This window comes from Coptis chinensis, chromosome 3 (assembly GCF_015680905.1).
Source record: "Coptis chinensis isolate HL-2020 chromosome 3, ASM1568090v1, whole genome shotgun sequence".
NCBI classification, from domain to species: Eukaryota; Viridiplantae; Streptophyta; class Magnoliopsida; order Ranunculales; family Ranunculaceae; genus Coptis; species Coptis chinensis.
In genome coordinates, this window is record NC_141458.1 from 30128044 (window position 1) to 30272222 (window position 144179).

General features: G+C 36.7%; 5 protein-coding genes, 1 long non-coding RNA gene and 3 pseudogenes across 33 annotated transcripts; 3 read left to right on the forward strand and 6 right to left on the reverse strand.

Moving 5' to 3' along the window:
- Positions 1-11605: 11605 nt before the first annotated feature.
- On the reverse strand, positions 11606-17749 carry LOC147509096 (paired amphipathic helix protein Sin3-like 4). 19 transcript variants are annotated; one of them, XM_086601410.1, is made up of 8 exons: positions 17430-17749; positions 17222-17270; positions 15905-16620; positions 15741-15826; positions 14192-14862; positions 13945-14089; positions 13201-13825; positions 11606-12186 (listed from the first exon to the last, which is right to left on the reverse strand). In XM_086601410.1, exons 3-5 carry the CDS (start codon positions 16253-16255, stop codon positions 14817-14819), a joined length of 483 nt encoding a protein of 160 aa, XP_086457536.1. In that variant the 5' UTR covers positions 16256-16620; positions 17222-17270; positions 17430-17749; the 3' UTR covers positions 11606-12186; positions 13201-13825; positions 13945-14089; positions 14192-14816. The 19 variants fall into 19 exon arrangements, with proteins under 19 accessions (XP_086457536.1, XP_086457527.1, XP_086457528.1 ...); XM_086601401.1 differs by adding an exon at positions 16886-16912 and having other exon boundaries at positions 15741-16620; XM_086601402.1 differs by adding an exon at positions 16878-16912 and having other exon boundaries at positions 15741-16620.
- Positions 17750-57509: 39760 nt separating this feature from the next.
- On the forward strand, positions 57510-59799 carry LOC147509097 (basic helix-loop-helix (bHLH) DNA-binding superfamily protein). Of its 2 annotated transcripts, none has more exons than XM_086601415.1 (5): positions 57510-57906; positions 58029-58197; positions 58361-58588; positions 58676-58846; positions 59391-59799. In XM_086601415.1, the coding sequence occupies exons 1-5, from the start codon at positions 57830-57832 to the stop codon at positions 59478-59480; spliced, it is 735 nt and encodes a 244-aa protein (XP_086457541.1). In that variant the 5' UTR covers positions 57510-57829; the 3' UTR covers positions 59481-59799. The 2 variants fall into 2 exon arrangements, with proteins under 2 accessions (XP_086457541.1, XP_086457543.1); XM_086601417.1 differs by having other exon boundaries at positions 57583-57906; positions 58032-58197.
- Positions 59800-61108: 1309 nt separating this feature from the next.
- Positions 61109-61507, reverse strand: LOC147509098 (uncharacterized). Its single transcript, XM_086597713.1, has one exon. The coding sequence runs from the start codon at positions 61505-61507 to the stop codon at positions 61109-61111; it is 399 nt and encodes a 132-aa protein (XP_086453839.1).
- A 35085-nt stretch (positions 61508-96592) lies between these two features.
- Positions 96593-97376, reverse strand: LOC147509099 (uncharacterized). The gene is made up of 2 exons (XR_015216495.1): positions 97048-97376; positions 96593-96792 (listed from the first exon to the last, which is right to left on the reverse strand). It is a non-coding gene; the product is annotated as an uncharacterized LOC147509099 (long non-coding RNA).
- Positions 97377-97997: 621 nt separating this feature from the next.
- LOC147509100 (ethylene-responsive transcription factor RAP2-7-like) lies at positions 97998-103775 on the reverse strand. Of its 7 annotated transcripts, none has more exons than XM_086601422.1 (7): positions 103302-103775; positions 99828-99866; positions 99531-99709; positions 99407-99455; positions 99120-99293; positions 98416-98468; positions 97998-98305 (listed from the first exon to the last, which is right to left on the reverse strand). In XM_086601422.1, exons 3-6 carry the CDS (start codon positions 99565-99567, stop codon positions 98438-98440), a joined length of 291 nt encoding a protein of 96 aa, XP_086457548.1. In that variant the 5' UTR covers positions 99568-99709; positions 99828-99866; positions 103302-103775; the 3' UTR covers positions 97998-98305; positions 98416-98437. The 7 variants fall into 7 exon arrangements, 6 of the variants coding, with proteins under 6 accessions (XP_086457548.1, XP_086457547.1, XP_086457544.1 ...); XM_086601421.1 differs by having other exon boundaries at positions 99828-99960; XM_086601418.1 differs by lacking the exon at positions 103302-103775 and having other exon boundaries at positions 99828-100220.
- Positions 100462-103083, reverse strand: LOC147509101 (protein CORTICAL MICROTUBULE DISORDERING 3-like; annotated as a pseudogene).
- Positions 103776-113468: 9693 nt separating the features above from the next.
- On the forward strand, positions 113469-115973 carry LOC147509102 (large ribosomal subunit protein uL6m pseudogene; annotated as a pseudogene). Its single transcript, XR_015216496.1, has 4 exons — positions 113469-113587; positions 113957-114285; positions 114474-114510; positions 115422-115973. The product of XR_015216496.1 is annotated as a large ribosomal subunit protein uL6m pseudogene (transcript).
- Positions 115974-120926: 4953 nt separating this feature from the next.
- On the reverse strand, positions 120927-127898 carry LOC147509103 (uncharacterized; annotated as a pseudogene). The gene is made up of 14 exons (XR_015215941.1): positions 127857-127898; positions 125717-125774; positions 125495-125592; positions 125311-125411; positions 125131-125209; positions 124945-125006; positions 124778-124817; positions 124548-124645; positions 124369-124455; positions 122712-122779; positions 122074-122189; positions 121826-121974; positions 121449-121489; positions 120927-121173 (listed from the first exon to the last, which is right to left on the reverse strand). The product of XR_015215941.1 is annotated as an uncharacterized LOC147509103 (transcript).
- Positions 127899-131836: 3938 nt separating this feature from the next.
- LOC147509104 (uncharacterized) lies at positions 131837-132271 on the forward strand. Its single transcript, XM_086597715.1, has one exon. The coding sequence runs from the start codon at positions 131837-131839 to the stop codon at positions 132269-132271; it is 435 nt and encodes a 144-aa protein (XP_086453841.1).
- The last annotated feature ends 11908 nt before the right edge of the window (positions 132272-144179 follow it).

Here is a 144179-nt window from a genome sequence, read left to right on the forward strand (position 1 = left end):
TTGGCGATATCCTAAATAGGAATTAATATCTAGCTCTGAAGCAGTAATTTCTGAGTTTGGATCTGGGTGGGTCATCGTCTTCGCTCCAAAACATGTTGGAATCAATAATAACATCAATCTCTGCCCCTAGATCAGGTAGAGCCAATCCGAGACAATTCACCGTGGCACTAGAATCGATAAACAATTCTGATAGTCCTTCCACAATCTTCTCAGTATAGCATATCCCTTTTCGATCATCTTGACTAGGAATCTGCAGCGGTTCTAAGATGCCGTCTTGGTTTTTCCCCAATCCAAGTCCTCAAAAATAGTTCTGCTCATGGAACAACTAAGCCGTCTTGGGATTTCCATTGCAAAATGGGGTAGTGAGCATCTCCTTGTTTGGTGCTCTAAACTCCACAATCCCTAGTGGTTCTTCAGTGTAGTTACAATTTCCTTCAATCATTGGTATTACCTTATGCTCCTCTAAAGAGTTCATATCCTCCGAATCACCAGTGATGCAAATAATCTTCCCTTGCCACAAGAACTTGAGCTTTCTGTGAAGTGTAGATGGAATTGCACCTACTTGGTGTAGCCATGGTCTGCCTGAAAGGAAATTGTAATTAGCTTTGATGTCTATTGCCAAGAATGTGACTTTGAACGTGACTGGTCCGATTTGGACATCAGTTGTGAACTCGCCAAGGGCTTCTCTTCTCCGATTGTAAAACCCATGAACTACTCTGGCTATATCATTAATGAAAGTGAAGTCTTCTGGCATGATTCCAATGGCTTTAGTGGAATTGACCGGGCATATATTCAAACCGGATCCATTGTCAATCAGTACAAATGGCACCTTATGGTCATTGCAATGCACCATAATAGTAAATGCTTTCGTGTGAGCTATTCCATCTGTTGTTAGATCATCATCAGAAAATGTTATGGAGTTTGTCTTCCTGAGGGAAGCGACTGTACGTGCCAAATCGTTCGGCTGGATAGAAGATGGAACATGAGCTTGGGGTGATGCCATAAGTAAACCCCATATGGAAATGTTGGACTTGGTTTTCTGCAACTGTTGGATTACTTCATTACCATCCTGCTTTTCTGGTTCAGTAGACATGGGTAGGTCAAGCTGTTGGGCCAAAACCTGATCTTTTGTAAGTGTGGGGGCTTGTATATTCTTCCTCCTCTTGTTAACCCATGAGTCTCAACACATTCTTCTGTCAAACTAGGTTCTAATTGCTTCAACTGATGCAGTGAGATTACTGAGTCATCTTCACTTTTCTCGGGCTTCATCAACTTCTCCTCTAGAACCGGCCTGCTTTGTATTGTGACTCTTGGCTGGCACAAACTGGACCTTGGGGATTGTGATAGGATTTGGGATTACCTATTCCTGAGTTGGATTATGGCAAATCACTAGTCCCTGAGATTTTGACCCAACTTGTAATGTTGCAGATTGAGATGTATTCAAAGGATCTACCCATTTTGTAACGGGCCTCTACATCATAAAAGACTCCAAATGCTCTCTAGTCAACTTAAATGACTTTTGAATCAGTGGAGTATGTAGAAATGGTGCCACCACCTCATTTAGTTGGATACCTTTAGGCTTTGTTTGCTCCATGCATTCTCTAATTGCATTTTGAAGATTGACTGGCCTTGTGGTGCTAACATTGGATGTTTATCTGACCGGAATGATGAATGATGTCGGATCTTTCTTGACAATTTCCAAAGTATTAACTCTTCCATTATAAGTTGGTAATGGATTTGTCGATACATTGGGAGTGCTGAGACTTGATACATCTATCTTACCCTCGTCAATTAAGTTTTGGATAAGATGCTTAAGGAGCATGCACCTCTCCGTTGTGTGACCTGGAGCTTGATGGAAGTCATTATGTTTCGAAGTGTCATACCAAAATGCTAGTAGATTTGGAGGAGGCCTCGGTTGCATCAACGTAATCAGGCCTTGTTAGATTAAAGCCTTCATAACAACTTGTAATGGGTAACCCAATTCTGTGAACTACCTCTGTTGCCTGGGAAAACGCCTATCTTGCTGCCTTGGAGGAAAAATGACCTAATTGGAAGAAGGATGAGTTGTCACCTTTGCCTGGATTTGTGCATGTTGCTAAGGTTGAACTTGTGTAGCAACCGCATTGGCTTCTTTGTTGTTCACCGTTACAGTAGGAGGCTTCTTCTTCTGTGGGTTAGATCTTGTAGATATTGAGATGATGGGAGAAATATTGCCAGATGATAACCCATCTTCAATTTGTGATTTAGTTGCAACTAAGGGTTGATATGTCTGATGATAACTAGCACTTAGCCTGGTCGCATACTTTTGATTCAAGCTCTTCATAACCATCCTGATCTGCTCCTGCTCTGTGGGCCTATCAATGATTTGGGCTGCTTTTGTCCTCCATCTTGTAATGTACTCAGTAAAACTCTCATTTAGACCTTGCTTTAAAGCTTCAAGTTGCCTTAGCCCTATTTGGATATCAGTGTCGTAAGAGAAGTAAGCTACGAAAGTATTTACCAGTTCAGGACAAGTCTTGATTTTTTGCATCTCAGTATTTATCCACCAAGTAAGGGCTGCACCCTTAAGACTCCTTTGGAACAGTTAAACCATTAGTTCTGGCCCGATTCCCATAGGTTGTAGATAACTTGCATACATACGAATGTGGGCCTTTGGGCAACCGGTTCCTTCATATGTGGTATTCTGATTTGTGGATATGGACACAGATTATCAAGGTCCAAGTTTTCACCTTTCATCTTGATCATTGCTTCCTTCAATTTCTTAATCTCCTCCATTACAGGATTAACATGCGGTTGGATTGGATTTTGCACTTGGTATTGGGGGTTCGTGTAGAATAGTGGTTGTGGAGTTTGTGGAAAATAGGTTGGGGTTGGTACCATGAATGGGTTAGACATCATGTTTGTAGTGGGATATTGGTTTGGACTTTGGAAAGTTTGATGAGTTGATGGTTGAGGCATGTAGGTTGGGTTATCCTGAGGAAAAAATTGGGATGAAGTATGGGTTGGCATAGGAACATGCAATTGGGTTGATCTATGTGTAGCGCATGTGGAGTGGGTAATGAGGTTGGTATAATGGTAGGATTGGTACTAACCATGGGGGGTAGTGTGATGCTTGGTTGTTATGGTTAACCCAGACATGGAGTTATTGCAAACTTTGACATCATTTTGAGAAACATCTTTTCCATCGCCTTCTCCATCAATTCCTCTTGACTGGTAAGGGTTGATGATTCACCAGAGCCATTTGTATGAGGAGTTCGAGTGTTACTTGATAAAATTTGCATTTCAAGCGGAGGTACTAGTGGAGAACTTCCTTGTGGCATAGACATTTGTGATGAAGATATAGGTGGCACAGATAATGCTTGAGAAGAACCGTCTAGTAGATTCTCCATTTCAATCAGCGAGTTAATGGTTGCGCGAGATAACCTTAACCCTGACCTTCTGTTCTAACTGGCTTATGGATAAGCCTTCTTCTTTCCTATCTTAACTGAAAACACCTCAAAAGAAAACATAAGTCTGACTCTCTAGGGCTTCCCTAGCAGAGTTGCCAAAAAACCTGTACGCACAAAAATGTGTACCTAGGTCTATGCAATTGATTTTAGAGTCACCGCTAACTTTGTTAAAGAAAAGTTGAGTAAAACCTATGTGAAGGACTAGCCCTCGAAATTAGATGATTATTGGGTTCGGGAGTCAAGGTATAATGTGGGAAGGTGTTAGGCACCCACGTTCGCCTGGTCAAACAAGCCTTACTTCTATTGAGGTGTGCAATTGTGAAGATAGGTGAATAAAGAAAGCTTGAACTTTAACTACCAAGTTAGATGATCTTCGCTAAATTATTTAAAAGCTAATAACTATATACTATAATAAGACTAAAAAATAATTCTAATATGCAATGCTAAATGTAGAGAAAAGAGAGATATCACCTTGTTTGGAATGTTGTCTCATACTTGATTGTAGATTGATTGATTGATTGTTGATGAATGATGATGATGAATTTGATCTTGAATTGACACTTTTGATGATTGAAACAAGTGATTTGGGAGAAGAAACAACTTTTGATGAAATGGAGCTTCTACTCAGGATTGAACTAGGAGAAAAGATGCCTAAAAATGAAGAACTGGAAAGAAAGATGAAGAACACTAAAGAAAAGAAGACTACTAGGCTATTAGCTCTGAATAACTAGCTGAAGATCCTTAGTTTTGAATAACTAGTTTAAGATTATTAGCTCCGAATAACTAGCTCCAGATGTTTTTTTATGAGTGAATGAGATCCCTATTTATAGTGTTTGGGCGTGGATTCCAATATGGTAATGAGTTTGATCCAAAGGTTGAGTGTTGATTAAGAAAAATCAAATGGTTTGATATCTTTCTTGATGCACCTCCTAAATTTGGCCGTTGATTCAAGAGGTGGAAAGAGAGGTGCGATCTTGGCCCTTGATTTCTAGGTCTTGCAAATGGATTAGGGCAAAAAACCAAACCCTAGACGTGCTCAATATTCCCACAATCTTGAGTTTCCAAACATGGCGCCAAAATGACATATTCTCTATAAATGCTTGATTTTAAGGATCAAATCGAACAAATAAGGAAGGTTATCTAGGGATTTAGAGGCTTGAGAATAATCTAGAAACCTTAAAGAAGAAGTCCAACACGAGCTGGATCCATAGCCCAAGTGCACATGTCTAAATCCAACCAGAAAGGCCCGTTTTGACCATTTTCTTAACACTGCAAATTCCCTTTGACCGGGTCAAAATTAGACACTTATTCACAAATATTGTTCACTAATCGATTAGGAAGGACCATGAACTATTAAAAATACCCTTGGGTTGAAAACTTACTCCAAAAATATATTACACTGAACATCGCGCACAACGGGCTGAAATGGGATAGGGCAAGATTAGGGTTTCTAAAATCCAAAAGGAACCTAGGCAAGCTTGTACTCATTTCGAAGGATTTTTTGAGGGGAAATCAAATATGAAATAAACTCATCCAAATAAAGAGTGGAAAATTCGAAAATTGGGCTCCAAAGGGTTATAGGGGCTTTTTGGTTATTTTCAGCTCGAAATTCAGAAAGGAATGAAACTTCAGCCATAGTTAGGACATGATGAGGGGAGCCTAAAGACACTAATATAAGATAAAAAAAAAGAAATTTGATGTAAAAATGAAGACTCTAGAATGTAAATCACCTTATATTATCAAATTTAATTCAAGGCAAAATCGTGAATGAATTATGCCTGAGGTGCAAAATTAGGGTGTCTACAACTGCTCTGGCATCTTCGAGACAGTTAAGTAGTTGGGTTAACCAATGAAAAATATATTATTGTGATTTTCAGGTTCTGACAGGTTTATATTTATGAAATGTCGAAAATACAAAGGAGATGCTGCCTAAATTTTGCCATAAAAACCACGTGTCATAGGTTTGTAATTGTTTGAGTTTTGGAGCATTACATTTGTCGAGTTGCCCAGTGATAGGTTCAATATTAAGTTGTTACTCGCTAAGCGTGGAACTTGGTAGGTTTGCCATTGAGATCCACGATGAGCCCAATGTGGTCTTTACTCTCCAGAGTACATGTAAACGCCATATTTTATACGTCACGACTTAATTTGCCTAATTGTAACAGTTGGGCATAACTTTCTTTCTCAAGTTAGGTTTATGTACATACAGTAGCAATATGGTAAAGTACTACTTAGATGAATAGTAATGATATTTCATGTTGGCTTGCATTTATCGAATTCTTTAGTTTTTTAAATTCACCTTATTCTTGTAGGAGGAAAATGATGATTTTGTTGCATCAGAGATGGCTAGAAGGGATAATATCAAAAGAGGCAAACAAGTCAACTTTCTATTTTCTAAATACATAGTGTATATTAGTTTCCCCTACAAGTCATTGCTTAATCCAAAAGTTTTATTGAACACACAACAATCCGAGTTTAGTCTATGATGCCTTGTCAACTAAATGAATAATGAGAGCAAGAGCATGCATGAGGCTAGACCTAAGATTTCTCCATGTGCACAGTAACCAAGTCAAGAACTTTGCCATACAAGATTGGGCATTTAAATCAGAAATGGCAATGAAAACCATGTATAAAAATCAAGAACAAAAGGTACTTAAATTTGAAATAGTGAAAGGCGTTTGGGAGTGAACGACTTTCGGTTTATGGTGAGTATTTCTTACAATGGTTTTCTTTGTGATACATCTATTGGCAAAGAGTAAGTATTTGCTATACTTTTTTGTAAGCTGTTAAAGAGTGAGCGAAATAAAATTTATTTTGGTATTTGGATTACTGAAATATGTTAATTGTCAAACTAATCATTTAATATTTTCATCTTGGCTTGGTAGGTTCAATGTATGTCAATTTCAAAGAGAAGATTTTGGAGCTACTATTAGCTTTCTTAGGGAAATATGTAAATAACTTTTTACTTAGCTATTTTATGACTTGATGTAACAATTAGTTATGTTCATGTTCGATATTGTACATTCAATTCTTATCTTAATAAAATCAGTTTCTTTAAAGAAATTTACTTATGTTGGGTTGTTTTTGTTGATTGATAAATGTCATAAAATGCTTTTTAAGAGTGAGAAATGACATTTTTGCCCCTGTCATAGACACAAATCCAATGTTTTGTGTACGGTGGCAGAATCATTATTTTGTGATTTCACGATGGCAATTTCTTAATTTATTATTATTATTTTTATTTTTTTGAGTGGCAAAATGGTAATTTGACCATGGGTGCGAATAACATATGTTCACGGGGCAAATTTATAAATTAAAAAAAAAAACTGTCACATTAGGAGACCCACCCATATTTTGAGAACAAAAAAGACATGTGGATACACGTGCACAGAAGCTAGTAATTATAATTACGGTTAATTCCAGAATCGGACGTTGAATAGAAAATTAAGACAAAGTAGCTCATTGAAAGTAGTAGAGAAGTTTTATTCCAACTATGGATGTAGCCCCCACAAAAAACAAACTGCTTGTTACGTTTATACCCTTTCATTCTTTTTCTCCTTCTCTCTCGCCAATGTTCTCTCCCACCCCTCTCTCTCTCTCTCTTTCTCACCAATACTCTCTCCCACCTCTCTAATCTTTGAATGAAAAAAAAGAACTAAAAACAATAATTTAGTTTTAATCCTCTTACTCTAATGTTTCTCTTCACAGATCTTCAAAAATTAATGTCATTCAAATGATATGTTGAGATTAGGAAAGTTGCTCTTGTAAGTTACGGGAAGGATTATGGGTGCCTCATTGTTATCGGAGACGTTATCGATCATAATCGGGTATGCTTTCTATTGATTCACTATTTAAAGAGATAAGACTAATACCCAATGGGCAAACATTTGTAGGAGTATCCTTAGCATGAGGTGTCCTATTGATATTGATGAGGGGATATTACATACTAAATCAATCAGTAAGGTCAACCATTTATATGTGTTTGTCGTGAACTTGTTGAGAAATACATGATGTTTTGATGAGGCCATGGAGTTCATCAAAAAGATGTTGTTTGACAATCAAAGTGTTGTACAAGTGAGATATAATAACTTGCTATGATCATATTTAGTTCAATTAAACGTGTCATTTAACAACACTACATAATGTCGTATATGTGAGATACAATGTCTTATTATGATAATATTTAGTTCAGTTAAACGTGTATTTTCAGGTTATTCAATAAGAATTATTTGATAATAGAAGCTAACTTTTGGTGGAAAACTCATGTAGAGATGAGAACATTTGATGAGTACTGGATTATTGGAAAGAGACCTGAAGTAGTAGTGGCAATAGGGATGAAAACCATAATAAGTGTATATTTTCAGGTTATCCAAATACGAATTTAACAACACCACATAATGTCGTACAAGGCCCTGTTTGGTAGCCTGTATTGCCCAACCCATTCATGGGTTAGGGTGCACTATCCCGATTTTTATGTTTGGTTCCTATTTTTTGAGCCCAAGCCTGTAGACCTTAAGCTACTAGTTGGTTGGCCCAACCACAAAAGTATGAATAACGGTATCCATTGGAAAAGGTTGGATTTCAATCTACATCATACTAAATAAGAAAAGGACCGACAAAAAAAAAAATGAGAAAACACAGCGTGCTCTCTTCTTCTTCACCACTTCAACAATTTATTCCCCCCACCACCACCATCTTCTCTCCACACCTTGTTTTCTCTTACTTAAACAAAAGAAAAGTCAATATCTCAAAGCAAAACCCACCGTTTTCATCACACAAAATCTCTATTTTTCAAATTTGAACATCTCTCTACTCATATCATCTCTTGATTTCTCAATTTTGAAGATACAAAATGAAACCCACTTGATTTTTATTTCCAAATTGTTGCTACTAAAAAAAGTTTATGTAATATTTCTTTGTAAATTTCTTTCAAGAAAATAGAAATATATATGTGGTTGTTTTGGTATATTAATTTGGGAGTTTGATTAACAATATGTTTTAAGATTACATTGTATTGGGTTTTCTATTTGAAGTTTTTCATGATTATTTTGTGTGTTTACGGTGCAATAAGTTTTGAGGAAGAGTAGGCAAGAACCAAACAACTTGTGTTATTGATCATCTGGGACATGAACCACGAGAATTGGATACTCAAATTTGGCTAAGTACCACCTAGTACAGAATAAGTTGTTACTGCCAAACAGAGCCATAATGTCTTACTATAATCATATTTAGTTCAGTTTATCGTGTCATTTAACAGCAACACATAATGTCGTACATATGAGATACAATGTCTTACTATGATCATATTTAGTTCAGTTAAACGTGTTATTTAATAACATCACATAATGTCGTACATATAAGATACAATGTCTTACTCTAATAATATTTAATTCAGTTAAATGTGTATTTTCAGGTTATCCAAATACGAATGTTACAGCATTACATAATGTCGTATATATGAGATACAATGTTTCCATATATAAATATTGTAGAAAGATATTAATAGTATTTCATACTATCATTAAGTGGAGGCTACCTCCAAAAGTGAAATAAATCTTCTCTACCACATTCAACGCGCTACTCTGTCCTAATCCTAATCTTTTAAGTGAACGTTCGATTCAAAAAGTTACCCTTATAATGATCTCAGCAGGCGTGAGGCGAGTCCATATACGAAAATGAGATACCCTTTGGAAACTCCGCAAACATAGATTGGACGCAACAACATTAAGACACGGTCCGGTTTCTCAAATCTCATACAGTTCAGTATTGCTGCATGTGAAATGCCTGTCCACTAGACCTTAAAGTCACGCTGTCCTTTTTTTTTCTCGGGAATCACCATTTCTAAAAGTCACGTTGTCATGTATTTCGAAAGTACCTTTTATGAACCTGAAGAATGTGGCGTTACGTATTTGTCACATTAGTGATATCCCTTGTATTTTAGTACTTTTTAAAAACTCAAGCATGAACCAGTGAACCACGTGTTTTGACTTGTTGGGTGGTCATGGGCAGTTTTTCATGTTGGACGGTCCATCATCCATGGTCTTCCTTACCGTACCATAATCCACTAGAACCGATTCCAGACAGTAGAAAAAAGAGATTATTAACCACTGAATGAACATACTGGATGTGGTGCATGGAGTCATGGACATACTTTTGCTGCTACAATAAGAATGTTGAATTGTTGAGCCCTTTCAGATGAAACTGAAAATTATGACCCGCCCAACGGTGGTAAAACAGCACTACAGCAGTGATCCTTCAGTTGGGTTCGTTTGGACCCTCTGGGCCATGAAATGTTAATGTAGGACGTTAAAGATTGTCCCCATGTCTGTTGCCAATAATAGATGCAAATGGATTGCAACAATTTGTTATCAGAGATTTGGCCAGGCTTTTTACTTATCAGTTATCATGCACAATATTATATTAGTTCTGCATCTCTTCAATTATTTCGTGTCAATATTTTGGAGGATGTTTGAGAGGACATTATATATGTAAGTTCTAGCTTCCGGTTACAAATACATTTTATTTTAGTGTATTTTTTTTTCCTTGAGTACTAGTATTCCAAAACGTCTACAAAATTTCTTTTTAAAATGTATTTTCAGAATTGTGTTTGCAAGGGGTTGTATTTCTCAGTGTTTTAAAAAACACTAGGCGGTAGTCGGATGGTGGGAGAGCGCCTAGTGCCTAGGCCTTCTAGGGAGTGCTTAGACCGACTAGGCGCTAGAGAGTTGTTTTTTCCTAATATATATAGTAATACACACTTATACTACAAGAAATGAAGAAAATCATTTACCATAACTCAAAAAACAAACACAAACAAAAATATTTATTACAAAAATACGTAATAGTTAAAGAATATCGACTTCATATAAAAACATACTCTTTGTTATAGTGGCATATAATTTACATTAGACTTTAATATTTTAAATTCATTCAAATCTTAAGTCTATATGGGCCTTTAATTTTCAACATTTAATCATTTTAAAAAAAATAACTGGACCGCCTAGACCCGTCTAGCCCACATAATCGGTCCATCTAAACCCGTCTAGTCAGTCCACCGATTTTTTAAACAATTTGGGCCTAGACGAGTCGGTTGGGCACCGCCTAACACCTAGAGACCGACTACACCTATATTTAGAACAGTGGTATTTCTACCTGTCAAAACTGCACTGATATTAGATTTAAGTCGGATGCCCATAAACAACATAGTATCACAGGGCTATTTCTCTAGTTCAAAGGGCTCATTCACCCCATTTAAGTCACCCCATTTAAAACTTGTCTATGTATTAGGTTCAAAATACGCCATGCGTGGGGGCGTCTTGAAATCAATATAGTGTTTATTAACGAAAAAAAAAATTCAATATCGTGTATATCTTAAGCCACCTATAAAATTATTTAAGTCTTAGAGCCTCTCCATATACACCAATTGGTATTAAGTTAATTAGATGCCTAAATTTCATACCTTCCTGCCATTGTTAATTGTCAGAAAATCTCACTTTGGGGTGGATTGATGAGTTGGTTGGCCTATCCATTGACAGGGATGGTAATGACGTTTACACATTGAAATCTGCGGTATCTTAACTTTTTGGGTGATTATGTCTAACTAACCGGCTACACGATTCATGCAAGTAGCTTTATTGTTACAAAGCTAGCTTGAAAATGATGAAAGCTTATTTTTTTTGTAGAACTTTTAGTGGTAAAAGTGTTGCATATTACTTATTATTGCTTGGACATGGGATCCGCTTAGACATTGGCTTAAGTATTTAATTGACATACTGAAGACAAAGATTAAATCACTATGTGATCATTGATGTGCTTCTTTAGCAAATCACATTTACTAATACTAGCAAAATTGCACGCGCGTTGCGCCTGAAATAAGCGATAATGTTTAGATATAAATATAGAAATGGTGGCAATGCCAATGGATAACTAATGGTGTTGCTCAATTCAAATTAAAGTCGATCAGGTAAGAGTCAATGGTGCACAAGGCAGTTTTTGTGGGAGTCATCAAGAATGTGGAGGCAATGTCACCAAGTCACCTGCGAGATTGAGCTGAGCTTCAAAGCTTCTAATATTATTATGCTAATTCGTGACGCATGAAATCGTTTTGTAGTTACTATTGTTAAATGCATGTTCATTTGGTTAGTCATTACAGTGTGTTTTTCCACTTTGCTACTTAATCTCATATATCAAAAAATTGAAAAGATTAAATCAATATCCAACAGCCAATCCTATGCCTAAACTTTCCATAACAGTTACTAAAATCTAAAATAGACTTGCTTGGTTAACTAATCAGGTCTTCATTTAAACCTATCCATTTCCTGAACCTTCAACTTTGCTCCCCATTTAGTGATTTAGATGCTTAATTAGACTCCGCTTAATTGATGCTGAGGCGATTCATCGCTTAAACAGGCTGATATCTTATCTAATTATCTATCTGTTCCAAAAGCATAAGCAGCTTCCACTGAATCAGTTTCCATACACACTGTAGTAGTCCATTCTATGTCAGTGGCCTCTTCAATGGTATCAATAATATCTCCATGCACACTGTAGTAGTGCATAGTTTGTATGTTGAGTGTTAGAAAATGGCGTACAATGCCTACATGCCTGCCCATGTCAATAGCATATTGCGACTACGTGATTACTTGTAAAGCTGCTCCATGATCTTCATCAAACGTTCTACTTTATAACCAATCATTTCGTTGGCCAAAACACCATTATGAAAGAAATAGAGTGAAGGCTGCAGCACAAATTAATGTCAGAATAGAAAAGGAATTGGCCAATAACCAAATAGTAGATAATTTTTATCCAAAAAAAAAAATAGTAGATAACTACAATTAATTCAAATATGCACATTTAGAGGATGACTCCACTTATTTGTCCAAGTTGGTTAATTAGAATTCTCAATAAAAAACACTATTTATCCAAGACAAGTAGATAGGCATTATAAGAGCATGTCAAAAGCAGTTTGAGATACTCGTTGCAGAGGGAGACTTGCCATAGATTGCTATCTAGAGGCAAGAGTGGGCAGAAAATCATGTTAGATAACCCACTCCAATACCAATTTTGAGGGAGATATAGGATTTATGGCAAGAAGTTAAACAATAAGCAATAGCAATTTCCTGATAAAAACATACTGCATAACATACTACATCAGCTTCCTGTTATGCAGTTAAAGGCTCAAGCGATGTTAGGCAATGAGGTGAACTTAAGGGCTAGACAGGAGCCTAGATGACCGTAAGCATCCTTAGCTCTGAGGCGAACCTACCGCGTAGGCACGCTTTGGATTGCTCGGAGTTTTCATGGCTAGCAACTATGTAGTATGACAGAAGTATTCCATATGAACATGCACCATAAACTGGTTCCCAACAACATAGATAGAAGTAGTCCAGTGGGCTACTGGTCAAGCCTTGGGAGGTTCAGACTTGTCATACTAATATTTTAATCTACCAGTCAATGTGGTAAAATATAACTTCATTTTCGTCTTATACTAAGGAGAAGTGAGCATAAATTTTTTCAAGGTCTACAATAAGATAGGATAGTATATGGTGGGGTTATGAAACACTTTGAATCATCTCAGAGGTCTCAGAGTGAGTTTCTTTACCACCAACATACATATCAGTCATTAATTGATATTAAAGATTATTACAATTTCTTCAGCTAAATCAACTAAAGATATTCTATCAATTCAAATAACAAAATATAATTTCAAACTAAAAATTTCAGGTTACCATAGCATTAAGAGTATACATACCTGAGCATCATCCGCATTGGTCTCAAAATTGATCTCATACTCTTGCCCAATGAAATTCAGCTACCATTTGTTGTTCCATGATAAATTGATAATCTATGCATTGAAAGAAAAGAATCCAAAATTTAAGATCGTAATCAGCATGTTGCATTTAAAGAGAGAAATTTGGATTGCCCCATGAAGAACCACTCTCAACTTAGTGTGTTGAGATATTTGCATAAAGTTTGGATATATGGGTCAAAAGCATGGTCAAATTAACTGAATGTAGATCAACACATCATGCTGCAGTGGGTGTTTCAAAACAATGAATTCGAACTAAACAACATGGGAGAGAAATGTTCATGACAAAGACAAAACATAGAAGGAACCTGAAATACCAAAGAAGCAGATACTGGTGGAGTTATCAGAAAGAACCTGAAATGTTCACGTGGCAATCTTGGGAGATCAAATACTGGTGAAGTTTCTCATGGAAAACCAAAGAAGCAGAGAAAATTCAGGAAGAAAGGGTCAAAAGATTTAGGGAAGAACAATGAAAATACATCTGATGCTCATTTGTCTGTGAAACCTTCTTTTCCAGCAAAGAAAAGGGTTCATGTGCCGCAGTGCCTTCCATCTGAGACCCCATCACCTGCACAGAAGTGTGAAGAAAGATTGAGTAAAAAATCAGAAAAAGGCCCTTGGGATGGTTCAAAATGCACTGAAGGAGAGGCCTTCTTTTTACTGCAAAGGGAGAACCTGTGTTTTCACCTTTCTTTTGGTTGAGCAATGAAGCTGACAATAACGAAGATATAGAGATTGAGTAGTCAGGCAATGGACATTGATCGTGTAGCAGAGACTCCACCACAATAGCATCCTACTTTTAGTGATATCAAAGAATCAGACAATGAAAGCCCTGTCCAAATGACCAGTAATGTAAGTATTTAATCTAGGGGAATCATAGATGCTAAGGCTCAAGAGTAGTTTAAATTATGATCTTAATAAGAAAGTAACTTACTTGATGAAGCCTAAACAAAACATAGAAGGAATCATTCCCATAAAAAATTCGAGACTCTTCCGTTTTCTTATCGGATAATGCTGGAGGAACATGTTTGGCAAGAGGCTTCATGGCATTTAAATCGCATTCTGGATTTGGCAATAGCATCCCATCGCCTTCAGTATCATTTACATCAGCCATCCCTTCAGCCTCACCTTCACTTTCAGCCTTAGCATCATGATCAGCATCTTCTTCCTCTTCCTCATGATCTTCACGTGAGCACTTTTCACCATCCCCAGACTCCCTCCCTGAAACATCTTCATCGGCCTCGGAAGCACTATCACTATCCTCTGTAGATCTTTGAGCACTCTCCTCACCCTCATCATCAGCCTCTCCATTGTTCTCTTTTGCTTCCTCAACACATATATCTACTCCATGGGTATCGTGATATTGCCTGCTTACAGCACTATCCTTTGCTTTAGAATCACCAAGTATGTCAGAATCTCAACAGACAGCAAAATTATCCCCTTCAATATCTCCATTGGGTGAGAATTCACCTTCCTCTCTTTCATTTTTCAAGTTACTTCCAGATTCTACCTGACATTTGCTACTCCTAGTTCCTTCTACCGTCAAAACTTTCCTCCTACTACTGCCACCCTATACATAATAGAAATTCACAAACAAATTGGATTCTGCATACCACCAAATTTTATAAGCATAATGACATCTTAACTGGGCAGTTATCTAAATGAAATCCACTGAGACTTGACGTTAATTGATAATCATCTTATCCATGCCCAATAAAAACTAAAAACTAATGGAGTTTGTATGTATGCCCTCTCAACTCATGGATCAAATAAATAATAATAAAAGCAAGTACACATCCTAGTTCACCATTAAAATCAATATAGGGAAATTCAAAAGCTAAGACATTCGAATTTTGGACCAGATATAATTTTAAACATCTAATTACTGATCATGCTTCACCAATGCTATGCAAGGTTAGAACAACATAGATGGATCATTGAAACCTACAAAGTGGCCCACCATTTCTTGATCCGTTGATTGACATGTTTATCTTCATAACTTTATTGATCTATGATATTTCCTTTTCCCACTAACATAAGGTTTGATCAACTTAAATACAAAGAAGTGAGTAAGCCACTGGCATACTCAAATCTGTCAGCCATAACCCTCAACTCAGATATGTCAGGCATAAGCCTCAACTCGGAGGGCAATAATGTATAAGCCTCATGATTCAACACGTTTTAATTTAAAATTTAACAAATAAATGTTAGTTGCACAAAATTTTTGGTCCTAAGTAATGTCTCATATTATGAAACTTTAGGTAATGTCTCATATTATGAAACTACTCTGATTCCCTCAACTTTTGTGTGGTTTTTCCTTACAAAATGTTCTCTCAATGCAATTCATAGAGGTATGCCAACAGCAATATATCACATGATTATGACAAAAGTGCGACAGGCATGCGCACAAACTTTAGGTAAATGACACACTAATGACTAAAAGAAACTATAACAGAACAAGCCATAAAGCAATGAAAACTTACCTCTTATGATAGTAAAGCTTCATTATGAGCTCTGGGCTCCAGAGCCTCAACCACATGACAAGTTCTGGAGGGTCTGGTGCTAAGCCCTTGCAACAAAACAGAGCCTCAGTACCATAATTCGGATTACAGGAAAGGAAAGAGAATGTAGGGATGATCAATCCCACCCAAAGTAAAGAGGGAAACTGCATATATTTCAGGTCAATATACAACCCTGATGAAATGTCAACATCACCATAAATTTGTTCTTCTCTAAATGATGGTGAAGCATTAGAATCAGTTAGCCGTTCAATAGATGTAACTTCTTTGCTAGCTCGAGACCTATCACCAGCCATGGAAACATTATTCTGTGCATCACCACGCTGAGGTGTACTGCATAAAGAACGGCTCTTATGAGCACTTCGACCGGCGTCATGGCCATTTTCCTTAGCTGTTTTACCAATTACCAACCTGTCCCTAAAAGAACCTTCTTGCTCAGATAGAATGTTGCCATCCCCATTGCTTGAAGTATTTGGCATATTAGTGATAGCAGCTTCCGCACCCAGTCCATCATTTCTTCCTACCGGATTTTTAATAACTTGATTATTATCCTTTACAACATCTTCACCGTCCTCTACACCCTGTGGCCGCTGGGGAACCCCAAGAATCGGCTCCAAGCAGTTTGTCCAAATCTTCGTAACTTTATCCAATTGCTATGAAGTTGAGCAAACCTCGCCACATGAGAATTTTATGAGCTGATACAAGTCTTCATGAATATTTGGATCACAGTATACATATTCGAGATTTGGAATTATAGGTCTTCTGTTCCCAGCAGCAATGGCAAGAAGCACATCATCCTCTTTACGCTTCTTCTCATTGATTTCTTTGATCTCTGCCAATAAAGCTATACCGTAAAACACACCAAGTAATATTAGCATAGTAGATATAGCAGTTGCACTGAAAAAGTAATAAAACAATCAATTAAGTGTAAATACCATGAAATATAACAAAGAAACAAATGGGTCCGAACCAGAAAGGCCTTATAAGAAAAGGATTTCTAGATCCTCTCAAATCTAATTATGCAGTATCAAAAGTTACAATATAAGTTTCCCTAGATCATCTATAAGACTACACCTCGAAGCCTTTTCTATGCAACTCAACTACTCAACTGGATACAGGATTATCAACTTGTCCTTCTGCAAAAGAGTTCGTACTTGGATGAGCTGACAATGAAGAAAGGTCTAATCAGAATAAGATTACTATTCATTATTTAGCTTAGATACAATGGGGATAAAAGAATACTTATGATCTTAGATATGTTTCTCTTGTTGTAATAGTGTTTGCTTGATAAATCTCTGAACTGTAATTACTTTAGGCAACTGTTTAAGTTATGCATTTTAACTGGTGCATCATGTCTACTTCATGAATGTTTTTAGTCTGACAGAGCGTAAATCAATAAGAATGTTTTGAACAAAGATAGAGAGAGGGAAGATGAATATGCATACCCAGAAATTTATTGCTGCTCTTGGGAAGAAATAATCAAACTCAATACACCTATAAAAAAAATTGGACGTGTTAAGTAATCAATTCGAAGTTCTTTTTTTTTTTTTTTTTAAGATAGCAAACCCCTACATATAACTTCTCAAAAATCATAATCCAAAACGAACTAAACGAACGAACTAAATGTCATAATTCGAAGTTCCTAGAAAGTACCTGACCCCTTTGTGCAGATGTGGTTAATGTCAAGAGATGCAGTCTTAGCAGCCAAACGAACTAAATGTTGTCTCTTTACAGAAAATATGGCTTTCTGTTGGCGTTCAGGTCGTGTGGTATTGATATTAGAACAAAGTGAATTGGCTATATCAATTAGGAGAGATAGATGTAGAAGAAGTGGGGTTTTGCAGAAAATGCAGACCGAATTTTGTTGGTAAAAAAATTATGAGAAACAGAAGAGATGGGAGAGAAGGGAGAAAAGACGGTTCCTATTAGCTGATTAAATGAAACTCTTATTAAATAACCCAATTATTACTAATAATTAATAAATGACATTTATAGTAATGCGTACAATTGAGCATTGCGTGGATTTGGTTTTATAATATACTCCCACATGAAAAGACTAATTGGCCCTTTTTAAAGGTGTTAAGCAATTATTTTATTTAAGGATAATATTGGTACTGAAAATTTATAAACACATCAAAAGACAAAGTAGTCCTCATTAATAAATAGGTAGGCATCTGATTTTATTATTCATCAAGGGTATTATGCGTCAGAAAAAGTCCCGGATGAATTTAAGAGGCCACGATCATTATAGACTATACTAGTAGTAGAGATATATATACGGTTTTGATATACTGACACTTTTAGGGTGACATCCCTATCTTACACCTCTCCTGAACCGTCGGATTACATCTTGATTTTAAACAATCTAAAAGCTAAAAACCTTTGGCTCAATACAAAAACAAGTGGTATTGGTCATTTCGTACCAAAATTGAAAATCCAAAATTTTGGTCGACTTTTTCTCTAGCAATCTTTCTTCTCTCTAGCAAACCTGATCTCCACTTATTAGTTAGCTCAAAACGTTTCTTCTCAAAGCCAAAATTAGATCGACTTTTTCTCCAGCAAACCTTCTTCTCTCCAACAAACATGATCGAAAACTTAAACAAACCCAAATCAAGCAGTTGCATTGTGATTTGTTGTGAGGTATTGCGTTGTGATTTGTTAATTAAGCAGTCCATATATTTTTATAGCTAAATCTGTTTTGTTTTCTCTCATGTTTTCGTTGTGATTTGTTTTCTCTATAATTTGAAGAGGTGAATTTTTGAATTAGTATAAGTTTTCTCTATAATTTGAAGAGTGTATTCTTATTACCGTACACCTCCAATATAAGAAAGAAAGAAAGTGCTGAAAGTACACCTCTTTCGGATGATTAGAAAGAAAGTTCAAAATACCATTTTATGATATTAATTAGGATTTTCTTTTGTTTAAGTTATTTACACTGTTTATGTACATGGAATTTTCGTCTGTTTAAGTTATTTATATTTTTAATTTTTTTGATTTATAGAAATAGAGACAGAGACATCAATCAATATCGAAGAAGACGTAGTTGGGTCTTCGTCTACTAAATCCCATGTTCAAGGTATGCAAACATTAGCTTCTTCTTATATAGGAATGACTTTTACAAGTGTTGACGAAACAAAGACTTACTACAAATAGTATGGTCAACAAGAGGGATTTGAGACTCATGTTCGGACGACGAATAAGAAACAAAATCATGTGGATTTGGTTAGTGGTTGTTTACTGGTTTGCTCACGTGAAGGGGTTTCTAACAAGAGAGATCAAGTCTGATTAAGAAATACATCAACTATCTGGTGTGGTTGCCAAGCTAGAATTCGTATTAAGAAAAGAATACATGAAGAGATATATGAGGTCAGCGTTGCTCAGAATGACCATAGTCACGGTCTAGTGACCCCATCGAAGAGAATTTGCATGAAATCTAACAAACATATACCTGAAGTAGCGAAGTGCTAGATCGAAATGTTTAGTGATAACAATTTACCTATTAGGAAAGTGGCATATGTTGAGGAAGTTGGGTTTATACAGAAGGATTGTTGAAACCATCATTATGGTCTGACCAGAAAGATGCCTAAAGAAGGTGATGCAACTGCCGTGCTGAAATATTTTATGCAGAAGAATGCCGAGGATCCCCGGTTATACTATGCTATTGATTTAGATGAAAATGGGATTGCGATGAACTTTTTCTGGGTTGATGGGAGGTCTCGATGCCAGTATGACTATTTCGGAAATGTTGTGTCTTTTGATACCACATATCGTACCAATGCATATTCCATGCCTTTTGCCCCTTTTACTGGAGTCAACCATCATTATCAGTCGATTCAGTTTGGTTACGCATTGTTGCTTGATGAGATAGAAGATACATTCATATGGCTGTTTAAGGCCTGGCCTGCAGCCATGAGTGGTCGTGCGCCAACTGCAATCATCACTGACTAGGATAAAACGATGACCGCAGCTATTGCTAAAGTGTTTATTGGTACTCGTCATCGTTACTGTCTCTGGCATATTATGCAGAAATTCCAAGAGAAGATGTCCTTTACCAAATTTGAGACATTGGTAACTGAGTTGAAGAACACTATTTCTTTTTCGTATAGGATTGCTGATTTTGAGAGAAGATGGTGTACAATCATTGAGAAGTATGAGTTGTCTGAAAATCCTTGGTTGACAGAGATATATTCAATGCGGGAGAAATGGGTTCCTTGTTATCTCAGTGACACCTTTTTTGCTGGTATGCACACGATTGGTCGAAGTGAATCGATAAATACTCATTGTAACTAGTTTGTCAATTCAACGACTACGCTTATGCATTTTGTACATGGTAATGAGAAGTCTTTGGCTTTGCTTGGTAGGAAAGAAAGAGATTTTGATTACCACACCGAGCATAGTTCACGGATTATGCCTAACGATACTTTCCTCCTTATGCATGTTGCGAAGGTCTATACGATCTTAATATTCAATAAATTTAAGGAGCAACTAGAAAAGGCAAAGATGGAGTACAAAATTGATGGGCAACAAATGGACAATAATGGAACCGGAAGCTACATGGTGAAGTTCAAAGACCCGCAGAAGAAGTCCGTTTTGAAAGTGAATTTCGATAGCGGAACCTTAGAGGCAGACTGCGAATGCAAGTATTTTCAGTTTATGGGGATACTTTGTGATCACATCTTGAAGGTTTTAATTCCTTACGATATTGAACAGATTCCAAGCCATTTTAGATTGATGCGGTGGATGCAAAAGGCTAACACTTATAGAGCGGAGTTTGATACTGGATTTGTGGTCAGGAATGTCTCATATGAACCTTTGAGAGTTGCTCATTGTATCAAGGTTGCTTCTCAAGTGGCTTACGATGCGTCACATACTTTTGAGGGTTATTCATATTTTATTGAAAAGATTGGTGAAATGGCTATTGGAATTTCAAAGTTTAATGAAACTTCCCTCTGAAGGAGACTTGAGATGGTGAAGAGCCTTCAGATTGCGAGAGAGCCGCCGATACAACCGGTTAATACATCACAGGTTTTTTTTATTTGAATATTTAATTTGATATAAATTTAGTGTTTAATTCAGTGTTTAATTTGATATAAATATTTATTTTATTTTGCGATTTATTTTGACTTTCAAATCTTTGTTTCAGCTATTGATTTTGAATCCCAACATTTGTCAAACAAAAGGGAGGGGGAAGAAGAAAGCAGATAGATTGAAATCCCCCAGAGAGATAGCCCTAAACAATTCAGGAAGAAAGTGTCACAAATGTGGAAATATTGCTAACCATGACTCAAGAAATTGTCCGGAGAAAAATAATACGTAATCTGTGAAATGTAAGTATAACTTCTTTCCCCCCTGTTCTATACGTAATATGTAAGTATAGATTACGTACCCGCCTGTCTTCTTTCCCCCCCTGTTCTAATTTGTAAATTATAGACCTACGTGCACTTTGTTTCACTCTTAAGTTTTTTTTTTTTGTAAATTATATAATGAGTAAAATTGTTTCTATTGTTTTCTCATTGGTGGAATTTTGTAATAAGATGCTAAACTTACAGATATCTTATTCAAATATTGCAGCTGAAGATTCAAAATGACTTTGATCCCATGCTTTCTCCATAGAGTTCACTGTTTGTTTTGAAAAGTAAAGTGCAGGTAAACATATCAATTATTGGTTGTGGTTTGTCAAGAATTGAATGTATTTCATCTTGTTTATTAATAGGACGATCTACTAAACTTTTGTATAATCAACTATTAGTTAAGGGGCAGGTACCAGCTAGCTTGGAGTAGTTGACATTGATGATTTTAGAGGGTCAGAGAGCGAACTAGACATTTTGAGATATTTGCTTCAGACTGCAAGCACCTTGGCTCATCCCCTTTGCTCACCATTGGCTTGGGAAATTGCATAAGATGCAAGAGAATCAACATTGGAGTTATGGAATTGCTCAAAGGGATGGAATTGATATAAAGACAGCAAGGGGTAGAGGAAGAGGACAAGGCATTACTGAACCATCACAAGCAAGTGGAGGAAATGGAATATGACAAAGCATTGGGGGACCATCACTAGCAAGTGGAGGACAAAATGGACCTGCCGCAGGACAAAGTGCACCAGAGGCAGGACCAAGAACCCAATTCCAAGCACCAATACCTATGGGCAAGGGTAGCTTAAGGGTTTGAACACTTTATATTTGTGGTTGTGTTGATGACTATGTTTGTCAGACTTTTTAGGTACCCTTGTTATTTGGAGCAGGTTTAAATATTGTTTTGCCTTTTGAATTTTAGACAGGGTCATGTCTGTCTTGCTTGATGTTGTATTGAACAATATTATGTTGGGTTAATGGTAAAGACAAGGAGATGGAATACTACTCAAGAAAGACATTCTCTCTTATCTATTCACTCTCAAAATAGTCCATTATCCTATCTTCACTCTCTTATATTATCTTCAATTCTACTCTACTGTCATCCATACTACATAGTGGATTATGGACATTAAGTGTTCATACTCCTAGTGGACTATAAACACTGAATGTTCATACTCTCAAACAGGGGGGGTATCTCAAATTGACCCATGAACATTCAGTGTTCATACTCCTAGTGGACTATGAACACTAAATGTTCATACTCTTGTTGGACTATGAACATTCAGTGTTTATAGTTGATGCAGTACAGTTTGCCAATGCATATGTCAATAAACTTGACATATGATGCATATGTCAATGAACTGGAAAAGTGGGCAACAAAGTCAGAAATACATGGACGCGACCATATTTGATTGGAAACGTCAAAATAAGTATAACCCACGGCTTTGCCAAGGGCACCACCCTTTTGGGCCCTAAATCCATCGTTTAGGCCATCAAAATCACATTTTTGTCATTTTAGGAAAGTTTTGTTTTTGCTATATCTTTTGATAGGAGAGTCCATTTTTGATTTGGTCAGTTGGGTTAGTTTTATTTTGATTAATAGTTTCTTAATATGTGGTTATCCCAAAACTTTCCATTTTTGGAAAATTTCTAGTTTTGTGGTAATTAGGGTATTTCGCCTATATAAAGGCTGGAAGTCTGTATTAGGGTTTTTAGTTTTGGTTTGAGTTAATAATATTAAAAGTTACTTATCTTGTTTTCATTGTTTTGTGGTAATTAAGAGTTACTTTTCTTGTTTCCATTAATCCCTAAAAAGTTTGATAAACAAATTGGTTCTTCAAATTTTCGATCATGTTTGCTAGAGAAAAAGTCGATCTAATTTTGGCTTTGAGAAGAAACGTTTTGAGCTAACTAGTAAGTGGAGATCAGGTTTGATGGAGAAGAAGTCGACCAAAATTTTGGATTTTGGATTTTAGTACGAAATAACCGATATACCCCCACTTGTTTTTGTATTGGGCCAAAGGTTTTTAGCTTAGCTTTTAGATTGTTTCAGATTAGGATGTAATCTGACAGTTCAGGAGAGGTGTAAGATAGGGATGTCATGATAAAAGTTATTTTACGTAATTTAACTATCTATGCGTAAACACAAATAATCAATTTACGTAAATACGTGTTTATATCAATATTCCTACTTTCAATAATGAAGTAATATAAGAGAGTCAGGATTCGTTCCACTCTTAAACCTTAAGACTTAAACAAATTCAACTAATCAAACCCAAAAGGAACAATGGTGAGAGTAATGATTTGATGTGAAATTTCTATACTACCATTCCCAACACAAGAACAATAATAAGAACAAGACATAATTAAATTAAACTGAAATTAAAACTAATTTAGAACTAAGATTGTGAATAACTAATTATGAATTTAAGACAACTAAATCCAAATAAGAATTTAAGCAATAATCTAAATTGAAATGAAGAACTAATACTTTATTCTAAAAACTACATATGATTCTAAACTAACTAATTGAATGAATGTAAAAAACTAGATCTAGATCTAAAAACTAAGGTTTAATGGCTACTTTTCTTATCCTAACCTAATTTATTTTCTAACCTAACTATCTACCATTAACAAAGAGTTAAGCTTTGGTTTTTATATGTTCAGATCTAAAAATCGTGCATGGGCTTGGATCCATGTTTCGGGCCAGAGAATCAGGCCCAAAATCCAATACTTTCAGTCCAAAAAGGCCTCTTCAGCTGTAGTTGACTTCGACAGACTTTTCGTCCACTTCTGCTCCTCTGATTGGGCTAAAGCTTGAACCATTGGAAAGCACTTTCCGAGCCGGTCGTTTTGACGTAAGGTAGGCCCAATTTCGAGGTCTGAGTCTAAAGATATGGTCTTCGGAAGTTCTGTTGACTTTGTGCACTATTTCTGCCTGCGTGGACTTTGACTTTTCATCTTTTGACCGGGCTTTACAGAGGCTTTGTCTTCTTGAAAATTGGCCTTTAATCACAGAACTCCTTAGCAACCGACCTTTGCTCTTTTATCTCGCTAAAGTGGCACATTTCTGCACATAATGGACTTTGAAGCCTGAAATGCATAAAACACGTGAATCGGTATTAACTCTTACTTATTATTCACATAATTGGTCTAAAAAGTCACGATTGTTAAGGGGTTAAAACTACACTTTTGGGCTCTTATCAAACCACCCACAAACAGCATTTTGCTTGTCTTCAAGCAAATATGAGAAATTAGAATAAATGACCAAAAATGGAGTTCTAACTACTCGTTTATTTGAGTCGCGATTGCAGATCAATTATATATGCAACAAGGCCTTAAACCACTAGGAATTCCCTAGTGGACGAAGTTATAACCTCGTGAGAGTTTTTCAGTGAAGGTACTCACAAACTTCATCTATACTACAACGACTAAGAAATAAAACTATTGTTTCCTCATTCATGTCTCAACTATCTATACATCTCACTAGCAATTGAATAAGAATAACCAAGCCAAAAACCTAAACTAATATATGCATAATAATCAATCATCTATGATAGAAATATATATACTATGAGTAATACTATGAAATGCCTAGCGAGGTTCGTTTTTAAAACTTCGAATAACGTCCTTAAGTAGGTCCTCACATAAATGTCAAGACAAAACCACTCGATTTTTCGCTCAAGTTTCGCTACTCCAGTGTGTAGTGGGCACACTTTACCTTACAATCTCAATGACAAACAAGGGTTTCTGGAGTCGATCAAACACATCTGCCACTTACTATCACACTAACCTATTCCTAATTGAGCTAGAGGTCTTTATTAGGTGTTGCGGGGATTAGGAGATGGTTTAAGAAGGAAGGAAATGGATATTCAAAAGGACAAGTCTGAGATAATAGAGTCTTCATATTATGTAACTTAGAGAAAACCTTGTTATTTTCTTTTGCTTATATACTATGTTTCCATCCTTAGCCATATTTTTCTTTTTCTTTTCTTTGGCTTTTGACTCCATTTTATTCTATTTTTGGAGTTTTTATTTATTTATTTTTATTATTATTATTTTTTTCCTTGGATGGAACTTCTTTTCTTTTTCTGAAGCAACTAACTAATTTTTGTTTACACAGTTTTTTCTCTTCTTCTTTCTTCACTCATTCTATTCTCAGACTTATTCTAGATTGGGTAAGTTGAATTTTTTATTTTGTTTTGTTTTGTAACGGGGGTAAAGGAATTTTGGTTTATGGAAGGCTAAAGAAAGGCTCAGAGGGGCGACTAAGCGGAAAATAATTCATAGGTTTGAATTTTGGCTATATCGATCCAAAGAGGGCCTAAATTTCGCTTAGGATATGGCATAGTGATCAAGCAAGTGGACGTGTGATTTCTCGATCCGGATTTTACTTCTCCTTTGTGTCATTTCTCAAATGTTTTCTCATATATAAGGCTTTAGGCTATATTCTCACAGGATTTGTAGAATAAGTACTCTAGCCTAGATTTGAAAACTTTCTTGCTAACAATCATAGATACTCATATAATATATTTATAGATAGATGCAAAGATTATTACCTTCATATTAACCTAAGTTTCTAACAATTATTACGATGCAAAAGCTACATTGAGACTTCTAGATTGTTAAGAGCATAGAAAGAAAACAATACCAATATTCCTAAGTGTATAGCATAAACTTATTTATTTATATTTTTGAAATTTTTAACTTGAAAACAAATGCATATTATACATATCTATATCCTAACAGATGCCTTAATTACACATGTTTCTATGCCCACCCCCAAACAAGAAACATGCTTTGTCCTCAAAGTATTTAAATAGAGAGGGTAGGAAAAATACCATGGAAACGCGTGAAATTCTGGAACATCTGCAAAACAAGGTTATAACATACTAATATAGAAAAGAAAACTGACGCAACTCTATAAGAGTTCCATCCATTATGGGGTTAACAAGAAATAAATTGCTTGGGACATAGCGGACACTAAGCTGAAACTAAAAACTTACCTCCACTCCAGCGTTTACTCGTCATCCTCCTCTTCTATAAAGAAGTGAGGTTCTTTCGCGTCCTGCCATGCCATGATAATTTGTCATGCTTCACTCCATTTATCATCTATGATTGCTAACCTATTAAAGCATTTACTTGGTGGGATGGGGTGTAAGGTGCAACGATGAGGTTGTATCCTCCACCCTTGCCAAAGTCATTAGACGGAAAGATCGGATAATACAATTGGTTGGTCTCACAATTTCGACCCCCAACCTAATCCGTGAAAGCGGGCACAAAAATAGGGAAGAAACATAGCATAATACGACAAACTAAAACAGGCATAAGAAGATACTTATGCCTCATGCTATGGGCTCGTGCTAAACTAGACATCAAGGTTCTGGGAAGGTCATGGCACATACGTCCCGTGGCTAAAGCAAGGAAGACGCTGCAAGTGGCATCATTCACAGAAGAAAAAAAAAACGTCATTCCCCTAAAATGTTTAGCATGATCCAAAACATAACAGTTTCTATGTTCATGGACAGGCTACCAAGGGCGACGTTATATTCCCCTTGGTCCTCGATATGGAAAATGCTTGCCCCATAAGCCTCATGCAAAAAGTCATAAGTGTAGACATGCATATTATCTACCCAATAGCATCATGGGTCTTGTATTTCAGCGGGCATGGCAAGTCCAAGAACAAATGCTAGCAAGAACCATAAGCGGTTCCCAGCCTACGTGTGTGATCATCTCGCGAAACCAAACACCATAAGTAGTGCTTTGAAACAAATCTCGAAAAAATCTGTTCGGTATTATTGTAGGAGATGTCATCTCAAAACTACGCTCTGGAACAGCTGCAAATCACCCGGGAACAACCCGCAGAAAATTGGAAATTTCCTGGTCTATGGAAGTCGGTATGAGTCGCTCCACTTGGCGCAGAGTGCGCCTCGGTGTTTTGACTTCTGGTGTTTTGGGAAGTCGGCGCTCAACGAAGAATGAGTTTAGTGTAAAATTTCAGAAAATGGCTAGAGGCGAAGTGCGCGAGGTCTTGATTTGTGAAAATGGTGAAGAACAACGGGGAAACGTGGGAGTGAAAGGTGAGAGATGGAAGTTAGGTGTAGTGTAGGTTGTGAGTGTAGAATGAATGAAGTTTTTATAGGTTTTGAATTGTTAAAACGAATTGGTAGGTTGCCAAAAAGCTTTAAGGCAATTTCGAAAACAATAAAATTTCGAACCGAAAACGGAAACAACTCATATTCTTGATTCTATAACAACCCTAATATCTTTTATTTGGATTTAGACTAGTAACTTCTAAACTCTCTTAGATTTCATCCTACCACCACATCTAATCATAGGTATGCCAATTACGACAATATTCTCAACCTTCACTCCAAAACAAACTCTAAAATGGAGGATCTTCTACAAATCATGATAGAATAAATAATACCACCCCAAACAATTGGGAAGGTGGGATTAACAATAAAATCCATGCACAATTTGAAAAGAACAACATTATATTAAAATTGAAATTCAAACAACATTTAACTACCAAATTCAAAGTTAACTACGGAATTTAACAACGTAACATCCTATCTACTAAAAATAATAAAAAACAATATCAAAACAACAAACAAGGAGAAATCTAGCTACTCTTAAAGGGAGCGAGGTGGGGATAAAAATAGGAAGTTTAGTGATCAAGCATGGAAAAACCAAACACCCCACCCCCAAACAAATTTTTGAAAACAGGTTTGTAAAAATTTGTTTTAAAACGTGGGTCTTTTAAAGTCAGATTCCCTAGACTTAAAGTGATATATATGTATTTACATGCAGTTTCCCATATATCAATAATCTAAACAATTGTGGATCTTTCCATAAATAGTTAACATGGAATGCACCACCAAGTAGAATCAAGCTCCAAAACTTTCTACGACGCAACTTAGTTAATTGAATAAGAAGGTGTCCAAGTGAATGATCGTGAGTAAATGAATGGTTTTGGAAAATACTTGGAATGTGGATAAGTGTTAGAAGAAAAGGGTGGGAAGAATGATTGGATTTTATGAGGGATTAACTCAGGTGGATGGTGGTAGGGTGGTGCTCTAGGTAGTGCTTGAGGAGGTGGATCATCACAAGCTCTTAAAAACTCGTCGAATTCCTCATCTAGGTTGTTCGCATCCATATAATTATGGTATTCATCTCCATCTTTGAGGAATTCATCTATCTCGTCTATTGTGAGGTTTAGTCCATCTCTTCTATGGTCAGAAGGCAGGGTTGAAAATTCTTTCTCTAGTTCAGTTATGTTCAAAGAGTCAAAATTGTGATCTTTGTCTTCTTCCATAAGAGGGATATGTACTAGTGTAGGGACGACATCGTTGGAAGCACTAATGTGATATACAAAACTCTCAATAGACTTAACTTCACCTTCTATAGGAAAATCTAGTTGTTCATGCGGTGTTTTATCCCTATACCTAATATGAGGGGGAACATATTTGTTAACCATTGCTTTATCTTTTATCACTTTCCAACTAGGTTTCCATATTGGAACCTCTACAGGTGTAGGGTCTTTAATTTCTATGACAGTATTTGGTATGGTATCATTTATAGTTTGCGGGTGATCTTTAGGCATAGTCACTTGATTATCAACTACTCTCCCGAGCGAAGGGTAGTAGTGGCCTGTAGTAGTCCCCTTGGTTTTATATTACCATTACCTTTGAATACTTTTTATTTCGGCGGTGTTTGTTAACTTAGGATTAAGCTAATCGCTTGACTTGAAACTCTGCCGGTTTGGTTATTATTTTGGTTAGAAGACATGTCAATAACCTTTTGGCACAAAAAGACTGCATCATTTGCATCGTTTGTTTCATCATATTAGAGTTTTGATCATCTTTGATCTTTCATCAAGTTGGAGTTTTGTTGCATAATTTGATTTTGTTTCTCCAACAAGGTCACTACTACTTTGTCGTAGATGGTTGTATTGGAATTAAAGCTTGTTGGCGTTCATGTCTTGATGTTGATAGTTACGGGTTATGGGTACTAAACTTCTATTCTGGTCACCTAAGTTCCCTTGTCCTTGATGTTGAGTTAACTGGTTGAAGTGTGATGGTTGTGGTGGTGTTTGTGCATAGACAAGAGGACAATAGAAGTCGGAATGCTCAAGACTACAAATGAGACATTACAACGAAAGTAGAGTTAATATTCATGGACTGGAGTGGGTTGTTGTTGAACAGAGATGACATCTACCTTTTAGTGAGGGCATCGATAAGAGTTTTAAGCTTCGGGATCATGTTTAACCTCAAGAAGAAGAAGGAGATCGAGGGAGCGGGAGGAATCGTTTCCCCCAATTGTTGTATTTCTTAGATTGATCTTCTAAGAATTTATAAGCCTCCAAGGCTCCTTTACTAAGAAAACTACCCCCAGTCATGATATCTAGAACCTCCTTATGATAATGTGAAAGCCCCTTGAAGAAAGCACGAACAAGCGTGTCTTTCGCAAGATTATGATGCGGGCATTAAATGAGAAGATCAGTGAAATGATTCCAGGCCTCTGAAAAAGATTCATGAGGATTATAGTAGAAGAAATGAATCATGTGAAGCATTTCATCTGTCTTCAGTAGTGGGTAAAACTATTCCATGAACAATTGAACAAGTTGAGCCCATGAGTCCACAGAGTTTGGCATTTGGGCAGTTAACCAAGACACCGCCTTGTCGGCTAGGGTGAAAGGAAACACCCTAAGTTTAACTTGATCTGGACTTACGTTAGGATGATGGAATGTAGTGAGAACTTGGTCTATCCTACACATGTGCTGGTAAGGCTTCTCGTGGTCTAAACCATGAAAAACCGGTAACAAGTTAAATATATTAGGGGGGATTCAAAAATCCCCCACTAGGTCTGCAAGAACGATGCACGACTTAGGACCATCGTTTAGGGCTTTATAAAAATCAGAGAGAGGAGTCTCTTGTTCTTTAACCATTGATGCAAATGTAGTGTGTGAAATTCTAGATAGGCGTGTTGTATTTATTTCTACGAAAAACAAGCCTGATTATACTAGAATTAAAACTCCCTCGACGTAAGAAGAGGAGTGGAAGAAGGAGTACCTGAATGCCTCCTTGCTACGCGTTTGAATAACGTCTTGTATACGCGATCTCAGTGTATTTAACAAGTTAGAAACACTGAGTAACTTGAAGAAATAGAAATTTGAACTAACCTGTGAAAATTGGGTTGTTCACGCTGAATTTTCCTTCGAGGGCGCGGGTGCCCCCTCGTTTTGAAAGCAGTGCGCTCGGGTTCGAATGTCCAGTGTTTTGGGCGCGGGTGCGCTCCTTTTGGGCACGGGTCGCACCTCAGGGTTTTCAAATTTTAGGCCTTTTATCGTACTCTCAAAAAATTTGAAAGTTTTACAGTAATTTGCTAAGACGTCTATCAAGTATCCTGTAAAATTTCAGATCAATCGGAGCTATGAAAGTCCCTCTACTGCCCTGCAAAGTTTGCAAAACAGTTTTCGGACACAATACAAACAACCGAATGGTTAACCCATCAAAACAAAGCTAAAAATTTCCAAATTTTTACTGGAGACTCCTGACAGATCCTAATTATTCCTGTAAAATATTTAGAGGAATTGGAGTTCTACAACCTCTCCTTATTGGCTGGTGTTCCAGATATTAAGTGTTTACAATACTGCAGAAATACACTGGAAACACTCTACTATTTAGGAGGTCAAAACAAATAAAAAACTCGTCAAATTTTTACTACAAACTCCTGACTTAGGATAGATACTCCTGTAAAAATTATAGAATTTTTAGAACTCCCTAAGTAACCTTACTCGTCTGTTTTTCAAGAACATACGGTGTGAAAACTGAAATACAGCACTGTAAAGATCGTATTTTTTTCACAAGGTAAACCAACTTTGAAAAATCTGAAAATATTCCAGTAAATCAACAACACATTAAATATTATGTATGAAAATTTTCAGAATTTTCGAAAATTTAGAATTACCTTCACCGCAGTGTTTTTCTCTGTGAATCTGCAGCCCTATGCCTAAAAGCAATTGAAGCGGTTCCGAAAATTCAAGAAATAAGAATGAAAAATTAAAAGGGTGGGTGGGTAGAGAATGGGGGATTGCCCCTTGGATTCAAGCAATTGAATTCTTGTATTGAACGAGATTAAGATGGCAGCGGCGCCATTTGATAAAATTTATTTTACGTAATCTAACTATCTATGCGTAAACACAAATAATCAATTTACGTAAATACGTGTTTATATCAATATTCCTACTCTCAATAATGAAGTAATATGAGAGAGTCAGGATTCGTTCCACTCTTAAACCTCAAGACTTAAACAAATTCAACTAATCAAACCCAAAAGGAACAATGGTGAGAGTAATGATTTGATGTGAAATTTCTATACTACCATTCCCAACATAAGAACAATAATAAGAACAAGACATAATTAAATTAAACTGAAATTAAAACTAATTTAGAACTAAGACTGTGAATAACTAATTATGAATTTAAGACAACTAAATCCAAATAAGAATTTAAGCAATAATCTAAATTGAAATGAAGAACTAATACTTTATTCTAAAAACTACATATGATTCTAAACTAACTAATTAAAGGAATGTAAAAAACTAGATCTAGATCTAAAAACTAAGGTTTAATGGCTACTTTTCTTATCCTAACCTAATTTATTTTCTAACCTAACTATCTACCATTAACAAAGACTTAAGCTTTGGTTTTTATATGTTCAGATCCAAAAATCGTGCATGGGCTTGGATCCATGTTTCGGGCCAGAGAATCAGGCCCAAAACCCAATACTTTCAGTCCAAAAAGGCCTCTTCAGCTGCAGTTGACTTCGATAGACTTTTCGTCAACTTCTGCTCCTCTAATTGGGCCAAGGCTTGGACCATTGGAAATCTCTTTCCGAGCCGGTCGTTTTGACGTAAGGTAGGCCCAATTCTGAGGTCTGAGTCCAAAGATATGGTCTTCGGAAGTTCTGTAGACTTTGTGCACTATTTTTGCCCGCGTGGACTTTGACTTTTCATCTTTTGACCGGGCTTTACAGAGGCTTTGTCTTCTTGAAAATTGGCCTTTAATCACAAAACTCCTTAGCAACCAACCTTTGCTCCTTTATCTCGCTAAAGTGGCACATTTCTGCACATAATGGACTTTGAAGCTTGAAATGCATAAAAACACGTAATCAGTATTAACTCTTACTTATTATTCATATAATTGGTCTAAAAGTACGATTGTTAAGGGGTTAAAACTACAGTTTTGGGCTCTTATCATGTCACCCTAAGAGTGTCACTATAAAAACTTAGCTCTTAAGTTAGGGTAAGGAAAGGGGATGGTTTTGGTTGTTGTTGATGGCTGCTTTTCATGAAGATGAAGATGCCTACGTATCCAATCTGTGCAGTGTATTGGAAATGGTAGTGAAGGTTGAGTTAGTAACTCAGATTAGGATTAATAACCAGACTGGAATCAAGCCCACACGTAGTTCTTGGGAGTAGCTTTTATAGGCATTGGAAGTGTGCATCGGATGCGACACGTGTACTGATTAGTACAGATGTGCGGTCGAGATGAATGACATGCTTTCACAAAGGGCACATGGGTAGTAGCCATAGGTGTTCATGCTTGTCTGAGCTGGTATAGGGTGTAATGATGGTGAGTGCTCCGTAATGATGGTGATTGACTGTAATAGTTCATGTATTATGGCGAGAAAGAGGCTTAAGGATAATGGTAGTAATGATGACAGTGGTAGGTGATGACATCACGAGGTGGAGCTGAGTGTCGAGTCGCTAGTGTTGATATATATGCGAGTCTTTGAGTATGGCGAGTGCCTGGAGTCGAGTGTGGCGAGTTATCCTTATGTCTGGGGTCGGGCTGTGCTGAAAGAGTCGTTGTATGTGGGCCTTGTGCACATCACGTGTTTGGTGGGATATCATTTACAAAGCTCTCTCTCGTTAGCACGTCATTGGAAAGGGCGTGTTGACGAGAAATCCGAAAATTTGAAGGCACATGATGTGACGGTTACTTGGAGTAATGGTGATCGGCTGGCGTAATAACTACTACGGTTATGATTGCTTTTCGTTTGAAAAGACGGTTGTGGAGCTCAAGGTGTGTACGTGGCGAGCAAAACGTTGGTTAGGTGTTGCATGCGCAGTAATAATGGAGGGTTGTTGGATAGATGGTGTGTAAGGCATTGATTTGGATGATGATATGAAAAATTGGCGCTCAAAAGCGGTTAAGTGAAAAGTCGCGTTTTGTGGAGCGTTGATGAGACGATTGCGATTTTGGCATCGGACGGTTGGGTATTTTTTGGGTGTAGTATATAAGCGAAGAGAGTTGGTAAAAAAAAGGCTTTGTTTCTATCTGTTGGAAGTTGAAGAGGGCTCTCAGAATATTTGCGATAAGATTATGCTGAACGTTATCGGTGGAAGGTTGCTGGCATCACAATCTGTGAAGGACGAGGTACGTTTTTCTTTATGCATCTGATATTTTTCTTCAAGTTTTGTTTCTTTACTTCTGTTAGGGAGGGAAGGTTAGAGTTTGTGACCTATGGTAAAGGAAGGGTTCTTTTGGTTGTAATTGTATGTAGGGATTGTTAGGATGGTAGATATAAATGCTTGGATTTTTGGGTGTGATGTAAATAGTGATAGTGATAGTTTTAATGACACTTATGTAGGAGAAGAAAAGTCTGTAAGTGGTGAAGAAAGTGTTTGGTCAAAAGAGGTGTTGCTTTTGGTAAAGTTTGGAGGGAGCAGGGGTGTTAAGGAAATCTTGGATATGGACGTCAAATCGGGAGGAAGGTAGTGGGAGTAGTGATGAAGGAACTGAGTCTTGTAGTCAATCGAGTGGGAAAGAGGGGGAAGGTACTTCATTGGCTGGGAGGGTATACATCGTGGTTCAAGTAGTGTGGAGTCACTGGAGCGAGTGGCAAGGGACATTATGGGAGCGAGTCATTAAAGTTTAGAGTGATTGCTGATTTGTGGGGGATTCGCATGCGTGCAGAATTCTTGAATACGAGTTGCTAATGCAGACTGTTGTGGTAAGTTGATAAGTGCTCAAAAAGTGCTATTTAACCCTCGATTATGCCTCTTGTTTAGCCATCTTAGTGGACTAATAGTGTTTGTAAGTTATGTTTTAAGATTCTACAGGTGAAAAAGAGAGTTTTGTAGAATATTAGAGAAAAAGGGGTAAAACGGAGCAATTCGGAGCATTAAGGATCACATGGGAGGCCCGTGGACAATCATGGAGAAGGCCAAGGAATTGGAGCTATTAAAGATGCGACTTGGACCTATTTTAAAGCCTATTTGAAAGCCCAAGGCCAAAGGATTCGTTGCTTGGACCAAAGCCCGTAAAAGTGGATAGAAGGATAAAACAGAAGAGACAAAATAGGTTTATGAGTCTGGGACGCATGGATCGAGCGTCTAGATGCATTGATCGCGTCTGAGACGCATGAATAGTGGGTCATGACGCATAGATCGACACTGTAGCCAATTTCTTCTCAGTTTTGGAGACGAAGTTGGACTCTGAAAGAAGTCTATTTGTATTAGAAAACAAATGATGGTTTGGAATGCTTCTAGAGCTCATTGTAACCTCTATAAATAGAGGACCTAAGTGCCTCATGTAATTGGCCAATTCACTTATACTCTGGTCTCCAGAACTTGAGACAGAGAGAGATTAATAATAAAAGATCGGTTTTAACTAGCTGAGTCTTAATAAATTAGTCTTTCTAGTCTTATGTTCTTCGACTATTCTTTTTCTCGTTCTTCGTGTTCTTCCTTCTTTATGGAAGGCTAATCTTCTCCTTCAAGGGAGAAGATGAAGCCGGTGCTTAAGGTTTAATGATTCTTCTGGTTCATGGTGTTCTTCAATCAGGTTAGTTCTTTATGTTTTTAGTTATTAGTTCTATTGCCCAGACCAGAGGATGGAAGTATAGATTAAGGTTTTTATTTATTGCAATCGAATATCATGCTAGTTTAGGGTTTTATTTATTGCAATTGAATATTTGCTAGTGACATGCTTTTATTTATTGCAATTGAATATAATGCTAGAATAGGGTTTTATTTATTGTAATTGAATGTTATACTATTATTCTCTATTTTTCTTCTAGTTGTGTAGTATTTTAGAGTAAGGGAAGTATTTCTTCTCGTTCTTCGTGTTCTTCCTTCTTTATGGAAGGCTAATCTTCTCCTTCAAGGGAGAAGATGAAGCCGGTGCTGAAGGTTTAATGATTCTTCTGGTTCATGGTGTTCTTCAATCGGGTTAGTTCTTTATGTTTTAGTTATTAGTTCCATTGCCCGGGGCCGGAGGATGGAAGTATAGATTAAGGTTTTTATTTATTGCAATCGAATATCATGCTAGTTTAGGGTTTTATTTATTGCAATTGAATATTTGCTAGTGACATGCTTTTATTTATTGCAATTGAATATAATGCTAGAATAGGGTTTTATTTATTGTAATTGAATGTTATACTATTATTCTCTATTTTTCTTCTAGTTGTGTAGTATTTTAGAGTAAGGGAAGTATTCCTTGTGTTTGCCTTAGATGGTGATTCATTGAATAGCTGCCCAAGCTCACATAAAAGGAAAGAAGATACTAGTAACATGAACATAGGAACAACCTTAAGTAGAGTTATTCGTTAACGATGTTTCGTCCAAGAGGGCATCGGCACACGTTCGATTGCCTAATTGTAGTCTATTTGTGAGAACAACCATGAAGCAAAAGGTCATTGAATCAAAAGTATTGGTGGATCTAATTTTCTTTCTTATAAATTCTCTCTCTTATAAATTCTCAATAGTTTAGTTTAATTTAGTTTAGTTTAGTTTAGTTTAGTATTAGAATCTAAAATCTCTACAGTTATAGTTTTTAATCCCTTAAACCCCTTTCCAGTCCTGTCCTTCATATAAACATACACTTAAAAGTGGAACGATACCCTACTCATCCTTTACTTATTGAAGGATAATTAGGTTTTGATACGCTTCTGTTTTGTTCAACGACCATACACCATCTACATACACAAAAAGAGGCGAGGTTAAATGGCGCCGCTGCCGGGGATATAATTAATTGTAACCCTGGAAAGAGGTCAAATGGCACCGCTGCCGTTTTAAGTTGTTTATGTTTAACATTTTGTTTCAAGATTAGAATTTTGGATCTTGAGATAATTTTAGCCGCATCATCTATCCTTTTGAAAAAGAGAGAAGCTTGAAGGACATCTCGAAGACAAGATCTACCATTCATGTTAGTCGAATCTTCATTCTTTTTATTTCATTCTTAGTATAGTTGCATCGTAGTTTAGTTTTATTGCTTTCTAGTATAATTGAATTTAAGACCTTTTCAACAATTGAAGTTGTAAGTCAACACAGTGAAACATCAAACTCTAGTGTTTCTTGTCTGAATCTTGACAAATGGACTATCGTCTGTGGGCAGTGGTACTTAAGCAATCCAAGTGATTCACCATAACCCTAGAAGAGACAACTTTAGACAACGGGCAAGATACTAGCTGCAAAGCCCAACCCAGTTGAAAGAAAGTAGTTTTGTATATTAGTATAATTTAGAATAGTTGCATATTAGTTTAATTGCATTCAAGCATAGTAGGATAGTTTTCATCATCTTCGCATAGCAAGAATACTAGACAGGATTGATACAATGGCCGCAAGCAATGATGGAGGTGTTGTGGACACCAATAATCCTGAAGCTATCCCACCCATGCAAGTACAGCAGAGGAAGAAGCTGAGCAATTTCTATTCGCCAATCATTGGAGACCCACCAAGCAGTATTGTTTTTCCAGAGACAGAAGCTAACCAGTTTGAACTTAGAGCATCAGTAATCTCTATACTACCAAAGTTCAATGGTTTAGACAATGTTCAGCCATATGTTCACATGAACAAATTTATATTAGTCCTCAGAACTTTCAAGAACCAGAATGTCAAAGATGAGAGTATCAAGTTGATTCTTTTTCCGCTCTCACTCGAAGGTAAAGCCTCTGAATGGTTAACTGCACAGGCGATCAATTCAATAGACAACTGGGAGAAATTGAGAACAAAGTTTATGAACAAGTTCTACCCACCCCAGAAGACAGATGCCATGCAGCAAGCTATCAGCAATTTCAAAGGAAAAGTTACTAAAGAATATCATCAAAGTTGGGAGAAATTCAATAATCTGCTAGTCTCATGTCCACATCATGGATATGATAAGAGCACACTTGCTCATTTTTTCTATCGAGGACTCGCGATGATGAACAAGCAGATGATACAGTCAATGCACAAAGGCAAGTTTACATCGATGGATGGAGAGGAAGCTTACAACTTTCTCGAGAATTTAATCAAGAAGAAACACAACAATGGACTAGTAGCAACGAGGATGTCGCTAGCATGGAGGGGGAGCCAAAGCAATTTGGTTACCAAGCACATGAACAAGCAGATCAAGAACTGAAGTCAACATTGGCCAGCCTGGCCACCAGCATTGAAACTTTGAGTAAGAAATTCAATCAGTTCTCCATGAATCCCTCCAAGATCAACAAGTCTCAAGCTAAATCTCTCCCAGTCATGCAAGCTAGCCAATACTGTGAAGTCTGTTCGAACACTTCTCATGCAACTCTAGAATGTCCTGGTTACTATCAACATGCATCAGTTGGAGAGTACAATGTGAACTCATTTCAAAGGCCCAACCAAGGTGGTAATAACTTTCAAGGCAATTATTGGAGATAGAACACTAGACCCCCAGGTTCTCAAGATCAAAGTTATATTCCACAGACAAGTCAAGCTTCACAGTTGGTTCCTCAACAACAATTATACTCTCAGCAGAATTCCAATACAAGTGGAGAGTTAGTGCCTGATCCTAGGAGAAATTATGCCGCGACCGCCAACTGGAGAATGCAATTACTTTTCTATCACGAGAAAAATCAGAAGTTTGAAAGTGCTCTAGAGCTTCTTGCGATCTCACTCAATCTCCGGCAATCTCGGGCAAGTCAATGTTCTAGAATGGAGTCTCTAGAGGCTAAGGTCGACCAACTCACTACTGCTTTGTTTGTAAAGACACAAGCCACTCAACCTAGCTTATTGGAACCAATATCGAGGAGTGAAGATGTATGCCACATTGGGACAACTTCTAATACTGATCACCTCCATGATCAGGTTAGCTCAGTTACTACTCGGATCGGATTGAAGATAGACAACAAGGTTGACTTACCTTCTCATGATGACATTGCTACAGAGCAATCGGTCAAGATTTCAAATGAAGTTCAAAAGGAAGTGGGGGAAACCTTTCCACTCCTATTTGTCAAGATGACCAAGACATGATATGCAAGAATGCCAAAGAGAAACAAGAGCAGACACATGCTGATGTGTTTGTACCAAAGGCACCTTTTCCTATGTTTTTTGCTCAAAGCAAAAAGGACAAGCAATTTTTAGAGATGAAGGAGGCATTTGAGAAAGATAACATCAATATCCCCTTTCTCAAAGTAATCAAGCAGTTGCCATCATATGCCAAATTCTTGAAGGATGCATGCAACATAAAGAGAAGTACTCATGTTCCAAAGCGAGCGTTTCTAGCTGGACAAACAACATCTATTATCCATTAGCAAGCTCCAGTCAAGCTCAAAGATCCAGGAAGTCCTACAATATCATGCAAGATAGGAGAAAAATTCATGGGTAATGCTCTTTTAGACCTTGGTGCTAGTGTTAATCTCTTGCCATATCATGTGTACCAAGCATTGGGCCTAGAGAACCTAAAGCCTACACAAGTCAAATTGAAGTTAGCTGACCGCTCTACCAAGATTCCCAGAGGCATAGTTGAGGATGTTCTTGTTCAAGTAGCCAATTTCTACTATCCAGTGGATTTCATTGTGATAGACACCCAGGAAGCCTTTGATAAAATACCAATTATTCTAGGCCGACCTTTCCTCGCTACCGCAAAAGCTTTGATAAATTGTCACAACAGTGAAATGAAGATCAACTTTGGTAAGATGTCCATGGACATAAATATCTTTCACATGTTGCATAAGGATTGTGATGACGCTGAAGGTGGAGAGGTGTACTTCCTTGATAGCATGATACAAGAATCCTTCCCATTCGAAGATACAATTGAGACTGCTCAATCTACAGAAAACTGTGATGAACCTGAGAACCCCACCACAGAGGTGTTGCTAGCCATGTTCTTGGAATCTTTGCAAAAAATTCAAGATTTAAGTGAGCAGAATGGAAAATTGACAGAGAGAGTATCATATCTTGAGAAGATGAACTCTACATTTTAGGATGAACAACAGACTTTTGCCTAGAAAAATCAGTTACTAGAGAATCAGCTTAAAGAAGTTTTGGAAAAACAACAGAATCTAGAAACTGAAATGAGTCTTCTAAAGCAGAAAGTGGACCATATTGATAAGAAGAATTGCACTGCTGAAACTTCTTCTACACCATCATTATTTGAACGAGAGAAGTATGTGAACCAGTCTACTGCCCACCTTAAGCGCAGTCAGCCAGACATCCATTATCATCATTGTGGTGGTAAAGGGCACATCATATATTATTGTCCTGTTAGAAAGAAAGATTTTCGTCAATCTTCTACACAGAGGAACCACAAGGCTTATCACACAATCATCAGACCTAAAATAGTTCAAGGTAGAGAAACAACTTCACCAGCAATCTTTCCGGCATATCAAGGAGTATTTTTGACAACCCACAAGGTGAGACCTCCTCGTCCTCCAAACATTCGTCAGATTTGGGTAAGAAAATCTGATCTCCTCACTCTAAATTGATAATGCATGATATATAGTCTTAGGGATCTGACATAAAAAGACCTAAAAAAAAAAAAATCTTGGTAAAAGGAAATGTTCTTATTTTTGGGATTAATTTTGATATTCAGCATCAATGGTAATATCTTCCCTTTTTCTCATTCATTTCATTTACTTAATTTCTATACATTGAGGACAATGTATATGTTAAGTTGGGGGAGGGTGTACTTGAGAAGTACTTGAGAAATGAATTTCGAAAATTAGTTTTCAAAAACAAAAATATTTTTGTTTCTCTATCAGTAGCATGAGAAAAATGAATTTTAATGATGAGTCTAGGATATATATTCTATAATGCTTAGTATTGAGTTTAATAGATAGTTGATATTATTGATTTCATTACCACTTAGACTATTTATTATGCTCGGACATAGTTCTTGTTGATAGAATTCTTTATCAAGGCACCACCACCATAATACTTGATCAGTTTTGTGTACTTTTGCTAGAAGAGAGATTTAAACCCCTAGTAAACTGGAAGTAGAATTTTTAGACTTAGCTCGTGAGACTTGAGCTTTATACCCATTCTTTGGAGAGTTTTAATGAAAAATCCGAGTCTTAGTGACTCAACATCTTTCAGTTCTTTATGTCATTGTAATATAGTCTCATTATTTGTTGATTTGGTTAATCACGAAGTGACATCAACTGGGGATATAGCCATTAGGTCTTGTAGTCTATTCGAAACAAAGTATCATACTGATAAGTCAAGTAGTGAACCCATTCAGCCTTTATCCCACCTAGTAGGACCATCATGTTACCCTTTTGAGCCTTACAATAAGCCATTTTCTTTCATAAAACCCTTTACCCTTTACCCAACTCCAGACAAGGAGTATAGCCAAAATATTTATCAGCCATACCCATATGTTTCTGAGAATACGAGGGGCACAAAGAGGAAGAAATAGCACAAAAGGAAGATTACAAGGAAATATCAGAGAGATACAATGAAGACCATCATTACGTTTCTAAGTGAAAGAAGCTAGTGGAAAACAAGCATATCAATTACTAATCAAGGATATACCACTGAGCTAAAAAAAAAAAAAAAAAGAGCGAACGAATGGATGGAAAGGCTAAGGCAAAGGAAGAATTTTTTCTCGCAAATACAGAATTTGAAGAAATCTTCCAAAGAATGAAGTAAAACCCTTAGTGTTTTTCAGAAACAACCTTAGAATCCTTTTTTTACCTTTCCTTCATAAACCAATACCCAAGCCAAGTTACAACCCATGACTTATCATTACAGTATGGTACGAAGTCTAGAATAGGTGAGAGGATGCTAAAGTAAAGGACCCGACACTTCATATGTGATTGACATTTTTTCCATGAGACTAATTTCATCCAGAAGTCCGTTTTTCAAGGTAGTATGTGGGATGTTCGTATTCATTTTTTCCCCCCCACATATATGAGGTAAAATAGTAGACCATCTTCTGAGAGAATCTTTTCTGAGAGTATGACCGGTGAGGATTGAAAGTCGAGATTATCTACCTATGGTAAACTAGGGATTTCGTTTCTTGGATAGGAGAGTGATAAGAGCCCAAAACTGTAGTTTTAACCCTGTAACAGTCATACTTTTAGACCAATTATGTGAGTAATAATTAAGAGTTAACACTAATTACATGTTTTTATGCATTTCAGGCTTCAAAGTCCATTATGTGCAGAAATGTGTCACTTTAGCGAGATAAAGGAGCAAAGGTCGGTTACTAAGGAGTTCCGTGATTAAAGGCCAAGATTTAAGAAGACAAAGCCTTTCTAAAGCCCGGTCAAAAGCTGAAAAGTCGACCTTGGTAAAACAAAGACACAAAGTCGTGAGAACTTCCGAAGGTCGTAACTTTGGACTCAGACCTTGGAATGGAGCCTACCTTATGTCAAAACGACCGGCTCGGAAAGAGCTTTCCAATGGTCTAAGCCTTGATCCAATCAGAGGAGCATAAGTGGACGAAAAGTCTGTTGAAGCCAACTGTAGCTGAAGAGGCCTTTTTGGACTGAAAGAATTGGGTTTTGGGCCTGATTCTCTGGCCCAAAACATAGATCCAAGCCCATGCACGATTTTTGGATCTGAACATATAAAAACCAAAGCTTAGCTCTTTGTTAATGGTAGCTAGTTAGACCTAAAACAATAGATAATTCTAGATCTAGTTTTCATTAATTAAATTAAGTTTAGTTTAAATTCAATTCTTGTTTTAGATTAAACTCTTAGAATCATTGTTCTTAATTAGTTTGATAAATAAAATAGTTAGTTTGTCAATTTCGATTCTTGTCATTTACAATTGTTTAGATCTAAATTCCCTTATTACGTAGATAGTTAGACCTAGATTAGTTAGCCTCCATTAATTAGTTTTTAGAACTTAGTTTGAGAATTTCAATTAGTTAATTAATTAGCTTTTCATATCTTGTTTTAGATCTAGTTTCATATTTAATTAATTACTTTAGAACAAGTAGATTATTAATTTAGTATTTGAATCATTGTTTTACTATTCATTAGATTAATAAAATAGCGTTCTTGGTAATCTATTTTCATTTTCTATTTACTTATTTAGTTCAATTCTTAGATTCAATTATTTGTCATTATTAGTTTAATTCAATTATTGCATGAGTAGGTTCCATTTGAGTTTAAATAAGCAAAGTTTCAATCTTTATATCATGTCTTGTTTAGATTCCATTGGGAATGATTGCGTAATGATTCTCGGCTAAACCTCCATTTGAGGGGGTTGAGAAGCCTTGATGAAAGCTTGATTCCGATTATCGTAGAGTCGTCGTAATTTCCTTTCCACTCTAGAAATGATTAGTTCACCATGAGAATGGGTGTAATCGTTCACATGCTAGTTATGAATTGGTAGAAATGCCATGTGTAATTAGGGATTAGGAGCAACATGATTGTTGCTGGGCGATTCAATTCGGATTACGACGATTCGTCGTTAGTGGATTAAGTTGAGCTAAGGTGGAATCAATCCCCCTCTAACTCCTTATCATAGAATCGACGTATTATTCCCATAGTTGTTTAAATAGTCTACTAGTTGCATCTTGTGGGTAGTTGCATCGTAGTCTAGTTATCATTTCGTAAATCTCTCATTAGACTTTAGTTAAGATTACTTATACGTAGAGAACATTACCATGCGGAAGAACTAGGAATGGAACGAATCATCTACTCCACTATATCTCAATAGGATTGAGAGTAGAAATCTTTGATAAATTAGCACGTAATTAAGTATTTAGTTTATCTACGTTTTGAGTTTTATCGTTCATTTCGTAGGTAAACTATTATTTTCATGTTTATCAGAGAGTATAAGAGATTGAGTGAGTACACACATAAGCCTTGATTGAGAATTTTGTCAATTTTTACTATCTCCTATCATAATTTGAGTCTTTGCAGCAATGTAGTTAGCAATGGAGACCGTCTGTTAGAGTAAGCACTAAGTGGGTAAGAAATTTCTCTCTCTGAAAAATACTATCATTCTTGAACATGCTATTGATTGATTTTGTGGGTATATCACCTGAAAACCCTCACGAGATTATAACTCGTCCTTTTTGGGGAACTTAAAGGTTTAAAGCCTTGTTGGATATGGTAAATGCAATCGCAATGCCTGCGAAAGTGAGTTAGGATTTTATTTTTGTTATTAGGATGTGATTTTGATCACTTATCTATTTTTTTTTATCTTATTTGCTAAGAGACTAGCAAAAGGTTAGTTGGGAGTTGTGATAAGTGCTCAAAAAGTGCTATTTAACCCTCGATTATGCCTCTTGTTTAGCCATCTTAGTGGACTAATAGTGTTTGTAAGTTATGTTTTAAGATTCTACAGGTGAAAAAGAGAGTTTTGTAGAATATTAGAGAAAAAAGGGTAAAACGGAGCAATTCAGAGCATTAAGAATCACATGGGAGGCCCGTGGACAATCATGGAGAAGGCCAAGGAATTGGAGCTATTAAAGATGCAACTTGGACCTATTTTAAAGCCTATTTGGAAGCCCAAGGCCAAAGAATTCGTTGTTTGGACCAAAGCCCGCAAAAGAGGATAGAATGATAAAGCAGAAGAGACAAAATAGGCTTATGCATCTGGGACGCATGGATCGAGCGTCCAGACGCATTGATCGCGTCTGAGATGCATGAATAGTGCGTCCAGACGCATAGATCGACACTGTAGCCAATTTCTTCTCAGTTTTGGAGATGAAGTTGGACTCTAAAAGAAGTCTATTTGTATTAGGAAACAAATGACGATTTGGAATGTTTCTAGAGCTCATTGTAACCTCTATAAATAGAGGACCTAAGTGCCTTATATAATTGGCCAATTCACTTATACTCTAGTCTCCAGAACTTGAGGCAGAGAGAGATTAATAATAAAAGATCGGTTTTAACTAGCTGAGTCTTAATAAATTAGTCTTTCTAGTCTTATGTTCTTTGACTTTTCTTCTTCTCGTTCTTTGTATTTTTCTTTCTTTATGGAAGGCTAATCTTCTCCTTCAAGGGAGAAGATGAAGCCGGTGCTTAAGGTTTAATGATTCTTCTAGTTCATGGTGTTCTTCAATCAGGTTAGTTCTTTATGTTTTTAGTTATTAGTTCCATTGCCCAGACCAGGGGATGGAAGTATAGATTAATTTTTTATTTATTGCAATCGAATATCATGCTAGTTTAGGGTTTTATTTATTGCAATTGAATATTTGCTAGTGACATGCTTTTATTTATTGCAATTGAATATAATGCTAGAATAGGGTTTTATTTATTGTAATTGAATGTTATACTATTATTCTCTACTTTTCTTCTAGTTGTGTAGTATTTTAGAGTAAGAGAAGTATTCCTTGTGTTTGCCTTAGATGGTGATTCATTGAATAGCTGCCCAAGCTCACATAAAAAGAAAAAAAAAATACTAGTAACATGAACATAGGAACAACCTTAAGTAGAGTTATTCGTTAACGATGTTTCGTCCAAGAGGGCATCGACACTCGCTCGATTGCCTAATTGTAGTCTACTTATGAGAACAACCATGAAGCAAAAGGTCATTGAATAAAAAGTATTGGTAGATTCTAATCTCTTGAATTCTCTTTCTTATAAATTCTTAATAGTTTAGTTTAATTTAGTTTAGTTTAGTTTAGTATTAGAATCTAAAATCTCTACAGTTATAATTTTTAATCCCTTAAACCCCCTTTCCAGTCCTGTCCTTCATATAAACATACACTTAAAAGTTGAACGATACCCTACTCATCCTTTACTTATTGAGGGATAATTAGGTTTTGATACGCTTCTATTTTGTTCAACGACCATACACCATCTACATACACAAAAAGAGGCGAGGTCATAAGTATAGGGCAGATGCGGGCAGGATTGAGGATACTGTTTTTGAAGTTGACGGTGGAGTTCTTGAATTACTGCAAGAAGGGGTTGTACCAATTCTCGAGTAACAGTTGGAGGTATCTGAGGGTTTTTGATATATTGAATGAGAAGTAGGGATATGGGATTACTTTGATGGATGTGTTGAAGTATATGTATGTGAAAGTGTTAGCCGCATCTGATATGGAGATAAAGTCAAAACAAACTAAGATTGCTGATCTGAAGGTTCGTCTTGAAGAACTGGAGATTGCTAATAATACTGTCTGTGCGAATCTTCATACAGCTGAGGCAACGAGGATGCAGGCGATGAAAGAAGTTGTTGACATTCTTTTTCTGCACAATATTGACAAGATGTTGCATGCTAAGTTGAAAAAGATGTATGAATCGCTGGGGTGAGAGTTGGTCGAAGGAGGACTTGGAACTTGCAAAGGACAATGTGGCCAAGTATCAGAAGCTGGCGGAGAGGCGTACATCAAAGTTGAACTGTCTGGCTGGCTATCTTGCAGATGGGAAGCTGGTGGTGGCTTCGGATGTAGAGATTGAGGCACTCTCGTAGAGTAATAGGGCTGGATGCTAGTTTGTGTGACTTTGATGAGGGGGCGCGAGCACTTATTAGCTCCCAAATGTGCATTTTATTACCCGTATATTGCTGCATTACAATCTCTTTTACGCTTAATAATGAAAAGACAACTCATATCTTTTATTGCATTTTTCAGGTTAAGGAGTATTTCAGACCACTTATCATAAAAACTGCGTTTTAGCACCAAAATGAGCCTTAATCATGCTTATTATGAAGACCAATAGCTGTTATGGAAAAGTACTAAAAAAGTCAAAGTCAAAAGTCAAAGCCTCAAATTTAGAAGACCAGAGATGGAGGCCCTTATCTCTAAATATGATGACTTTCTCCCTAAACCTATCTTGGTTAAGAAGGCACCAAAAAGCAAAAGCAAAAGTGAAGTGTGAGGTGTCTAGTTTTTAATGGAGAAGGGCAAATTTGTAAAAGGCAAAAGTAAATGTATATAATTAAAAAGTAGGGAATAGAGAAACCATCCATTGTCTTAGGATCCAAACCATTTGGTTTGTTTAATTTCTTGTCTTGTTTTTCAATTTATGTTTTTATTTTTTTTGCTGTTTTATTTCCTTTCAATCAACTTGTTATTTCCTTGTTCTTTATTTCAATCAACTTGTTATTTACTTGTCTTTGTTTCAATATTCAATCTTGTTTGCTTGCTTTCATTTCAATGTTTTAATCAATTTTCCCTTTCATGTTTTCAAGTCATTTTAATACAACAATCTAGCTTTCAAGTTTTCATTAGCTTAGAACCATTCTAATCATTTCAAGAGTCTACATTTCTTCTTCACATCTCAGTCACTCAAACTCTAAACAATTTAGGATGAACCTCAACTTCTAATCTAAACTCTTTTGAAGTATAAAAACCACTACTAATGCTTCAAAGCATTGGCAGGTAGGTAGAAGTGTCTTCGCGGACTCTGGACGCATTAATCGTGGTCAACGACTTGGAAGGGAAAAACTGTCATTGATTATGATGTGCCTCTATATGGGACAAGTACTATGGTGACATATGCAATAACTGAACAAGCAGAGGGCGCGGTCGATCCTATTAAGGCGACTGGTAGAAATGCATGGAGGAATGTAAGTGATGCTGAAATGGAGCTTGCGTAGCTTATGTAAGCTGGTCATGAGTGTTGGTGAGGATTTTACTTGAATGTTGTGGCTCTTAGTGGCTTGATACAATAGAGTGTGCAACGTGCCGCTCGTTGTAGGATGCACTTGTGTTATGGATTGATGAGTAGTTTGAAAATGCATATTTGATTTTTGTCTTGTCTTCATGTGATCTGCATATCATTTGTTCGGTGTGCATAAGGAATATTGGTATAGATTTGGACTTGGAATTTCGTTATATTTGTGTTGAATGTATCTGGACTTCTTGGAAATGGTTGTTTTCGGGAAGTGTAGCTGTCCCTTGAAACTTGCAAGCTTTTAACGGCCAAATCACGCATGACTTGACTTATCCAACACACGTGAGAGGTGTCATCTAGGTAGAGGTGAGCTGTCCTTGTGAGGTGAATAACCATAGATGGTATGTAGAGATATGTGAATCAAGATAGTGAGGCAGGAGATATGTAGCATGGATTTTGCACGATTTACGTGGCAATTGTGGCCATTGATCCGGTTGTAGATCGGATGGTTGAGAGCTGATGAGCTTGCTTATATAAACTGGCCGGCTTCTGGAGTCCAAGTCATTTACGTACTTGTGTATTTGCCAAAAGTTGGTGTTGTCATATGCTATTTTTCTAGTTTGTACGTTGGTTTGAGCATTTTTGGTGGTATGTTTTGTATGTGATTGACTGTGGGTGTTGGAGTTTGAGAAGTGTGGGTATAGGTGTTAAAAAGTTGTAGTTGTAGTAGGTCAGTGTGTATGAAAATGAGTGATGAAGAGAAAAAGAAAATGACGGTGTGGTTATGGTGGTGGTAAGTTGTACCAATTGGTGGGTGGGAGGGGGGGGGGGGTTTAGGTTTCTGAGAAAGGGTGGTTTGTTGTTGGGGGATATGGTGGAATAAGGTGGCTATGATAATGTAGCTTGTAGATGAAGAGGTGAGTTACCGAGCCGGTATGGACCATCTGTTGGTGGAAGTTACTGGTGCGTTCAGCTTCTAAATTTTTTGTTATGGAATGGATGGTGTGGGGAAAAGATGCACCATAGATGGGAGTGTGGTTGCATCGCCCAAGGAGGCTCTGTTCGGGTGGAGCCAAGTAGATGTCTTGCTTTGTGCTACACCAGAGCGAGTGAGTCTGCTATGGTGCTTGAGGAAGCGTGGATCCCACGAGGAAGATATGTTCAGAGGTTGATCGACCATTGAGCTAGTGCTTTAAGCGCAATATCCTTGATCAAGTGCCTTAGATGTCTGACTCGCCCTGTGGTATTGGTGATCTGCATGATGGGATCGACTGTGCACAGCAGCGAGTGGAACTTCTGGATGTGGCGAAACTTTGCTTTTTGAGTGTTGTGGTGGTTTATGTGGGGATGATGTCACGTAACGCCGGCTTGCTGTGCATGCATGGGCTGTGTTGTTATCCTTGCTCTCCTGGGTTTGGTTCTTCTGGGGCGAATCGAGTCGTTTTCTTTAGTAGCGGTGGTCACCAGGTCGTGGTGATGCTCGTCTTATGCTGGCTTTGAATCACTCGATTGCCTCAGGATGTTGGTCACGGCTTGTGAACGTCGGGGGAGATAGAGAAAAGGCATTCACATGCTTTGAGCTTTCTCTTTTCCGTAGTACATTCATTGCCTGGTTATGTGGGCAGGTTGATGCCTTCATCTATGTCGATGCAACAGTATACTTGATGACGCATGCCGACAAACCACCGAAGTCTTGGACGTATTTCAACGGATGAATGGGGCAAAAGGGAGCCCTTAGTGTATGCAGAGAGCGCGATTGTTTGCTATACTCGTGGGAAAGTGACTTGTGATAATGTAATATGAGAACGTATCATTTCGTAACAATAAGAGAGTTCCCTTGCTTTTGTTCTGTTTTGTATGTATTTGATGTAGCTCTTTAATTTATCTTGCATACTGGATGTGACTTGTTGCTTGTTGTAGCTGAACGAATGTTAAATATGAAAGATAATCATTAGTCTGTAATGGCTGGTCGACTTGTTCGACTGGACTAGTGTGAAAATATAGAGTGGCAGCCCTCAGTGTGTTGAGGCATGTCTGCGACTTGCATTAGGTTGAAATATCCGACCGGCATATGTAAATGCGTTGTGGTAATTGTAAAAAGTGTGAATGGCTGATGTAAGATATACGCTAGATTACAAGACTTATTGTGGGAAGTTAGACTGGGAATCTAACTTGTGGAGAATGAATGAATCCCTGAAGAAGTCGTTGTAAGACTTATTGTAGGGAGGGAGACTGTGAGTCTAACTTGTTGAGTATGAATGAAGCCCTAGGGAAGTTGTTGTAAAACTTGAATGGTTTTGGAACCTGCATGAGAATTGTGACTTGTTATGAAGGAATTATCACCGCATAGATCGTGTGACATTTGTCGAACCGTGTTGGGCAGTTTGCGAAGGGATTGCTTACCCATAGAACTATGACATTTTACGAGTCGAAATGTGTGGGCATTTTTCGAAGGGACTGCCAACCCATAGAACTGTGACATTTTGCAAACGGATTGTCGAACCGTGTGGGCATTTTTCAAAGGGATTGCCAACCTATAGAACTGTGACATTTTGCGAACGGATTGTCGAACCGTGTGGGCATTTTTCAAAGGGATTGACAACCTATAGAAGTGTGACATTTTGTGAATGGATTGTCGAACTGTGTGGGCATTTTTCGAAGGGATTGCCAACCCATAGAACTGTGACATTTTGCAAACAGATTGCCGAACCATGTGGGCATTTTTCGAAGGGATTGCCGACCCATAGAACATGTGACATTTTTAGAAGGGATTATCGACCTATAGGACATTTTGCAAACGGATTGTCGAACCGTGTGGGGCATTTTTCGAAGTAATTGCGGACCCATAGAACATGTGACAATTTTTGAAGGGATTATCGACCCATAGGACATTTTGTGAACAGATTGTCGAACCGTGTGGGGCATTTTTCGAAAGGATTGTCGAACTATATAACATGTGACATTTTTAGAAGGGATTGTTGACCCATATGATATTTTTCGAATGGATTGTCGAACCGTGTATAGCATTTTTCGAATGGATTGCCGACCCATAGAACATGTGACATTTTTAGATGGGATTGTCGAACCATGTGGGCTACAATGCAAGTAGTTAGCAAGCTAGAGTTCTGCAAGACAACACAGATAATGTAGATTTGTATTGCTAATATGTAAAAAATGGTATGAGTAAGTTAAACGTATAATTTTTTGAGTATGGCAGTATTCCAAGGTCTTGGAAGGATTTCACCTGTGGAGTACTAGAGCCAGTATGAGCCGTTTTTGACGATTTTGTGAATGATGTATGAGCCTTCCTGTTTGGGGGCTAGTTTGGTGTCGTCGAGTGTACGCTTGAGGACAAGGTCGCCAATTTGGAAGAGTTGTGGGTGGACTTTCTGATTGTAGGAGTTGCGCAAGGTTTGTTGGTAGTGGGCTAACTGAAGTACCGCTTGATCACGTCACTCTTCGAGGAGATCAACGTCGCGTGTGAATACTACATCATTTAGATCGGATTCAACTAGCTCGGATCGATTGATCATGACAGTAATTTTGGAAGGATAACGACTTTGGTTCCGAAACACAAAGAGAAGGGAGAGGTGCCTATGTTGGTATGAGCGGTAGTTCGTAAAGCCCATAAGACGTTCTCCAGTTGCGTTGGCCATTGTTCATTTTTGTTGTCAAGTTTCTTTAGAAGGACTTCGAGAATGGACTTATTGGAAGCTTTTGTTTAGCTGTTTCTTTGTGGATAATGAGGGGCAGAAAAGGCGCGGTTGATTTTCCATTTCTGGAATAACACAGAGATGACAGCCAGTGAACTGAGTGTCATTGTCTGATATGATAGTATGCGGTAGACCGAAACGAGTGATGATGTTGTGATCCCTAACACGATGAACTCATCTCTGAGAACACCCTGTTAGCATGAGGAGTTGAACAAATACCTCATCTCCGAGAGTGCCTTTCAACTCCTAGCTTAACCTTACACCTATTGTTCAAAGATGGGAGTCTGATCTTACAAAAGAGTCGCGGGAGCTACTAAAGTAGTCGCAACCCACTACTAAATTCGGATCCCAGGTCCTTAAATTTGGCCGGTTGCTACCATGTTGTAATAGGATGTAAGATTATGCTTGAACACCCTAAACAAATGACTAGAAGGTAGAAACAGAGTCGGATTCCTCACATGGGCTTTATCAACCCTCCACAAGGGAGGTTTAGCTCATGATCCTAGGAAATCAAGAATTAGAGAAGAATGAAAATAAAGAAGAAGAAGAAGAAGAAGAAGATTCTTTTTTCCTAAACTATAGATAGGACTCTATTAACAAGTTACAAGCTCTTAAACTAAAACGTTGATTTTTTTCCCTAAAAATGAAACTAAAAGAGAGAGAAGAAGAAGAAGAAGAAGAAGAATAGAGTGAAAGGCTACAAGGCCACAAATTACAAGTAAATTGCAATTTTATTTAGAGCATCACCCCTCCTATTTATAGTTACAAAGGAGTGAAATGGGTGGCCAAGATTACATCTCACATTTTCAATCCAAAGGTTACAAATTAATCCACTTTTATAATAAATCTAAGTGGTAAAAGTGGGTGAATAGTAATTCCCATTATAAAATTAATAATTAGGAGTGGTTTGTGCATTTTATTAAGTGGAGAAAGTGGGTGATTACATAAGCTTCCACTTGATCATGATGAATAGTAATTGGAATTTTACTTTGTCTTAGTTCGGGTCTGTTTTAATTTCTAGTCTAGTGAATTGATTGAACCTATATGCCATTACGTAGAGCTTGTTGCGCTGATTGTTTTGATAGGTCACACACCCAAAATGGAGTTCGGAGTCAAAAGATATGATTTTCTGAAGTTTTGTTGATTTTATTTTCTACAAGATTTGACCAAAGTTGACCAAGAATTGACTATTTTGACCAGGCTTCATGAGCTTGAGTATGATATTTTAAAGCTTCCAATGGGCTTCTTTTGGACTTGATAAAAAGACTTTGTTTCCAATTAGCATATTCACCTTGTTTTCATGATAAAATGCCAATTGTTTTTATGAAATTTCATCATTACGTGTCGTAATCTGCAAAAGCATGAAAATACAATTAATTTACATTTATTACACACATAATTAACCAATATGTAACGTCTCTATATGGTTTATATTATATTTTTGGGTGCTTATCAGTACGCAGACCGGCGATGAGAGCTTCATATTCGGCTTGATTATTAGAAGTGGCAAAGTCTAGGCAGACAAAATTTTCAATGATGGAGCCCTTTAGTGAGTGAAGTGTTACGCCAATAGCACTGCCATCGTTATTGTTGGAGTCGTCCACATAGAGAGATCAAACATCATGCTCTGTGGGTTGGGGCGGTCGAGATTCATATTCGGGTTGCAAATATGGGTCTTCGACTGGGAAGTCAGTGAGAAATTCAGCGACGGCTTGAGCTTTGACAACAGTGCGGGGTAAGAAGTCGAGGTCATGTTCAGCGAGCTTGATTTCCCATTTCGCAATTCGAGCGGATTTGGATTTGTCATTCAGTATCTACTCCAAAAGATATTTTGTGATGACTCAAATGGTGCGCCCGGAAATATGGACTAAACTTTTGTGCAGCATAATGGAGAGCAAAAACAACCTTTTTGAGTGGTGTGTAGCGCTACTCAGTTGGTAGTAGTGTTTTGCTAGTAAAGTACACTAGTTTCTCGATTCCATTGTCAATGTGGAGTAGGACGGAGCTGATAGCGAAATCGGATGTGGAGAGATACATGTAGAGATCTTCGTCACTAACAGGCATGGAGATGACCGGTAGGGTGGAAAGATATGTCTTGAGGTTGGAAAAAGCTTTGTGACATTGATCGTTCCAGGTGTATGGAGAGCCTTTGCGGAGAAGTTCCAGAATGGGTCGGCATTTGTCGAATGCTTTGGAAATGAACTGGTTGAGCACCGCGATTTGTTCGTTAAGTCTTTGAATCTGTTTCTTGGTGGTATGAGTGGGCATATTGATGATTGCTCTGATATGGTCAGGATTAGCTTCAATTCCGCGCTTGGATACGAGATATCCAAGAAATTTGCCAGAGGTGACACCGAAAAGGCACTTAGCAGGATTTAATTTCACGTTGTACTGGCAGAGCCGATCAAAGGCAGCTTGTAAATGAATGATGTGATCAAAGGCTTCTATGCTTTTGACTAGCATGTCATCGACATAAACTTCCATAGTTTTGCTGATCATGTCGTTGAAGATGGTGTTGACCAGTCGTTGGAAAGTATCACCAACATTTTTAAGTCCGAGTGGAAAGACAGTGTAACAGTAGAGTCTATCTTTAGTAACAAAAGCAGTTTTGTCTTGGCCATCTGGTCGTAGTAAGATTTGATTGTAACCACTATAGGCATCCATGAAGGAAAGTAAAGCGTGACCACATGTTGGGTCAACTAGGCGATTGATGCGGGGAAGAGGGAAGCTATCTTTTAGGCATGCTTTGTTGATGTCTGTGAAGTCTACACAGATGCGAACTTTGCCATTCTTTTTTGGGACAACAACAATGTTTGCTACCAAACAGGGCATGATGGCGGGTTTGATGAACCCTACTTTTTTCAAGCGTTCAATTTCATCGTGGACTTGGTGTTTGTATTGAAGTGACAAAGTACGGGGTCGCTGTTTGACAGGATGATATTTGGGATTATCGTTGAGTCTGTAGCATGCAATAGAAGGGTCTATGCCAGACATATCGGTATACAAGAAAGCAAAAACATCTTTATTAGCAGTTACCAGCTTTACAAATTGCTCTTGAAGAGCGGGACCTAAGTCGCTACCAATGAAAATATGCCGAGGATTGGCGTCTGTGCCGATATTGACCTGGACTTGATGGCCATTGGTGTTTAACTGAGGAGGGGGAGGTATGGAAGTCTGACCTAGTTCGAGTGGTGGAGGTTGGCCTGGGGTCGGAGTTGAGCCATCAAGAGTGATGGGTGGCGGAGGAGTAAACACTATTTTGTAGAGAATTTCTTCGGGGAGGGAGCTGGTGTTGATGCGTTTGCACTGCTGGGCCTGGAATTGATCGCCTCAAAGTTCCATGATGTTGTTTGGGCTGGGGAATTAGATGACTTAGTGCAAAATAGATGGTACGGCGTGCATGCAATGTTGTGGATCCAACGACGTCCTAAAATAGCATTGTAAGAGGAGGGAAAGTCGAGGACGCTGAAGCGGGTGCGCATAGTGACCTCATACCCTATTTGATCGATGATGGAAACAAGTAGTAAGACATCACCTTTAGGGTCGGTGCACAAACCGTTAAATCCGTAAATTGGGTGCAACCATTGGGATTATAATAGAATTAGGCAAACGAAGCTGCTTGAAAGTGTTGTAGTAAAGGATGTCATAGGAACTTTCGGGGTCGACGAGGATACAGTGGACGCTGCCACCCTTGATGCGCAACTAAACGACGAGTGCATCATTATGGGGGGGGGTGTAAATTTTGTTGAGGTCATCATCTGTGAAGTAGAGGATTGCTGGACTGAGTCCCTTGATAGGGGGGATGGTGGAAGCTCGTGTATGGGTGAGGCTGTAACAGTGGTTCTTGTCACCGATCTGACGTCATTTGTCGTGATGGGAGTAGGCTGGAGCGGGTTCTTCTGCTTGGATGATGGTGTGAATGACATGGTCATTGTCTTGATGAGTCATAGGAGTGGGTAGTCAATTATGTTGGTTAGCTGGGACTAGGAACGATTAGGATTGACCTGCAGTATTCGCTGAAGTGGGTCTTGCGGGTAATCCACAAAGTCTGCTAATTTACCGTGATCTATCAGGTGCTGGATGTAATTCTTCAAACCACGACATTGGTCAGTAGGATGAGAGTGAATGTCGTGGAATTGACAATAGGGACGGTCAGGAATTTCTTTGATGGGTTGAACATCGGGGTTAAGCCAATTGGTGTTCTGGTAGCGGTTGTAGATGTAGGACAAAGGTTGGCTAAGAGGTGTATAAATGCGGGGTTGGGTGCGAGTGATGGGTGGAGGTCGTGGAGGCTGACTAGTATAAAGATCACTATCAGGGTCCCTGGGGTGCTTGGGTCGTGGGTCGTGGTCTGATGTAGCGGCAACATGCTCAGTTCATTCTACTAGGGCTGCAAGGTCGATTTCCTACTTGATGTACTTGCCCATTTTTTTGTACAGAACATTTAAAGTGGTGGGATCACCTCGTAGTAAAGAGCGGCTAAGTGGGGAAGTGGGTGTCAAACCATTTCGAAAGGCAATGATGATGACTGACTCGGGTGCAGTGTGATCGAGTGACAAAACAACTTTTTGAAGTGGTGGAGATAGGATTCGAGTGGTTCAGAGAGTCGCTGATGAGTTTTGAAGATGGTAGCCATTGTAGGTTGCTTGGCGCGATTGTGATAGAATTCTTGGGCAAAAAGTGTTTTGAAGGTGTAGAAATTGGTGATATAGGTGGCGAGGCAGGTCAAAGAACCATTTAAGAGCTGGACCCTTAAAGGTGGATGAGAAGAGGCGACCCAGTAACGCATCCAGGTGAGTGTACATTGTCAAACGCTGAAGGAAGCTTTTGATATGCTCAAAGAGCCATCGTACATCGTAAACTTGGGTTGCTGAAAGTGTAATGGGGCAACTGTCTCTTGGATTTCTTTAGTGAAAGGAGAATCGTTGAACTTCTGTAGGGTTTAGAGAACGGCTTGGGACATGTCCTTGCTCCCGTGTAGATCAGTGATAGTGGGAAGACGTGGGGCTGCGACTAAGGTGGCGGCGTCAGCTTAGTTATCTGCTTCAGAACCAGTGGCGGGTGGACCAGGGTGAGTAGCTCTAAAGTTATCATACTGCTCATGTAGTGACCGTAGCTGATCAGCAAGTTCAGCGGCGTTGGTAAGGGGAGGTGGCTCAACTTCCATAGTGAAAACGTGGATGGAAAATGTTGATCACTAGGGGGGGTAAAGCTAAGTGAGTTATCAGATTCTCATGGAATCAACTATAGACGGAGCCAAATGTAAATGTCTAAATTTATCCTAAAGCATTATTAGGACATTACACCAAGTTAAGACTTAGCTATAAAGTTAAGATAAGAAAAGGGGATGGTTTTGGTTGTTGTTGAGGGCTACTCTTCATGAAGATGAAGATGCTTACGTATCCAATCTGTGTATTGGAAATGGTAGTGAAGGTTGAGTTAGTAACTCATATTAGGATTAATAACCAGACTGGAATCAAGCCACACATAGTTCTTAGAGGTGACTTCTATATGCATTGGAAGTGTGCATCGAATGTGACACGTGTACTGATGAGTACAGGTGTGCGGTCGAGATGAATGACATCCTTTCACAAGGGACACGTGAGTAGTAGCCATAGGTATTCAGGCTTGTCTTAGCTGGCATATTGTGTAATGATGGTGATTGACTGTAATGGTTCATGTATTACGGCGGGAATGAGGTTTAAGGATAACGATAGTAATGATGACAATTGCAGGTGATGATGTCAAGAGGTGGAGCCGAGTGACGAGTCGGTGGTGTTGATATATATGTGAGTTTTTGAGTATGGTGAGTGCCTGGAGTCAGCTTCAAGTATGACAAATTATCCACGTGTCTGGGGTCGGACTGTGCTGAAAGAGTCGTTATATGTGAGTCTTGTGCACATTACGTGTCTAGTGAGATATCTCTTACAATATACTACGTAGATTTGTCCTAATATATCTCACTTCTTTAAATACCAATTTAATCTCCTTGTCATGCTCTAATTTTTTCAAATTCAGTCTGTGACTTAGGAACCCATGCCATATATTTGGATTGCCAATGGGGTTCAGAATTATGTGAAACTCGTAGATCAGGTGGTTGTTGTTCTTTGAAATTCCGTGACTTTTCCCACACATTAATCTGAATGCAACTAGTATGGTGGGAGTTGTTCTAACATCCAACGTCTTGTACGGGATTTGGAAACTCAAATGTCACCAATTTACCTGATATATGGTGAATGTGGCAAATGATACCACTAATCATGCATCAATAAGTTTGACCTTATCAAAGCTTTTTTAAAAGATCATTCTCAACAGAAGTAAGCATTGAAGGATTTGAACAATATCAAAGTGGTGTTGAATGAAACGAAAGTGGTTTCTATCTTGTGAATAGTAGTGTAGTGTACGTTCGGAAGAGCTAATGAACAAAAGGAAAATAACAAAGTCAAGATTAATGAGCAATGGTTAAGACCCAAGTCTACGCATCATTGACTCTCTGTACTCTGTAGTCTTTCTCCAGTGTGAATGCCAATTGTGAATGCATGCCATGCCGCCAAATGAACAGGTCCTTCATTTATTTTTTAAAAAAAATGTAAATGAACAGGTTCATAAGGATGGTTGGCCACAGTAAACAAACTGTTGACTGGTAACTTCATCGAAAAACATCACATTATTTGGGAATGGGGCTAATTCTGTTGGTCAGAACACAAAACTAAAAACACAAGGGACATGGAGAAGAGTCCCGTCAACGGTTCCGAAATTTCAACTTAACAGTGCACTGTACAATCATCATCCTCAGTGGGAATCTAATTAATAAGGTGTGAATAACATCTTGATAAGGGGCACGTGTCCAACTGAACCAACTCACAAGTCACAACAAAGTCAACACCGTACCCTCAGCTAAAATCTAGTTTCAGACTTTCAGTAGAAAGAGGTCTTTGTCATACGCGTCTCATATACCATTCCATCGAGATTTTGAATCATGATCTTTCCAAGCAAACCATAATGGCATAATATATGTGAGTTCCTCGTGCCAAATTTTTTTTGTCCAATTAGAGCATCTCTACTCACTCTTCCTATAAAATTATAAATTCCATCACATTCTCCACACAAGCTATACTATATTGCATTCATATGAGGCTATGACCCTCTTACTCTTCTAAACAACACAGCAGCAATATACAATTATACACACGCGCGCACACACACAAATACAACATGGAATTCTTGGATCAAGAAGATTACAACCAGTATTGGGAAACAAAAATGTTTTTCCAGGCTGAAGAACTTGACAGGTATTATTAACAATATTTCAACTCCAAATTTGTTACTCGATCTTTGTACTAGTTGATATATGTTCTAGTTGCAAATATGATCACAAGGGGCTAAGGGTATGTTGATTGATTTTCTTTTGAAGCAGTTGGGGATGGGATGAAGCTTTTTCCGGGTACTATGATTCGAGTTCACCTGATGGAGCAGCATCGTCTTCAGTAGCGGCTAAGAACATTATTTCTGAGAGAAACAGGAGGAAGAAGCTCAATGAGAGACTCTTTGCACTTAGAGCAGTGGTCCCTAACATTAGCAAGGTACATAAACCACTCCATTATAAAGAATTGAAAATGGCATATTATTGGTTACTATAATATCTAATTCTAATATCTATTACAATAATAATGGCATGGGCGCAGATTTATTTAATGGAGTTGTTCAATAATTGTTCTTTTGGTGTGATGATGTGATGACTTTTAGATGGACAAGGCATCAATCATTAAAGACGCAATCGAGTACATTCAAGAATTACATGGGCAAGAAAGAGTGATTCAAGCTGAGATATTAGAACTGGAAGCTGAAAGACTGAAGAATCCCATTTCTGATATTGATCTAGAGAATGAATGTTTTGTGAAACCAAAGAAAAAGAGAATTGCTGAATGTTCTGAGTCTGGTGGATCAAGATCATCTTCAATTGATATAGTTGAAGTAAGTTGATCGAAGTAATATACAACTCTAATTTTATAGTTTGAGTAGTCAAACTGTTGCTTAACATTTGTGTACAAAATTTTGCAGCTTAGGGTGACATATGTGGGAGAGAGGACTTTGTTTATAAGCCTAACATGTGATAAGAAAACAGACACTATGGTGAAGCTCTGTGAAGTGTTTGAGTCATTGAAGCTCAAAATCATTACGGCCAATATCACTTCATTATCCGGCAAGCTTTTGAAGACAGTGTTTGTTGAGGTAAGTAACCGGCCATACTACAATTTAAATTACCCATTCATCAATTTTCGTAATTACTAAACCACCCTCCCATCATTGGCACTAACAAGTAACAACGAATACTGGAACTCTGGAAGTACCCATGTCTTACGTTTGTGACTTTCGTCCTTTGGACAAGTTATCTGTCGCACTTGCTCTTTGGTGTTGGGTGAACTTAAAAATGGTGTGGTGCGAGTTAATAACTTTGTGTATAAAAGGGTATTTGTGCCAGTACGTACAGTGATCATGTATTTTTTTTGGTAAACTAATCAAGATCATGTATGTTATACACTTATACACACGGACTTGTTGAATAGAATGATATTGACCGTATAAGAAATAGTTTCATTTTTTCATATTAAAATAGTTTAGCTTGCAACTATGCCTTGATCTTGCTTTAATTTGCTAATGAAAGTCTATAATGTAGGTAAGCATTCAAAGTTATGTATTAACTGACCTTGTCTTTTCTAATTATTTGTATAGCAACCTTTTCCTTCAATCAGTTTACTAGTTATGTTTTGTTCAGGCTGATGAAGAGGAGAAAGATCAGTTGAAGTTAAAGATTGAAAATGCCATAGCAACGCTCAGTGAACCAGAAAGCCCAATGAACTTCTAATCATACAAACTACACTCCGACCCGGCCAATTACTTCTTCACATGGGTCTGATGTTTTTTTTTCTTTTTGATGGTACATGGGTTTGATGTTATTCTTTCTTTGGTGGTATTTCTTTTTTCTTAGGTAGTCTTAATCCGGTTCCCTTAAGTGAGGAAATAGTCTTTATGAATTCGGCTAATTATTATGATGTGCGAATCCATTTACGACCGGCACTGTGTTTGTACCTCTTTGTCATGTACACTAAATTTGTGATTCTTGTGATGTTGATTTGGATGACAAGGGAAAACCATGAATTCGACAAAGTCACTTTCAATCTAAATTTGAACTTCCACAATTCGACAAAATAGGAATCTAAGCTAGCCGGATAGAATTCGCATACCCGTTGATTAATCTCACATCCCTAGTAAAGCGATTAATTTTTCATCAACATTTTTTTTTTGGCTAACCCAATTATCTCTAATTTGAGCTGAGGTACCTACTTCAATGTATTCGCATCCAAATTCTGATTTTCCATTAATTATTTATTTTTTGAGATTAGTACAATACATTTACATCCAATTTCTGTTTTCGTATTAATTATTAGGGTTAGTTAGACTTACCCCCCACTTATTAGTTGCAATTAGTGTTACTTTTCCACTTGCATCCTCATTTACAATGTTTTGTAAAGCAAAATCTAAAGGATTAGCAAAGTTTGTAATATTCAACTCATGATTATGGATTACTCCAGCAAGGTAATTAGCTACCCTATTCACTTCCCTAAAGACATGTGAAAAGGTTAAGTAACTAAAAGTAATTTTTTTCCTTTCAATAGCAGCCACCACATCTCTACAGTACCATGGGGGTTTCTCTAACTTGTTAATAACATTAATAGCTCTCATGGAATCTGATTCCACTTCTACCTCAGTAAATCCTTCAAGTACACATCTCTCCAAACACACATAAATAGCCTTTAGTTCTTGGAATATCACTGATCTATGACCTCTGCCACCACTAAAAGTTGCAACAACTATACCTTCCCAATGACTTGGACCATTGTTTTTCAAAGCCCCATCAGCATTTGTTTTAATTCTATTTCCCATTGGAGGAGTCCAGGAGCAATTCGTTTCCAGTTGCTGCTTGAACTGAGTGGTTATGTTAAGCCTGAGGAAAAGATTTCTAACAGTATCAATGTCTCTGACATTCGCCCTTAGGACTTGCAGGTAATTCCTTAAGTCTCGTACCATCTTGTGAAACACTACTTCTGATGGTTTAGAAGTTTGTCGAAACTTTCTGTCATTCCTTTCCTTCCAAATGAAATTAACCGATGCACAAAAGAAAACCTTATATATCTCGCCCACCTCTAGTATTTTGCACAACCTCAACAAGGAAGCCCATTCACAATTTGCATTACTGTTATCAGTCGAGATGCCCAACAGCCTTTTTACTCTTAAGAAGAAGTCTTTAGAATATTGACACTCAAAGAATAAGTGGGTAGAGAATTCTCTACTGGAGGAACAGAGACAACAGGCAGACTGTATAATAATTCTCTTTCGTACTAACCTGTCTTGTGTAGGGAGACTGTTTGAAAATAGCTGCCAAGTGGTGAAGGAATGACGTGGCATCACCCAACGTCCCCAGACCATTCTACACTATCTTTTCTTCTCTCGTTCAGGTGACAAAGCTGCATATGCGCTGTTGGAAGAGAAAAGACCACTATGGTGTGGTGTCCAGACTACGAAATCATTGTCCAAGTGCTGATTTATCTCCACTACCATTATGCTATCCTTCAGTGTTATAGCTTGCAGCCCTTGCACTTCCTCTTTCCAACTACTAGCAGTCATGAGAACACTCACTTTATAGTTCAGGGGAAAATTCCAAGCAGCCACAGCCTCTACATCTTGGATTTGAGGAGATCTAGAGCACCATATGTCATGCCATAAAAGAGTGTTTTCCCCGTTTGCTATCACATACTTGATAAACTTCTTTGCAACCACTCTAGAGTTCAAAACATTCCTCCAAGTCCATGAGCAGTCTTTTGGTATACTCATGGTCCAGAATTTTTTTTTCCTTAATATGTTGTTTCCAAGTCCAATCAACCCAAATGGTGTCCTCTCTTGTCACCAACTTGAAGATTAAACCACAATATGCTCCTGAATTCCACCTTTGTAAATTCATAACTCCTAATCCACCCTCATCTTTGGGTAGACAGACAGTACTCCAACATGCTTGATAATATCTTTTCTTTATGGTTGTACCAGTCCATAGGAATTGAGCACATATCTTTTCCACTTGTTCAAGAACAGTTACTGTGAGAATAAAGGTTCTCGACCAATAAGTGTGGAAAGAAATAAGAACTGAGTTGATCAATTGCAATCTACCTGCATGAGAGAGCAATTTTGATTTCCAGTTTGTAATCTTCTTAGTGATCTTCTCAACAAGAGGTTGGCATTCCCTTATTCCCAATCTTGCAAAGATGAGTGGGAGGCCTAGGTATCTCACCGGAGGTTTTACAAGTTCCACCCCCAAGAGTGTAGCCAAAGCTAGAGCATCTTGATAATTTAACCCTCTGGCTAATAAAGATGTTTTGTGCTTGTTGATATTTAACCCTTTAGCTTCTCCAAATTTTTTTAAGGACTCTTTAATAGCATTCACAGAAGCATAATCACCCTTACAAAACAAGAGAACATCATCTGCAAAAGCTAGATGTGACAGTCTCATTCTGTTGCATTTTGAATGAAGAGATATGGCTTTGTTGTTGATGTTCTGCATTATTACTGAGCTGAGAATTTCCATCACTAGAACAAACAGATATGGTGATAGAGGATCTCCTTGCTGTATACGTCTCTTGCCTTCAAAGAACCCTTCCAGAGCACCATTGATCAAGACTGAGAAAGAAGGGGTTGCAATGCTTTCCTTGATCATCGCTAAGATAACATCTCTATCCATTTAAACATAGAAGGAGGAAAGTTAAAGACCTTGATCATCGCTAAGATAACATCCTAGCTCACTGTATCATATGCTTTCCTTATATCTAGTTTGATTGAACATCTAGGAGTGCCATGCTTCCGATCATAACACTAATATTTTTGAAAATGGGTGGGGGTGGGGGGGGAGGGTTTGGTAACACTAATTGCAATTAGTAATGAGAGTGTAAGTCTAACTAACCCTAATTATTATTTGAGGATAATTCAATGCATTTGCATCTAGTTTCTAATTTTTCTTTAATTATGCTTTGATATAAAGAATGAAAATGATTTTGGTGTCTTTACTTAAATGTGTGAGGCATAAAACTTCAATATATTTATAAATGTATTACAAGTAAAAAAAAGGAAAACTTTCTCTTCAAGTTGAGAGACTTTCTCACCAATAATTGATATATAGAAGGAAATCTAATTATACTAGGAAAGAGAATATATACAAAAGATGTACACCAAATATATAGGAGATTAGATAATACACACCAAGATAGTGTATATGTTAAGATTTGAGGTTAGCTCAATGCATTTGCAACTAGTTTTCGATTTCCCGTTAATATTCTTTAAGATTAGTTTAATGCAGTTGCATCTAGTTTTTTATTACCCGTTATTTTTTTTTTATTTTATGAGATTAGTTTAATGCATTTATATCCAAATTCCAATTTTTCGTTAATTATTTTTTTAGGTTAGCTCAATGCATTTGCATCCAATTTTTGATTTCCCGTCAATTATTCTTGAAGGTGAGTTCAACACAGTTACATCCAATTTCTGATTTCCCGTTAATTCTTATTTAATGTTATTTTAATGCATTTGCATCCAGTTTCCGGTTTCCCGTTAATCATTCTTTGAGCTTATATAGTTCAATGCATTTGCATCAAGCGTCCAATTTCCTATTAATTATTCTTTGTGGTTAGTTCAATACATTTGCATCTAGTTTTCAATTTTCCGTTAACTATTCTTTGAGGTTATATAGTTCAATGCATTTGCATCCAATTTCTGATTTCACATTAATTTTTCTTTAACGTTATTTCATTGTAGTTGTATCCATTTTCCTTTTTCTAGTTAATTATTTTTTGAGGTTGGTTCATTACATTTACATCCAGTTTCCAATTTCCCGTTAATTATTCTTTGAGGTTAGTTCAATGACTCGCAAATCTTACTATTATTAAGACTTTGTAAGTAAACCACTCTAAATCAAACCGCCTCTGTAAGCTCAAAACACTTTCTGGTTATAAAGGGCCTCTGAAATTGCAGTAAGTGCTATAGCTCTAGTCATAGTCTCCTCATGTGTCTTGCTAATAAGAATTATAATAATGGCGTCATAAAGCGTCCCCAATATGAAATTCAACTTAACAAGGTCAACTTTGGCACGAAGCACATTAGCACCCAATCCCCAATTCTTAAATACCATTTGAAACTGTTGATTCTACTCCGAAGTTTTTTCGTACTCCCCCAATCTTGCATATACAACTTTAAGAAGACGCCTAATATGGGCAAGAAAAAATACCATGAACTTTGTTGGTTTTATCAATTTGGGCCAAGAACATTTTTTTAAGCAAATTGGGCCATGACCTTTCTTTTTTATATCAGTTTGGGCCATCGGTGTATTTCCGTTAGAAAATTTGCCTATGTGTACAAACATCTGCTTATGTGTGCTAACAGAAGATGGGGTGTTGGTATTGAAATGGACAACACTTGAAATTTCAAGGAAGACTGCTCGTGAAAATTTCTTGACTTGTGAAAATTTCAAGGACTCGTGAATTTTTTTTTTCGTTCTTTCTAAATCGCCATCTCTCCATTTTTTTTGTTTCTGGACTTGTGAACCTGAAGAAATAACCCCGTCTCCTTCATTTGTCTCTTAAACAAACCCCATCTCCTTCATTATCTCATAAGTCTTCTAGTTAGTATTTTAATTTAGGGTTTTGATTTTGTGCAATTTCGAAAATGTCAACTATTGGAAATCTCTGTAATAGGTGTGGTGAGTCAAATCATTCGCCTAACAATTGTTGTTGGTTATCGACACCGTGTTGTTTTAAAAAATGTGGCGGAAGTAGGATCCTGAAACAGTCTTGCCAAAGCCATTCTCTTGGGCAATTTTTTTTTGACATGCTGCGTTTGTAGAGACTTCCAGTGGTTGGAAGACGCGAGAGCATCGTCAATGGTATCTTTGGAGAGTCTAAGATGTAGAAAGGCAAATTGCCTAGGGGTTAGAAAGGCTAACACATCAAAAAAGAAAAATGAAAATGAAGGCAAGAAATTTGTGAATTGCACCGAGTGCGGGAGTGATTTCTAATGGTATAAGGAATTGTTAATGAACAACATTGAGTCGGCAGAGAGTTCAAGCTCTTCCCAGCCAGCTCTTCATCATCTTTAAAAAGAGATGAAATCAAAAGAGATAAAAAAAGTGAAGATTACATTTGAAATTGAGGACGATGGTTTGGCAAAGGAGTTTCAGTTTCATTGTAAAATTAGATGAGTGCAATGTGATTTCCAGTGGTATTGTAGTGGAAGGAGTTTGAGTGCACTGTCATTTCTTGTGGTATTGTAGTAGTGGAAGTAGTTTGAGTTTCAGTGTTAATTTAGTTTGAGTTGCTTGGTATTGTAGTAGGGGAATGAGTCTGTATTAGTGCACTATCTGTAGTAGTGGAAGGATCTGTATTAGTTTGAGTTGTTTGTTAATTTAGATGAGTGTACTATCTGTAGTAGTGGAAGGAGTCTGTATTGGTACTTGATTAGTTCTAACAACAAAGATGAGTTGTTTCTTTCTTATTGCTTGGTGTTTGTTTGTTAGTTGTTTCTTAGTGCTTACAATAACTGAAAGAAAGTTAGAAAATACACTACACTGAACAACACAACATACAAAAAACCTAAATATAAGCACTGAACCACTGAACATACACTGCATACAATAACTGAAAGAAAGTTAGAAAATCAATGTTGTACATAACATGACACTGAACAACAAAAAAACCTAAATATAAGCACCAAGTGTTTACATAACAGCATACACCAAGTGTTTACATCAGTGTTTACACATCACATCATACACCAACAAAAGGAAAAGATGCTACAAAAGGAAACAGACAAAACAAAGACTGACTACGCCAAAGCCCAACAAAAAGTCCAGAGCCTGTACTGCATCACCAAGTCTTCAAACTTTAGTTTTGGCTTTGGCAGCTGCAGATCTAGTGTTAGGTTTGGAATTTGCTCTTGTTCTCACAGTCAAAGCAGCTGTTTTCTGCTTAGTCTTGGATGGTGAGTTTCTAGGCTTGCTGCTTGATGCCACTGCTTGATGGTGAGTTTCTTGATGTTGAGTTTCTAGGGCAGCTGCAGATCTAGTTTTAGACTTTCTGCTTGATGCCACTGCATCAGTTGTCAGTGATTGTTTGGAAGCAGTTGCAGAAGCAGTTGTCAGTGATTGTTTGGAAGCAGTTGTTGAAACTTCTTTAGATGCACTTATTGAACCTTGACTGCTATGTACTTGAGCTTCACTTGAAACTTGATTTAACTGTAAACCAATAACTAGAGCTTTACTAGATCGTCTGGGAAGTGGAGGTCTACCTTTTCTTTTGTTGTTTGCTTCAGAAATCTTTGCTTTATTTATAAGAATAGGTGCTCCAGTAGCTGACATCTATCACAAGAAGGACAAAATATTAGATTATGTTTATGAAGTATGTAAAACAACTACCTCATTTCAAATGGAAATCTTTCAAATGCAAAGTAGTTTGTAAAATAGCATTACCTTCAAGTAAGAGTTTCCACCGTCAGCTGTAAAAACTCCAACTCCCTCAGGTACATGATCCTTTCTTCCTTTTACTCCTGTCTTCCTCTTTGAAGCTCCAACTCCCTGAGGTACATCATCAGCTGCCCTTTTACCTCTCTTTGACACAATTGGCGTGCCCTCACCTACATTAGATGAGGGAGCCTTATTTTCCCTCCTCACCTATATCAAAATTCAAACTTATTTCATAAACTTAAAAACTTTTTTCTAAAACTTATGATTTCAAAACTTAGAAAAAAACTTATTGAACAAACTTGTTTCATAAACTTAAAACTTATTTCATAAACTTACAGTGGTGGCAGCTGCTACTTGGTTGGCTTTCTGGTTGGCTTCATTGCTAACTTTAGCAGTCCCACTCATAACTGTCTCTTTACCCTTCTTTGTTGTCCCACTCTTAGTCCCAGGTTTCTCAATAGCTACCTCCTTACCTCTCTTCCTCACCTATATCAAAATTATAAGAATTATAAAATGCTTAGTTTCAAGAATGCTTAATAATTTCAAATGATTTCTAAAACTAATTTCAAATGCTTAATATATATCTTACAAGCTTTCTTGTTAATATATATTGATTGAAACTTGACAGGTTGTCTAGGAGAGGCAAAAAAAAAAGAAGGAGGAGAAGCCTATGGGTGTTTGTGTTTGTTAATAGTAGTAGTATTCTAAAACTAACCTGACAAACAAAAATGATTTTGGTTTTGTTACTACTTACTAGGGACTCTAGTTATTTGTTTCACAAAAATGATTCTGTAAAACTAGCTCTGTTACTACTTATTACTTACTAGGGACTCTAGTTATTTTGGGTCCCTTACTAGTACTTACTAGGAAACTAGCTGCAAGGCCTTGTTGCCTCAACATTAGAGCATAGGACTCTACTTATTTTGGGACTTACTAGCTGCAAGGCCTTGTTGCCTTAACACTAGAACATAGGACTCTAGCTGCAAGGACTCTAGTTATTTTGGGACTTACTAGGAAACTAGCTGCAAGGCCTTGTTGCCTTAACACTAGAGCAAAGAACCTTCAAAATAACCTGACAATACATAACCTTCAAATAACCTGACAATACATAACACAAATAACCTACATCGATAACCTTCAAAATAACCTGACAATACATAACCTTCAAATAACCTAACAATACATAACACAGATAACCTACACTAGAGCAAAGAACCTTCAAAATAACCTGACAATACATAACCTTCAAATAACCTGACAATACATAACACAGATAACCTACACTAGAGTAACCTACACTAGAGCAAAGAACCTTCTCAAAATAACCTGACAATACAAAACCTTCAAATAAAGGACAAGACATAACCTTCAAATAGCCTGACAATACATAACCTTCAAATAACCTTCAAAATAACCTGATAATACATAACACAATTTTTTTTTTTGAACTTCAAAACAAAAAATATATTCAAGATTCAATTATTATGAAGTTCACATAAATCTGACACTAATATTACCATGATATTACCATTAACAAACATCAGCAGTTCAAAACACTCATAATCAGATATTACCCGTGAGAAAAACTAATGTATATAAGCAAAATACTCAGTGTGCTTATTAACTAAAAGACACTACTAAACCAGTTCAACATGTTACCACATTGACAATACCAAGGGGCACAAATGCATTTTCTTTCTTAAACAAACCAATCCATCTTACAATCTGTTTTTTTGCTAAGGCAATCCATCTTACAATCAATTGAACAAATATTTCCATTGTCACTTTAGATTAGCTCATTGAACAAAGCCACAAGCAACTCAAGCGTACATAGTGAGCTTAAAATCTATCACTGATCTGAAAAACAACTGATCATTTCGATTTCACCTTTCAGGCTTGCATTTCATATCAAAATTTGGTTTGCAGGCTATAGGTCTTTAAGACTTCAGCCATAAATGGTATAAAAAACAGGATCTAATTGGTCTATAAACCCTGAAATTCTAGAAAGCAGTGACCTTTCTAACAATTAGTACAACCAAACAACTTGGGCTACTCTCATTTTCATCAAACAAGCACTAATTTGGAAAATAATAATACATGAAACCTAACCGCAAACAATACCCTAACTAAACCCTATAAGTAACAATTAACTTTCCAAATCAACTAAATGAAGCAGTACCTGAAGGAGACTCACCATTAGTGTTTGTAACAAGATCTGTAGATTTGGACACCAAACAAGGACTTGAACTATTATAAGCTTGCATAATAGTTTGAGAAATGGGTATTGGAACAAAAAAAGAAAAGGGCATTTCAAAATAAGATCTAATAGTCTAGTTTCAATACACAACTTGATCCATAATCAGATAAAATGCAATATTTTTACCTTGTTAAGCCAACTTATCAGTGTGGGTAAGTCCTCAAGCACATAGAAATGAAAAAACAAAACAAGAACAGTACTAAAAAGCAACCCAGATACACATCACTCCAAACTAAGAAGAAAAAAGTGGTATGTTGAATTCAATCCAGTTCACATGTAACAACTTACATCACCAAAGTAGGTATAAAGTAAAGAAACCCCACCAGTACAAAATGAGTAATATATCATTTCAGAAACAAAAAGGTAAGATCTTTAGAGCTAGAATTCATTAAGAACTAAAAAAAAAGTACTACCTTATTAATGGCCCAAGTAAAAGAAACTCTCGAGGAGCCTTTGATACTGAGTTAGTGAGAATGTGAAGTGAAAACTAGTCATTTACTCATTTTTCAACTTTGTTTTTCAACTTTAATACAAAAAAATCAATGTGAACTTCAATCTTTTTTTTTTTTCACTCTATAACTCAATCTCATAAAAAAACAGTAAAAAAGACAATGCATAACACAGATTGCTAATAAACTTAGTATAAAAAAACAATATAAAGGACAATACATAACACAGATTGCTAATAAACTTAGTATACATGACCATAAATTGATTTCTAAAACTAATTTCTAATGTTTAGTATATATCTTAAAACTGATTTCTAATGCTTAGTATATATGACCATAAACTTACAGTGGTGGATTGTGGTACTTCCTGGGCTACTTCCTGAGCTACTTCCTGGGATACTTCCTGAGCTACTTCCTGAGCTACTTCTTGGTTGGCTTCATTGTTGGTTTCACTATTGACCTCTTTGCATGTTCTCTTATTATGACCATACTGAAGGCAGTTTGAACACCTCATTTGAACTCCTTTTCTACTTAAGGTTCCTGACTTCCTTGGCTCTTCATGCATTTCTTTCCTTCTAAGCTTGCTTGGCCTCCCAGGCATCCTTCTATAAGGTGGAGGTAGGAATACCTCTCCAGGAGCCTTTGGCCACAACTTTTCGATCACCATTAAGTGGCTACAAGTAGTGATCATAAGTATTTCTAAATGTTTCCACCTTGTACCAATGATAAGAGCCCAAAATTGTAGATTTAACCCCTTAATAATACTACTTTTAGACCAATTATGCGAGTAATAAATAAGAGTTAATGCTAATTACGTGCTTTTATGTATTTCAGGCATGGAACTCAATTATGTGCAGAAATGTGCCACTTTGGCGATATAAAGGAGCAAAGGGTTAGTTGCTAAGAAGTTCTGTGATAAAGGCTAAGATTCAAGGAGACAAAGTCTTTATAAAGTCCAGTCAAAAGCTGAAAAGTCAACACGGGCAGAAACAGTACACAAGTCAGCAAAACTTCCAAAGACCATATCTTTGGACTCAGGCCTCGGATTTGGGCCTACTTTACGTCAAAACAACCGGCTCGGAAAGAGATTTCCAATGGTCCAAGCCTTGACCCAATCAGAGGAGCAAAAGTAGATGAAAAGTCTGTTGAAGTCAAAGCCAGCTGAAACGGGCTCTGTGGACTGAAAAAATTGGGCTTTGGGCTCGATTTTCCGACCCAAAACATGGCTCCTTAGCCCATGCACGAAATTATGGATCTGGTCTCCTCCTTTACATAAAACAAGACTTAGCTCTTAAGAAAGATATAGTTAGATAGCTTAAAATAGAAAAGTAGCCATTAGAATAGCTTGTAGATCTAGTTTTTGAATTTCAATTAGTAATTAATTAGTTTCATTCCTTGTTTTAGATTAATTATTTGAATCATTGTTCTTCATTCATTAGATAAATAAAATAGTAGTTCTTGTTAATTTCGATTTGGTCATTTAAATTTGTTTAAATCTAATTTCAATTATTGTTTGTTATTCATTTCCTAGTTATTAATTTTGATTTAAATTCTTGAGCAGTTAAATTAGTAAAGTTCAAATCTTTATATTATGTCTAGGTTTAATTCAATTGGAAATGATAGTTTGATGAATCAAGGCTAAACCTCCATTAGAGGGGTTTGATGAAGCCTTGATGAAAACTTGATTGTGTAGTATAGAATCGTTGTAAGAATCTATTCCACTCTAGAAGGTCGTTGATTCACCATGAGAATGGGTGGACGACCTCACATGCTAGTTATGAATTGGTAGAAATGCCATGTATAATTAGGGATTAGAACGACCACTTCTTATCGTGAGAACTTAAGAATTGGATTACAACCATCTATGCTAGTCTCTTAAGTTGCATTCGAGGTGGATTCAATTCCCCCCTAATTCTTATTCTAGATTCAAACCTTAGTATTCCGTAGCATTTCGTAGTCGAGTTATTCGTATCTTGTTAGTTAAATTTGCATCGTAGTATAATTCGTAATTCTCTCATTGACTTTGGTAGGATTGATAGTCGTAGGAAACTTGAATGCTAAAGAACTAGGAGTGGAATGAATCTTCTATTCCATCTCTACTTCAATAGATTCGAGAGTAGAAAACAAATATCTTTGATAAGTATAGTATAAGCCACAGTTTGCAGTTTTACTTTCGTTTAGAGTTTCATCGCTTTATTCATTAGTAAAATTATCTTTTTTACGGTTATCAACCAATGATCTACATAATCATTTGGATTGTGCTTACACATATAAATGGCAGCTAGTGCATGGGCACATGGGATACCAGAGAGCTGCCACATTCTACATGTACAAGTCTTATCCTTAATATCAACTTTGTAACCTTCATCACCATATCTGACCTCAAACGTTGACCCTCCACAAAAGAAAGACTAAAAAAACCTTGAGTCTAACTTGTTCTTCTCTAACTTGTCAGCAATAGTTGAACACAAAGTGCCTTGCCACTTGGACTGACTCACCAATAAATCTCTTCTCTTCTGAATCCTTCTCATCATGGCAATCCTTATTTCCTCAAGCATTGCAATGATGTGCTTCTCTTTTGCATCAAGAATTGTACCATTAAATGTTTCACATATATTGTTTTCTACTGCATCAAAACTTGTGTAAAATTCGAAGAATGCTCTGGACCAGAACTTGGGGTTTTGGATATGTAACATATAGTCAGCTGCTGCATCACATACCTTTCTCACCTCATTAATAACACGATGGAATTTTTCTGGTGTTCCACTTTTGCATGCTTTCTAGAATAAACCCTTGAGTTGTGCACCTATTCAAATAACATAACTACATTACATATGAATATTAAATCACATTTAGAATACAAATAAAAAATAGACAAATTAAGTTATATACCTGAAAATTTCTTCCTGAAGTTAGCATAGATGTGCCTTGCACAACATCTATGCTCTGCATTAGGTATTCTTTCTAAAATGACTTTGAGAAGACCCTTTTGTTGGTCTGTAATCACTGTCAAACCAAGCCCATCATCCACATTGAGATCATTAAGGAGCAAGTTCAAAAACCACCTTCAACTTTCTGTGTTTTTACCTTCAACAACTGCCCATGCAATAGGGTACATCTGGTTATTTCCATCCCCCCAATTGCAGTTAACAATTCCCCTTTGCAAAAAGATTTAAGAAAACAACCATCAAGACCAATGACCCTTCTACACCCAGAAAACCAACCCTGCTTCAAGGCATCAAAACAAATGTACATTCTCTGAAAGTAACCTAGCTTATCTATCAATGGCCTTTTAACATCAATTTTACATGTGCTTCCAGGGGTTGACTTCAGTATCTCAGTTGCATAGTCTCTCACTTTGGCATACACATCCTTTAAAGAACTATGAACTAGACTCAAGGCTTTCTTCTTAGCTCTGTAACACTGAAGTGGTGTCACCTCCAACTTTAAATTATGCAGTATGTCTCTCTTGAAATACCTTACCTTCCACTTAGGTTGTCTATGATCCTGTCATTGTAATAATCAGCCAACCATTGGGAATTAGCTAATCTGATGCAAAAATGTCTCTTACACTTATGCTCAGACTCTAAAGTCTTAATTTGCATACTATTTTCACTTTGCATGTAACTTACATACAGAAACCAGCTACACCTATCACCAACACACACAACTTCAAATCTTTTAGCAGCATTTTTGTTAAAATGAATTGGATACCCATTATGGACTACATATTTCTTTAAACATTCTTTAAGTTGCTTTGCATTACCAAACCTCATGCCAAGCTCAATTTGGATATTGGACATCTGAACATTGGGGTTGAAAATTGGGTACATCCTCTTTTTAACCTTCAAATTCCTCTTCCTCTCCTTAAAAGAAGCAACATCCTCGTCTTCTTCTTCACTAGATTCGGGACTTAAATAGTCATCAGATGCAGCATAGTCAGACTCATCATCTCCAACACCACCAGTATCCTCTCTAGCACCACCAGTATCCATCTCATTTGGTAGTTCATTTGCTACATCACTTGCTTGTTCAATGGCTGCTTCACTTGCTTCTTCATGTGGTTCATCTGGTACTTGATCAACTTCTTCAATACCTGATTTCTTCTTCTTATACTTGATTTCTATATTTCTTTTCTGTCTGAATTTGGGAATTAGGGAATTAGGTCTGAATTTGGGATTTCTATCAACTAAGTGCGAGTTTGCCTCAAGGTTCAAACCACGTGCAACTTCTGTGAAATTTCGGGTTTGAAACACTTTGAAATTTTGATGCCACATCACCGGTGATTAGGTGTTCACTTCAACGGTGACACATGAGCATTTGGTTGGACACATATTACATCCGGCAAGCCACATAAGGATGTGAAGTAACGGAATGGTAACGGTGGCCCAAACTGATACAAAAAAGAAAGGTTATGGCCCAATTTGCTAAAAAAAAAAAGTTCTTGGCCCAAATTGATAAAACCAGCAAAGTTCATGGTACAAAATGTCCATTTTTTCTATGGGCAATCTCAAATGAATCATCATTATCTCCTAATTGAGCTTTATGTATTTCCAATGCATTCAAACAATGTGGCAAAGCCTCTTTATGATTCAACACTGCGACATAAGCTTTAGCTAATTTCCTATTTGCCACACTAAGCTCGCTACTTGCAAGAATTGAATCCGTGGTATTCGTGTAAGCGGCTAGTGTAAGGAATTAGAGATCACAGTAATCCCAATTAATGACAATTATCCTCAAGATCTTGAAATCAATGGCAAAACAAAAGCACTAATACAACCACTAAAGCAATAATGAAAGAACAAAGAATAAACGAACACAAGGAACTTACGTGGTTTGGCAATTGCCTACGTCCACAAACACACCAAAATCCACTATAATCAAAGAGTTGTTTACAATGTCACGAGCCTCACACAAACACCAATCTCTCTCTCACACGCACACACTTTTGGTACTCACAAATTTATGCTATTACACTATCATAATACACTCACAAATTTGGCTATTGCCTTACACTAATTATTGCTCCAATAATATACTCGTTACACGCCCCGTTTAATATGAGCTCTCTTAGTTATGTCTTATTAATTCTCAAATACCTTGGGGTATTTATAGAGAATGTGAGGAACCAAAGTAGTAATTGGTTTCCAAAACCAAATTACTTGTTCATCACCATTTAGGAGATGCTGGCGGGTCCATGTTTCCAATTCCGATTTGGAAACTAACCACGTGGTGATCAGGCTCCATACTTAATAATCTCCCACTTGGAAACTGATAACCAGAGTAAATCAATTCCATGCATTTCCAATGCATAATGGTGTGCTTCATCTACGATCTTCAAACTATAAGACGAACTGAAGCTAGACATAGCTTCAGCTTCTCAATAATCACTGTCTTTGTCCATTGTGAGTCCCAGCTCACTGCAGTAGCTCCCACTATAAAGACAAAATTAGTAGTGCCTTTCTTGCGATCAACTTCACCTGCAAAGTCTGTATCAATATACCCTTGCAAGTACACATCACCCCTCATACAACATATGCATTCATCAGTAGTACCTCTTAGATACCGCAGTATCCACTTCACTGCTTCCCAGTACTGCTTACCACAATTGGTCATCAACCTGCTAACAACTCCCACTACACGGGAAATATTTGGGCGCGTGCAAACCATGTACAGTGGCCTAGGCGCTTGTGTCAAACTATAACAACTCTTTCTTAGCTTGCATACCATATTCTCTCTACCCAATTCAATGAAACACTTACATTGCTGCACATACATCCCTTCCTCTTGGTCACCATGGAGGAAGACAGTTTTCACATCTAACTGCTCAAGGTGTAAATCTTCTGCTACAATAATACTCGACACTGACATTGTAGTATTTAGTTTCACAACTGGAGAGAATATCACTGTGTAATCAGAGACGAAAGACTTCATCTCATTCTTCATTGCAAGCTCCCACTCACTCACATCATCAGCCTCCAATGCTTTATCATAGCACTGGGGCACACCACCATCAGTACGTGGCAATGATACTGGCGGTCCTCTGTTGATCAAGTAAGTTGTTGTGTTAATGGCCTCTGCCCAGAACTGCTTGGGCATCCCTGCTAGTATATGCATACACTTAGCTCTTTATATCAGTGATCTGTTCATACACTCTGCCACCTTGTTCAGTTGAAGCATCCCTCGCAAAGTATATTCCATCTCCATTCCATTATCTACACAATCATTCCTCAAACCTGCATCAACGTACTCTCCTCTATTACCAAATCTTAACTCTTTTACTTTCAAGTCTGTCTTATTTTCAACCTTGGCATTCCACTTCTTGAACACTCTATAATCTTCATATTTATGTCTCAAGAAATATGCCCACACCTTTCTCGTGTGGTAATCAATAAAAGTCACAACATATGACTTTCTGCCATAGGAGGAGACTGTAGCTGGCTGCCAGACATCTGTATGGACTAACTCAAGCTTTTCTGCTTTCAAAGTTCTGCCTACATTTTGAAAACTTACCCGCTTCTGTTCTTCAACGCAGTTCTCACGGAAGCCAAACTCAGTCAACTGTAACATGGGTAGTTTTCCATCTGAGTGAAGAACTTGCATTCCTTTCTCACTCACGTGACCAAGTATGCGGTGCCACACATCCAGATCATTTTTGCTATACGCAATAGCAAATGAACCACATGCATCAATGGTCTTATAAAGAGTACCACTATTCTTTCCTTTTGCCACTATCATAGAACCCCTAGAGACTTTCCAAGCATCATCAGTAAAGGTTGTCACATAACCTTCATCCGTTAACTGCCCCAAATAAATCAAGTTCTTCCTCAAATCAGGGACATATCTCACATCCCTCAATTTCCATGCAAACCCTTTCAACTTGATCTGCACATCACCTTTGCCAACAATGTTACAAGGTTTATCATCACCATGGAATACCTTGCCTAGGTCACCTTTGGTGTAGTTCTCAAAGAACTTCCAATTTGAAGTAGCATAGAATGATGCGCCAGAATCTATAACCCAAGACTCCCAATTGTTCTTCTCCATAGAACATATCAATGCGTCATCATCTACTTCAACAACATTAACATCTTGATTCTTGTTCTTGTTGTTATTTCTTGGAGCTTTACATTCATAACTGTAATGGCCTGGCATGCCACAATTGTAACACAAGTCATCACTTGTATCTCTAGGTTCCTATTCAACATCATCAAGGTTATGAGATTTCCATCTCCCCTTTCTATGTTCTGACCGATGTCGGCCTTTGTATGAACTCATTCCTCTACTCTCAGTGATCAATGCAGACTCTAAAGTGGAGGTACTATCCGACTACCTTCGGATCTCCTCGGTTAGTATCATACTAACAACTTCATCATATTTCAACTTAGATTTACTAGAATAACCACTAATTGCAGAAACTGTGGCTTTACAACTCAATGGCATCTACCTAAGAATTGCGCAAGCCATCACCTCATCACTAAAAATGATCTCAACTGACTCAAGTTGGTTTTTGGTCTCATTGAACAAATTAAGATGTTTTCTGAAAGAATCTCCATCACACATTCTCAATGTAAAGAGTTTCGTTATAAGATGTACCTTATTCACCGCAGAGGGTTGTTCGTACATACTTGAGAGAGCTTTCATGAGAGACGCTACCGTCTTCTTGTTCTTGATGTTGAAGGCTACGGACTTAGACAAACTCAATTGGATTGTCGCTAATGCTTTTATATCAAGCAAATCTCATGCTCCTTGTTCCATCGTTGCAGATTTCTTCCCTACCGACGGTTCATAGAGATCTTTCTAATAAAGATAATCCTCTATTTGCATCTTCCAAAATCCAAAGTTTGTACCATCAAACCTCTCAACCATGGTTGTCGTCTTCTCAGTTGTCATTGCTCCCACTTGAACCAAACTACGGTAGAGTAATCTGCACTCAAGAAATTTTCTTCAAGCACCTTGTCTCAAACAACGGTGGAGTTCACCACTCAAGAATTTCTTCAAACACCTTCAGTAATTCAATTCACAAACCACACTCTAATACCAGTTGTTAGGAATTAGAGATCACAGTAATCCTGACTAACGACAATTATCCTCAAGATCTTGTAATCAATAACAAAACAAGAGCACCAATACAACCACTAAAGCAATAATGAAAGAACAAATAATAAACGAACATAAGGAGCTTACATGGTTTGGCAATTGCCTATGTCTACAAACGCACCAAAATCCGCTATAATCAAAGAGTTGTTTACAATGTCACGAGCCTCACACAAACACCAATCTCTCTCTCACACGCACACACTTTTGGCACTCACAAATTTATGCTATTACACTATCATAATGCACTCACAAATTTGGCTATTGCCTTAAACTAATTATTACTCCAATAATATACTCGCTATGCTCCCCGTACACTATGAGCTCTCTTAGTTGTGTCTTATTAATTCTCAAATACCTTTGGGTATTTATAGAGAACGTGAGGAACCAAAGTAGTAATTGGTTTCCAAAACCAATTTACTTGTTCATCACCATTTAGGAGATGCTGGCGGGTCCATGTTTCCAATTCCGATTTGGAAACTAACCACGTGGTGATCAGGCTCCATACTTAACAACTAGCTCATACTGAAGCAAGTCAAGGGTGGGGATTCTGATTCTAACTTTGATAATATATCCATGTGAACTATATCCATGTTATCCGAAATTTCTAAATAATTATATGGTATCCATGTGACTTGTGAACTTGGCAATTATTGTTCTCCAAATAAGCAAGTTTTAAATGCGTAATGGAACAAAAGCAACCAAATGTAAAAATAAAGTAGAAAAACTCTCTAACTAAAAGTTGAACTATCACTGTGATTATGCCACTAACAATGAATATGAGAAAGGATCATATAGTTTTGAAATTTTTATATCAATTTCCAATTTTAACATAACTTCTCGTAACAGATGTTCATCGCTGAATGAACCCAAGATCATATCTAACTCTCTATCTAACCTGCTATTGATCCAAGTCTCTATATAACTCTTCCTCACAATGGTCTTTTTAAAGAGGTTCTCAAGTTCTTTAAGTTATCACATTACCACATCATTAGTACATACTCTCCCTGCTACGTGCACTACGCACTAGTTTTAGTCATTAATTTGATCATTCCTACCTAGTCATTCATTAAACCTGTTCAAACCATATAGCAAGCAGATCCCATCAAATGTAAAATCATGGCTTGGGGGGTAAGGCCGACAAACATGAAGTGTTCTCACTATATTGTTAACCGAAGTTTAGAACCAAATTATGTGTGCTTGTGATGTCTTCTATAAGAGGAGAATACCAATATCTAGTGTTAAAGGTCTCAAGCCACGAAAAGAAAATAAAGCAATCCAAAGATGAAAGATGTCAATGGTCCAAACCAAACAATACACGCGCTCTTAACTTATTCTCTTACAAAAAAAGATACGCTCTTAACTTTGACAATCTTAACCATCAAGGCTTTGAAAATTAAGGAAAGAAAAAGAGAATAACCATCAAGCACTCATAAAAGTCGAACAAAGAGAAGTTGGAAATTCCTTATTTGTCTGATTTTTCTTTATTTGTCGCCTACTTTTTCGTAATTAGCACAAGTGTTTTGCCAATATGGGAGACTCTATGAAGGCCTCGAAAAATAGATTAATGAGGGTATAGCTATAATATACTAGCCATGCAGCCCGACCACATGCTATTTTTAAACCTATAATGTGGGCCTGTTACTTTTAATTGGGCTTTTCTGTTATTTAATTTTTATTCTACAACTGTTTCGTCCTTTATGATTTTGGGCTTTAGGTTTTTGTCCAATTTATTTTATTTTATTTTATTTACCAAGTGTTACGATTATAATCACTTGTTTTACGTGATAAGACTTCTCATGGTCTAAACCATGAAAAACCAGTAATAAATTAAAGATGTTTGTGGGAATTCAAAAATCCCCCACTAGGTCTGCAAGAACGATACATGACTTAGGGCCATAGTTTAGGGCTTTATAAAAATAAGAGAGAGGAATCTTTGTTTCTTCAGCCATTGATGCAGGTGTAGTGTGTGACATTCTAGATAGGTGTGTGCGTTGACGTTTACGATATATAATTTTAGATAGTTTCTTCTTACCAGACCTTAATCTCATGCAATGCTAAGTCTAATATAAAAAAGAAACAATTTTAGCAGTCAAACAAGCCTAATTATACTAGAATTAAACTCCTTTAATAGAAGAAACGAGCTGACGAGTGAAAGAAGGAGAACCTGAATGCCTCCTTGCTACGCTTACTAGCTCCTTCAAGCACGAATTTCAGTGTCCTATTGCAGCCTAGAGCACCGAACAGCAAGTATTTGGATTCAAGATGTGACTTGTAACCAACCTGTAAAAAGGCAGAGTGATCAAACCTACTTCAAAGGGCGTGCATGCTGTTTTTCTGGTGGGCTTTGCAGGCTGGAATTCTGAACTGGTTTGTGTAAAGACTGGAATTTTTAGAAAGGTGTTTGGGCCTAAATGAATATTGGAGAGTGCTCGAGAGGCCAAATGAAAGACTATGTGAAAAACTCAAAGTGGGTTTACTGGAGGTGATCAGGGGGCACGCGCGCTCGGATATAGGGTAACTAGGGGGCGGGTGCACTTTGAAAGCACATTTCAATACTCCAAAATTTTCCAGGAAGTTCTCTATGAGTATAGGAACTGTTTTGAGACCTTGTTTTCATAAACCTGTTGCAGCAAACAAAAACATAATCATGAGTCCAGTAAGAGTGTACGAAAATAAAGCGAAACAAATGCGAAAAACAACAGGGTGGGTGGGTGAATTCAGGATGTTTAAAATTGAAAAACTAGTGGAATTTACGTCTAAAGGCAACTAAGATGGTAGAGACGCCATTTGATAATAGTAAAAATACTAATTTACCCTACTTTATGCTAAATAACACTGATAAGCACCCAAAAGTGTAGTTTAAATCCCTTAATAGTATTACATTTAGGCCAATTATGTTTATAATAAATAAGCGTTAATACTGTTAACGTATTTTTGTGTATTTCAGGTCTTGAAGCTGATTATATGCTTAAAGATGTCATTTTACGTGGAAAACGAGTCAAGATGATTGCTAGAAGAGTTCTATGTTTAAAGCTTAAGAATCAAGAAGAAAAAACATTTTCAAGCCCAGTCAAAGCTGGGAAGTCAAAGTCAATTCGGGTAGAAAAAGAATAGAAAAGTCAACAGAACTTCAAATGGGTGTATCTTTGGACTTGGTCCTCGGAATTGAGCATACTTTATGTCAAAATGACCGGATCGGAATAACCTTTCCAATGGACCTAGTCTTGCCCCAATCAGAGCTATAAAAGTGGATAAAAAGGGTACTGAAATAATTTCCAACAACTATGGCCTCTTTATACTTAACCTAATGGACTTTGGGCTCACATTAGAGGCCCAAAGTCCCCCTTTTTGGCACATACACGAAAATGTAATCATAACCCTTTCCTATATAAAGAGGGTCAAGACTAAACAAAACTAGGATACTCCCACATTAGTTTAGTTGTAATTAGGGTTTTCTCTCTCTCCCTCTTTAGTTTAGTTTAAGTTTAGTTAATTAATTTAGTTTTGTAGCCACCATTAGAAACTTTCAATAAAAGCTTAGTTATTTAATTCTCCTTTGCTTTAATATCTTTGTTTTATTGCATTAGTTTAATTAATCCGATGACACAAGGTGAAACCTCCATTAGAGGGGGTTTATGAAGCCACGTGAGGATGATTGTTAGTAGTTTGGTTGTTGTTTAGAATAGAGTTTTAAGTTCATTGTTGTGAGTGTTTAAAGATAAACCTCATAATGATGAACTAGAGATTAGAAACCCCATCAAAGAGATTTGTGGGGTTGTTAATCTCTTATACTAGTTTAACAATGACTATAGAGATGTAGGTTGTTAACTAGGGATCAAAACAATCGATTCGATAACTAAACTAATAGACAATCGAATCATGTGGTGAATTAACCATCTCTATATCTTTTTCTCATCTTTAAATCACTATTTTAATATCTTTAATTTATTATTTTCATAGCATAAGAATTACTCTCTCATTAGTGCAATAATTAGTTTAGTCTAGATTCATGTTAAATACGTACAAGTAAGAGTGGAGAACACGATTACTCCGTTTATCCTATGATGTTGAGAGTATTATAATAACTTGATATGCATGATTTAATATTGTATAAACACTGTTTTTACATTTATTAAAAATTAGTTATCAAATGGCGCTGCTTGCCATATTGCTTTGTTACGTATAGCGTGTTTAGATTATCAAAATTGTTTTCACTATTCACTAACCAAAACATTGCTTTCACTGTTCACGATTTTCTGATTTATTTCTGCTACTGTTTTAGTGCATACGAGTTGAGAAACTAACTCTTTGCACCTCCGTGACTTAACCCTAGAAAAATCACACTCCACTTTTTACTTATGAGCGTGTGCGTGCCTTAAATTTGCATGTCTAGAGCACGCGTGCCCCACACTCCTTAAAAAAAATAATAATACCAAAGTGCAACCCACACCCTATTTGAAGTAGAATAGATTTATTTTTTTATATTAAGTGCAATATTATCTCACGAGTACAGTACAATACTCGTATGCCCAACCACTCCAGTAATTGTATACACAAATTTTCATACTTTACGGTGTCTAGAAAACTTAAAGAATTAGGGTTATCTAATTAAGGAACGTGCACGCACAGACAACCTCCCTCAATTCTTAAGTGGTCTGGTCATTGGTTTGAAAAGTTTTTAGTAGACGTGCTTCAAGGCTATTGAAGGCACTATTTATACACGTAGCAAGGACGCTCCAGGTAACACCACTTTACATCCTCGAATCTACTGTAAGAGGATTCTATTTCTAGTAATAATCAGGCTAATTTTTGCATTCTAATTAGAAATTGCCTATTAGACTTAAAACTTGCATGAGATTAATATCTAGTATGCATAAACCTGCCTTATTAGTTTATCATAGATGCAAAAATAATCACCTATCTAGAAATTCACACATCACCACACCCACCCCAACTACATTTATAGCAATGGGTGAAGAAATACTAGAGAGACCCCTCTCTGATTTTTACAAAGCTTTAAACGATGGACCTGAGTCCTGCATAATTTTTGCAGATACTACGGGAGATTTTAGAATCCCCCCCCCCCAATATATTTAATCTGCTACCTGTTTTCCATGGGTTAGACCATGAGAAGCCTTATCATATCAACACTTACGTAGGATACAACAAGTTATTACTACATTCCATCATCCTAACGTAACACCTGAACAAATAAAGCTAAGGGTGTTTCCTTTCACCCTAGCTGCCAAAGCAGCTGCTTGGCTAACAACACAAAAGCCGAACTCTGTCCACACATGGAAAAACTAGTTAAATTATTTATGGAATAATTTTACCCACTACAGAAGACTGATGAGATGCTTTAAAATATACACTTCTTTCGCCAAAAGCCTTAAGAATCTTTTTTTGAGACTTGGAACCATTTCACTGATTTTCTAGTAGAATGTCCCCATCATAATCTTGGTAAAGACACACTAGTTCGTGCCTTCTTCAAAGGCATATCCCAACACCATAAGGAGACTTTAGATATCATGAACGGAGGTAACTTCTTAAGTAAAGGAGCCACAGATGCATATAACTTCTTAGATAATCAATCCAAGAAAAGTAACAACTGAGGAGGTAACGATTACTCCCGCTCCACGCCTTCTTCTTCTACAGCTAAAACAACCAGTATGTTTGAGGTAAAACCAAATCCTGAACTTAGAACTTTAATTGAATCCCTCACTCGAAAGGTCGATGCCCTCTCTGTCCATAAACTAGAAGCAAAACCTACTCCTATCATGAATATAAACTCTCCTCATTGTAATTTCTATTTTAGTCCTGAGCATATTGACTTTTATTGTCCTCTTGTCTATGAACATCCACCACCACAGCTAGACAATGTTTGCGCTTTTAATAACAACCTTAACACATAATGGAGGCAAAACACTATTTATAATCAACTACAACAAACTACACCTCCATGTTTTAATAATTAAAATGTTAGGCCTACTACAAACTTCCACCAATTTAACTAAGATCTAGGACAAGGCGATTTAGGTGACCAGAATAGAATTTTAGTGCATGTACCTCAGTACTATCAAAATCATAACATAAACACTCAACAAACCTTAGTCCCAGTCACCCCTCCTATTATCGCACAACCGGCTAACCCATCAAAAGATGACTTATTATTAACCATGATACAAATCCAACAACAACAAACTAATATGATGCAGGCATTGTTCCAAAAGGTACTTGGTCTGTTTCCTAACCAAAATAATAACAAAACAGGCATGTTTCCAGGTTAAGCAATGCCTAATCCTAAGTCAACAAACACTGCCTTTAAATTAAATAGTATTCAGTGTAATTGTATTATAACCCCAGGGGGAACTATATGCCGACACTACCTTTCGTTCTGGGAGAGTAGTTGATAACAAAGTGACTATGCCAAAAGATTGCCCACAAACAGAAGCTGAAAATGAAACCATACCAAATGCTGTAATAGAAACTGAAGACCCTCACTACTATAAAAAAGCTCATATACCACTGTTATTTACAGTGGTAAAAAACCTTTAGCCAGTGTTTTCATACCGTGGTAACAACCACCGTGAAAAATACTTCTAACAGAACCGTGGTATTAAGTATCCTTTATTTACCACGGTTTTTGGAAAAATCGAGGTATTATGATATCAGAAACCGTGGTTAATAGTCTTTACATACGATGTGTGTGATGCCAACCGTGGGAAATAGTAATAATAATTACCACTGTTTGATTGAAACCGTGGTTTTATAATCCCCTTAAACCAATGTTCTTACACTACCGTGGTTTATACTTTTTTTTAAAAAAAAAAAATCCCCTGATTATTTAAAACCTACATATATTTTCACCGTATCCACACTGATTTAAAAAACACATTGCTCAGACAATATATTCATTGTGCAACAAACAAAAGAAACAAATTTAGACCATGCAACAGTGAATTGCTTAAAGAATTTGATAATTTTCACGTCAATAAAGAAATAATAATGACCAACTTGTTCTTCGTTCCAAAATATCAAAGGAGTAATATATTTGTTCCACCTATACATCAAATGAGTTTTACAATGAAAAATACAAATGTTGAGATCAATCCCCAAACCTTAACAAGAAGGGGTCCAAATCTAGCTAAGACACCATGACCGGCTCGAACATTCCATTAGATGAACTTTAGAATTTCAAGTCGAACAACATCAAGTTCATCTTGTGCATAGGTATCTTTGAGTGCTAAGTGTCATTTGCACGATCAATACCATAAAATAATAGAATGCTAAAGAAATATAAGCACAAGCAGACATCTTAATAATATATAATGTGTAAACTACAATTTACCAGCCCTAAATCAATTGTTGCCCCCCAAATGAAGCTTGACATTTGCTTTCTTATTTTTTTTGTTTCCACAATCTAAAGTGTAAATCTTTGGACAATGTAACATTTGAGTTATATATCACGTGTAAATAAAATACTTACATACCTGTTGCTTAATCTCTTGTTTTCTTATTTGCATTGTTACCTAACTTGAGTGTTGATGGAGGTTGGGCTGCTTTGGGATTTAATGTCCTTTGAAAGCCATTAAACGTCAACAAAGAAAGTGAGTATACAATGCATACTGTTTGCGACATCAACATGATAACAACTAATGTGAAACCATAAAAGTCAAAGGAGTATAGAAAATTCATTTTGAGCATCTTGTCTTTCAAAAAGCATAACAACAATTACTAATATCCAATCCTTAGGTGTCTAATGAACTACTACCCAAAACAAAATTTGCTTAAGAGTCACAATAGCTTGAATTAAGAGATCACTTTGGAATTAAAAAGATTCAAGGATTTAAGAAATCACTGATGCAACACACTCCTAGGAGTCATATTTTATGACCAAAAAGAAAAAAAAAATAGATCGATATTATCTAATCCAAATAATTTGACCATACCAATTTCATATACGGGTCGTCTGGCACTTGCAAATGTAATCACAATTGGTGCAAGTCTCTAACATCATATAGACAAACATAGAACTAAAACAAAACAAAGTGAACACGATGCACTTACTTTTGCAAGCACTTTCACTTATCCAAAATGAAGAAAAAAAAGTAAAAGATATGCTTGTGTCAAGGCTCAAGGCTATTAAAAATGATCCTAACAATTTCCCACATAACACATGAAGAAAAAACAAACGTCTAGTCCATCAAAATGATGGTGTAGTTTTATTCATTTTTTCCCATAATATGCAAACTATATCCATGGTCTGAATATGTTTAGAATACATCTTTATGACCTTTTACAAGTATATTACACGACCAGTCCAATTTTATCATCAGCATAGGGAACAATATCCAGGATATGCAAATATAATTATCAAAACAAAGAAAAAGAAAAGAAGAATATATACCACCAATAGTGCAGAAGTTCCACCATGAGCAGTTGCAAGCATCAGTGGATGACCTTGGTGTGGTATCATCACAACAATTTCTTTCGTCAAACACTTCAAAAAGAATATAAAATGGGAGTCAGGCAATACCCAACAAATATACTCATACTGCATTCACAAATTAGAGAAAGTAGCAGCAATAGAAGCAGAACATTGACACTAGGGTTCTTATTGTCTGTAACCAATTATATTCACTAAAGTGACCAAACCAAACTTATCTGAATGTAACCGTGATCAGGTTAAAAATTCCAAGGAAACTCATAGGCAAGAGCTGCTAAAACTTGACTTACCATTACACATTGGTGAGAAGTTAGACTACGAACTAATTACTCATTGATCATTGTCATAGATAGGAACTATGCATTCAGGTTAAAGAGCAATTAGCTATACATCAGCTATGAATCTATGATGCAAGGAATCTTGGAGGTTCCTAACACACAAGAAAGAATGCAAAACAAGGATGCAAAGCTTCCACAATATACAACTTCAGTTATACAAATATCTTATAAAACTATCAAAATTTGTGTGCGCAATTAAGAGAATATACATTGCTATTGCATAATTACCAGTAATCCCAGTAGACCAGTACTATCAGACTCCATAAAACATGACACATAGCACAACCTTCTGTTGCTAATTCTCTATCTTGTATACCGTAATGTAGTAAGAAAATCTCACCTGACTTGTTACTTATCAAAATAACACACTCCATGACTAGAATACTCAAAGTAAGCAGTACATTAGATATACTGGCACATTGCAGACTATCAATTAACGAGGCCAATTACAAAAATAAATATTCATCAACTTCAAATAAATCATCTTTATGACCTTTTACAAGTATAATACATGATCAACGACATTATTTACATGCCCAATTTCTCAAAAAAAAAATGTAAACTTGCATAACAAACATTAAAACGAAATTGAGTAGTATACCTTTTCAAGGGCTTTAACTTCTGCGACAGTTTTGGTATCAAGAGCTACCAAACTATCTCTGATCGCTTTCACTAGTTCCAATGGTGCTTTGCCTTTTGAAGCCTTGAAGAATGAGAATGACATTATTATTCTATTTGCTCATACAATTTTTCCATTTGTCTTTGTCGGCGATAAGGAACTTGGAAGGCATTGCCTATAAGAGTAAAAGGTAAAATAGTGATTAGTTTCATTGCCAAATAAAACAGCAACATGCCTTAACAACAATATGATGAACATATGAAGTATAAGGCTATATCTAAGTAAGTGAATCATATGTTGTGGAGGAGCGGAAAGTTATTTGACAGAAAAAAGGGAGCATAAAGTAATCTATTTGAAAGGTGGAATCGGGACATAAAAGGCAAATTTTCAGTACGTGAAATCTGCATTTGAAGTGGTAAGAGGATTGGAAACTCTATAGCTGAGTGTATTGCAATTTCAGAAAGTTTGGAGGAAGCAGTGAAGGGGATTTGGACGTACTACACTTTGGGTGTAGACTGGAGACTGACTATGTTGCTACAGCTACGAGCTTTTAATACTAGTGCAGTCCAATGGCAAATGAGATCAAGGTGGAGGCAATCACCAGAGAAGATTGTTAATTACAAAATAACCAACGCGTGGAGGGAGGTCAATTTCTCAAACGACAAGGCAGTTAATTTATGAATTACTTCACCTGTATGCACTTCGGCCACTTTGTACATACCACGACAAACCACCATGAATATGTCAATAGGAAATGCTAGATCTAAGCTATTATAAGTTTGATTAAGATGAAATAGTGGAAGTTAGAGCAATCTGTGCTACTGAACTTCTCTACACCCTATACATTTAATTGTTATGAAATTCTGTCATATTTAGCAAAAAAAAAGGGTTTAAATGACAGAAATCATTACTGAGGGAGTCTGAGTAGAACTACTCACAATATTTACTCAAACAACTACTGTGACTTACACAACACTAGAATTCTTGGGTACATGGGGTTCAATTACATCACCAGCATAAACTAGAGGGTACATTTCCTTCTTCAGCTCGTGTGGACTTCTACAATGACCCTGAAATTGATCCAAACAAAAATTATAAATTCATTGTTACAAATTACCTTGTATTATATATGATCTCCAGTCTGATCGCCCAAAGTTTAAGGGTAGATGAACTTTGTAATTCGTACTGGTGTAGAGGTGGGGACTAATTTTTCTCAATTCGCAAACCCTACCGCAAAAAAATGGGGAGAGAGAAGTGGGAGATGGAGAAATTGGGTTTTCTATCGTACGTGTTTTCTTTCCCCTATTTGTTTTGTGTTTAATTTTCTATCGTACCCTTAATTAATTTTTTTTGACTTTCTCCGATTTTTTTTTTGACTTTCTCCGATTGTTTGCTTTTGCTCATGGTAGGTGTAATTATGCCCAAACAGTACGCCATTGGTTTTAAGAAAACGTGGGGTATAGGTATACTAAAAAATAATTTGATAGTACTGTAGTATATGTCTTGCTATATACCACTGTTTTTAAAAAATAGTGGTATTTGCTTGTTCCAAAACTATAAAAGTGTTTTGTACTGTGGTAAATGACTATAAGCCACTGTTATTAGGGGAACAGTGGTATATACCAGTTGACCAACCGTGGTAACTGTAGAAGTACCAGTTAAACCACAACCAAAAGAGAATCTACCAAAAGATCAAATAACGGTTCATAAATATGTTCACCCTCATGCTAAAGATAAAGATAATATTAATAATATTATTGACCCTTATGCTAAGTACAGAGAAAAACCATCGTTTCCCCAGAGACTAGTTGTGTCTAAAAAGGACGATAATTTTGATGAGATTAGTGAAGTGTTTAAAAATTTGACTATTAACCTACCTTTTCTAGATGGTATAAAAAGTCTACCTAGACACGCTAAGTTTCTTAAAGAGTTGTACACCACGAAGAGGAAAACCAACATACCCAAAGAAGCCTTCTTAACTAAACAATATCCCTTTTTATCTGAACATAACGGAATTGTTAAGTACAAGGACCCTGGTTGTCCTACTGTATAATGCACCTTGGGAGATTACTTCATAACAACTACACTATTAGACCTAGGGGTGAGTGTTAACTTACTCTCTTTTTATTTATATAAACAATTAGGTCTCCATTAACTTAAACCAACTGAAATGACTTTGCAGTTAGCCGATCGTTCTATTAAGTATCCCAAATGCGTAGTTGAAAACATTCTAGTTAAAGTTCAGGATTTTTACTACCCGGTTAATTTCGTTATTCTTGACACAGAAGTTGCTCATGATTCTATTCCTATCATCTTAGGGCATCCTTTCTTGGCAACTGCCAATGCCCAAATCAATTGTCAGGATGGATCAATGACTTTTTTCTTTGAAAATATTTCTGTGGAAGTTAACATGTTTAGACTTAAGCATGGACAGCTAGGTTTGCTTGTAGAAGGAGAAGTGAAATCCATTGAGAGTTTTGTATATCACATTAGTGCTTCCGACATTTTCCTTCCCACACTAGTAGATACCCCTCTTAGGGAAGAAAACAAATATCACAATTTCGACTCCTTGAACATAACTGAAATAGATGAAAAATTTTCTACCCTGCCTTCCAACCCTATGGGAGATATAGTCAATCTCACAATGGAAGAGATAGATGAATTCCTTAAAGATGTAGATGAATACCATAATTATTTGGATGTGAACAACCTAGATGAGGAATTCGACAAGTTTCTAAAAGCCTGTGATGAACCACCCTCTCAAGAACTACCTAAAGCACCACCCGACCATCATCCACTTGAACTAATCTCTCATAAATACCAATCATTTACCACCACCAATATTCTCCGCCCTTTACCTTTTTAAAGAAACCTTGAGTTTGCACTAAACCTTCTTGATCTCCTGTGTTTCATGACTTTCTAAACCCATCTGGTGAAGAAGTAATACCCAAGGACAACCCACCTGACACTTTCTCAATTTTCCATCCCTTCCTTTTAAAACTTATCCATATCCCAAGTATTTTCCATAACCATTCTTTTCCTCACAATCATTTACTTGGAGACCCTTTCATTGGAGAAAACAGAAGAAATTGCATGCTATATTAGGTTCTAGGTCCACCAGAATTCACTCTCATTCTACTAAACCACATCGTAGGAAGTTTTGGTGCCTAATTCTATTTAGGGGTACATTCCGTATTAACTATTTATGGAAATATCCACAACTATTTCGGTTGTTGATTTAGGGTAAACTGCATGTTAATACATGTTTTAGATAAAGTCTCAATTATCTGACTATAAAAGACTCATTGTACTCTACGGTGCACTCCATTCCAATCTTATTTTATGGGAGTGCACCATTAAGGTAACTGGACCCTCCTTTTGGAGTGAGTGGTTGTAAGTGCCGGATCTTTAGCCCATGTTCCATGTAACTCACACATTCATCTCTTGCACTTTTTCTCGTTTTTTGAGTAATGTTTCTATATGGAGTGAGTTTCATTTTTATTTCTTTTTTGTAATTTTGTTTTTTCAAAAATCAAACATATAAAATTAAAAAATTAAAACATAAACATATATTAGTAAGTCTAGGATATCTGACTTTAAAAGACCTAAGATTTTTGTAAAATATCTCCTTAATGGAGTATAGACCACAAAAATGTTCAAACTTAAAAACAGTTTTCAAATTTTGTTTGGGGGTGACGTATTTTGGTATTTCATTTCAAAACTTTTTGCCACCCTTTGCACGTCATTTTACTCTAGTATATGCTCGGTTAGTTAGTTAAGTAATTTAATTGTGCTATTGATTATTTCATGAACCCCCTTCTCCCAAATTATTTGGGGGGTGGTATATTTAATTTTAGCACATTGTACGTTTACATATTAAAATTACATGTATAAATATCAAAATATAGAACCCATGGGCCTTGTTGATTTAATTGGGATGCATAATGTAATTAGGTACCTTAATTTCGTAAATGTCACTATTTTGTGAAATTTCATAAGCTAATCCAAGGATACACGATATGCGTATGCTTGATTTGTGAACGTATGGTATTATTTTATTTCTGTTAGAGTACGCTTATGTCCCAAACGCTATTTATTATTTCATGTTATCCCCATAACGAGAGGAACTCATATAGGAGTTGCATATGTTTTTATTTCTTTATATTAGCATAGATTAATCTTCTTTTTTAGGTGCTCCCATTTACAAGCACATTTCTATGGTACTCTCTATCTTTCCTTTTCATTCCATACTTTGAGGGACAAAGTATGATTATGTTTGAGGGTGGTATAGAAACATGTTGTAAATGTTTAAGCACATATTAGGTTGCATATTATGCATTTTTCGATATAAAAATGTTAAAATCATAAAAATAGTTATACTATGCACTTAGTGTTAATGGTATTGTTCCCTTATCCATGATGATATTAGTTTAGAAATCTCACGTAGTACTTGAATTAGGCTTTAATTTTTAAAACTTAGATTAATATGTAGGTAATAGTCATTGCATCTTTTCATGAACATCTTGCATGAGTATCTATGATTGTACTTGGCAGTATTTTTTTGAGACCTAGGTTAAAGTACTTAATACATATCCTGTGAGAATCTAGCCTAAAAGCCTTATAAGAGTGAAATATCTGAGTGATGACACAAGGGAGAAGTAAAATCCGAGTAGAAAAATCACACATCCACTTGCTTGATCACCATACCATATCCTAAGCGAGAATTTAGGTCCTCTTTGGATCAATATAGCCATACATTCTGACCTAAGTATATTTTCTGCTAATCGCCCCACTGAGCCTTTTCATTAGATTTTTTTGCAAACCACAAATCCTTTACCCAATAAAACAAAATAAAAAAATAAAATCAACCTACCTATCTAGATAAGTCTGAGAAATAGCACGAGTGAAGAAAAGAGTTGAGAAAAACCTATGTAAACAAAAATTAGTTAGTTGTTTCAATAGAAAAAGAAAAGAAAAGAAAGTTTCCATCCAAAGAAAAGAAAAATAAAATAAAAAGTTAGAACTCCAAAAAATAGAATCAAAAGAGTTAAAAGCCAAAACAAAAGGGCTAAGGATGGAAACAAACTGTAGAAGCAAAGTAAGAATAAGGTTTTCTCTAATCACATATTTTGAAGACCCTATTATCTCAGACTTGTCTTTTTGAATATCAATTTTCTTCCTTCTTTAACCAACACCTATTCCCCGTATCACCTAATAAAGACCTCTAGCTCAATTAGGATTAATTTGGTGTGATAGTAAGTAGTAGATGTGCTTGATCGACCTTGGATTCCTTGGATTGTCATTGAGATTGTGAGGAAAACGTGTGCCCACTGCACATTGGAGTTAGCAAACATGAGTGAAAAAATCAGAGTGTTATGTATCTTGACACATTCCTTGTGAGAACCTACTTAGAAACGAGATTAGTTAGGACCACATTTTTAGACACTTATATGTTTTTATTATTTATATTTGCTTGAGGACAAGCAAAATGTTGTTTGGAGGTGGTGTGATAAGTACCAAAAAGTGTAGTTTAAACCCCTTAATAGTATTACATTTAGGCTAATTATGTTTATAATAAATAAGAGTTAGTATTATTTATGTGTTTTTGTGTATTTCAGGTTTTGAAGCTGATTATGTGCTTAAAAATGTCATTTTACATGGAAAATGAGTCAAGATGATTTCTATAGGAATTTTATGTTTAAAGCTCAAGAATCAAGAAGAAAAAGCATTTTCAAGCCCAGTCAAAACTGGGAAGTCAAAGTCAATTCGGGTAGAAAAAAAACAGAAAAGTCAATAGAACTTCAAATTAGCATATCTTTAAACTCGGGCCTTGGAATTGGGCCTACTTTATGTCGAAACGACCATCTCAGAATAAGCTTTCCAATGGACCTAGTATTTCCCCAATCAGAGTTGTTAAAATAGACAAAAAAGGTACTGAAGTAATTTCCAATAGCTGTGGTCTCTTTAGACTTAACCTAATGGATTTTGAGATCACATTAAAGGCCCAAAGTCCCCCTTTTTGGCCCATGCACGAAAATATAACCCTAACCCTCTCCTATATAAAGAGAGTTAAGGCTAAACAAAACTAGGCTACTCCCACATTAATTTAGTTGTAATTAGGGTCTCTCTCTCTCTCTCTCTCTCTAGTTTAGTTTATGTTTAGTTAATTAGTTTAGTTTTGTACCCACCATTAGAAACCTTCAATAAAAGCTTAGTTATTTAATTCTCTTTTACTTTAATGTCTTTGTTTTATTGTATTAGTTTAATTAATCCGATAACACAAGGCTAAACCTCCATTAGACGGAGTTTATGAAGCCACGTGAGGATGATTGTTAGTAGTTTGGTTGTTGTTTAGAATAAAATTTCAAGTTTATTGTTATGAGTGTTTAGAGATAAACCTCATAATGATGAACTATAGATTAGAAACTCCATCAAAGAGATTTGTGGGGGTGCTAATCTCTTATATTAGTTTAACAATGACTATAGAGATGTATGTTGTTAACTATGGATCAAAAAAATCGATTTGATGACTAAACTAATAGTCAATCGAATTATGTGGTGGATTAACCATCTCTATATCTTTTTCTCATCTTTAAATTACTGTTTTAATATCTTAAATTAACTGTTTTCATAGCATTAGAATTACTCTCTCATTAGTGCAATAGTTAGTTTAGTCTAGATTCGTGTTAAATACGTACAAGCAAGAGTGGAGAACACGATTACTCCCTTTATCCAATGATGTTGAGAGTATTATAATAACTTGATATGTATGATTTAGTATGGTAGAAACACTGTTTTTACATCTATTAAAAATTAGTTATCAAACATTATGAAGAAGTAAACTAGACTGTTCTTACTATTAGATCAAAGTTTTACTCTCAATTAATCATGCAATATAACTAGAGTAAAGAATTCGTTTCACTCCTAATTGCTTAGATGTTTAACTAATTCAACACATAACAAACAGTAAACAATGTGATAGTAATGATTTCTAAATAGAACTAATATAGTGAATGTTGAATTGAATATATTCTAAATTAAACTAAAATAATTAAATATAAATTAATGAATATGAAAGAGAAAATAGAGGAAGTTTGAATCCACTTTGATTAATACCTAACATGCTAGCATAGAGTTTGTTGCAAACCCTAATCTTTACGTTCAAACACAAGGTTCAAACATAAATGCTAGGAATTTAATGATCCCTAATTACTTATGGTATCTCAAGTCATATAATAATTAGCATGGGAGGAAGTTTAAACCCATTCTCATGGCGGATTAACTAGTCTCTAGCCTAGATTAATTCTACTTATGTCTAAGTAGATAAACTTAGGCTTGAAACTTTTTTAGCAACTACTCTACACTAATATATCAAGTCCGGCCTCATCAAAGCTTCAATCAAACCCCTCTAATAGAGGTTTAGCTATTATTTATTAGACTATCATGCAAATAAGAATGAGAAGAAGACATAGTAATAATAATAAAATATATTAAACTAAGAACTTGAAGTATTTTAATGGAGTTTGAGGCTAATAACATAAAACCTAAATTATTCTAAACTATGGGGGAAGAGGTAGGAGAGATGAGTAGCTCCCAAATGTGTGTTTTATTACCCGTATATTGCTGCATTACAGTCCCTCTTACGTTTAACGAAAAAACAACTCATAAGTTTTATTGTCTTTTTCAGGTTAAGGAGTATTTCAGACCACTTATCATAAAAGCTGTGTCTTAGCACTAAAAGGAGCCATAATCACACTTATTATGAAGACCAATAGTTACTGTGGAAAAGTGCTGAAAAAGTCAAAGTCAACCGATCAAAGCCAACAGTCAAAAGACTCAAATTAGAAGACCAAAGATGGAGTCCCTTATTTCAAATTATGAAGACTTATTCCTAAACCTACCTTGGTCAAGAAAGCACCAAAAAGCTAAAACAAAAGAAAAAGTGAAAGGGGTGAGGTGTCTAGTTTGTAATGGAGAAGGACAAATTTGTAAATGGCAAAAATAGGAGTATATAAACAAAAAGCAAGGGAGAGACAACTCATCCATTGTCTTAGGATCCAAACCATTTGGTTTGTTTATTTTCTTGTCATGTTTTTTAATTCATGTTTTTAATTTCTTGTTGTTTTATTTCATTTTATTTTAATCAAAAGAGAGCTATTGTTTTTCCCTAAACCTCTTTATAAAGCAAAGGTTTAGGTTACAATTTTGTGAATAGGCTTTGGAGTTGTGTTTTGGGCCACTAAATCAAGCCTAAAACCTAATTATTTAAGTCCCAAAATAGTGTTTCTGCTAGAATTTAACACCCTTTTTGTCCACTTTCACTACTCTGATTGGGTCAAGGCCTATACCATTAGAAATCGCTTTCCGAGCCGGTCGTTTTGATATATAATAGGCCCAATTCTGAGGTTTGAGTCCAAAGATACGATATATTGAAGTTCTGTTGACTTTTATGTTCTTTTTCTGCTCGAATTGATTTTGACTTTCCAGCTTTTACTAAGCTTTAAAAGGTTTTTTCTTCTTAAAACTTGGGTTTTAACCATAGAAGTTCTCTAGAAAGCAATTTGATTCCTTTCTCTTGCAAAAGTGACTATTTCTTTACATAATTGATTCCAATACCTGAAATATATAAAAATACGTAAACAATACTAACTCTTATTTATTATAAACATAATTGGCCTAAATGTAATACTATTAAAGGGTTAAAACTACAGTTTTGAGCTCTTGCCAATAATCATGGTGTTCATGCAAAATATTTATGAAAAGATGCAATAACTATTACTTACATATTAACCTAAGTTTCTAAAAAACTACTCTTAATTTTAATGCTAAAATGAGACTTCTATACTATTATCATCACAGAAAAAGAAACAATACCGTTATCACTAAGTGCATAGTATAAATAAATTTTTTTTATGATTTTTCAAAAAGTTTATAAAGAAAAATACGTAATATATACAACCTAATATGTGCCTAAAATTTTCAACATGTTACACCCCCAACAAAAGTATGTTTTGTCCTCAAAGTATTTAAAAGAAGTAAGGATAGAGAGTACCATAAAAGCGTGTATGATGATTTAGAGTACCTACAAAAACAAAGTTAAACTATACTAATATAAATAATATAAAAATATTAATGGACAAAACAACAAAACAAATATCACTTGGGACATAAGCAAACACTAATATAAAATAAAAATACCATACACAACCACAAACGAAGTAAGGTTTACTAGAGCCTAAAGTCATCTCTAGGATCGTCCATCCAAAAATGAAGTTCTTTCGCATCTTGCCATGTAGTGCTCCAATTATTCCCATCAAATCCTCCCAAATGTGCTATCACATTCTCGTTAATAGGTTGGTTAGGAACAATTAAGTCTGGCATTATAGCTATACTTGTCCATACCATGGTACGGAGAGAACGAATGATACGATTTGTACGGCGCATGGTATCCACCATTAAGGTTAATGCTTGATTTAATAGGTCTGAGTCGGGGCAAGGACAAGGGAGTCCCATCTGCATTAAGCTTAAGGCTCGTTAAACTGAGCACCTACCATACATTGTTGATTTGAACAAATTATGCAAGGAGTGCTTCAAAATCATAGTCCAATTCCTCCCGTAGTAACATGTTATCTAGTGGCCGCGGCTACTACAGAAAAGCTCATATACCACTGTTATTTATAGTGGTAAAAAGCCTTTAGCCACTGTTTCCATACCGTGGTAACAACCACCGTGACAAATACTTCTAACAAAACCGTGGGGAAAAATACCTCTTATATACCACGGTTTTAAGTAAAACAGTGGTATTAGGATTTACAAACCGTGGTTAATAGTCCGAAAAGTTTGGTCTTATATTTACAAACCGTAGGAAATAATGATAATATATACGACGGTTGGATACAAACCGTAGGTTATATAAACTGATTATACCTCGGTTCTTATCAAACCGTGGTGTATAGTCATTACAAACCGTGGGTTATATAAATTGCTTATACCTCGGTTCTTATCAAACCGTGGTTTATAGTTTTTTTTTTTTTTTTTTTTTTTTTAAAACCCCTAATTATTTGATTATAATCATATTTATTCAACCTGCAACCTGCCCATTTTCACCATATATATCCACACTGGATTTAAAAACACATTGCTCAAATAAACAATTCATAGTGCAACACAAACAAAAGAAATAAATTTACACATCCAACACAAAAACATTGAATTGCTAACACAATCTGAAAACAATCCATTCCCAATCGAAAATCCAAATTATAATCAATACAAATATATTATAAAAAACCTCCAAACCAACTTATTCTATTTTGTTTTGTATTCGAAATAACTTCACCAAGAACATCCTCCTCTATGTTGGCATTCTCGTCCCAAAAACATTCAACCAAGATTAAACAAAATTTGGTCACCCTACAAAAGAAATAGTCGTGATTAAAAAATAAAATAAAAAAGTACTCATTCAAGGATCAAAACAATTAAAATCGGTGGCATATATTCATTCAAGGAATTACCCCCATGTGGACTCTTTAACAAGCAAGCTTACAAAAAAAATGCAGCATTTGGCACCTTTCTAACAGACGAAGGTAATTGAATGCATGATATAAATAAATATGCTACAAGTACATAGAGCTCGGATAATATAAGCATAAAGAACCTAGATAATACCTTACTCAAATAGCAATGATGATCGTCAGATTGGAGAGCATGCAATTCTTTTTTTTTCTTTTGGTCTTCTTGCTTTTCCCCCTTCATCGAATTGATACCCTACACAACACACTCAACGACAACAAAATGATCTATCGAGCTAGGAAAGTGTCACGCCCCAAATCTCAAACAACTATATATACCTAAGATATATGACTTTTTCTAGAAAATTTTTAGCAAAATCTCCTTTGTATTTTCAACATTTCATAAATAAAAATCATGTCATAACCTGAAAATTTAAGCAATATACTTCTCATTGATTAACCCAGCTACTTAACCGTCTCGACCAATGCGAGGCGGTTTAAGTAAACCGGTTTGCAAATGAGATCACTACAACACTAAGACTTAGTACGTCAGATTCTCATAAATTTAAAAACAACATCTGAAGCTCTTGGATGCATATGGTAGTCTCTTTTTGAATATAAAAGAAAGGAGAATTAAATAATATGAAGAGAAGTTGTGGTCCAAAGAAGCAAGAACAAGATATTGTATACAAGAAGTTGCACTCACAAGATTTGCTATCGCGAATCAGATGCAATGTCCGCATGCATGGGTTAAGAAAATATATTAAGCACCCCTAAGTTGGGGTTAAGAAGCCGGATAGAAGCCTAAAACAAACCTGCTCTATTAGCAACAATATATCTTAAAAAGAAAGCACAACCGGGCCAAGACTATAAAAATTGATCTTTGCCGAGCTCATCACAACATACTTTACCAGAAAAATGCCTTTGAAAAACATAAGACGCAAAAAAACTTACATAGCAAACAAGGGCTCGCAGACACTACCGTGATCAGCTAATTAATTTTTTTTTTTTTACCTTGTCCTCCATCCAGGCATGAATCAGATGCTCTGCCTCTGTGGTGGTAGGCATTAGCAAGTCACTAATAGAAATAGCCCAATAATGAAGACTAGTATAGCCACCGACCTCCTCTTTAACTTAACCAATTATATATGAAAATCATAAAAGAGAGTGATCCATGGTACAATCTTATAAATAAGGAATTGCAAGAGAAAAAAATATGTACCAGAGTGTTCTCATAGTCATGAGTGGCGATAATAGTAATAAATTCCAATTATGCGAACCTCACATGCATCACGCAAATACACCAAAAGTTCCTATTCAAATAGCTAAGAGAAAACACTAACCGGGGGATTATTATATACCCTAACCGACTACTAATTACTTCAAGTATCCTTCATCTCTATCCAAGTTGCCATCTGCACCACAAAATTAAATACAAGAAAGGCCTTAATGATTTATAACAAGGCAAGTCACAACATATAACCAATAAAAAAAACGACAACGAAAAGAGTTATGTAATACCTACGTGTACTCTTGAGATTCAATTCCTATAGGCTTAGTATCCCGTCTTTCGAGAGCCTATAAATTCAATTCCTATAGGCTTAGTATAAAGTAATAGATTATTTCCAGGGGGTTAAGTGCGTGGTCATTTCTTAGTATAAAATCTCACTTAAAAGTAACTGCATGGTGGGGAAAACTAAGTTATTTGTAGTTTAATGCTTGGAAAGTTGCAGTAAAGTTTAGAATGAGTTTGCATAATTTCACAATGAGACTTCAAAACAAACTGTCCATAGCCTATGGTCTATCGATTTCTTTTAAAAAAAAAAAACAAATTCCCCCAAACGAAAGGTAATGCTGCAAATGCAATTAATTAATTGAATCAAAAACACATTCAGAATTCTAGCTACCGTACACAACATTTCAACAAACAAAAATAAGGAAATAACAACATTAAGCTCAAGAATAGTGGTTTTATATACCTTTGAATTGGAAAAGTGGAAATAATAAGCACCAAAGAACAATTGCAACAATTGACTACATACAACAATACCCACAAATGAAATTCTAGTATTTTGCAAGAACTCCATTTCCTTTTATTTTTTATCCCACCAAGAACAACACCAACAACAAAACCCTCTTTTTTATTGCTAACCGCCCAATAGCTAGGCCTAATAGCTACATCTGGACGATCTCAGAAATGTATGGAGTCGAGTTGGAGATTTTTCTTACTTCTTGCCGAGGAACAGTCCCATACGAGCTTCCCAACGACCACATTTGTGAAGCGTGGCACCTCTGTATTTGGAGCTCCCCCTTGCGAATCCAGTGCTATGCATGGCGATGAAGAATGTGGACAAATTCTTCATTCGCAAGCACAACACACCTGCACTTGCACCTGCACCAGCACTACACAACACAACACACATACCAATTACCAGCAGCCTACAGCCATATGTACTTGTAATATAGATTAATCAAAGTCGCAACTAACCAAAGTCATATGTATCAAGATTACTTACTGATAAAGTGGTCCTAGTCCTCTACAACCCTCAAATGGCTCAATTAAAACTAAGAACATAAGATACTTTCTCATTAGTTGCTAATATCTACTAAAATATTTAAAAGGAAAGAACATGCACTTACTTGAGAAATAATTAATTGGATGATGACATTGACCCATAGGCCCATGGGGGAGGAGGGGGGTTTAAGGCATTTGCAACTGTCTTGGCCGCCAGTGGACGTTGTCGAACAAAAGGACTTGCGGAATCTTTTGAAGCAGAAGAGGAAAACAATTGCCTTCTGTTTTCGTGAACCTTCAAGTTCTACATAGATACAAGTATCACAAAGGTCGAGCTTATACAGGTACCACAAAAAATAAAAACCAGAAAACAGTAAAGATACTGATGAAAGGGAAAGGAAATCCAATAACACTTCACGTACCTCTATCCGCAAAATGCAAGCCACATAGCCAAATGCATACTGCAAGGAAGTCGCTTAGACATTCCCAAAGCAATTTATACTATGCTTAAGTACAAGATACACAAGGACAGATCGAGGTAACAAGAGGAACAATCTAAAGTAACAATAAGATAACCAGTTAAAGGTATTTGTGAATTGTGAAATTGCTTAAAAAAATAGTGAAGTTCCCTAATTAGTTTCAGTTAAACTAAACAGGTGAAGTGATTTACTTTTACAGCCAAAAGCCTTTATGTTAATACCAATGATTAACAAAAACACTAATACCACATGCTAAGACACAAATCTACCAACTTAGATTTTAAACTACATAACCTTAAGTCCAAAGAAAATACTTTATATAGTCTAATCCTAAGCAATTACAATATTATTGGCTAACAATGAGCACAGTGGGCTTCTACATGCCAAAATCAATTATAAGTGGGGCCATTTCTAGTCAAATGTAATAGAGGCAAAAGGTATAAAGGTAAAAAGCTAAACCGACAAGTAATAGGCGGTTATCATCCTAGGCAAAGTTGATATGCCGGTAGATTTTATTTCATCGAGCTACTATATCCATATAAAATTTACGATGCAAAGTTTAAAGCTTTATGCAAAACAATACTAGTATCAAAGATAATTAAACCATTGATTAAATCTTGCTTCTAAATTTGTGCTGAAATGATTAATCAAAGACCTTGGGGAGACAATTTTTTTTTTTTTTTGAAACAACAAAAATGACCATATTATTACAGAAACAAATTCTCTTGTTTTGGAGGGAAAAAGGATAAAAGTTTGACAAATACTTTTGTCTACAGCTCGCAAGCATAGTTGGTTTGTCATGAGACAGTGGCCACATGTTGAATCACAAACCCGTAAATTTTCCGTTTAACATTTTCAATTTTTTCAGTCAACATTTCCTCCCTTTTTTCTCCAACACGATCCAACCAGGTATTAATCCGCTTCAAGTTTGACAGAACTGCTGCGATAGGGCCATGTTCTTGATGATGGACTATCCCATCACCATCGATTGAGTTAATATCAAAGATGCTAAACCCTGCAACCAGTATCTCCTCGACAAATCGTAGAAACCACAATTGCATCTCTGATTGTAAATATCTAGCGAGCTCCAATGCTTCATTGATAGCACTAACACTTGTCAATGACCCAACAACATGATTAGATGCAGATACCTGAACTTTAGAATGGTTTGTGCCAATAGCTTGTCGCTTGGAAACACTCGTTCGTGCAGGCGATGGAAGGATAATATCTTGCTCCAATGCTTCATTTGCATGCTTTTCAACACTCTGAATCTTAGGAGAGTTGATATCTTGACAATTTAGGAGAGATAATATCAAGATCGTAGCCAAAACAAGATAGAGAAATGGATTTTGAACATTTCGGTTAAGGACATCATCGGCTCTGTCGAATTGCGGATGGAAGCAAGAGACTTCGACTACGATCTACGATTTCATGGCGGTTCATTATAGCGAAAGATATCATCAATGGTTACTAAAGGATTTCCAGCCTTGGATGAAGAGCATAGATCGGAAAACATGGTTAAACTTCTTATAATAGACTTCGAGAAAGCGGCTTCTTCCAAAGCCTCGGCGAAATTTGTGGATGCAATCACTCGTCTTTTCGTGAGCTTCATTTCCAAGCCTTGCAAGGTTAGCGTAAAACAAGCATCCGGAGGGATATCGCTTATCCGGTCCATTTTCGTTCATGAACTGTGATTCTTGGAGATGCACGGTTAGACTTTTCGGGGCTAAATACCCTTCAAACCTTTACAATTAGTAGACTTTATTTTTCGGTTGTTGGGGCATCGTCCGATTATGTATCTGTATGGGCATCACTCAAACACGGCTAATGCAGTCCGAGTTCTCGAGATGGCTTGCATATCCGTTCTATTTTTGAAACCGCCTTTTTTCTTCGTTTCATCGATTCTGAAATCCCCTGCGATTGTTGGTCATCCCAGCTCTTCCTCATGGTCTTATTAGCGGACCCAACTAATGCTTCCGAAACCTTTGAAATCCCTCGCAGCTATAGTAGCCATTTTTTCTTCTTACTAGCAGAATCGGCAACAATCGGGTGAAACTCTCAAACCCCCCCGACAGCCTTCTACCCGGTGAAATAGAACCCTCCTAGCATTGGGTGAAGCCCGCTTTCTTCCATTGGGTGAAGGTTGCCGATATCTTGAAGGCACAATGATTGCGGAGCTCTCTTGATGTCTTCCTATTCTCTTCTTTCGCCCGTAACCAAAGTTGGAACCACACATTTAGATGGAACTGGAGGCGAAGACCTTGAACTCGCCTTGCTTGCGGCAAAGGCTCTATTTCAACAACACCACATTCTTCCTCCCAACTGAAATAGACCTCGGTTGCTTCACGAGGCCGAGAAGAAAAAGCGCTTAGGTTTGTCCGGTTTCCTTTCAACTGGAACATTGTCCTTTGAAGCAAGTGCCGGTCTAATCCTCTCCTTGTCCACTCTGGGGTCATCCTTAACTTGTTGTTGGTTCTTCTTGTTGCCGATAATGTAAGCAAAGAATGGGATCAAGAGAAGGGTCGTAATTATCGAAACAGGTTGAATCACAAACCCACGCTTAGAAGGCGCTAAATACGAGCAATAAGAGGGTCGGGACTTCCTACAAACGGATGTCGACCAAAGCAATAGGACGAATGCCGGACACACGAGGAACAGGTGAATCGAAATCAAGGCGGTCGACATCGCATAAAACCGACCGAGTTGCAATCTATTAGTCAAAATGAGATCGTTGTCGCGGTCGGAAAGCGAGGCGTAAGTGGAATTAGAAGAGTCAGAAAAGCTGGACATAGAAACCATGGTTGGGCGAGTTCTCGTCCGCGAGAGCGAGAACAATGCCAATGATTTGGAGTAAGGCGGAGCGATGTTAGCCGCCACTTTGGTATCGGAATTCATGGATTGGAGGAGTTTGAGTAGTATACCTGGTGTGAGTGAAGCCATTTTTTTTTTCTTCTCTTGGCTTCACTGGGGAGACAATTTATTAACCCTTAATAAAATCCCCATTATTGCGACATTTTATCAAACACTTTATATATTGACAACAAATCGAAAACACAGATATAAGCTGCTACTTGGTCGTTGTTGCCTGCTTCAAGACACATCATCCAACCAACATACTCGTTCAATCAAACAGTTTAAGGCAAGCAACTCAGAGTACATATAATCAAACTTGCAGATTGGTATAGCTAAAATAAATCACTAGAAAAAACAACAAGGAAGAAAAGAGAGAAAACCCACCCTAATTAAGTATCCAACCCTATTTAATTTAACTGCTAAGAAGACTCATGAGGTTTCCTCAAAAGAACAAATAAGCATGAATTTTGAGGTAAAATTCAGAAATTTAATAGATAGACTTTATAATCACAATTAAAACAAAACAAATATGAATTTAGAAACGAGAAACCCAGAATAGCTTGCCTTGGCGGAAGAGAATTTGAGATAGAAATCGAGTTCGAGATATAAGGCTTAACCGATTCAATTCCTTTCTGATTCACTTTGAAGCTCCAGTTGAGAGGTAAATTAAATTACTGGGATTCGAGCCTCTGCTTTCGTCTCTCCAGAACCACTTCAATCGACGATTGAAAGATGCTCAACACAGTTAAATTAAAATGGTTTCTAAAAATAATAGTAGAAGTTGGAGAAATGGAGAGTGAATAGCGCAAGGCGGTTATGAGAGAGTGAGGTTTTTTGGTGTAAAACTTGAAAAGCCACGGTAGCTAATTATTTTGCCCAAAATAAAAAAAGTTATAAATCACTGTTTGAGGGAAACAGTGGGGTTATATAGTTTAAAATACATAAATAATTGGAACCGTGGCTTATGGCAAACTAGACCCCACGGTTTACACGAAACAGTAGTGTAAACTAATAAACAAATAACAAACAAAATTTCGACTGTGGTATAACTATATTAGCCACTATTTTTGGTAGAACAGTGGTATAAAAATTCTTCCTTACCGTGGTAAATGTGTTATTCTGTAGTAGTATTTGGTTTTGGAATATCAAACTGGAAATCAGTAAGTGTTGACCATTTTCTTTCATATAATTTTCAAGTTCAAGAAGCGTACATTTTTTTTTTACTTCCTCTTTCGTTAATTGAAAATCAGAAACTAAATGCAAATGCTTTGAATTAACCTCAAATAATAATTAACTAAAAATCAGATATTAGATACAAATGCATTGAACTAACTTCGATGAATATTTAACTGAAAATATGAAACTAGATGCAAATGTATTGAACTATTCTCAAAAAGGAAATAAGTAACGGAAAATAAAAAAACATGAGGCAACTGCATTGAACTAATCTCAAAGAATAATTAAAGGGAAATCAGAAACTATATGTAAATACATTTAACTAACCTCAAAGAATAATTAACGAGAAATAAAAAATTGGATACAAATGCATTTAACAAACCTCAAAATTATTAATTAACATGAAATTGAAAAACGGATAGAAATGCATTGAACTAACCTCAAAGCATAATCAAATTTATATGTAGTGAGAATGTCTCGACAAGTATTATTTTATATTCAAAATGGTGTTTATTATATCTCTTTTCATATGATTAGGAATGTCTTGTTGTTCAAGTAGTTTCAATATGATCTTTGCCTTATTGGGCATTCTCACAAAACTTCAGTCAAATTTCTCTTATTAAACAACAAAAAGAAGTCGATGAGTTTTATCAAGGGTAGGTTCTTTCTTTTTATTGAGAGTGGAGTTTTCACGTTGTAAGAAATTTGGATAAGTGATCAATAATATATTCACATTTCATAGCTCTTCATAGTTGCAAGTATTTTTTAGAATAATTTAATATAACAACACCCATTCATAGGACAAGTTCAAAAGCTAGTGTATCTCATACCATTAACTGTGATATGAGCCATGCCCAACACTAGACAAAATTAGCCTTTGAATTGAGCTGGAATGGTTATATTATGGTTGTCATTTTAGGGTCTGAGTTGATCTTGATTCGGATAGGGGTCATGTTATTTCCCACATTTCAGCCGCTTATCCTGGTGGAAACATGCATGTCTACTCGGATGAACATACTCTATTGTTATTAATCTGGCCCAAGACAAAATTACTTGGATGCTTAATGGAAGGGTTATTGTTTAACAAGTATTTTTGAGAAATAATGACATAAGTAATTGTTATGTTATATTTGTTAATCAAATTTTCCGTTATATTTTGAGATGCTACTAAAAGTTATCGTTGTGATTATTGATATTTGTAATATTTCCAAAGGATTTATGGTTTAGTGCAATAATTTATCTAGCACGTGAAAGAATGAAAATGGTTGTGAGATGTATTGAGATATTTCAAACTATTGTGGTTTAGTGCAATGATTTATTTGGCACGTGAAAGAATGAAAATGGTTATAAGATGTATTGTGATATTTCCAAATATTATAGTTTAGTGCAATAATTATTTGGCACGCGATAAAGTGGAATAGTTATGAGATACAATGTATGATACCTGAATAAATTACATAACTAAAATCCAAGTTCCTATCTACCACAACTCATTTGTTTATATTTGATTAATATGATTATGAGATATAATGTATGATACCTGAATAAATTACATAACTAAAATCCAAGTTCCTATCTACCATAACTCATTTGTTTATATTTGATTAATCCTTGTGAAGGGAATGTGATTCTGTTTCAAGGGAACTTGGACCCCTTGTAGTCGAATAATGGTTTTGTTTATCTCATTGTCAATTCAGTACAAAACACATGATATTTTATGCCTAATAATAGAGACTTACTCACATAGTTTTGGCTTCTGTGTTGGGGTTACTATGTATGCGACATCCTGTTTTGGGTAACTACGACAGAGTGGTTCCATTATGTGAAAGAGGCTGCATGTTCGGCTCGATAAAGTGGAGCAATTGTACTAGACAGGAAATTAGGTAAAACATAAAGACGACATAATTCTAGGGACATTTGAAGAAACTCAAAATAATAATTTTAATAATATGTCAAAGTGTATGTTAACATAAAAATAATTGGTTGATTATGGTTGTGAAGTTTGTCATGTAGATTGTTTTCCTTGGTTTTTGTTTGATGAAATTGTTGAAATTATGCATTTTATATATTTTGTTTTATTGTATTTTATTTGTGCTCACAATGGTTTTGCAGAAGAGTGAGTTGAATTAATTATTTATGCAGGTATGACCTACTATGTGATCATACGTACATAAGTATAAGTAAATTGTAAGTTTTATTTTTGTTATTCTTATTATATGAAGTTGATTTAATAGGAAACTAAGGCACCTCAGTGGAGGGACTAACTGTCTTGTTTATTGTACGTATAAATGTGGTGTTATTAGTTAGAAGTTAAGGCGCCTCGGGAGAGAAACTAAATGCCTTATGGACTATATATATATATATATATATATAAATATATATATATATATATATATATATATATATATATATATATATATATATATATATAATATCAGCAAAAGAACGGTCTCCCGTGCTTCCAGACATGCTGAGCTCCACATATTCTTGTACAGTCAAAGAGGGGGATTGATTCCATGAAAGATGGGATCAGTAAATCAAAACCCACTGGTCCTTTATCTTTGTGAGATCGTCAATAGTGTACGAGAAGGCGTCTTGAGTATACCAAATAAGTATAGCTATCCTTCTTCCGACACAAAGAATGCAATTTAAATTTCAACCAAGATCTAAAAAAATTGGTACATAATTCTTTTCTTCCCTTCTTATTCCTGAATCTATACAGAAACATTTGCCATTCAATATTTAATTCCCGTAATATAGGATTTCTTTCCATTACTAACTTTGGACTATAAACAAAGGATCAAATAAGGTGTGAGTCTGACGGATTGTATTCCCATAATTCATAAAATTTAATAAAACATGCTATATTTCGCATGTTTTATTAAACTTTATTTTTGCGAGCCATTGTACGATACTTTTGCTCTTCTCATTCGATGTGCAATTAATGAGCCTACTAATACAAATTATACTCTATACTATATTGAATCACTACGAAATAAAATTTCTAAAATGATTTAGATTTTATATTTATTTTTTATTTGGATCGTTTCTTTTCTTTTTCAATTGTATCGACTCCATTTTATATTTTGTTTGGAACGAGGGCCATATAACATAACACCATTTATTTTACTTTAACTCTTTACTTTTTTTATTATTATTTATAATTTATATTATTAGTAAATGAAGTTACATGACAAAGTTTTTTTTACTATTACTTTATTCAAGAGTTGCTCAATAAATCCGTTGAGTCGGAATCGTGGGATCGGTAGATGTCAAAGATGATAAATCGATATATTTTTACTTCTGTCACTATAACTTTGTTTGTGCCGTCTATAATGAAATGAATTATAAATCAACAGCTTTCGATTGGATTGGCGCTTATTTTGCCAATTGGTCTTTTTCTTATCTTATATTTCTCAAAAATAGAAACTTAGGTAAGTGTTTGATGAGCATATGTATAAATAAAAAGTACCCCGTTTAGTTCCTTCATGCCTATTATAACTAGCTATTTCGGTTTTTCTACTGGCGGCTTCAACTATAACCTCAGCTTTATTTATTGGTCCGAGCAAGATACGACTTATTTGAAATTGATTGAATGAACAATTCATAAATTGAAATCTTTTTTTAAGATTCCAAGTAGTCCATAGTTCCTTACTACGTAAATTATAAATCCTTGGTTATTGAGATTCATGGGCGATTTGGATTAATATTTAGGGATAGATATTACCTCCCCCTTTTTACCCTTTCAAACAAATTGAAATGATTGAAGTTTTACTATTTGGAATCGTGTTAGGTTTAATTCCTATTACTTTGTTTGGATTATTAGAATCGCATATTTGTAATCTGACGGGCGATCAGTTGGACCTTTGATTAAATAACATCTATTTTAAATAATATCTTGTTTTTTATTGACCTCCTCCTTTCTTTAATCCGCAGGAGGTCAAATTGGCGTCTGCTCAAGTTAGTAAAGTTATTTCATTGTAATTCGACCTAAGAAGAACAGAATCACGCTCTATAGGATTTGAACCTACGACATCGGATTTTGAGACCAGCGTTCTACCGAACTGAACTAAGAGCTTTCTTATCACAATGTAAAATACCGTAAATAAAAATAAAAAATAAAGGATTTTTTTTTTTGTAACCCCCACCTTGCATGCATATGCATATAGTATCATAAAAGATTATGTATGTTCAATTTTCATTGATCTCAATTGATCCTTCATTCGCACATAGTAGAAGTAATAGATAGGGATGACAGGATTTGAACCCGTGACATTTTGTACCCAAAACAAACGCTACCAAGCTGCGCTTACATCCCTTTCAATTGGATTGCAGTGTCATTGTAGAGAATTCCGTCTTGTTTTCCACATCGTAATTTCCTCCATTGATATACAATTTATCTTTCTTGGCATTTATTCTTTTTCGTATCATATAACATATTCTCATACAACACATATAACATATAATATAAATAAAATTATATCAGTAATGCCCAATAAAATAAGGTGGCGTCTTTTTCTGTTGTAAAGAAAGGGAAATATCATCCACCGGGTCGTTATATATATCCATTTTAGTTAGGGATGTTGCGTACAAATAAAAGTGATCCTTAACTACATATGTATCTGATCATATATGTATTACAATAAAAAAAGGAGGATTTTCAATGCGAGACATAAAAACATATCTCTTTGTGGCACCTGTGTTAAGCACTCTATGGTTTGGGTCTTTAGCAGGTCTATTGATAGAGATCAATCGTTTATTCCCAGATGCGTTGACATTCCCAATTTTTTCATTCTAGTTACGGATGAAAAAGATTAGAGATACAATAAATTATTTGTGCACCCCCTTTCTTTGTTTTGTTCTTTGCTGTCATTTTTTTTAGGATAAAAAAAGAAGGAAAGAGAAAGAATCAAAGAAGATTCGACCACAACAAAATTCGGGTTCAGGCTGAATTAATAGACAGAGAATAGAAATGGAAATTAAGGGTCGAGGACAACAAAAGCATACAAGATACTTAAATGAAATACTATACTGGTATTAGATTAGAACTAATTTATAGTTAGAAATAATTGTATTACTTATTATTTCTCTATTCTCTATTGATTGCAATGAAATATTTTAGAATTGGATTTCTAATCAGCAACTTCTTTTTTTCTTCCTTTCGGATTGAAAATAAAAGAGTTGAGTGAATCCAAAAGCAAAAGAAATGAGGTTTATGGCCAAAGGCAAAGATGTCGAGTAAGAGTTATTTTGGAATGTAACAGGTTGTGTATGCAAACAAGATTAATAAGGAATCGTGGGGCATTTCCAGATATATTACTCAAAAGAATCGACACAATACGCCTAATCGATTGGAATTGAGAAAATTTTATCCCTGTTGTTACAAGCATACGATTCATGGGGAGATAAAGAAATAGATAAAGCGGAACGCGTGTGTAACCTCTCCACTCCAAGGAATAATAATAAATTAAAATTACATAATTTATATATATTATATAAACAAACTATAAAAATAAAACAATACTATTCCTATTTCGGTCGGATCCCCAATGAAATTAGAATTAATAAATAGGATTTTAAAAATAAGAAATAAACCATGGATAAATCCAAGCAACTTTTTCTTAAATCCAAGCGATCTTTTCGTAGGCGTTTGCCCCCAATTGGGTCGGGGGATCGAATTAATTATAGAAACATGAGTTTAATTAGTCGATTTATTAGTGAACAAGGAAAAATATTATCTAGACGAGTGAATAGATTGACTTTGAAACAACAACGATTAATTACTAGTGCTATAAAACAAGCTCGTATTTTATCTTTGTTACCTTTTCTTAATAATGAGAAACAATTTGAGAGAACTGAGTCAACTCCTAGAACTGCGGGTCCTCGAACTAGAAATAAATAGATAGACCTATATCCTCAATTACAATTGAATAAAAATTCCATTCCAAACCCCAACTCAGATTGATTTTTTGTTCAAAAAATTAACGTGCTCATTCATTTTTACTATTTTATCTTTATTATAATTATATTAAATAGTAATTTTTACTCTACCTTCCCGGAGCTCATTCTCCGGGGCCCCCGTTGTTTAAATCATTACAGTGTATTCCTTCCGATCTCCTTATTTAATGATTTTATTGGAAATCATGTAAAGACAATTCGTATTTGATATGGCTATTTGTGCAAGTATTTTACGATTAAGAAGCAACTGCCTCTTGTATAGATCATTTATGGATATACTATAAATATAGGATACCCCCATCTCACGAATTGCTGCATTTATACGAGTAATCCACAAAGCATTTAAAACTTCTCTTTGCCCGCCCTATCCCGATGAGCAGAAACCAAAGCCCTTATATTCTGTTGAATAGTAGTTCGAGTAAGTCTTGAATGAGTCTCCCGAAAGGTTGATGCAAATAAACGAATTTTTGTTCTACGTCTCCGAGCCATACCCTAGTCTAATTCTGGTCATTGAATCAAGTTAAACTTTAATGAATAACTAACTATTTTTTTCTTTTAGTCATTCTTTTCCCCTTTCCTGGTCTATTAATAACAAAACGGATTCTTCCAATGTATAAAAAAATTCCAATGGCTTTTGCTACTATGACCTTCCCAACCACGATTTTCCAGACATTTAACCTCGAAAAAAGAAATTATATTGATACTAAACAAAATAATAATAATAAATTGCAAATTAAGTTGAGTATATTATAAATATAAAGTAGTAAGGGTAAATGGATAAAAAAAAGTGGGTTCCTTCGTTTCTATGGTTGCTTCTTAAACGGTGAGGTCCTTTCTATACACCGGAGCCTCTTCCCTCATTTAATCAATGTTATTAGTAACTTGTACAGTTCACATTCTTTGACTCTACCCATGAATTATCCAGCAATAGGTCTTTTCACAATGAGATCTACCCATACAGTAACGGTATTTAATTATAAAGGTTGGCTAGGTAGCTGACCCTGTTAGTCCGTTCTTGCAAGAGCGGAGCGTGTTTCTTTTGCTTCTTAAATACTATTTCCCCCGCTTTGCTACCACTGGGGAATTGATTCTCATCTCCAATTGAGGTGATTGGATTTGCACCAATGGAAATCATAAATTTCATACACTGGTTTTTTTTATATATTGAATGGAATTATTCCATCCTATTCATTGGTACTGGTCATTGATACTGGAAAAAAATTTCCCTTTCTTTTTTCCAGTTCATGATTTGAATGAGTCGCACATACACCCTAGTACACGTTCCTCGACGCTGATGACATCCCCGAAGAGCGGGGGATTTTGTTACGTTTTTTTATTGGTTGTCATGTGTTTCTAATAAGTTGTTTAATAGTTGGCATTCTGAATCTGAATCACATATAAAATATAAAATGGGCTGGTTTAGATCAATCCTAACAGGATGATTATGAATTATTTCTATTTACTATTGATTGAATTTATTTCATTTTACCTTATTTTGCCCCGACAAGAAGATAAAATTTAGGTTCATTCGAATTATGGTTCAAATCAAAATAGAATCATGGATTTACGTGAAATCACCGGTATTTTCGACTGCTACAAGATCAACAATTCCATGGCTTTGGGCTTCATTTGCTGACATAAAACATCTCTTTCCATGTCTTCGGATACAACCCATAAAGGTTTACCCGTTCCTTGTACATAAACCCTTGTGAGGATTTCGCAGAGTCTCAGCAGTTCTTCCGCTTCTAGGACAAATTCTCTTGTTTGTGCCTCATAATAAGAACTAGCAGGTTGGTGGATCATTATCCTGATTATATAACATAATGAATGGTTCCTCAATCTCGTACGATCGGATGACGGAAAGAGGTAAAGAATAACATGAAGAAAAAAGAATATATGATTGAACAACCGTATGGACATTTTTTGTGCATTGCATTCGGCTCTAGAATGGAATCAGAACCAAATCTCGTTAAGTGATCCATTTACCACCCTTCTTTTCGGTAGAGTTAAAAAATACTATGATGGTTCCGTTGCTTTTTATATTTCGAATTTATCCAGTATGTGATATGATTTAGCAATCCCAAAGTTTTTTTTTGATCCAATCAAATCAAATAAGTATAAGTAAAAAATTCTCTTGTTTTTTTTCGTTTTAGTACTTTTTCATAATATCAGAAAGAGACTTCTGGTGTGAAAACAAAAAAGTTTGTGACGCTGAAATGAACCCCGGATAGATAAGATCAAATCGGAAAACCTTTTTCTCATATTACTCGCTCGATACATAATCTCATGTTATGAAAAAACAATAAAGGTTTGTTCATATCGAACTCGAAGTGCCATGCTATTATTACTTAATATTATTATATATTATTCATATTTATATTGCGAAGGCATAGTCTTCTTTTTTCTCTCAAATAAAAAACTCATTGGCGCCAAGCGTGAGGGAATGCTATACGTTTGGTAATTTCTCCTCCGACCAGGATTAAAGATCCCATTGAAGCGGCTAATCCCATGCATACTGTATGTACATCTAGTGGCACAAATTGCATAGTATCATAAATGGATACTTCGGGGGTTATCCACCCGTCGGGAGAGTTTATAAACAAATAAAGATCCTTGGTCTCATCCTCTATACTGAGGTATACCGTGAGACCAATAATTTGGTTTGAAATCTCGCTATTAACCACTTGGCCTAAAAAAATTAATCTTTCTCGATAAAGTCGGTTGATTAGGACAAAATTTTATCCCTTAGGAACTGTACACGCACCTTTGGATGCATACGGTTTAAAAAATTGCGAAAAAAGAATCAAGGCGTTGATTCCAGCCCACCTTCTTTTTTATAGTAGGGCTTTTCTACTTCCTAACGAAGGGGCTTTTTCTTTCTATTTTTTTAAGAAAGATTCTTTTTTGCTAGCCTCTCCGTAAAAAAGAATCTACTAAATTTATCGAATTAAACTCTCATTGATGTATTGTTTCATCGAAATCCAAATTACGATGTAATTTTCTTGTTCCTGAATAGGCCTCCTCAATTATTTTAGGTTTATGTTCTACTCGGGTAAAGATCCTCCCTATTTCAATTTGCACATATAGGACAAATGATCCCAATACCACTTTTTTGGTACGACATTTTTTTTCAATTCATTTCGCCTTTCTTACGACAAATATTCGATGTAGTCATCATATTATTTCATTGATTGGCAGTTTGAGATCGCCATATATGCTATAAAGTAATTACTTATGATACAACTGGTAATCATACATATATTAGCAGTTGGGTATTTTTGAACGGAGTCCGGATACTTCATTTTATTGGTCCAGCCAAGCCAACCATAAATTTTTATAATGGAAAATATTAATATTGAACCCCAAAAAAAAAAATTGGATCAAATTATATATATATATATATATATATATATATATATATATATATAGATAGGGGTGGGATAGAGGCACAGTCACTGTAGCCACATTCTAGGCACAGTTAATCTAATCCGTTGATCTGTTTCCAATCCTACGGTTGGATCAGTTTAAATCAAACACCGAAATATATCTAAACGCGAAGGGTTTTCTCTCTCCTATTCTTCTCTCTCCAAATTTATCTGAATCTAAACCAACACCTCCAAATTCAACACCGAAACACCTCCAAATTCATACCGAAAAGCTAGATTTGTCCTTCTCCTTTCTCCAAATTGAGAAAATCAAGCACAAATTGGAAGAAGGTATGTATTTTGTTGATTTTCAATTTTTTATTTTCGATTTTAATGAAATGGGTTCGGTAATAGTAGAAGAACAAGTTGTGAATTGTTTTTGTTTGTTTTCGTTGCAAGTATAATTTTTATTTTTATTTATTTTTTTCGATTTTTAATCAATTAACTATTTTTTAGACCTCGATGTTTTTACTTTTTCGATTTGGTTGTTATTTTATTTTATTTTTAGTTGCAAGTATAATTTTTAATCAATTAACTATATTTTAGACCTTGATTTTATTTATTTATTTATTATTTTTTTCAATTTGGTTGTTAATTGTTTTTAAATGTACCGAAGCCATATACCGTATACCAAGTTGACAAGGTAAATCTTCAAGACAGGTATAGTGTTTGCAACAATTTCGTTTTCCCTAGTCGACTGATTCCATAGGTAGATGGTGTTGTTCTCATTGACAACTTATCGAGATTGGGGTAGTAGTAGTAGTCTGTTACAAGCTGCAGTTAAACATGAAAGTGTTTGGACGCTCGAAGTGGTCTACTGGCTTGTGCTCTTCCTGTCAAGTTGCAAACGATGTCATGGGTAGTATTCGAACTGTTGGTTCCTTCTTTGCAAAACAATGGAACTTTACCAGAACGATGGGACGTTATGCAAGTTTGGAATATGGGCACTATGGAAATCCTACTACTGAGTTTCAGGAGAAAAAGATAAGGTTTGTTCTACTTTTGGATGTCTGATATTCATTCATGAAAGTCAGACTCATAGCTTCTATCATAGTTTATAACGCCAGGAGATTAATAGTGACCATTTCTCTTGTTATGTGCTCTCTTTGTATGCATAGTGTTTGTGAATTGAGGTCCAGGATTCTTGTTTAATGTCATGAAACTTTATCTTTTTTAGGTGGCTCCATCGGGATGGTCTGAAGGGGAATGCAAAGGTAAAGTTGGATGGTTTCCATCAGATTATATTATGTAGCAAAACGTTAAGGATTCCAACTAGTAATGTATCCACTGAAGTTGGATGCTAGGTGCCCTTTCACATTTTGCTTATGTGATGTGTCATTGTGGTAAACAATATTTCTCTGCCATTAATATAAACATTGTCGAGACGAAGAAGTCCACTCCTCAAGAGATAGGGTTCGAGAGACTTAAGATTTCTAAAAAGAAACAAAAAAAAAAAAAAATTGAGAGTTAGTGCCCAAGGATTAAAACTTAGAAATGTTTAGTTATTGAATCTCCTTAGGTTAGATGTCACGATTGGTCTGAATTTGTTTATTTATTTCCCTAGAAGCTTTCGGTATATCTTTATATTGTAGCATAGCCACTCGAAGTTTTGTTAGCGTGAGTGAGAAAAAGAAAAAATCTAGTAAAGCTGCAGGCTTTTTAGCAGCCTTTTTCTGCCCCTCCGCTAAATGTAGAGGTGAATAATGTTGTGGAGAAACTCAAGTGAAGAGTGTAGATAAGAATGTCATTTTTTTTATTAGTTGTTGTAGGGCGTCTACCTAATAGCAGCTGATCTTGCCAAGCAAGCGTGAAGTAGCTAATCTTGCCAAGTAGGCGTCTACCTAATAAATGAGTGATAGTTTGTCTTTATTAAATTTAATTAATCTCATTTATTTCCCAGTCTGTCTCAGTGAGAGAGGTTTGTGGGTATCAAACCCAATTCTACTGATTAAGGTAATATTACTAATAATGTTGATAAATAAATAAAAATAGATAAGTGGTTGACTCAGTAAAGTAAAGAATTTTGTTATATCACTCTTTCATTCTTCCTTTTCGTTGGTTTTACCATTAAATTTGCTTATTTTCTACATATTTTCTTCCTTCGCCCTTTTTCATGTACAGCACATTGCAAGCGTGCTGTTCAAAAGTTGTAGATGGAAGCCAAATTCTTTCGCTTTCTAAAGATTGTTGGGGTTGGATTCAAAGCCGAGTCGAGTCGAGGGCGCCATTGTATTTGAAATTGGGTTACAACCATGAAGTGGAACTGAGTGTTCCACCAGCTGTTTGCGTGTTTTGTTTCAAACCCAACATAGTTTGCTGCACTGGGACAGACAAACAGAGGGTGCACCAGTTTGCTGCTACTGTTCACAACTGTAAACCTCCCGAGGTTTATAAAGGCAAAGGTATCATGTATGTTGATGAAGTCATCAAGAAGAAGCAAGGAAAGAAGTCCAAATGATTGTTGGGAACTGTTATAGGGTTGCACTGCTCGAGGATGGCCTTTGTTTTGTTTATGTTACCTGTTGCAGTGTGTTGTTCTAAAGATCCTCAGACTTATGAGAATGTAGCCAGAAGTATTTGCAGCTTAGTTTGAAGAGTTTTTGTTTAGTTGTAATGAGGTACTGTTTCGTAAGATTTTAATCCAAAGGTCCCAACGTCAGTTTCTCAGTTATGATTATCAATAGTGTTTTTTTATATTTATAGTAATTCACATTACAAACCCTTTTTGTCAGGGAACACCTTCATGTGAATCACTTGCAGCCCACACAAAAAATATTTGTATTGTTCGTGTAAAAAAGAGAAGTGTGGAAAGGAAATTATACATGTTCAAAAAATTTGCAATGAGAATTGAACTTTTTATTTATATATTTATATTTGGTGCTGAATCCAAGTTCTTCTGGGCTGACTACGTACCATGGAGGGGGACATAAAGCCTTGCCCCATTGACAGGATCAAGCTAACACGTAGTTATTTTTTCAATTACAAAAACCAAAAACCTTGTCTAAGTCGGTTTTTTTCGATATCACGTTGATCGATCGCCTTTTGCTTTGGAGATTTTGGCCATTAATATCTTTGTCTCCCTCGCCGCCATTTTCTGAAGATGCTTCAAAGAGAAAAACTTTCCTCCTCGGCCCTCAATAAGGGCTGCCTATGCCTTCAGTTCTTCGATATCAAAATTCCGGTTGCTTACTCCCCTTACATACCGATTATGCGATATATCTCCTCCTTTTGCACATCCCGAATATTACTAGGTGCTTGCATATGTTCTACGCTCACCTTTTGTTTTCGGGCTTTTCCCAACAGTATTTCGTGACGCGAACTAAACTTGTGATTCTTAAAGAATCGATCCCTCAAAAGTGTTGTTGCTGAAGGTCTTTTTGATGGATCTTTTACTAAGCACTTAGCAATCATCTGTTTAAATTGCTTTGAGAACTTCTGGTCTTTTATATCATCTAAACGCGGTGGATCATTTGTCAGGATTGTAAGAAACAGTTTCCACAGGGAGGATACTCGAGAAAGGAGCATGACCGTGGGCAAGCTCTATGGCTGTGATGCCGAAGGACCATATATCTGCTTTGAAGTCGTATCCATGCCCTTCTTCCATATCCAAGATCTCCGGCGCCATCCAGCAAGGTGTCCCTGTTATTGTATTTCTTTTGTGCCACCTATCATCAGAATAAAAAAAGAGAAGTAGACACACCAAGATCTCCGAGCTTACTTGCTCCATGTGAGTCGACTAAGATGTTTCCAGCCTTGACATCTCGATGTATACACCCTTGCCCGTGAAGATACTCCAAACCCTTCAACGCCTCTTGGATCAATAAACTCAACTGAAGCCACCCCCATAGGTGACTGAATTTCCCCAGTTACAGTAGGCTAGAAACAATCAAACATTAAAAATGTAAATCCAAAGTCCAAACAAATAACAATAATATAAAACATTCGACCCACGACACGCATGAACAAAATTTATCAACTCACCAGCCAATCCCTACAAGCTTCATATATAAGTAGCCTCCCTAATTCCGCCATAGCATTCTCTAATTCAACAAATAATAACATAAAGCAATTAAAATAATAACAATACCAACATTTTACTATTACGTAAACAAAAACAAAAAAAAACACTTACTGAAAATGGGTTCAATACCTTGTGAGAGCGAAGAAGCAACTAGAGCTGTTTAATTACTGGCTATTTCTTGCTAACTTATTTCTTAGGTCTAGAAAGCGTAATATTCCCTTCAAGGTCTAGAAAGCTTACTATACACTTCAAGGTCTCGAGGAACTTAACTCTCTAAGCCTAGGTATGGTCTTGAAGAACTAAACTACACTGTGCAAACTCACTTCTAACAAGGAAAGGGGGGCGAATAGCAGCTAAAACGAACGTGCAAGCCAAAAGCAAGCAGCAGGTGATGAGGAGTTCAAACGTGTGTTCGATCGGTTCGAATAAAAATCGAAGGCTATCATCGAAGAAACTTAATATGTGAACTTGGTAACTCCTTAAGAACCCAAGATAAAAAAAGTGAGTGCGTCTCTTTCCTCTCAAGAGAAACAAGAGTATATTGAATTCCTCAAGCGAAATGTCCAAATCCGCTTTTTTACTCAACAAAGCTAGCTTTCCAATGCACCAAGCGGCTTCAGCCTCACTTCCAAGATAAAGAGAAGCAAGGAGCTCGGGTAAGCATCGGTCAACGAGAACTATTTCACGACAGATCGAGATTGATCATATATATATATATCTATTTTAACGAATTTACTGCTCCAGACCAATCAAAAAAAAAAAAAAAAAAGATCGAGAATTGGTTCAAATCGAATTTTAAACCCCAAATCAGAGATGGATTCTTCAAATTTGGGTGCTGAAAATCGAAAAAATAGTTGGTTGCTTGCTAAATTTGTTGTTGTTTGATTTTGTGTTGTTGGAGAGAGAAGAATAGAAGAGAGAAAACCATTCGCGTTTAGATATATTTCGGTGTTTGATTTAAACTGATCCAACCGTAGGATTGGAAACAGATCGACGGATTAGATTAACTGTGCCTATAATGTGGCTACAGTGACTGTGCCTCTATCCCACCCCATATATATATATATAAACATGATTTGTATTTATAATGCTAACCCGATTTGCATGTTTGCTTATCGAGTGCATTCTTATATAAATATAGTCGATAAGTCTTGGCAGGGTTGATATTGAAGAAGGTTGATTATTGCGTGTGGTTTGCATTAGCATTTCATTAAAGAATATGTTAGTTTTTCCTTTTGATGTGTAATATAATAGATTTTTAGTAGAGGGAAAGTTGTTTAATTTTGTTGTAATTGTAATTGAGGAGTTGTTTAATCATATGTTTGATTTTTTGTAATGAGGCTGAGTTTGGTTTCATGTAGAAATATTATTGGTTTTAAAAATGTTTCGAATAATCAAGAGATAATGGGTTTTTTGGAAGTTATAAATGTTTCACACCTCAAAAATTGAAAAGTCGGGAACAAATATTGTTTTCCAATTTAGTCGAAATTCGGGGTGTGATATATACACTCTGGCCCATGAAAGTGTTTGAAGGTTTTATTTAATTTATTTTTTCGGTAACAGTCCATTGAAGGATTTTAGAACTTTTCAAATCAAATTGATCAAAGAAATGTAATACTTGTTTTCTCATTGAATTCATTTTAAGGAAGCATCCATCCGGCCAATACCTAACCCCATACACAAGAATTCACATGAAAACTATATTATAGCCTTAGAACTTAGTGTCTTACTGTTCTGACTCATTGTTAGTAGTTCTAGTGAAGTTTTTGTCCTCCTATCTTAAAATGTATGTATAACAACCATTAATTTGGGGTTTTGCAGTTTGGTCATATTATTAATAGCGAAATTAGGGTTTGGCCCCGTGAGAGTTTTCCAGTGAAGGTACTCACAAACTTTTTCTATCTAGTACAAAAGGTCTTGTTTCCTTATTTATTCTTAGAAGTCTATAAATCTCATTAGCGGGGAATAAAGACAAGCGCCTTTGAACTTAGAATAACATATGTATAATAATGTAATCATCTAAAGATAAATGTGCAAAATATGACCAATGAAATGCAAAAGCAGAGTCATTTCTGAGACTTTTGGAGAGTGTCCTTAAGGTGAGTTCTCACAGGGGTGTGTTGCAATTACAACTCTTTGATAGATTCACTTAAGTTTCGTTTTCTCAAGTGCAACGGGCACTTATATTCCTCACATACTCAAATGACGTCCAAAGAAATCGGGCTGCTTACAACTCACTATCACACCATCATATTCCTAATTGAGCAAGAGGTCTTTTATTAGGAGTTACGGGGCTAGGGTGATGATCTAGAAAGAAAAAGGAAATGAAAAACAAAAATCTGATAAGTTGAGAAATTGGGTCTTCAAGATACTTGTACTAGAGAAAAACCTCGTTTTGTTCTTTGCTTCCAAATTGTGATTATTTTAGCCTTTTGGCTTTGTGACTCCATATGATTTTGAATTTTGAAAATTCTAACTTTGCTTTTGTTTCTTTTTTCTTTTGATATTATCTCCTTTTGACTTTGAACTTTTTGGGAGATTCGATTTTTGACTCTTTTGATTTTTTTAGAGTTTTGGTTTTTGATGGGTTTTTCTTTTCTTTTCTTTTCGAAATAGCTAACTAATTTGTTTTTGTACAACATCTTCTCTTCTCCTTTTTTGATCTCCATCAAATTCTCAACTCGTCAGTTGGATAAACTTTTTATTGTGTGGTAACGGGTTAGGAATTTATGGCAAAGAATAAAAAGACTTTTGGAAAATGGTGAAGGCTCAACAAGGGGTAACTATGGAAAAACTATCTTTTTGGGTTTTTAACATTTATTTGGTTGTATCGATCCAAAAATGGCCTAAATTCCCTCTTATGATCTGACGTGGTGATCAAGCAAGTGGACGTGTGGTTTTTCTATCAGGACATCCTTTGTGTCATCACTCAATAATCATTCAGATGAGACTTTTGGCTAGATTCTCACAGGATATAAAACTTAATTGTTCTAACCTTGGTCTCGAAAACTCACTACTATATACAAACAAATGTTTGATGCATGTCATTCATAAAAAGATACAAAAACTATTGTATGCATTACACTATAACAGCCTATTTGTAACGGATATACATCCGTTACAAAAAATATTAGTAATGTTTATCTTGCATTGACACAAAAGCGCGACCAATATTAGTAATGGATATTTGTAACACTTATTATCCGTTACAAAATTTACTAACGTTTATAAAGTGCCACTGAAATTAATTTCAGTAACGGATACGTAACCGTTATAATTTATTAATAACAATTATCAAATTTGTTTATCATCTATCAGTAACGGATATAAAGGTCACTTCGATTTTCTGTTGCTAACGGTTCTGTATCCATTACTAACAAATTTTCATTGTATAAAAAAAAAATTGTTGCTAACGGTTCTATATCCGTTACTAGCAAATTTTCATTTTATAAAAAAAAAAATGTTTTCTCTGGCCCTTTTATATATGGGCCACCTGTAATGATTGGAGGCTTGCAGTTAGTGTTAATAGAACAAGACCCTGAAAACATATAAGCCAAAATAAATGTCATTAGATAAGTACATGCAAATTAAATTAAACCCATACATGTAAGTAATTTTTAGTCAGTCTAATACCAGCAAAGGACATAAACGATGAAGCTGATCGATACAACAAAGAAATTGCCCAAGAATGAATCAGCGATGATAGCTCCAACTATAGGAAAAAAATTGGAGGAACTATTGACAACGTTGGATATCTGTGCTGCTTCGATATTCTTGATGTTGAAACATTCTATTAGATATACAATCAAGTTTGTATTCCACCCAGAAGCAGCAATAGTTAAGCCCATTAAAGTAACTGCAACCACCACCAATATAAAATAAGCACAAAGTCATGATTATACTACTTTATATACAAACATGAAGATACTTATAAAACCATCATGCAAAAAATGAATGGAATGGGATGAAGACCTGTGACAAAGGGGAAGGTAGTCCAACCCCCTTGTTTTTGGCCGACAACGCATGTATTAAATGCTTCTTCATCAGGAACATTAAGATGATCGCCGGCGGGCTTATTATTTCAGTTAAATGCTTCTTCATCAGGAAAAAAAATCTGCCAATCTGATATACCTTAAAGTACGCTTGTTCACATGCCTCGACCATCTTGAACTCTGGGATAACAAAAAATAATGATTTCGTTATATGCAAAAGATGAGAGTTTCATGCTACATCATAAATTAGGCTAAAGGATTCAATCATATGATATAAACTGGCCTTAACAAGCACCAAAAAGTTATGCTGACTTATAAATATGGTAAAATATAGGTCTTCCTCATTATACCTCTGTTATTTCAGGGGATAGTCAGTGTAAATTCCTATGGCTCAGTTCACTGAGGCTGTGACAAACACCTTGTGTTTTTGGTCTAAAATCGTCATATTCAATGGACTTTTTATGCATTGCTACAATAGGGGAAAATTGTATTTGGTCTGAAAAAAAATTCATTTACCTTTGCAGACGGATGTACTTTTGCTGATGGATGAACATACACATCCCCAACAATGGTAGCACTCTTTGAACCATCGCCAGCCACTAGAAGATGAGGAGAAGTTAACCGGAACTGTGCAAGATAGAGTCCGGAACATTTCAAAGACATTCAACACATTCAGTTGTAAAGTTTGGATAAGTCATCAGAGTCTCCTTATTAATGCCAAAGAGGAAAAAGAAGAAAATGGAGAATTGGCTGAAATTTATTACCCGAAGTTTTGATCTGTCCTTAGAAATCTAGTGTTTTGTATGTATACGCCTGTTTTTTCTTCGGCAAGAGGTGATAAAATATCTTGATCCAATCTTACAAAGTCGAAGGAAGTATCCTGTTGAAGCGAGAAAACATACCGATAGAAGTCAAAGAAAGTAAAGCTTCTTTCGCAAGCCAATGGAGACATGGCAATAATAATGTCTCCATGAGTAAATAATAATCACATCTGTCAACTGCATTAAAAAGAAAGAAGTAAACTCTGCATCGCAAGAGTTTAACCGATTCTGACTTTGCCTTATTGCATCATTTAGGTTACCAAAAGAATTAAACGAAGTGTGTTCAATCGCAAGTCCTAGATTGTGTATTCATATCATAAAAATTACAATGACAACACATGTTGTTAAGATTATGTATCAAATAACATCATTAGATATATAACATGTTCACATTCTATGTTGTTTTTGAACACTAATATGTAGACAACCAGTTGAGAAATTTCATATCCAGACAATTTCAACTTCCAGAAATAACAAGACAATGCATTTAATAAAGTAAATTCAACATATCTTTTGATATCACGTTGAGTAATCCATGATGTTTTGAAGACAAAATAACCCAAATTTAAGAAACTTATTACAAAGCTAAATATCATACTTTGTGGCTGACTGAGGAGAGCTTCAAAGCTGGATACACATCGCAGATTAGCTGCAAAATGAAAAAATGAAAAGAAAATCAACAATAGTAATATAAGAAATCAGCAATAATAACATTATATATCTACCGACACATTATCTTTTGTCTGAGAAAATAAACAAATCAAAATTTTCATCATATTATCACAAAGTCTAGAATAGATGTTTTGAAACCAGATGAGTAAAAAATATATAGTAGAATTGTTTTCACAAGGGTAACAACCAAATGCTAGATTCAATTTTCAAATGCACAAGTCATCGATTTCGATTTATGTTTATGAATGTAACTTGAGAGATTGCAGGCTTTAGGAACTCCAAAGTTTATGATGGTATTAGAGAAGGCCATTTTCAGTATTTGACCCAAAAGTTGGTACTAGAACGAGCTATTAAATTTATTATAAATTACGTACTCAGATTAGCCAAATCTTCGGATGGTACAAATCATAGGAACCAAACTTTTAAACATTCTTTTGTGATCATTTATCTATTGAAGTTCAATGCTTTGATAAAAACTGAATGAAATAGTCCAAAGATTTTTTGTGTGTGCGTAAGACCTTTAAAAACGGATAAGTTCAAGATATGAAGCTAGCTAAACACCACTTTAACATCGAGCCAATAAAATTCATCGCAAAGCATAAAACAATAAATGACGACAGAGGATGCAACAGGAAACGCACTACGTGAGTTGCATACAACCTCACTAAAAAACAGTTAATGTCCTGACATTCCAAAAGTACAATTGAAAGTTGGAACCCAAACGAAAAGGGGGTCTATTAGCCAGGTGGCTTGCATGCAACTCAGAAGTGATTGTCTTCTAGCACTCATGCTCACACATATTTTGACACATGCTAATTCTTTTCACTTCTGTTTTAAGAAGCAGGTGAATGCAAATACCCACGTCCCTGGTACACTCACAAGTTTAGAATGACTAATAAAGCTAGCTGAATCCACCTTCGGCACATGAAACAAGTTTTATTTGCGGAAACAGATGAGAAGGTGTGCCCATCGTTAAACATGAGAAATCATTGGTTGACGGACAAGAGGCCGACAACGTGAGCTTCATTTCTGACTAGGGCGTGGTCCAAGGTGGCATGAGTTAACTATATAGCCACGACTTTATTTGAGGATCATTGAACTCTTAGGGATAGGAGAAAGGGCAGAGATCATTACTTCCTTGTTTTTCCATACGTGCTCAACCCATTCACTAACTTCAGTGTCAAATAACAATCTACTAGACGTGCTTAAGGGTAGGGTAGTACGTGAAAGGTATCACCTCATTAGAGAAGAATTATAGTTAGGAATATGTACGTAGAACTAAAGAGAAATCCATCGCATGAAATATGCCTAGAAGTTGGAGTTTCCTAGTTATATGGGTCTAGACTGCAGGCACATCCATGCACAAACACACACGAACGGGAGTGAAGAAAAAGAAAACCCTTCTCTTATATATAGAAGTTTTTTACTTCGCACAAATATTCATCCTCAACGGGGCAGTTTGAATCCAATATGCACTATGCTCTAATCGAATGGAAATATAAAACGTTTAAAAAAAAATGAAACTGAATTGACATGACATCCTAAGACGGATCTATAGTTGCTAACCTCTGTCTTTCCGTTGTGTAGATAGATCCTAGATGGCGGTAAAAAATATCTGGTGTAAATATGTACACACCACAATTTATAAGATCACTCACCGTTGATCACAAGAAAACGACATTGGTCGAAACAAGTTCTCATTTACAAGCTGCCGACTATACACTGAAAAGAAGTTGAATATAAACTGATTACGTACAAAGGTCTCTGGTTTCTCTGTGTAATGTAATAATTCGTTGGTGATAGGATCTGCCACTAAATTCGTTTGTAATGTAATAATTCGTTGGTGATAGGATTTGCTGATTCGGTTGAAACCTGCACATGAAAAGTGAGGAAAAAAATGCGCATGATAAAAATCAACTAAGCCGACATCAAATCTACTCAAACAAAGTTCATGCTTCAGTTAGCCGAGCTAAATCATTAAGATTGTTCCCATCCCACCATAACTTCTATGGGCAGCGGTAATGAAGGGCAAGCCAAAAACAACAAGCAACAATGAGATCACAAAGAAAACAATTCAAGGTAGAAACAGTTACGGTTTTATTATTAATAAGACTATTAAACATCAGTGACTTGATAGACCTACCAAGCATTTCTGGCAATGGAAAACTGCAGCAAACGTCACAATTCAGCAAAAAGATGTGCGACTGCCACATTAAACAACAACCATATTAGCTATTTTATTGGAAATGGAATCACGGAACCTGGAAAAAAATCATTATACAAACAGATCTCAGTCAACATGAGTAAGGAGAAAAATAGAAGTCAAACCGGATTATCTTCCATGATCAGATCTCTAAAGTTGTAAAGTCCACCAGCTGAACCATGTGGTTTATCTTCTTTCAAGTATCTATAAAATTTCAGCATTGCAATTGCATATCAATATGCCCCGAACTTTCAGATAGTATACGTAACCAAAGTTCTAGAAACACACTAGTGCATAACAATTACCTTACTGGGACTCTAAGCTCATTAGAAACGGACGAAACATATAATGCGAATTCACGCTCCTCATAAAACCCAACGAGATAGATTTGCACCAAGTTAGGGATCTACACAAGCCCATAAATTCATCTTAATTACAGAAATAAAATAAAATTATCCAAACACATAATAGAAGTATTAAAGAGCATACCTTTTTACAAGCTGAAATTGGATGATGAACCATTGCCTGCCCTACCAAAGGAAATAATGGCTTAGGTATATTCAACGACAACGGTCAAAAACGAATTTCTGCAAAATTCAAACACAATAACCAAAATTCTACTAAAAAAAAAAATAGACACCACCAATCCAACCTACCAATCTAAACACTAAAATTTCAACTAATTCAATCGTAATCAAATCAAGATTTCACCTTTAGTTGGTCCACCAACCATGATCACAGCAACAACTTTCTCTTCAGAGCTCCCTATCTGAAAAACCCAAATTCTATCCAAAACCCAATCTCACTATCTCACTTGTTTATCTAAAACCATGTAAATTAGACAAGAAATTTTATTGCAACAATAATATATGACGAAGTCTCTGAAAGAACGAGATCACGAGAATATTTGAACAGAGCTGGTTTTTTCCAGTTATGAGGACAAATATAAAAACTAATATAAAAGAAAGTTGTACTTGATCAGAAAGACACACGAGAGTTTATTTGAGATAGAGTGTCGGTACTGCAAAGTGGATTATTATTTACTTATTATTACCGCGTAAAAAAGTTGAACACCACTCAATTTGCGATAAGTTCGCATACATACATTCAATTTCTCCTGGGGCCCTATTGTGTGTTGGGACTTGGGATATGATTGAATTGTTATTAAGGAATATATATACTATGATTCTTGTATGATATTAGAAGACACATAGACGATGCTCTCTACGCTAGGGATTCTAGTATTCTACTGAAACAAATTTATGCACTCTAACTAACTTCAGACTTGATTAACACAAATCTAAACTCTCAACAACTTGACACAGAGAATCTAATTAGGTCAACCAAAACGGACCACATTGACCTGGCTTTTCTAGAATTTTGCTAAGACAAAAAGAAGTTACTAGATTCCATTACTTTTACTCTACTCTACTTGAGATAATTATCATTTCCTACCCTTAACTATTCTCTCTCTCTCCCCTTAACCCAAAAAACTTACACATTAAAACCCTTCCTCCAAAACGTCCCAATAAAAAGGACCAACAAAAAGAAAAGACTAGTGTCAGAAACAAACACCATGGAGAGGTTTATCTCTACCAAAACCTCTCCTAATTCTCTCCACCTCTTCTTCTCTCGAATCAGTCGAGTCGGTGTTCAAGGACTTGGGTCATCTCCGTTTCCACGTGTTGAGTTTGGCTGAGTCGGTTAGGTTTCATTTAAGCCAGAACACTCTTCTTTAAAACTTAAATCCATAATTCAATGCTCTACAAAAGATTCTGTTACACCTTTGACTGTGGATTCGGTTGACCAGTCAAAAGTGTAAACTCACCTATATAGTAGGAGCCAATTTCAATACCTTTGACAAGCTTTCAAGTGATGTACAAAAGTAAGTAGAAGTTGTATCCCCCAAGATGTAAAACAACACAAGAATCCAAAGGAATACAAGGATAGAACCCAAAAAAGGCCAATTCCCACACAAACAATAAAACAGGTAAAAATAGTCAATGTAACCACTGGTGTCACATGACAGTTGGGATTTAAGAAACAGACACTTGGCTTTATAGCCTTTTTGTTTTTGTAACTCTCTGCAATCTTTTTTAGCATTAGTAATCAATTGTAGATTAGAACTTAAAACAAGAGTACTCTTTGATGTGAAGAAATAGGCAGTCAAGAACAAACCAAAGAGTAAAACAAAGGAGATGTTTAAAAACACAAGATAAGCCTTTGATTTATTTAAAAAACCAAAACAAGACATTCCAGTATAAACTTCTCAATATTTAAAACCTTAAAAATAGGATCTAAACATGATATAAAGACATGGTCATACATCATTTTGATCACACGAACCTCAACAAAGCTAACCTGTTTTCACTTGTTACTTGAAAAACACATGAACATAAGAAAAGGGTGTTGTACCATTCAGATAAAAAACTAGACACAAACAAAAAAGATGTAACAATAATTTGAAGAAAATGATCACTCAATATACTAAAATGGAGTTTATACTTGAAAATTAACAATTCCCAAAAAACCCAACCCCATATAGACAAGCAATCAAACAATTCAAGTGCTTTTTATAACTATACTAATAACTGCATCGAAAACAAAATCGATTGAAGCTAAGTACCCTAATTATTAGTTACCATTTTCAAAGCAAGCTTCCTTCCACAGATCAAACAATTTCGTGCTGAAATATTGAATAAAGGTATGTCCTTTTTGGCACCACAGTAGCTAACTTTAAAAACCCTACGAGATCGAGCAAAAAAATATTCTTATTAGTCGCGAATTGAGCAAGATGGAGAAGAGGAAGAAATGGATGGAAGAAGAAATGAGGAGGAAGATGAACACTTACATTGACAATAGCATCAGCAGCGGCGGCAGCAGCAATAACCATCACCAATTTTTCTCTTTTTGTTTACTCTTTTTTCACTTGAAGGGTTGTTGACCTAATGAGCGTGAAATCCCGCTGAACATTTCGTCGGTTTTTTGTTTTCTTTTAATTAGTCCCAATTTTTTACTTTTTTCTAACACTTGCAACATTTGAGTAACCGTTAGTTAATATCTAATAGACGTCACAAAATAATTCAGGTAAATAACTAACGGTTATGCAATTTTGTAACGGAACTCTAAGTGTTATTAATTTACTAACGGCTGAGTATGTGTTACAAACGAAAAAATGCAATTGTTGCAAAATCCCTATTATGGTGTAGTGACATATATTAGTCTAATTTCGAAGAACAAGTCCTTATTCTATTACTATAATGAGACTTCTAAACTTTTTATTCATCCTAGAAAAAGGAAACAAGACTTTTTAATACTAAATAGAAAAATATTTTTGGTCTTTTTCGAATTTTTTTTTTAGAAATGAAGAAATATACTATTATATATACTATAAAAAAATGTCTAGTTTTTGCAAAATATTACTATACCACCCCCAAATAGAAATATATTTTATCCTCAAAGTATAAAGAGATAAAGAAAGAGATTACCATAGAAACATGATAAAAAAAACGGCGATACACTTGTATTCTGTTCTTTATGATAAAAATACGTCATCCCCAAATAAGTTTGGAGAGTGGGTTGTTTGATATAGAACGAGAAATATGTGGTTTATTATACTAAGGATAATTATTCTACTATGAAATATCTTTTTGGATTTTTGGATTTTTGAAAACATATATGAAATGCAGAAAGGAAAAATGGCAAATTTTTGGCATGATGTATTTGTATTACCTCCTACTCATATACCAAATTCCACAAGAAAACAAATAAAACAAGCATATATAGAATTAATATTATACTAATGTCATAATAAAGAAAAATAAACAACAAACTAAAGATAAAACATAGATCATAAATTATCTATATGGACACTAGGGAGTTGCCTAGGCAGAATCCGTGCGTGACTCGTCTCGACATCTAGAAGATCCTTCTCCTTTATGACATCAGGTCCTAGCGTGTCTATCACTACGCAAGAGCGCGTCTCTAATGCTCTGCAGTGTTTTAATGACGATGTGCTAAAAACGTCGCTGCTCTTGTTATAAGGTCCACTGCTCCTCTCTGAGGGTATGCTGTTCCGCTATGATGACTCCCTGTGTTTGTCTAAGCTGGTGGATGTGCAGGTGCAGAATCCTCTGGCCTCCATGGAGGAAGTGAATTCCATCCATGGGCTTAGTGAACTGTCGAGTGGCATCTTCAGCGAAGTAATCCACTTTCTCAGTAGGGTGTGCTTGCTCAGCGGCTTTAGCTGTATGTGGAAGCCAGAATTTCTGGACGTAGTGGGCATAGATAAGACTTGTGGTAGCGTCCTTGACCTCCACTAGGGCATCTGTAGCCTTGAACCCTTAGTGCTGCATGATCCTAGTGACTAGCACTGGTAGAGGGGTGGTTGACTTCTTAGGTTTGTAGAGTTACTCCCAAACGAAGGTGACGATGCAGAAGCTGTTCTTCTGCTCTTGAAGAATCCATAGAATATGGAGCATCGCCTTACCTATATCAGAAGGCTTGACTGAGCCTAGCAAGTTGTAGGCTGTCTACTTAGATACCGCAAACTGATTCCTTTGTAGCGAACTCTGAAACCCGCAATGAGACTTGGGGTTTTTCACCCCCTCGAGAAGCGTCTCTGCCATCATCACATCGATGGTATTGTTGTTTGGGGACTGTTCCGTCTGAACATAAGCCTTCAGAGGAATCTCCAGAACCTCACTCACCACCTCCTTGGTGAGCTTAAGCGAGCGTCCATCCTTTGACAATCGTGATGAAAGAGTGAGAGAGGGAAAGTAACAAGTCGCACCTTCCAACAAAACCAAAGCTTCCCATCCTCTTTGTATAGACCCGATTATGAAGAGGATGCTAGGTCAGCAGATGTCATATGGGAGTCAAAGTAATATGATAGAGCAGGAGCATAGGAACCGAGCCAGGGAAAAAACTAGGTCAGTGGGACACCGAGTGGGATGCATCTTAGGAATATAAACTGGGAAGTATGCGATCTTGGCCGGGAAACCCTAGAGTGCGGACGTGTCAAGTGTACGGCAGGAAGGGGATCGGTCGGATGGGAGGACAGCTGGATGGCCAGGAAGTGAGAAGAACCGAGTATAAAAAGAAGGAGATGGGAAGGGAATAGGGGAGGCCGCATAGTTAAAGAAAAAGGGGAGTGTTGAGAGTCCATTTCAGGAGAGTGATTGAACAGTGAGTTTAGAGGTCAATACATTTGGCGCCGTCTGTGGGGAAGAACAAAGGCAAGGTAGAGATGGCACTGAAGAAACAAGTAGGCAGACCAAAGAGAGTGGCAGTGTAGGAACCGACACTAGAGGCGGTAATTGATGAAGAAGGAGGCAGGAGAGAGGATCTGGGGACAGCGGAGACATGGCTTATGAGGGAAGAGATCGGGCAGCTAAGAGAGGAGAATGATGGGTTGAGAAGAGAAAGGGAAAGAGAAGAGGAAGATAGGGGCGGGGAGGTAAACGATAGCTCTGGGGAGGAAGAAGAGGAGCCGAACCTCGTGGAGAATCTAGTGGCCGGCTTGACAATCGAACAGGTGCAAGAGATGATAGACAAGGACAGAGAAGCGAACCCGCAAAAGGGGAAAAGTCGCAGAGGAGCGGCTAGCCAAGTGGTGGCGGGGCTAAATCGCAACCTTTTGGCAGACGACATTTGGGCTTCGGAGGTCCCAAAGCGCTTCAGTAAGCCTCGATTCGAGAGGTACGATGGGAAAGGGGACCCAGCGGACCATATCCACCACTTCAGGCAACAGATGTCGCTATGGCAGAAGCCGCAGTATGATGGATTGCGATGCATGATGTTCCCAGAAAGTTTGAAAGGCGGGGCGTCGGATTGGTATTATCGGTTGCCAGCGGGGAGCATAAGGAATTTCCAAGAGTTGGAACAGGCCTTTGTAGACCATTTCATATACCAGAAGAAGCGTGTGGTGGACATCGCGGCCTTATTCAAAGTGAGACAGAGGTCGGCCGAGACAGTGAGAGAATATCTATGTCGGTTCAAGGCCGGGACATTGAAGGTCGAGAATTTGGATGAAAGGACCGCAGTTATCGCATTTGAGAGAAGGTTGCGTCTAGGGACGGGAGTACACCAGTCGGTCGCGAAGAATGAGATTGCAACATTGCACGAACTATATCCACGGGTAGAGAAATACATCAGGTATGAGGACACTTTACCGAAGAGATCAGGGAAAGTTGTGTTGTCTTTGGAGAAAGATAGGGAGCAGCTCAGGGAAGGGGCCTCAAAAAGGGAAAGCGGGGGGTACCGCGGTTACCCCTCGAGGGTTGAAAGAGTACGAGAAGGGATTCGACTGGAGAATAGAGAAAGGAAGCCATACCGGGAGACAGAGGTGACGCCATAGAATAGACCGTTGCGAGAAATATTGCCTTTGATTAAAAACTTGCGGGGGTATGAAGGATCGCGGAATACCTCTATAGAGCTGCCGGATAAGCCTTTCTGCGCATATCACTAGATGCGAAACCATGAAACTGATGACTGTTATGCTTTGAAGTGGATGGTTCAGAGATTGGTGGAGAAGGGCCAGATGAAGGAGTTTGTGAGGGAGGCGCAGAATGATGAGCGGTTGCCGCGACAAGATCAATCATTGGGGAATATACATGTGATCTTTAGTGGAGAGGTACTAAGTCATAATGCACACAGAGACAGGGTAAGACGGACCGCGAGCATCCAACAGATCAGTGACAGGACTAATATGCCACGACCAAAAGGGGGGTCAGCCGAGGACAAAGACACGATCACCTTCAGCAAGGCAGATTTACGGGCAGTGGACTCCCCCTATGAGGACGCGGTATCACGGTGGCAATAGGCAATTACATGGTGAAGAGAGTGTTAGTGGATTGTGGCAGTGCGGTAGATCTGTTGTTCAAAGGAGCTTTGGAAGAAATGGGAATGGATCCGAGGCAATTGAGACCTCCACGCACTAATTTATACAGGTTCAATGGAAGCATGATGAAGCCTTTATGGGAGCTCTTGTTGCCGATAACAACGGGACCGGTGACAGTATTCGCACGGTTCATGGTGGTAGATTCTGCCTCGCAATACAACGTTATATTGGGGAGGAGATGGATTCATGAGATGAAGGCCGTCCTATCTACATACTATCAAGTGATATGGTTCCCTACTCCAATGGACACGTATGAGGTCCGCGGTGATCAGGTGACGACCAAGAATAGTCATAGGGGAACTGTGAAAAGATTGGTACACGGAACAGAAGAGGAAAGTTCCCACCCAAGGAAAAGACAGGCATAGCAATTACAGAGTGACTCCGGGGAGAGTAAGTTGGAACCTGCAGAGGGTACAAAGAAGTTGGACGAAATTGAAATGGTGAATATAGGGGATGGGGAGGAAGAAAGGTTCACATCAGTAGGGTTCAGTCTGTCGGATGACTGGAAGAGTAAGTTAATACAACTTTTGTCGGAGAGTAAGGAGGTGTTTGCTTGGACAATTGAGGACGTTACGGGATTAGACCCAGAATTTGCATGCCATAGGTTGCACATGAGAGAAGATGCCAAGTCGGTGAGGCAAAGGATGCGGAGCATAAGGCCGAAGTATGCAGAGGACATCCGCGAGGAGGTATTGCGGTTGAAGGGAGCTGGCATAATATGGGAGACGGAGTTCACCGAGTGGCTGTCCAATATAGTCGCGGTGCCGAAAAAGAATGGCAAAGTACGTATATGTGTCGATTTCATGGATGTGAATAGAGAGTACCCGAAAGACAGTTACCCAATGCCACGGGTAGATGAGTTGGTGGATAGAACCACGGGGTACAAGGTATTCTCGTTCATGGACGCGTCTATAGGGTACAACCAGGTTGCGATGTATGGGCCGGATAAGGAGAAAACAACATTTGTGGTGGAAGGCGGCACGTATTGCTATACGAGGATGCCGTTCGGGTTGAAGAATGTTGGAGCCACATTCTAGAGATTGGGGGAGAAGATGTTTGAGAGCAAGATTTGAAAAGGGATTGAAATATACATAGATGATATGGTTGAGAAAAGCATGTCGGAGGAGGAGCATTTGGAGGGCTTACATGAGACATTCAGTATACTGCTGAAGTATAATTTGAAGTTGAATCCAGAGAAGTGCATTTTTGGAGTGACCACGGGCAAGTTTTTGGGCTACATCGTGACTCATCGAGGAATAGAGGCCAACCCTGAGCAGATAAGCACCTTGATAGAAATGCCATCCCCACAGAATGTAAAGGAGGTGCAGCGACTGGCAGGAAGGGTGGTGGTGTTGAATAGGTTCATTTCCAAATCATCCGACAAATGCAGGTCATTGTACCGACTGTTGAGGAGTACCCCGAATTTCTTATGGACCGCGGAGTGTGAAGAGGCATTTCAGAAGTTGAAGGGGTACTTGGGCAAGGCACCTTTATTATCCTAGCCAGAAGAGGGGGAGAAGTTGTACTTGTATTTGGGGGCCTCCGAGTACGCGGTAAACTCGGTATTGGTCTGCCTCGTGGACAGGGTGGAGAAACCGGTGTATTTTCAAAGTAAAACACTACTGGACATATAGACGCGGTATAGCAGGATTGAGAAGTGTGCATGACACTGCCTCTTTTTGTGTGTGAGATGTGGTATGGTCGTTGAACAAAAGAGAAGCGTATCAAAACCTAATTATCCCTCAATAAGTAAAGGATGAGTAGGGTATCGTTCCACTTTTAAGTGTATGTTTATATGAAGGGCGGATTTGGAAAGGGGTTTGAGGGATTAAAAACTATGATTATAGATATTGTAGATTCTAATACTAAACTAAACTAAACTAACTAAACTTATACTAAAGCTAAGAATTGGAAATAAGGAGAAAGAATATGAGAGAGATAGATTCAAGAGATTCAAATCCACCAATGCTTTTGATTCAATGATTTTTTGCTTCATGTTGTTCTCCAAGTAGATTACAATCGGGCAATCGAGCGAGTGCCGATGCCTTTTTGGGTGAAACATCGTTAAACAATTAACTCTACTTAAGGTTGTTTCTATGTTCATGTTACTAGTATCTTCTTTCCTTTTATGTGAGCTTGGGCAGCTATTCAATGAATCACCATCTAAGGCAAACACAAGGAATACTTCCCTTACTCTAAAACACTACACAATTAGAAGAAAAGTAGATAATAATAGTATAATATTCAATTACAATAAATAAAACTCTATTCTAGCATTATATTCAATTGCAATAAATAAAAGCATGTTACTAGCAAATATTCAATTGAAATAAATAAAACCCTAAACTAGCATGATATTCAATTGTAATAAATAAAAACCTTAATCTATACTTCCATCCCCTGGTGTGGACAATGGAACTAATAACTAAAAACATAAAGAACTAACCTGATTGAAGAACATCATGAACCAGAAGAATCATTAAACCTTAAGCACTGGCTTCATCTCCTCCCTTGAAGGAGAAGATTAGCCTTCCATAAAGAAGGAAGAACACGAAGAACGAGAAGAAGAAGAGTTGAAGAACATAAGACTAGAAAGACTAATTTATTAAAACTCTCTACCTCAAGTTCTGGAGACAAGAATATAAGTGAATTGGCCCATTACATGAGGCACTTAGGTCCTCTATTTATAGGGGTTACAATGAGCTCTAGAAGCATTCCAAACCGTCATTTGTTTCCTAATACAAATAGACTTCTTTCAGAGTCCAACCGTCTTCAAAGCCGAGAAGGAATTGGCTACGATCTGTGTCGATTCATGCATTTGGACTCATTATCCATGCGTCTCAGACTCAAGCAATGCGTCTGGACTCATGATCTATGCGTCCCAGACGCGAGCATTGAGTCCAGACTCATGATCCATGAGTCTCAGACTCAGAAGTCTATTTTCCCTCTTTTACTCCATCCTTCTATCCTCTTTTGCGGGCTTTGGTCCAAGCAACGAATCCTTTGGCCTTGGGCTTCCAAATAGGCTTTAAAATAGGTCCAAGTCACATCTTTAATAGCTCCAATTCCTTGGCCTTCTCCATGATTGTCCACGGGCTTTCCATGTGATCCTTAATGCTCCGAATTGCTTCGTTTTACCCCATTTTCTCTAATATTCTACAAAACTGTCTTTTTCACCTGTAGAATCTTAAAACATAACTTATAAACACTATTAGTCCACTAAGATGGTTGAACAAGAGGCATAATCGAGGGTTAAATAGCACTTTTTGAGCATTTATCACAACTCCCAACTAGCCTTTTGCTAGTCTCTTAGCAAAAAAGATAAAAAAAATAGATAAGTGATCAAAATCATATCCTAATAACAAAAATAAAATCCTAACTCACTTTCACAGGTATCGCGATTGCATTTACCATATGCAACAAGGCTTTAAACCTTTAAGTTCCCCAAAAAGGACGAGTTATAGTCTCGTGAGGGTTTTCAGGTGATATACCCACAAAATCAATCAATAGCATGTTCAAGAATGATAGTATTTTTCAGAGAGAGAAATTCCTTACCCACTTAGTACTTACTCCAACAGACGGTCTCCATTGCTAACTACATTGCTGCAAAGACTCATAGATTATGATGGTAGATAGTAAAAATTGACAAAATTGTTAATCAAGGCTTATGCATGTACTTAGTCAATCTCCTATACTCTCCTATCCAAGAAACGGAATCCCTAGTTTACCATAGGTAGATAATCTCGACTTTCAATCCTCACCGGTCATACTCTCAGAAAAGAATCTCTCAGAAGATGGTCTAATATTTTACCTCATGTATGTGGGGAAAAGAATAATGCATACAAACATCCCACATACTACCTTGAAAAATGGACTTCTGGATGAAACTAGTCTCATGGAAAGAATGTCAATCACATATGAAGTGTCGGGTCCTTCACTTTAGCATCCTCTCACCTATTATAGACTTCGTACCATACTGTAATTATAAGTCATGGGTTGTAACTTGGCTTGGGTATTGGTTTATGAAGGAAAGGTAAAAAGGATTCTAAGGTTGTTTCTGAAAAACACTAAGGGTTTTGCTTCTTTCTTTGGAAGATTTTTTCAAATTCTGTATTGCAGAGAAAATTCTTCCTTTCTCTTAGCTTTTCCATCCATTTTGTTCAACTTTTTTTTTTTTTTTTTTTTTTTTTTTTTTTTTTAAAGAAAACTCAGTGGTATATCCTTGATTAGTACTGGATATGTTTGTTTTCCACTAGCTTCTTTCACTTTGAACAGAATGATGGGATTCATTGTATCTCTCTAGTATTTCCTTATAATCTTCCTTTTGTGGTCTTTCTTCCTCTTTGTGCCCCTCGTATTCTCAGAAACATATGGGTATGGCTGATAAAGATTTTGGCTATACTCCTTGTCTGAAGTTGGGTGACGAGTAAAGGGTTTTATGAAAGAAAATGGCTTATTGTAAGGCTCAAAAAGGGTTTAACATGATGGTCCTACTAGGTGGGATAAAAAGGCTGAATGGGTTCACTACTTGACTTATCAAGATGATACTCTGTTTGAATAGATTACAAGACCTAATGGCTATCTCCCCAGTTGATGTCACTTCGTGATTAACCAAATCAACAAAATAATGAGACTATATTACAACGACATAAAGAACTGAAAGATGTTGAGTCACTAAGACTCGGATTTTTCTCGTAAGAACTCTCCAAAAAATGGCTATAAAGCTCAAGTCTCACAGGCTAAGTCTAAAAAACTCTACTTCGGTTTACTAGGGGTTTAAATCTCTCTTCTAGCAAAAGTACACAAAACCCGACCAAGTACTTATGGTGGTGCCTTGATAAAGAATTCTATCAACAAGAACTATGTCCGAGCATAATAAATAGTCTAAGCGGTAATGAAATCAATAATATCAACTATCTATCAAACTCAACACTAAGCAGTATAGAATATATATCCCAGACTCATCATTAAAATTCATTTTTCTCATGCTGCTGATATAGAAACAAAAATATTTTTGTTTGTGAAAACTAATTTTCAAAATTCATTTCTCAAGTACACCCTCCCCCAATTTAACATATGCATTGTCCTCAATGTATAGAAATTAAGTAAATGAAATGAATGAGAAAAAGGGAAGATGTTACCATTGATGCCGAATTTTTAGGTCTTTTTACGTCAGATCCCTAAGTCGTAATGTGAGTCTTTTAAAGTCAAATTCTCAAGACTTTATATCATGCACTATCAATTTAGAGTGAGGAGATCATATTTTCTCACCCAAATCTGACGAATGTTTGGAGGGCGAGGAGGTCTCACCTTGTGGGTCATCAAAAATACTCCTTGATATGCTGGAAAGATTGTTGGTGAAGTTGCTTCTCTACCTTGAACTATTTCGGGTCTGATGATTGTGTGATAGGCCTTGTAGTTCCCCTGTGTAGAAGGTTGACGAAAATCTCTATTTCTAACAGGACAATAGTATCTGATGTGCCCTTTACCACCACAGTGATGATAATGGATGTCTGGCTAACTACGCTCAGGGTGGGCAGTAAACTGGTTCACATACTTCTATTGTTCAGACAATGATGGTGTAGAAGAAGCTTTAACAGTGCAATTCTCCTTATCAATATGGTTCACTTTCTGCTTTAGAAGACTCATTTCAGGTTCTAGATTCTGTTGTTTTTCCAAAACTTCTTTAAGCTGATTTTCTAGTGCCGATTTTTAAGGCGAAGTTTGTTGTTCATCCCGAAATGTAGAGTTCATCTTCTCAAGATATGATACTCTCCAATTTTCCATTTTCCATTCGCTCACTTAAATTCTGAATTTTCTGCAGAGATTCCAAGAACATGGCTAGCAACGCCTCTGTGGTGGGATTCTCAGGTTCATCACAGTTTTCTGTAGATTGAGCACTTTCAATTGTATTGTCGAATGGGACGAATTCTTGTATCATGCTATCAAGGAAGTACACCTCTCCACCTTCGGCTTCATCACAATCCATATGCAACAGGTGAAAGATATTTATGTCCATGGACATCTTACCAAAGTTGATCTTCATTTCACCGTTGTGACAATTTATCAAAACTTTTGCGGTAGTGAGGAAAGGTCGGCCTAGAATAATTGGAATTTTATTAAAGGCTTCCTTGGTATCTATTACAATGAAATCCACTGGATAGTAGAAATCGGCTACTTGAACAAGAACGTCCTCAACTATGCCTCTGGGAATCTTGGTAGAACGGTCAGCTAACTTCAATTTGACTTTTGTAGGCTTTAGGTTCTCCAGGCCCAACGCTTGGTACACATGATAGGGCAAGAGATTAACACTAGCACCAAGGTCTAAAAGAGCATTACCTATGAATTTTTCTCCTATCTTGCATGATATTGTAGGACTTCCTGGATCTTTGAGCTTTACTGGAGCTTGCTGATGGATAATAGATGTTGTTTGTCCAGCTAGAAACGCTCGCTTTGGAACATGAGTACTTTTCTTTATGTTGCATGCATCCTTCAATAATTTGGCATATGATGGCAACTGCTTGATCGCTTTGAGAAAGGGGATATTGATGTGATCTTTCTCAAATGCCTCCTTCATCTCTAAAAATTGCTTGTCCTTTTTGCTTTGAGCAAAAAATATAGGAAAAGGTGCCTTTGGTACAAACACATCAGCATGTGTCTGCTCTTCTTTCTCTTTGGCATTCTTGCATATCTTGTCTTGGTTGTCTTGACAAATAGGAGTTGAATGGATTTCTCCCACTTCCTTTCAAACTTCATTTGAATTCTTAACCGATTGCTCTGTAACAATGTCATCATGAGAAGGTAAGTCAACCTTGTTGTCAATCTTCAATCCTGATCTGAGAGTAGTAACTGAGCTGACATGATCATGCAGGTGATCAGTACTAGAAGTTGTTCCAATGTGGCATACATCTTCACTCTTCAATATTGGTTCCAATATGCTAGGTTGAGTGGCTTGTGTCTTTATAGACAAAGCAGTGGTGAGTTTGTCGACCTTAGCCTCTAGAGACTCCATTCTAGAACATTGACTTGCACGAGATTGCCGGAGATTGAAGGCGTGCAAGAAGCTCTAGAACACTTTCAAACTTCTGATTTTTCTGTGATAGCAAAGTAATTGCATTCTCCAGGTTGGCAGGTGTGGCATAATTTCTCCTAGGATCAGGCACTAACTCTCCACTTGTATTAGAATTCTACTGAGAGTATAACTGTTGTTGAGGAACCAACTGTGAAGCTTGAGTTGTCTGTGGAATATAACTTTGATCTTGAGAACCTGGGGGTCCAGCATTCTGTCTCCAATAATTACCTTGAAAGTTATTACCACCTTGGTTAGGCCTCTAAAATGAGTTTATATTGTACTCTCCAACTGATACATGTTGATGGTAACCAGGACATTCTAGAGTTGCATGAGAAGTGTCCGAACAGACTTCGCAGTATTGGCTAGCTTGCATGACTAGGAGAGATTTAGCTTGAGACTTGTTGAACTTGGAGGGACTCATAGAGAACTGATTAAATTTCTTACTCAGAGTTTCAATGCTGGTGGCCAGGCTGGCCAATGTAGACTTCAGTTCTTGATCTGATTGTTCATGTGCTTGGTAGCCAAATTGCTTTGGCTCCCCCTCCATGCTAGCTCCATCCTTGCTAGTAGTCCATTGTTGTGTTTCTTCAGCTAAATTCTAGAGAAAGTTGTATGCTTCCTCTCCATCCATTGATGTAAACTTGCCTTTGTGCATTGACTGTATCATCTGCTTGTTCATAATTGAAAGTCCACGAAAGAAAAAATGAGCCAGTGTGCTCTTATCATAACTATGATGTGGACATGAGACTAGCAGATTATTGAATTTCTCCCAGCTTTGATGATATTCTTCAGTCACCTTCCCTTTGAAATTATTGATGGCTTGCTGCATGGCATCTGTCTTCTGGGGTGGGTAGAACTTGTTCATAAACTTTGTTCTCAACTTCTCCCAGTTGTTGATTGAATTGATCGGTTGTGCAGTTAACCATTCGGATGCTTTACCTTCGAGGGAGAGTGGAAAAAGAATTAACTTGATACTCTCATCCCGATATTACGGTTCTTGAAAGTTCTGAGGACTGATAGAAATTTGTTCATGTGAACATAAGGCTGAACATTGTCTGAACCGTTGAACTTTGGAAACATAGAGATTACTGATGCTCTAAGCTCAAACTGGTTAACTCTATGTTCATATGCCTTTTTGGGTGAAACATCGTTAAACAATTAACTCTACTTAAGGTTGTTAATAAGAGCCCAAAACTGTAGTTTTAACCCTTTAACAGTCATACTTTTAGACCAATTATGTGAGTAATAATTAAGAGTTAACACTGATTACGTGCTTTTATGCATTTCAGGCTTCAAAGTCCATTATGTACAGAAATGTGCCACTTTAGCGAGATAGAGGAGTAAAGATCGGTTACTAAGGAGTTCCGTGATTAAAGGCCAAGATTCAAGAAGACAAAGCCTTTCTAAAGCCCGGTCAAAAGCTGAAAAGTCGACGCGGGCAGAAACAGCACACAAAGTCAGCAGAACTTCCGAAGGCCATATCTTTGGACTCAGACCTCGGAATGGGGCCTACCTTATGTCAAAACGACCGCCTCGGAAAGAGCTTTCCAATAGTCTAAGCCTTGATCCAATAAGAGGAGCAGAAGTAGACGAAAAGTCTGTTGAAGCTAACTGCAGCTGAAGAGGCCTTTTTGGACTGAAAGAATTGGGTTTTGGGCCTGATTCTCTGGCCCAAAACATGGCTCCAAGCCCATGCACGATTTTTGGATCTGAAAGGATAAAAACAAAAGCTTAACTCTTGGTTAATGGTAGATAGTTAATGGTAGATAGGTTAGAGTAAAAAGTAGCCATTAAAATAGCTTCTAGATATAGTTTTTATTTAATTGTTTTTAATTAAGTTTAATTTCAAATCCAACTCTTGTTTTAGATTAAATTCTTAGAATCATTGTTCTTAATTAGTTTGATAAATAAAATAGCTAGTTTGTCAATTTCGATTCTTGTCATTTACATTTGTGTTAGATCTAATTTCATTTATTACTTGTTATTCAATTCTTAGTTATTAATTAGATTTTAATTATTGTTTAAATTAGATTAGTAAATTGCAATTCTTTATATCATGTTTAGTTTAAATTTAATCGGAAATGATTGCGTAATGATTCTCGGCTAAACATCCATTAGAGGGGGTTGAGATGCCTTGATGAAAGCTTGATTCCGACTATCGTAGAATCGTCGTAATTTCCTTTCCACTCTAGAAACGATTAGTTCACCATGAGAATGGGTTTAATCGTTCACATGCTAGTTATGAATTGGTAGGAATGCCATGTGTAATTAGGGATTAGGAAGAACCAATTGTTCTGCGAAGCAGTTCAATTCGGATTACGACGATTCGTCGTTAATAGGATTAAGTTAAGTTGAGGTGGAATCAATCCCCCTCTAACTCCTTATCATAGAATCAACGTAGCATTCCCTTAGTTGTTCTGATAGTCGACTAGTGCATCTTGTGGGTAGTTGCATCGTAGTCTAGTTGCCTTTTCGTAAATCTCTCATTAGACTTTAGAGTTAAGAATACTTATACTTAGAGAACATTAACATGCGGAAGGACTAGGAGTGGAACGAATCACTCTACTCCACTATATCTCATAGGATTGAGAGTAGAAATCTTTGATAAAAATATAGGCACTTAAAATATCGTTTAGTTTTACTTACGTTTAGAGTTTCATCGCTTTATTTCGTAGGTAAACTATTCAATTTTATGTTTTATCAAATGGCGCCGCTGCCATCTTAGTTGCACTTTCGCATTGTTTTCGTAGTGTAAGTACCTTTTTTAAAGTCCCATTAAACCCACCCACCCTTGTTTGATTCATACTGTGGTTTTCCGATTGAGCGTTGAAAAGTTCCGAAAAAATACACCGAAGCGACGCGCTATAAAGGCGCACTAGCCTATAGCTGGAACTTCGAGCGACCAGCCCCATGTGGAGTCGCGACCATAAAAAAACAGTGTAATTTGAAAATTTACGAGCGATCAGCGCTTCTATGAGAGCGCAGCCGCCCTTTGTTAATTTTTCCGAATTCTACGGTTTGATTTCGAACTTTGATTTTTCAAATTTTTCGGTGTTCTAACTTGTTATATACACTGAACACGTAAATAAACAAGGCGTTATTCATAAAGCGAAGCAAGGGCAAATCAGGTATTCCTTTCTTCCACACCTCGCATCTCGTTAGAGAGGTTTATACTAGTATATCGAATTGTTTGGAGTGTTGATGTGTTTAGCTAAATTTGGTTTTAGCCTTGTATGAGATTAAGGTGCGGCGAACAAAACAATGAACGTAATTACACAACAACGTCAACAAACAAGTCTATCTAGTATACCACCCACTACACCTCTAGCTACTATTTCACATACATCACGACACGATGCCCGATGAAGAAGAGACTCTCTCTCGACTTCTACAAAGCCGCGGCGATAGCCCCAAATCTTGCATCGTTCTAGCGGACCGATTGGGGATTTCGAATCCCCAAATATTTTAATTTGTTACCCGTTTTTCATGGATTAGACCATGAAAAACCTTATCGGCTACATGCATAGGATTGAACAAGTCCTAACAACATTCCACCATCCTACGGTTGGTGTGGAACAAATTAAACTCGGGTATTCCCTTTCACCTTAGCCGATAAAGGCGGCGTCTTGGTTAAGCGCCCAAGCGCCTAATTACGTGGACTCGTGGGCTAAACTTGTTCATTTGTTTATGGAACATTTTTACCCACCCCTAAAGACGGATGAGATGCTTTCTAAGATTCATTTCTTTTCGACAAAATCCTCATGAAACATTTTCAGGAGGCTTGGAATCGTTTCACCGATCTCCTTATAGAGTGTCCACATCATAACTTAGCGAAAGACACATTAGTTCGTGCCTTTTTTCAAAGGACTTCTACACCACCATAAAGAAGTCCTAGACATAATGAATGGGGGTAGTTTCTTAAGTAAAAGGAGCCTCGGAGGCTTATAAATTTTAGAGGATCAAACTAAAGCGAAATAACAAGCGGGGGGTAGTGATGATATCCACCGCTCCGCTAGTTCATCAAATACTGATTAAGGCGCCGGTATGTTTGAAATTAAACACGATGCCGAGCTTAAAACTCTAATCGAATCACTCACTAAAAGGTAGAGGCCATTTACGTTCAACAAAAGCCTATCCCCGTGATGAATGTAAATTCAAATCCATGTAGTTTCTGTTTGATCCACGAGCATCCCGACTTTAATCGCCCTATAGCCTATGAGCGGGCTTGTTCCATTAATAGTGAACTAAGCGCCCTTGGAGACAAAATCCCAACCGGTTGGAGAAATAACCAACCGTCACACCTCCGTGGTACAATAATCAATATGTTAGGCCAACACAAAGTTTTCACCAAGCTCCATCACGACAAGGGCGGGTCGGGGTAATTTTAATAATTATAACAACCAAAGCACAACCTCGACAAGGTCAAGCACAAAGTCAAGGTAGTTATAACAATTATAATGCTAATAGAGGTATCGTTAGGTAAATAATAACTATCAAAATCCACCCATAAATAATTCCGTGAAATAGTTCAGTCCACACCACCCATGACTACTACACCCACACAACCGGATCGTCTTGACACCTTCATACAAGTGAGCCAAAACTTTTCCAAACCATGGCTCAATCTAACCAGCGGCTTCTACAATCCGTTAATAATTTAACCCAACAGTTGGCTTAAGATAAAGCCCAAACCAAAGGTGTGTTGCCAGGTCACGCAATACCTAATTCTAAAACAACAAACACAGCCTTTGAGGTAACCGATAATACTAGTAATGAATATGAAAATGTAGGTGAGCTAAAGGCCATCACCACTCTCCGTTCTGGCAGAGTGGTTGATAACAAAGTAACTATGTCTATAGTTATCCCACCAGTAGCCCCTACACCTGCTATTTTACTAGATACTGAAATAGAAACTGAAGAGCCTACCACTGTAGAGATACCAGTTACAACACAACCTAAGAAACAGAAAGCCACGGTTAAACATCCAGGTGATACCATTGCTAAATACAAACAGAAACCACCGTTTCTACAAAAATTAGCCGTGGTAACTAGGGATACAAATTATGAGGAGATTAGGGATGTTTTCAAGAATCTAACTATAAACCTTCCCTTCCTCGAAGCTATAAAAAAGCTACCACACCATGCTAAGTTTCTTAAGGAATTGTGTACTACTAGGCGTAAGACCAATATACCAAAAGGCC

What these genes read in the sequence shown, in the direction of transcription:
- LOC147509096 (XM_086601406.1), bottom strand. Translation starts at nt 16,255, where the DNA reads ATGCCAAATACTTCAAGCAATGGGGATGGCAACATTCTATCTGAGCAA. An exon ending in AAGCTTTACTATCATAAGAG is followed by an intron (nt 14,863 to 15,740) that starts GTAAGTTTTCAT and finishes GGTGGTATGCAG; the next exon opens with AATCCAATTTGTTTGTGAAT.
- LOC147509097 (XM_086601415.1), top strand. Translation starts at nt 57,830, where the DNA reads ATGGAATTCTTGGATCAAGAAGATTACAACCAGTATTGGGAAACAAAA. An exon ending in TGGTCCCTAACATTAGCAAG is followed by an intron (nt 58,198 to 58,360) that starts GTACATAAACCA and finishes GATGACTTTTAG; the next exon opens with ATGGACAAGGCATCAATCAT. An exon ending in CTTCAATTGATATAGTTGAA is followed by an intron (nt 58,589 to 58,675) that starts GTAAGTTGATCG and finishes AAAATTTTGCAG; the next exon opens with CTTAGGGTGACATATGTGGG.
- LOC147509098 (XM_086597713.1), bottom strand. Translation starts at nt 61,507, where the DNA reads ATGAGTATACCAAAAGACTGCTCATGGACTTGGAGGAATGTTTTGAAC.
- LOC147509100 (XM_086601422.1), bottom strand. Translation starts at nt 99,567, where the DNA reads ATGGGTCAATGTCATCATCCAATTAATTATTTCTCAA. An exon ending in TCCAATTAATTATTTCTCAA is followed by an intron (nt 99,456 to 99,530) that starts GTAAGTGCATGT and finishes TTATGTTCTTAG; the next exon opens with TTTTAATTGAGCCATTTGAG. An exon ending in GGACTGTTCCTCGGCAAGAA is followed by an intron (nt 98,469 to 99,119) that starts GTAAGAAAAATC and finishes TTGAATTTATAG; the next exon opens with GCTCTCGAAAGACGGGATAC.
- LOC147509104 (XM_086597715.1), top strand. Translation starts at nt 131,837, where the DNA reads ATGGTGAAGAGAGTGTTAGTGGATTGTGGCAGTGCGGTAGATCTGTTG.